The 144179-nt window shown below is 37.7% G+C and overlaps 1 long non-coding RNA gene across 5 annotated transcripts; it reads right to left on the bottom strand.

Moving 5' to 3' along the window:
• Positions 1–61200: 61200 nt before the first annotated feature.
• On the bottom strand, positions 61201–140424 carry LOC140617575 (uncharacterized). Of its 5 annotated transcripts, none has more exons than XR_012017777.1 (6): positions 140287–140424; positions 130536–130646; positions 110443–110653; positions 101502–101587; positions 75860–76027; positions 61201–61429 (listed from the first exon to the last, which is right to left on the bottom strand). It is a non-coding gene; the product is annotated as an uncharacterized lncRNA (long non-coding RNA). The 5 variants fall into 5 exon arrangements; XR_012017778.1 differs by lacking the exon at positions 61201–61429 and adding an exon at positions 71299–71876; XR_012017776.1 differs by lacking the exons at positions 61201–61429; positions 75860–76027 and adding exons at positions 83971–84285; positions 84822–85084.
• Positions 140425–144179: the final 3755 nt, after the last annotated feature.

Genomic DNA, 144179 nt, shown 5'->3' with positions numbered 1-144179 from the left:
TTGAAATATATACAACATGCCAGAAGTATGTTGGAAAGGCAGCATGTTGGAATGGCTGAGTGTAGACTCTGGAGGCAGACTCTTTGATTTTAATCCCAGCTCTGTCTTTTGATAACTGTATGTAGTTAATTTCTCTGTACCTCCATTTTTTTTTTCATCTGTAGAATGTGAGTAATAAGAATAGTATCAGGGCACCTGGGTGACTCAGTGGTTGAGCATCTGCCTTTGGCCTGGGTCGTGGTCCCAGGGTCCTGGAATCAAGTCCCACATCAGGCTCCAGGCAGGAAGTCTGCTTTTCCCTCTGCCTATCTCTTCACCTCTCTCTCTGTGTCTCTCATGAATAAATGAATGGAATCTTAAAAAAAAAAAAAAAAGAGTAGTATCTATCTCATAGGGTTATACAAAACTTAAATGAGTTAAATATCTGTAATGGTACCTAAAAGAATGAGTATATTCTATATAATATTTAATAAATGTGGAGAAAAATTAGAGAATGATAAGAGAGATATAATACAGTTTGTAATAGGAAAGTCACTAAGAAGGTATTGTTTAGCAGGGAAGGAGCTTTGGAAGAAATGTTTTCTAAGGAGAGGGAACTAGAAGAGCTTAGGCTCTGACATGGGAATCTGCTGGATGTATTGGACTGATTGCATGGATGTGGGGCATGAAAGAAAAGAAAAATTAAAAATGGCTGCAAGTATCTTAATCTAAAGAGGAATGACTGAAATGAGAAGATTGAGGTGCAGCAGGTTTAGGATGAGGGGAAGATGAGAAGCACAGGTTAAGTTTGAGATGTGTTGGAAATCTTAAATGGAGACATAGAAAGGTAGCTACAGGTATTTGGAGTTCATGAGAGACAGGTTCATGTTGGAAATATTAATTTTGGGAGTCATTGCACACAAATGATGTTTAAAGCTATGAGACAGTATGGGAACACCAGGGAAGGGAGGGTAGATAAAGAAGAGGAGCAAGAATGGAATCCAAACTAAGAGATTGGAACAAAGAGAAGAAATCAACCAAGGCCACTGAGAAATGGCCAATATAATGTGAAGAAAACCAAGAAAGCAGTGTTCTGGAAGCAAAGGGAAGGGGAGAAAAGGTGTATGAATTGGGAGTTGGGGATGGCCAACTTCCCAAAATACTCCTGACAAATCAAGCAAACTTGAGGATAGAAACTGGCCATTGACATTAACAATGTAGAATTTTCAGTGGCCTTCAGAAGCATGGTTTTGGCAGAGTAGCAGATATGTGACTGAGTTCAAGATATTTATTTTACGAAATAACTGGAAGAGAGGAATTAGGGACAATGAATATAGGTAACTTCTTCAAAGAGAGTTACTGCTATAGTAAAATGTGGGAAGGCAGAGTGTAAATGCTAACTTGTGAGTAAATATGGTGAAGTTCTCTTATGACTGCATCACTCTTCTCAGCGAAGTAGGAATTGAGAATATAAGCTGAGAGAAAGAGTCAGGGAGAAGGTGTTGGGGATTTGAAAGAAGGAAGAGACTTGTCATTAGACTGCTGGACACCATTAAGAGCGCCTTGAAGTTCATGTCTATGTATTGAAAATGACACAGGGAAGAGGGTCGGTATGTTTTCCTATGCTCTATAATTAGGATGTGTGCATGAGGTAGGCAGAGTTGGACTTGATTATGGTTCTGCCTTTGCTAATTGTGTGTGATAAAGGGAAAAGGAACAGAGTAAAGGTATGTATAACAAGTGGTATTTAATGAAAGATGATGGAAGGAGAGAAGAAGGAACAGCAAGAAGAGAGACAGTGAAAAGGTGCAGACAAGATTTTATTGTAGTCAAGCTACTTGAGAGAATTACCTGAAATGATGGGGGGCAGTGGTCAGAGAGTGGGGTGCAGAGAATCGTGGTTGCAGAAGGCCTGTGATTATTGGTAATGACGGGGTCTAGATTCAGAACATGGAAGTAAGTGGGTGGTAGAGGTAGGGTGGTTAGCAAAATCAATGAGGAAAAAAGTTCAAGGAGCTGAGATATTCCTTTTTTTTAAGTTTTGTTTAAAAAATTCAGACAATTCAGGAAATAGGGGTTTAGGAGAGGTGGTGATACAAAAGGGGGAAGTCATGGGGTTGAGGGTGGAGGTTGTCAGGGGTAGATGGCAGTATTATCTCCTTCACGCCATGCCTGCTGTCATCTCCTGAAGAGGGACAGGCTTCACATTCCAAAATGGGTGGGCAAGTCCTCACCATGTCAGTTCAATGTAGAAGGAAATATTTGTCTCATCAAGCATTTCACTAATATTGGCTTCACAGCGATCCTGCACATCATTGAGGATCTTGGCATCATTTTCATCTGACACAAACATAATGGCCAAGCCCTTGGCGCCAAACCAACTAGCTTGGGCCACGTGCTAAGGTAAGTGTGTATCAGAATTGTCAATTAATAAGAGTGGTGTTAGAGAGGAGGACAGCATGCAGAAAAAAAAAAAAACTTCTGGACACAAAGGGGACATGACACAAGAATCAGGAAATGACTGAAATGAGAAGTTGTGCTTGATATAATCAGATGTCAAGACATTCAAGTCTGGAAACTTTAGAAGAATGGAGGGAGGAGGGCACCTGGGTGTCTCTGGTTGAATTCTCAGGTCAGACTCTGGGTTCAGTTAGAATGAGAAGCTCAAGAGGAAATTGAGAGACAAGTTTGAAAATGTAGTTGCCATGGGACTGGGAATTCCAGGTGGTGCAGCGAGAGGGTTTTAGAGGTTGGGGAGTGGTAGAAGCAGGGGATAGATGAAGAGGAATGAAGATCCTTATGGGAGTTGGAGTGGGGATGGCAAGGGTGACCTGGAAGTCTGGAGTTTCTTATCATATAAACAGGAATGTCAGGCAACAAAAGATTAGTCCTAATGAACTCAATGTGGACGACAGTGAATGTTGGGAGTGGGCAGATTTGTAGGAGGGGACTCCCAGATCTCTGTGGATGAAGGTCACAATCCACTGGCACCCAGATCCTTCCTGATCACTGGTTGGAGGCATGGATTTATTCAGTGTGTAGGGCTCCCCCCTGACAACACTGAATGGAACTGAGGAGGTTTGGGGAAATCGGGCATCACTCCCTGCACACAGACCACCGCCCACCCTTAACACTCTTCATTGGAGTGTGAAAATATTCATGCAAAACTGAGGTGACTAGAGAAGCTGGGCACCCACTGACCTACCTGCTGGTGGTTTGGAGGCTGAAAGTTTTCTCACTGTGGTTAAATAGACTTCACAGCTGACTGTGTTGTATTGAGAACCCTTTATGAAGAAGAAGTGCCACTGGCAATCAATCAAAAACAGAAGTCTGTAGTTCCAGGGATGGGTTTGAACAGATCCCTTGGGCAGTGGCCACAGGAAAATAAAGACTCTTCTTGCAGTGAAATGCCATGGGCTACAAGTTTTCTCATATGCTCTGGGGCCCAAATTCCTCTGGTCTCCCCAAATCCCAGGAGACTTTACAATATCATTCATTTTGGTTTTTCTTCCTGTTGACTCTTCACCGATCCCATGTGTGGGTAGCAAACAGCTAAATCCAAGGAAGAAAAAAAATAAATAAATAAATAAATCCAAGGAAGATGCAATGCCTCCCCACTCCACCCCCCTTTCCTGTCCCTGCTAATTTGGTTCTGCTGCCAAAGTGTCTGTGATTTCTGGTACTCTGCAAGATAGAAATCCATAGGTGGACAGACAGGTGGATGACAAGTGGAAACATCAGGCAGGCTATGCTGTTGAGCTGTAAGTAGGAGGAGAGCTGATGGAGAACACTGACAGGCAGTGAAGAAAGAAAAGTGACAGAGAATGAATTCCCCAAGGGACAATCAGCGTACCATGAAAACATACTCTAGTGAAACAACAGCTCTGAGTTCTAAAGACAATTCTCAATTAAGTCCTCAGATGGTTTACTGCTAAGAGTTGATGAATTGGTGTATTCCCCATTGCTATCTGCAAAGTACCTTCAAACACCCACGTCTCCATCTGTTTCATTAATAAATTAACTTAAATCCATAAAATTAGCGAAGAAATCACAGAGCAACTTCTCTGTGATAAGTGACCAGAATTCATTCTTGGAGTAGCCCTCACAGAAACCTCTACAGGAATAGAAGCTGAAGAATCAAAAGATTTTCAAGGATAAAATTTGCTTTGAGTTTCCCTGTTTTCAGCCCATGATATATGAGTAAAAGCCTGAGCAAAAATAAGTTGATTGCATTCTTTCCTTGTCCTGTTCAAAAGGTCACCACTAGGACTCCAAAAGGAAATGGCCCAAAGGCAGCTTTGCATGGGGAGATGCAGTTTCACACAGAAATCCTTACAGAATAATCCCTGGCCAGTTTCTTCTTAATTTCATAAAGCTGTGAAGGAGTGTAGATCAGGACAGAGCTGCATTTGCTATGCTGTGGTCTGAGACTTGAGAATAAAGACGTTTGGATGAGAGTCCAAGCCAAGAGTGATGGGCATTGTTGAGGAACCCTTGTCCTCAGCCTTCCACCAGAGGCAGTCTTTATCGAACTCACCAATAGGGAAGAGTGCTTGGTTTTGCTGGCCCTGCCAAATGGAATAAAATGAAAAAGGAGAGGCGATGGCAGGATTTGCCAAACTAGAGCTTTTTGGTGACCTTAGCAAGAGACAATTTTATGAAGTGGTAGAAACTGAAGTCAGATGAGAGTGGATTGACAAGTATGGGAGAAGTAGAATTGGAGACAGCAGCATGTCTAAACAACACTGCAAGAGTCTGGCAATTAAAAACAAGGAGACATGAAACCAGGGCTTGGATAAGGAAGAGCAATGGCCCTTGGGGGAAGCAAGGTCGTGATGAGATAGATACTAGGGCTAGTTTGTACACTAATGGGAATAGTCCAGAAGAAAAACCAGGAGGAAGTGATGATGTAGGAGAGAGGTGTGGGGGATTGAGGGAGGAAATATTTGAAAAGGTGAAAGGAGAGACATTTATGACAAAGGAGAAAGGAAGAATTTGAGTGATCTTTGGGACTTAGCCATCCCAGCTGCCCACCAACTGAGACAATGCAAAACTGTTAGTACATTGGGGTGGGTATTTATGCACAGAGAGACAGGCATTGTTGATTGAGCTTGAAGCATGGGCATCTCTCATATTTGCAGTCCTTCTATTTGTGACTCAAATTTTGATTTTTTGAAAGTGGGGAGGGGGAGGTTGCACAAAATCATGCTCTTATGATAAACTGTTTATTATAAACTCATCATTTCTGAGGAAAAAATATGTTGCATTTTGCATTTTTAAAAGAAAGTGGCAACAGAATAGGGCAAGGAGAATATTATCTCTAAAAGCTAATGCATCATCCTCTTAAAATGTTAATGTCCCATTTCCAGCTGAACAAATAAACCTCTACTACTTGGATGCAACTAGTTCTAATGAATGTGAGTGCCAGCCTAGAAAATAAAGACCCCCCCCCTTTTGATGGCAGAAAACATCTTTTACATGGAGAAAAAATGAAGTCATTATTTAAAAATTGCTCCATTAATGCATCACGAACAAAGGACGTTTTGCTTGAAAAGACCAAACAGCTTTTATTTTTGAGCACTTTATTTTCAATAGGATTATAAACAAGATCCTCATGAAACTCTTCAAACAGACAGAACACTGGGATGAAATATTGAGCTGCTTTGGCCCGCTCATTGTCTACTGGAGCCCGTTTGGTGTCTGGTTACGGTTTCCTTAATGTGGTTGCCAGTTGTTTCCTGTGGTGGTGGTCGACACCAGGCTATTTTGGTGGGGGAAGTGGAAAGGACATAGGAGCTGTTGTTCTCTTCTAGAGTTTACAAGAGAAAGGGGAGTTGGAACAACAGGAGCAAGTTTCAACAACCCAGAAAAGAGAGACTTGAAGGAAAACATCTGAGAGCAGCAAAGAAACACACTTGGGCATCCTTCTGGTAGAAGATGACTTGGATGATGCAATGTTAAGCTGGCAGTGAGGAGGAGTGCGCTTCTCTTTTCTTGGCCATTCTATTTCTTGATTTTGATTGAAGGAAACATAGCAAGTGGAAAGTTACTGCTGAAGCTGTTTTACATTTTTAGAGAATCTATGTAATTATAAACACAAGTGCACACGGATATACATATCCACATAAATCACATGGAGAGAGGTCTTCTCCTTGAAAAGACCTGTAGCCTCATTTTAAGATCTGTGGTTTGGAGAGAAAATTGGGATTTTTTCCATTATTAATATGGACCCAGGCCAGCGTGAGGCCAGACACTTAATCATAATTTGTAGATGCACAGGTGGCTAATGGGAATATACAGCATTGTTCGGCTTAACCCCTGAGCCAGGGAGATATATGCTCTTTACCCTTGGGTCACATGCTAGTTCTTAGGGGAAAATGGTATCTTTCTCCCAAACTGCCCATGTATATCCACAAAGGAACACCCAAGTATCTGAATATGAATCAGCTCTACCCACACATACCCACAAGGCTTTCTCCAGTATTCCTTCTCTATTAGTCACTCAATTTTGGTTTATGCCCATTCTTTGGTAAATCCCTGCTACAAGGAAGGATAAAGGCAATGGTGGTCTTCTGCCAATATTTCCTTAAGCATAGGAAATGTGTTCACAGGATATATGAACATAGATGTGTCATTTACCCAAGGAGCTAACAGTCGCAGGCTGGCAAAAACAGATACTACCTGAGGAATGAGACAGACCACTGTGTTCCTTATGCCAGCTATTTACCTAAGAGCCAAGAAAGATAAGCTTTCTAATTATGACCACACAGTGATAAAACACAATGAATGGATGAACTGTCAGATTCAATCTGACAAATTGCTAGTTCAACTACAAAATAAAACTAAGGAAAATTAGTTAATTGTCCTAACATGTCCTCTAAAGATTTACTAAATAATTTCCATTCCTACAAATCTCTTTTTTTTCTCCTAAGATATAGCCAGAGATTATTCATGTTGCATACAACCGAAGGTCCTTGAGAATTAACGCAACTATTTTATATATGTTCCATCAGTGACAAATCTTCTCACAAAGAGGGAGATAAGTCCCTCTTAAGCAAATAAGTCCCGGAAACCATCTTGCTTTAATCCAACTGATTTGTTTTTCTTATCCCAAGATATTTGCTGGGGAATTGAAGTAGTGTTCAACCATGTTTCAGCTGTGTACAACGTGTACAACCATGTGGTAGCCTAGAAAATCCCCTTCATTTCCAAGGGCAGCTTGGATTTAATTCAACCCAGTAGTGTAGATGCAGAAGTAAGCAGGCTCAGAGAAGATACAAAAGATACAGGCCTAAAATACATGACCCAGTTGTAAGGAACTTACTCAGCTGAGCTTTGGAACATACCTTATCCAAAGACTACTCTGAGTAGGAAATTTCTAAGCTGGAGGATCATAACAATCTTGTAATAGCACAGGGGAGGAAAGTTGAGCCCCTCTATCAACAACATGACAGTGATAGATTTTCCTTCTGGAGCCCTTTTCTCTTACTTGACCTGCATGATTACCATACACAGTCAGATCTGATGACATGGCACGGTGGGGAGTGCCTCAGGAGAGTGAATTAATGGACAAGAAGGTTCCTCCAAAAGTTTGTTTTTTTGGCCTGCATAGTTCACCCAGTGATAGCTATTAGGTAACATGAGAATCAGAAATCTGTTCTGCTTTATGAAGGTGCTTTATTTCAGAAGGGCAGATGAACCTGTCCTACAAGTAGACTTGTCCCAAGATTGACATTTCCCATGAAGGGGAAGGGGAGGGGGGTTTTTCTATGTGACTTGGGAAAGCTTCTGGCCTGTGGGTCATTCACCTGTTTGTGCAACTAAAAACCACAAGTTTAGGTCATGGCCTCAGGCAAGATCTTCTAGAAGGTTCTACCACAGTTTCAGAGATTATCAAGGACACTTACCTGGAGGTGGCATCTGGGTCAATCATGAATTTACCCATTCTCTCTGATGACATCTTTTTATGCCATTAAAACTGCAGATGATGGCTCTGAGTCTATTTCCACTCAGATGGGATTATCCATTCGTATGGTCAACATGTCTTGTTTCAGGCTGGGCTTCTCATGCATGAAATGCATTGTCTTTCCCTTTAAGGAGTTTACTGCCTCAGTGACCTTTATATTTGACAAAAAGGCTTTTTAATCCACCACGCTGCTGCTTTCCTAAGTGGTTTCTCCTCTGACTGGCATTATTGAATGGACTTTCCCTGTTGATGGGTGCTATTAAGACATGCTGTTTTTTTGTATTGAATCAAAACTGTGCTCTTTTATTTGCCTTTATTCTATTTTTTTTAAAGCTTGCATTAAGTGACAATGTGTGCACTTACACAGGACAATCACATCAGTGTATATCAAGCATGACCACAATATGTTGGCATTAAGTGAAGAATTCAGTTCATTTCTCCTGTTAACTCAGATCCCAGATGGGAATAGTTTGGGGTTAAAAGGTAATAAAGTAAGCCCTCCAAAATTCCTCCTCTGCCTCTGAGGACCAGGATTGGATGCTGTATTATTTAGCATCTAGATTATTTGAGTGTTTCCTTGGGTGGGTACTTGTGATGAGGTCTTTGTTCCAAGCCTTCCTTTAACATTGAAAGATCTCAGATCCCCAAACAGAACTGAGAGAGTACTGAAGGTGATTACACTTTTCGTGTGCTGTCCGTTACCATAGGCAACCAACATTCTGTAGAGGGGCCGTGTTGTAAAGGGTGCTAACTTCTTCTTAAAAATTTGTTTGGTGCAAACAATTAGTTTGAGTGCAAAACAGGATCTACAGCCTGGCTGTACCATTCACTCCTTGGGCGACTTTGAGCAAGTCACCTCATTTCTCCAACATGACATATCTCATCAGCGAGCAGGAAGCGCAAGTAATACAATCCATGTAAAAGAATGTTGTAATATTTAAAGCTCAAAGGTTATTTTTGATACTATCATTTAGATAGCACATTAGTTAGGAGGAAATAGATTCATTATTTCTCATATGGGCGCTTCTCCTTGCTAACATTTGTTGACAACACCCTGAAGGCCAGGCCCTGTGCTAGGCTATTCGATGCATGTTATTTATTTTTTCCTGATAATTGATGAGAAAGGCATTATTGTCTCCATTTTTACATTGGGGAGCCTTATGATCTAAGAGGGAAAGTTGGTCCCCTGTGGTCACACAGCTGGGACTGAGCACAGGTTTCTCTGACCCTAAAGTCTAAATTGTCTTTATTTTTTTGTCAACTCCCTACCTTTTAAACTACGAAAGCCATGTCACCCAGGCATGGAAACAGTTGTCTCTGGAATTCCACTACAGGCATCTGGGCTGTTTCTGGACTTGATTGCTAGTGCCTGAGGAAGCATCATTCCCTTCTTTCATGAACTTAGAAGAGTAAAAACCACCCCATGGCTGTATTAAGGACAGTGCTGCCATGATAATGAAGGCACCACGGTCAAAAGCAACCACATTATCAAAAAAATGATCTCTTTTAACAACAAATTGTGACTGATTAGACTCTGAATATGAAATCAAACGAAAATGCATGGAGACTCAATTTTCCATAGAGCTGACAGTCTGACCTTTTTAAGAGTGGAAATGGAAATTATTTTTAATTAACATGACTAATCATTTCCCATCATTTTGAGGTAATTGGTTTTGTCTACAAAGAGGTACTATGGGGTGCTGGCCCCCGCCCCATGGCTGGTTGTGGCTGGCACGATTAACCTCAGGGAGCTTCAGAGGCATGGCCCCTTTGGCCTGGTGATTCTTCACCTCAGGATCAGCACAGGGAGAAGCTCATGGTTCCATCTGTATCTTGTTTTTCCTTTCTTACTTTCTTTTTCTTCTCTCTTTCTTTCCTCCTTTGGCTGTACTTCTTTCAAGGACTAAGTGGAACTGTTTATTTTAGTTCCCCTAATGTCCATTTCCAGGGCTGCATTTGTCATCAACTTCAACACTGAATGCAGAGGCAAGATATAAACCAGGTTCTGCTCCTTTTCTTGTCTCCACTTGTGACCACTCTGTCCCCCAATATTTGTCCAGAAAAATGTTCAGTGCTCTTTTAGTTTGTCCTTGCAAGAACCAAGGAGGAGCCCATAGATCACCCTCACTCAGAGTGCCTGCAAGGATGGCAAGTGACATTTTACCCTCTATACCCAAGAACATACTTGTGAAGGACCTGTGACCCTAAAGTCTGGTGTGCTCTCCTGGACCTAGATATCCTCATCCCATCCCAGTCCTGAAATATCCTTCACAGAGAAATCAAGCTAGAATCATCTTAGCCCTCTTTTACCTCTTCACTCAGGTCCTTGGGTAAATCTAAAGTGTTGTATGAGTACAGAACGAATATGGTTCTTTTATGCTGGTACCAATTCACCCTTGTAGCATAATTTTGACATATTTTTAAAGATCAAAAACTTGGGGTGCTTGGGTGGATAAGTTGGTTGAGCCTCTGAATGGTGGTTTCAGCTTAGGTCATGATCTCAGGATTGTGGGATTGAGCCCTGAGTTGGGTTCCATGCTCAGTGGGGAGTCTGCTTAAGATTCTCCTTCTCCTTCGCTCTCTGTCCCTGTCCACCCCCTTCATGCACATGCACATGCACACACTCTCTCTTTCTCAAAAAAATAAATAAATCTTAAAACAACAACAACAACAAAAATGTTCCCCTGACTGCCACCACTGCCACCAGGACAATAAGAAATAATGAAATGGGTAAATGGATTAAAAAGCACCATTCGATCACAAATGTTTCCTACCTGGTTCCAGAAAAAGCCTTCGGTCTGGGGCAAGGTGTTGGAACTTGTAATTGTCTTCCCTCTCTCTTTCTTTATTGCAGTAACTTGGCCCAGAACTTCAGAGGTATGATCTCACCTTGCTCTTTCTGATCTTACGTACTTTGATTTATTTGTTTTTGTTTAAATACTTATTTATTTTTAATTATTCAAGCAAGATAGGAATATATGTTATTAAAAATTCAAACAATTTCAGACAAGTCAACTTTTCTTTATATAATAAAGGAAAATTCTTTTTGACCTCCTCTCATATCCCCTTCTAGATGAACCATTATTTTTAGTTTGGTGCATATTTTTCCATATCTTTTTCTATGCCTTTATATGTATATATATATATATATTTATAAGTAGAAGTAGGGATTTTGTATATTTGTGTTTGCTTATGGAAATGAAAATGTTGTTCTGGAACTTTATAAAAATAATTATAATAATTATTATATAATAATTATATAATAATAAAATAATAATTTATAATAAATATAAATATCTGAAAGATTTTCCTACATCACTACACATAAATCCAACTCATTTTTAAACTTCTAAAATGTATTCAACCACAATTTTGATTTACCTATTTCCCCTATTTGGACATTTTGATTGTTATTGAGTTTTTTTGTTTGTTTGTTTGTTTTTTACTGGAGGCAAGGCTGCAGCAAATGTCTTTATATATGTATCTTTGTGCACATGCACATATCTTTGTGGAAATATTTCTTGGTCATATACTATAAGTGGAATTGATGAATTAAGGTTATTTTCATTTTAAGTTTTAAGAGATATTGCCAGATTTTTCTCCAAAATAGAATAAGTAGATATGAATAAGTAGATATTCCTACTAGCAGTGTACAAGATCATCCAAATCCTCACAGTCTTACTAACACTTGATATTATCAAACATTCAGATTTTTGGTCAATCCAGTAGATGAGAAGTGGTATCTCCTTAATGCATTAATTTCATTTTCCTGATGATTAATAACACTGAACATATTTTCATCACTCCATGGCTATTTTGATTTATTTTTCTATAAGCTACTGATATCCTTGGTCATATTTCTATGGGTTCCTTCTCTTTGCTGACACCTACCTTAAGTGACCCAGCATCTGGTTGGCCCTAATCTCTAATTGACACTATATTTAAGTGCATGATCTTTGAAGCCAGTCACATCTAGAGTCAAATCCCAGTTGTGCTGCTGCCTAGGTATGGTGCTATAGCAACTTACACACTCATGCTAATCTCCTGCTTTCCCATCTATGACATGAGTACAATAATGCCTACTATGCAAAGCATGTTTGTGTGTTTGCACACCTGTGTTAAGATGCAGATACATATGAAATGCCCAGTGAACCATTTTGATCAACACAATGGAATAATCAATTCTGCCCATGTTTATTCTGCATTATGGCCAGGTTCTAAGCTTGGACTCTTTGATTTGATATTTATCCTAATCCCCAACAATGAGGGTAGCTGACTCACACACTGTAAATAAATCTCAGTGCTAGAGCTGATGCAGTGTGGTCTCTGTATAATTATTTCATTTCTCTGCTTAGATTCTGAAACTGAGGTTTGGTTGGCCTTCTGAACTCACAATATTTTCATGTCTCTTCCCTCTCTACATACCCACTCCCACTGTTCTCTGCCATCTGAATGTCATGCTACGTACCAGACTGTCTCAGACTGAATCCCTAGGCCTGCTCTCTGCCATTGCTCTTTTACTGACCAAGCCAAGATTTGACCTCTTTATTTTCAGATGCCTAAGCCCTTGCTCTTAACCAGTGGTAATAGCTCTACAAATATCACTCCTGGATCTCTCACTTAATCTCTCTGAGCTTCCAGCTTCCTTATCTGTCCACAGAATTAATAATGCCAAGTCTGCATTACTGTTGCAGGATTCAGAGGAGATCACATACTTAGCACAATGTCACCAGTCCTCCCTTGTCTTCTTGTCTCACTCACAAACTGTCACAAAAATAGCTTTTTCTTTCCTTGTTTGTTTTATTGTAATCCCTTTATATAGTAGATCCTTAGTACATGGTGGATTTTATTAAGATTCAGTGGGCATTTGTCTGCATTCCTTTTCAGAAATACAACCAGAGGTAAAATGTTAAAATGATGATGACTGATTCTGATGAAAACTGAATTAATATTTGCTAGCCATGGTCACATATTATGGCTTTGGCTATCTGCAAAATGACCCATTAAAAATTAAAAATTAGTTACTGGCATTTGGGAAGTAAGATTTTATAGGGATTATTAATTTTCTAAAGAGACATATCCTAGGCTAGATGAGAAATTTCCCTGGTTGTGGTGGCTGGCATTTTGTGTCATTGCTTCTTTGTCCATAAAAAAGGGTAGTGCCATGGGCCAGGGGAGGGGAGGCTTGGCTTTAAAAGATTTTTAAAAATATAGGCTCCAAAGAGGTGGGTAAAATTTGACTGATGAAAATTTTATGTGATATCCAGTAGCTAAGAGAGGTCAGCACCTTATCTAACAGGAGGCAGTGTGATCACTGTGGCAGGTCAGTTATCCAGGGAAGGTCATGGGAGGGATGGGCTTGGAGACAGGACATGTCTCTATGGAAAGGCCACCATCACTTCCTTCAGCCTCTACCCTGTGCTTCATTAGACAGGTTTGTCATACTAGGGGTATTGAGACAGCTTAATCGTCTCTCAGACAAATAGATTATTTGATTTAAAAAAAAACAACAACAATAACAACAACACTATTGCTTTTTTGCGCTGAATTTTCCAGTTACTTTGATTCTTCCCCAGCCAGGACAAAATGATGAAAAGAGAGGTCAAGAAAAATAATGAATTTTGAGGAGACTTACTTTGGTCAATTTTATGTGAGAGGGTAAAGACCTTCCTTGACTCAGGTCATGATTTCAGGGTCATGAGATCAAGCCCTGCCTCGGGCATTGTGCTTAGCACAGAGTCTGCTTAAAACTCTCTTTCCCTCTCCCTCTGCCCCCACCTCCACTCTCCCTCTTTCTCTCAAATAAATAAATAAAATCTTTTTTTAAAAAAAGAGAAAATGAGCCAATTGGATCTCTGCTCCTTGGGACTCATATTTTCCCCTTGTCTTCCTGTCTCATTTTCATACTGTCCTAAAGAGAGTTTTGTGTGTGTGTGTGTGTGTGTGTGTGTGTTTTCTTAATTGCAGTTTCTTTCCAGCTGGATTCCAGCCTTTCCTTTCACTTGGTGAGAAGCATTCACAAATATGTTGTAGAAAATGTGCTAATTAATGGATGTCCAAACATCTGGGAAGAAACAAGCAAAGTTACAGTTAACACGCAATAAACAAATACAGAAAGGGCGGACTCTTTGAGCACATGAAAGAGACTGCTTAGAGGAACTGTATACTCTCTCTGCACCTGTTTATCAACACAATTTCATTTGGAAGGGAGGACAATTTTGTCTCACTCTTTGTGTGTCCTAACTTAATACCTTACACTATAAACTAAACCATTCTATATTCAGTAGGGAGGCCCCTTGGGAAGGGGAGGGATGAGGGTTCTGTTGGCAATCTGCAGACACTCAGGAGCTTCAGTGAGGGAGCATGCGTGTATATGACACGTATAGACTGAAATGCTTCAACCCTCACCTCTCAGCAAGACTGAAGTTGGTCTTTCTCCTTCTCTTTCGCAGATCTCCCTGTTCTAATTAGTTCTCCATACTGTGGACTACAATGCAATATGATATGAAGGATGGGAGCTAACAGGTTTTGAGCACCATCTGAGTCTCAGGCCAACTTCTACATACCTTATTCCATTTATACTCCAGAACAACCTTAAGAGTTACATGTGCTTACTCTCCCCATTTCACAGGGGAGAAAACTAAGGTACAAGGAGCTTATGTAACTTGCTCAACCTCAGACAGCTATTGGAGGCATGGCTGTTATTCATGGTTCTTACCCAAACTTTACTTGTTAACTGATAACTTGTTCTACCTTTTATTCCATCTATTTCTTGACCTTAGACTCTTTCTCTTTGTTTTGGTCTATGTTTGGCTGCTTTTACTTTTTTTTATCATGTGATCTGTCTATCTCTTGACTCTTCGGTTTCTCTCAAGAGCTCAAGCCTATATTGATCACAACAATTCTCCTCATTGTGAGTGCCTCTGCCATTTTTCTCTGCTGTTGGGTCTTCCCAGTGAAGACTGACCCCCATCCCAGGAGCCTGTGCTCTTGCAAGTCTTCCTATGTTCCAGAAGTAGGGAGAATTTCTGTCTATTATGTTTTTCTGTAAATATTTCAGTAATTAGGGACACCTGGATGGCTCAGTGGTTGAGCACCTGCCTTTGGCTCAGGGTGTGATCCTGGAATCCTGGGATCGAGTCCCATATCAGGCTCTCTGCAGGAAGCCTGCTTCTCCCTTTGCCTATGTATCTGCCTCTCTGTGTGTGTGTCTCTCATGAATAAATCAATGAAAATCTTTTTTAAAAAATTTCAGTAATTATAACGTTGAGTTCACCATTTGTGCAAATTCTCAGTCACCATTGATTCCCAAAGCATTATTTCCAGAGATAAGGGGAATAAGGTAACTTGGAGGAGCTTCCATTTTTAGGAATCTTTTTCTGTGTCTAGTATAGCTGGCAAGTTCTTTAACATGCTTATGTGTGACAGTGCCAACCTTGTTCTGGCTTTTAGCCCTTTGTTACACACCTTCTCCTTCTACTCTATCTTCTGGTTTCTAGCCCTTCTTTGTTGCTGGCAATTTCCCAGATGTTTCTCTCTGGCTCTTTCTCCTCCTCTATTGATCCTATAATGGTAAGAGAACCCCCAGATATGTTCTATGCCCTTAAGCCATTCAATACTGTGACTTAAATATTGCCTACTTTTAGCAACTCCTAAGTCTACATAACTAGCTATGATCTTGCCCTGGAAACCAAACTGGTTATCCAATGGTTTCTTCATTTGGTTTTATGGTTTTGTTGTTGTTTGTTTATTTTTTTGTCCACTGGGTAGTCTAAAACCATTGTGTTGTACACAGAACTATTTAGTGAAAAGTGTGTAAAAGTTTGACACCCACCCTGTGTTCCAGTGGCTAAGCTCTCTGCCCAGCACAGTCTTGCCCCTGGGGAGTGGAGTGCCATTTATCTCACCATAAGGCACTGACCTCCTACCAAGTTGTGGACTCACGGAGCTGTGTCCTCCAGTATGGGGCATCATTTTTTTTAATACACACAAAGAAAGCTGTACATTTTAAAGAAAGCACCATGAGAGCATGATGTTTGCCAATCTTGTTTGTGGTTGTATTCTCAGCACTCAAAACAGTGCCTGGTAGACAGGAGGTGCTCAGTAATATTTGGGAAATAAATCATAGTGGAAAAAATCCCTTCTTCCAGAATCTGTTGCTCTGCTTTACAGAAATTCAATTAATAATGAGATTAACTTGGTGTTAAAAATAAGGAGTCAAGAAAAATGACCTAAAATTCAAAACCTCAAAAGTTATTGAGAATAATAAAAATAATAGCTAAATTTATTGAAGGCTTACTATGTTATAAGCTCTTTTAAGTTTAATCCTAATATGAACCCTATAAAGAAGACACTAGTAGTATCTCCATCTTATAGATGAGGAAACAGGGATGCAGAGTCTATGTAACTTGAGTAAGATCATGTGGCTACATGGTGTTAAGCAGAGTAGGTATGTTACATAGTACATCTGAAGAAAGAAATGAAAGAATAAGAAGTCTCAGGATGAGAGTGCCTGAATGGGAGTGCTGTGGTTTGGGATAGGTTTATTGGCACATATTGATTTATGCAGCTCCAGGATGGCATTTGAAGCTCTTTCAAAGGACAACCACATGATTTATTATCTAAACTGGGATACTTTTTTTTATAAGAGGTTGGCAGACATAAATTGGCTCCCACTGAACTAACTGAGACACATGGGACCCCTACTTTTCTCCTCCTATGGTATGGCCTCTAGTCACAATAAAGCATCTTGTTTTACTTTTACTCATGTGTTTTCCACTTTTCAGATTGACCTTGGCCACCTGATTTCTTGGCAAGTACACAGTAAACACATACTGAGTTGGATTGATTATCTACTGATGATTCTGACATTGAATTATCTCATTCAGGATGCATGATGATATGATATTATGATGTCATGCAACATGTTTTCAACATTTTTTAACACATTCAAATTAATGTAAATAGTACTCACCAAACAAAATCAATAAGAAAAAAAAAGCAGAAAAAAATTTAGTAACTAAGTTATGGTCCTTGTTCTGATAGATTTGTTTTATTGGGAGGAAGTTACTTAACTGTCTAGACATCTTTGTACTTGTATTAAAAATGAATGAATCATCGTTGGAGATCCTAAGAGTCTCCTTCCATTACTCATTTTCTAAAATATGCCTATCCTAAAAGAATCTCAAAATATTGCACACAGCCATTGTCTTTTCTGCAAACCAAGACCATGTGATGGGATATCTTTACCAGATAATTAAAATGAGATGCTTTTCATCAAATAAGAGACAACAGGAAGCAAAAAATCAGCGGTGTTGAGATGTTGCTTTCCATAAAGTTGTTACAATTACAAGACAATGATGATTAGAAAGAAGCATCCATTTGAAAAGGCTGTATTTTCTTTTTTTAAATAAACTTTTCTTTTTAAAACAGTTTCAGATTCATAGCATTGCCATGAAGGGAGTACAGAGAGTTCCTTCTAACCTACATTAAGTTTCTGCTTATTAATATTTTATATTAGCGTGGTGCAGTTGTCGCAATTCATAAACCAATATTGATGCATTATTTTTAATGTTTCTGTATAAGTAAGGTCCCCCTCCACACACACAGTTGTTTTCAAAATATCTTCTTCTTTCATTTTCTGTAGTTTGAATATGATATGCATAGGCACAACTTTTTCTTGGTATCTATTCCATGTGGTGTCCCCTAAGCTTTCTGGATCTGTGATTTGGTGTCTATCATTAATTTTGCTAAGTTCATCTTCAGTATTAGTTCATGTGTTTCTTCTCCATTTTCTCTTTCTTCTTCTGGCATTACAATCATGTATATGTTACATCTTTTAAAAATTTCCTATTGTCATTAAGTTATGTCTTCAAACTCACTGATTCTTTGCTTTAACTTTGATCAGCCAATGGGTGAGCCCATAAAAAGCATTCCGTATATATGTTACAGTGGTGTTTTTTGCTTTTTATTTCAACCCTTTCTTTTTGATTTGTTCTTAAAATTTTTACCCTGGATTATTTTACTCATCATGTGGTCTACTTTTTCCATTAGAGCCTTTAATATATGAATCGTAAGTATTTTAAATTCCCTCTAATTCCAGCATCTGTATCATATCTGAGATGGATTTTGATGCATAACCTCTTCAGACTCTGTTTCCCTCTTGTCTTTTAGTATGCCTAGTAATTGGTTGTTGAAAGCTGGATATGATATATTTGGTAACAGGGACTGAAATAGGTAGGACTTCAGTGTGAAGTGCTATGTTGATTTTGACTGGCAGTTGGTCTTTGTCTGAAGTTTTTGTAGCTGTAGGTGCCAGAGGCTTCACATTCCTCTAGTGTTCTTGTTTTGTTTCCCCTTTTGACATTGGGTCCCTTGAATTCTCCTTCTTCAAGAGAGTCTGTATCTTGCACTTATTTCAGCTGTCATCTATATGACTATTATGGTGTTGGAGTCATGTTTCTGTGGTGCAAAGCCTGGGGAAAGGGATGTTTTCTACCAATGAATCCATTTTAACCCTAGTCTTCCCATGAGCTTGCTTCTCTGGCCTCTCACCTCCAGAAGTGTTTCTTCCCCTTTGTTGAGAAAGGAAGTCTCTCCAGGCTGGCTTCTCCCTTGGCTTTAAGACAAGGTCTGCTAAAGTCTTTTTCTCCAGGGAAGACTCTGGTCATATTTCCCAAGGATTGTTCTTTCCCTCCACCTACCAGGGCTAGGAGGGGATCTTTCTAGACCTTCACCATGTAAAGATTTCTATACATTCTTGGAGGCAAGTTCCACAAAAGTGTGGGAACTGCACCCTAAGATAGCAACCCAAGGAGTTTCTAGGTGCAAGTTAGGCTACCTTCACCCTCCAAGAGTTCATTAAGATGGTCATTTAAGTGTTTGTACCAATTTATTACTTCAGTGATTTAGGATCTATGTAAGCAGATCTTGGCTGTGACTTCTTGAATTCACCTCTCTCCAGACTTCAGGCTGGTCATTTGCCCTGCAAAATCATTTGTCTAATAAGTCCACACAAGTCATTTGGTTTTCAGTTTGCCCAGCTTTTTCTTGTAAGGATGGGAGTGATAAGTTCAGAGTTCTTCACATATCAGAGCTAAAACCAGAAGTCTCTACATTTTCTTTGGAAGAGCTGAGGATCTCACATCCTGATACTCTTTTAGGGAGATGTTAAGGGTAATGATTATAATTTTATTTTTTATTTTTTAAAAAGATTTTATTTATTTATTTATTTATTTAGTTAGTTAGTTAGTTAGTTATTGGAGAGAGAGCGTGAGCAGAGAGAAGAGCAGAAAGAGAGGGAGAAGCAAGACTCCACACTGAGTGCAGAGCCAGACATGGGACTTATCCCAGCATCCTGAGACTATGATCTGAACTGAAATCAGGAATTAGATACTTAATCCACCAGCTGCCTAGGTACCCCAATTATCATTTTAAATTGAACCATCAGGGACAATGTAGGAAAGTTCCTCACCTGGGCTCTATCATCTTTCCACACCTGGGGCTGTAGAATCATATGAATATGTTTCCCTAAACTGCTTTTGCCCTGGAGATATCTCTTTTTTAATGAGATGCTTGAGAACCGAAGAGAGTTGGAGCTTTCATGGATGGGCGATGCACTCTATTTAAGGATATCACCCATATATTTACATTTTATAATTGTTTCTCCAAAGGGTGTTGTGAGCTGAATCATAGCAGACTCATCTCTCCTTCCCACCCTCACCTCTATCTTTATTGTGTTGAGTTGGAGAATTTTAACTAACTTTATTTCCATCCTCCAAAAGGATCCTTGGATGCCTGCAACCACAACTGATTTCCATAGCTAGAATGCCAAATCATTGCATTCCCCCAAGATCCTGGGTTTCAGTGAGTTCAGTGAAGCACTCTGGAGAGACTTTTTAGGAAGCAGAGGATGGTTCAGGGATATTGACTTCCCACAACTTTCTCTGCCCCACCTCCTCCAATTAAAAAAAAAAAAAACAACACAACAGATTGATAAAACACTGTCCAGAGTTTTTAAAATCTCAATGGGATTCTAAATGTTCACTATTGCAGCACACACATTTATACACAAAGAGATTTGAAGGTTTTCTGATTTCAATTAAGATTGTTATCTTCTCTGAGTGATGGTTTCTCCGTTTTTTCCCTCCAGAAATCCCTTTGGCTGATCTATTTTAAAAGAGCATTAGCTAGGGATAACCAGGCTCACTTGTATTGAGTCTACTTTCCCTCCAGGTCTCTTTGTCTTAAATTCTGAAGTCTCTTTTCCTATCCTGCTAAAGGTTAGCAGCTCGAAATCAAGGACATGAGTCATTGTTACTCTTCATGTAAAAGATAAGCTCTGTAGCTTTTATGGCAAAAAAGTGTAAAAGATTCTAGAAATAAGGTAGAAGTCAGAGAGATCATTTGGGGCTATGAAAAGTCCTTTACTATCTAAATTAGAAGACCCAGGTCAAATTGCTATCATGCCTATTAGCACCTGGGTTTCATTGGTCAAATTACCAAACCTCAGAGTCTCAGTTTTTTTACCTGTTAAATGGGGGTTAATAACACCTGCCTTCTCATCTGACAGTCATTGGGAAGCTCTAGTATATGCATAAATATCAAGTCTCTGTGAAGCATCATGCACATGATTTGTCTTATCTTCCCGTCACCATATTTGAACATGGTAGCCCATTACATGTTCTGAAACAAATCATGAGTACTAGTTGGTATGCGGCTATCCTCTTGAACTTGTAACACTCAGTGGAATGTGAGCCATGTGATAGTCTTGAAAATTGTCCTCGATACAAACAGGAGAACAGTATAAAGCTTTTGATCAGGTGGACAAATGATACATCCTAAATAATACATTCAGCTTCCAAACAGAATATTTCCAAGGAAAATGCTGTGTAGATTCATTGATTCCTACAGCAAGTTATGCAAGGGTAATGTATTGAAATTCATCACTTAAAAGAGACATATCTTTCATGATTTATGATAAGAATCCAGGTAACTACTATTAATAGGTATGAAATTCAAATCTCACTGATTAATACTTTAAAATATTATCTTTCCACGTTATGCTTAGGAAGCTGTCCCGATATGTTTGACCTACTGTACTTATTGTGCCAAGCACACCTGTGAATATCTAATATACTAATTTATCTTCATATAAGACTACAGATGTGGAATATATATTTAAAAAGTGTGTGTGTGTGTGTATAAAAGAAAGAATATGCAACTCATGCAAAATATGTGCATACTAAGTACGCAAATGAGTATTTCAAAATTAGTCTGACTTTAATATTTCTTTAATTTATGATATTCATGGTCTCTAGAAAGAGATTTCTTTTCCTGATTCTCCCACCAAAAGGCCTTTGGCGTCTCAGCCCCACACATCTAGCCCTCACATGAGGAATTTAATTCCAGATTACTAATTTCAGATCATGTTAACCAGTGACTTAAAGCATCTTAGAATTAAAAGAGGATGGTTTCTGTTTCTTTGGAGTTTGCTATTAAACTCTCTCCTTTGTGTTCAATCTCTTGTAATATCAGTATCACAGAATATTTGCCCATCACTAGGTATTACGGTCCCTCTACCACACACACACACACACACACACACACACACACACGAAACTGAGTTCCAGAATGGTTCGTGAATGCATCTGAAGTCCATTGCTGACTTAAAATTCAAATGTCTAAGCCTTCTAATATTTCACCTGCCTTCTTCACATTAAATAATTTTGATTTCCAACTTGTAATAGTTATTTCAGGAGAGCAAAATGCGTGGCTTGGCTTCTCTAACCAGTGGATTCAAATATTGAGTGAAGTATAGAACATATTTTACATTCTAACTGGAAAGCCTATCAATATGTTACTCTCTCTGGTTGAAGAATTTAAAATTGGTCTCCCTCTTCATTTTTCTCAATTGTTCGCTACAACTGAATGGGAAGATTTTAGGAGGGTTCTTATGGTTTCTGAAGAACCATTTTTTAAAACAGCAAAAAATTCAAAAACTATACTGTTAAAATCTTAAATTTGATGAGTTTTGACTATTGAATATACCTGTAATGGCTACCCAAATTGAAATATAGAACATTTCCACCTTCCCAGAAAGCTTCCTCATAATCCTTTTGAGTATTCTTCATCCCCAGAGAGGCAATGGCTTCCTGATATTCTTTGATATCTCATTTATTTTTGCATATTTATTTTTGCATATGCAGCACATATTTTTCAGGAGATTGGTCCATACTGTATTTATCAGTAGTTTCTTCATTTTGTTGCTAAGGAATATTCCATTCTAGTATATGTTACAATGTGTTTATTTAAACACCTCTTGATGATTTTTCTTTCTTTCTTTCTTTCTTTCTTTCTTTCTTTCTTTCTTTCTTTCTCTCTCTCTCTCTCTCGATCTCTCTCTCTTTCTTTCTTCCTTTCTTTCTTTCATTAGTTTCAGAGGTAGAATTTAGTGATTCATCATTTGCATATAACATCCAGGTCTCATTACATCATGTGCGCTCCTTAAAGCCCATCACCCCATCACCCCACTCCCCTCCAGCAACACTCAGTGTGTTTCCTAGAGTTCAGAGTCTCTTATGGTTACGGCTATTTTCAATTTGAGTCTACTATTAGCAAAGCTGCTTTAAACCTTCTTGCATTTTTTAAATTTATTTACTCATGAGACACACACAGAGATTGAGAGAGAGAGAGAGGCACAGACACAGGCAGAGGGAGAAGCAGACTCCATGCAGGGAATCCGATGTGGGACCTGATCCTGGGACTTCAGGAAATCGCCCTGGGCCTAAGGCAAGCGCTAAACCGCTGAACCACCCAGGCATCTCGTTCTTGCCTAAGTCTTGTGTGAATACATGTTTTCATTTCTCTTGAGTACATACCTATTGTCAATTTATACGTTTCTCTTGAGTACAAACTTATTGTCAGTACATACTTTTTTTTTTTTTTTTTTTTTTGCGTGTGGCTTATCTGTAGTCTTAAGTCTTTGGCCCATTCTGAAAACTGCATTTTGTTGTCTTTGTTGTTATTATTTCTAGGAATTCTTTATATATTTTGGATACAATTTCCTTGTCCAGTAATATATATTGTAACCTTTTCTTCTTGTCTGTTACTTGCCAACTTATTTTCTTCATGGTGCTTTATTATGAATGCACAATTTTAATTTTGATGAAGTCTTATTTATATTTTTCTTTTATAATTAATGATTTCTGTATTGTTTATAAAAATTTTGCCTAACCCAAACTCGCAAAGATATGCTCCTATATTTTCTTCTAGAAGTTTTATGGTTTTAACTTTTAGGTCTAGATCTCTATGCTGTCTCAAATTAATTTTTGTGCCTGGGATGAGTTTGAGGTCAAGAATTATATTGCTTATTTGGTGTGATATTTGTTCTTGCACCATCATTTGAGGAGAATAGCCTTGCTTCATTTATTTAACTTAGCACATGAAAGCCTCTTCTTAAGCACTGGAAAACAATATTGCTAGTGTTCTGTGATTTTCAGAGGCATGTGGATGACTTCATCCATACGTCAAATACTACGGATCATATCACGATGCCTTTGCAAATACAATTTCGTCCACCACAATATCATTCTTTTTTTAGTACTACCCAAAACACAGCTTGGTAGTCCCAGAAACCTTCCTTGAATTTTCCCATATGGTACAGCTAACTAGCTCTTGGGTTCTTATATAGCACTGTGAATTTCTCTTTCAAAATGCTTGTCTTACTGCACACTAATTTTCTCTTCATTTGACTGTATCCACAATAAGACAGTGATTTACTTGAAGACAGGCTTGTCTTTTTATCTCTGTATCCTTAGTACTTAGCACTGTGATAGGGAAAAAAGGTAGACGTTCAATTCGTGGTTTTAATCAAATTTGTCCTGGATGTTCCACAGAAGCAGTGGAACATCACAGGCTTTGCTGTGAGATCATTTTGATTTCTAATCTCATTTCTGCTACTCACTAGCAATTTAAATGGGAACAAGTTATTTAATTGCTAAATCTCAGTTTATTATTCTGTAACTTACAGATATTTAAAACTACTTTTAGGATATTTATAAGAATAAAAAAAGAAACAATGTCCAGTACATAGTAGCTACTAAATAAAAGAGAACTAACATATTCTTTTGGTATGAAAAAAGTAAATGAAAGACTTATATATGAGCTCTGCCAGTTACCTACTCTAATATCCAGGGGCTTTTGACTTAAGACTCAAGTAGAAAATGCTATGCTATCTTCTGTCCATAAACACAGAGTCACAATTTGGACACAGTAGCCAAGATAACATTTCAAAATGGAACCTATTTTGTGATCTCTTCTGTAGCTTTCAAATAACACCAAAAAATTGAAAATCAGTATAAATCAAGTCTTGGAATAGTGATATCACATCATTATGGAATTTAACCAAGGCCAAATGTATTCCAGACTACACAGCTATAATTCTATACGGACTTCTTCAGGAAATAATACAGAGAAGAGTCAAACACATCCTTGGAACCCCAGAATATGGCTGTGGCCCTACTTCACATAACTTCCAGGTAAATCATGTTAGCTATTAGGCAAACAGGCCAGAAAGCCATGTTTCTAGGTCAACTCCCAAGAACTTCTACCTACCATGCCCTCCCCCAGGTTATCTTATTTGCTTTGCATCTGTTCCACTTAAAGGCACTTGAGAAGCTTACAGAATTGCAGTATTTGCCCTCTGAAATGCTTTTAAGTAGCATTTGAAACATACTATTTCCCAACATCACAACCACTTACAGCACCCGAATGGCATGGAGCTTATAAATCACTTCCTTGCTCATTGGCTTTCATGTGTGCTGAATGCTTTTCTAAATTGACCTGATACCTATTAAACCTGAAGTGGACTTTTAAGATCTGAATAACATTTAATCAATGGGACATTAGATTGAATAAATCATAGCTGAGATGAATTCCTTAAATTGATACCATCTTTAATGAGTATTGCACTTGATTTAATAATCTATTTATTAAATACATTTTAAAAATGGCAAATTGAACATTTGCCTCAGAGCAAGCAATTAGGGCTGTTTTTATTCCATATTTATTTTCCTGAGTTGAGACAATATTTGTTAAGTCTTAAGCATATTGAATAAATCTTTGAATCATTTGTTTTTTTCAATAAGACTCTAAATATTAAATCTTAGTGTTGGTTACATTCCACTCCTTGTTAAATTATAGAAAGTGCTAACAAGCATGAAGGAAGATTTACTAATTCTACAATAACTAGTATTGAATCTCCAGTGAGTTTACAAAATCTGCCTAATATTTAATAAATCTGGGTTAAGATTGGTTAAATCTTTTTAACCTCTATTAAATCCAATGAAGAATGTGTTAAAGAGGCCCTGTTGTATTGAAGCCAACTTTAAAAGAACATCATATTTTTTCCCCAAATCTCATTAAACTGACATATGTGGTCTTTGGATTTCCTTTATTTCCTTTTGAATTATTGCTGGTTATTACCTACATATTTATGTGTAAAAAGTAGCTTTCTCATTCCTAAATCCCTTCTCCTCTGGGCAGATTCAATTCCAGAAAGCCTTGCACAAGCCTTGGGAAATTGCGTTGCATTCTTCTGGTTGGTCCTCAGACAAACAGGAATGTTCCCAATCCGAGCTTCAGCCCCTTGTTTCCAAATTCTTGATGAAAACGAACGATTCATTCATTCGGATGTATAAATCTCTGATTCCGGTGCATCAAGATAAAGGTCGTTGACTACATTAATAATGATTCCTTACTTGTGTTACTAATAACATCTTACATTTTTAACCCTGAAACTATTTTAAAAATCTAATTTACTCTTCTCTACGGGTGCCAGGCCAGATACTCATCTTATATAACTCAATGGGATCATTTATCTCTACTCATTTCTGGAAGGAGAAGCCAGCCTAAGACGGCAGTTTATTTTCCATATTTCATTTTGCCTGAGTAATGAAACCAGGCTAGACAATTCTAATCAATCAATGAATATTTATTAAGCTCCTACTAAGTGTTCACATTTTTTCTTACATGAAACGGTCTGTTTTCCAAGCACTACAATCTGATCAGGAAAGCCTATTCAATTCAACAAATATTTCTTGAGTGCCTATTGAGCATGGCATAATATCAGGAAAGTGATATAAAGATAAAAAAATATGATGACTTCCCTCTGAAACGATGCTATCTACTTATGTAGGACAGAGAAGTGAAAAGAGATCTGTTAGTAAAATGGTGAGTATTTTCATGAAAATGTAGGGAGCATGAAGAACACAGGAAAATATGCTGAAGTAAGATTTTATTTATTTATTTTCCAGCTTTATTGAGGTATAATGGATGAATCAAATTATAATATATTTAAAATGTACACAATGATGATTTGATACAAATACATATTGTGAAAGGATTCTCCCATAGAGTTAATTAATGCATCCATCACTTCACATTATTATTATTATTATTATTATTATTATTAGTGAGAATATTTAAATTCTGTTCTTTTAGCAATTATGCTAAAACACTAAATAATAATTATTATACTAAAATTACAATTTTATTTATACAATACAATGTTATCATCTATAGTCTTCATGTTATATATTAGATCTTCAGAATATCTTTTTTTTTCTAAAGTTTTTATTTATTTATTCATGAGAGACACAGAGAGAGAGAGAGGCAGAGACGCAGGCAGAGGGAGAAGCAGGCTCCATGCAAGGAGCCCAATGTGGGACTCAATCCCGGGTCTCCAGAATCACTAAACCACTGAGCCACCTGGGCTGCCCAGATCTTCAGAATATCTTATAACTGACAGTTTGTACTCTTACTAACCGCCAATTTTTCCCAACTCCCAGCCCCTGGCAACCACTTTTACTGTGTTTCTATGAGGTTTTTCGTTGTTGTTTTGCTTTTTGTTTTTTTTCCCCATGTATAAGTGATCCCATGTGGTATTTGCCTTTTCCTGTCTGGCTTATATTCACTTAGCATAATGTCCTCCAGATTCATCCATTTTTTCTCAAATACAAAATGACCTTTTTTTTTTTAAAGCTGAATAATATTCCACTGTATACATAGACCACATTTTATCTGTTCATCCATTGATAGACACTGATGTTGTTTCCATACCTTGGCTATTATAAATAATGCTGATATGAATATGGTGGTGCTACATATATTTCCTTTGGTTTTATACCCAAAAATAGGAGCTGGATCATATGGTATTTCTATTTTTAATTTTTTGAGGAACATCCATATTGCTTTCCATAGCGACTGGCACAGTTTACATTCCCATCAACAGTGTACAAGAGCTCAGTGTTTCAGAAAGAAAGTCTCTCCACAACCTCATCAGTATTTGCTATCACGTGTCTTTTTGATAATAGATTTGCTAACAGAAAGAAGGTAACATTTCACCATAGTTTTGATTTGCATCTCCCTAATTACTGGAAATACTATATATCTTTACAAGCATTTGTTTGGCCATTAGTATGTCTTCTTTGGGAAAATTGACAGTTAGGTCCTTTGCAACTTTTTAACTGGGTAATTTATTTTTGCTGTTATTAAGTTGCATGAGTTCCTGGTATATCTTGGATGTTGGCCTCTTATTGGATACATCGTTTGCAAATATTTTCTCCCATTCCATAGGTTACCTTTTCATTCTGTTGATGGTTTCCTTTGCCATGCAGAAGCCTTTTAGTTGATGGAGTCCCAGTTGTTTTTGTTTTTGTTGCTTTTGCCTTTGGTGTCATATCCAAAAAAATCATTGTCAAAACTAATGTCAAGTAGCTTACCTCTTCCATTTTCTTCTAGGACTTCTATGTTTTCAGGTCTTATATTCAAATCTTTAGTTCATTTTGAGTTGAATTGTGTGAATGATGTTTTATTCTTTTGCATGTGGTTGCCTGGTTTCTCCAACATCATTTATTGAAGAGACTATCCTTCTCCAATTGTTTATTCTTGGCTTCTTTGCTCTGAGTAAATTGACCACACATGTGTGGATTTATTTCTGGGTTCTCTAGTTCTGTTAATTTATGCATCTGTTCTTATGCCAGTATCATGTTGTTCTGATTACTATAGATTTTTAAAAATTTTCTAAAATATTTTATTTATTTGTTTGTTTATTTATTTATTTATTTAACTTTCTCATGAGAGACACACAGAGAGAGGTAGAGGCAGAGGGAGAAGCAGTCTTCCTGCAGTGAGCCTGATGTGGGACTTGATCCCAGAGCCCTGGGATCAAGACCTAGTCAAAGGCAGACATTCAACCACTGAGCCACCCAAGTATCTCTCTATAGTTTTTGTAATATAGTTTGCAATCAGAAAATGTGAGGCCTCTGGTTTTATTCTTCTTTCTCAGTATTGATTTGGCTGTTTGGGATCTTTTGTGGTTTCATACAAATTTTAGGATTATTGTTTCTTTTTTTAAAAATTTTTTTAAAGATTTTTTTAAGATTTTATTTATTTATTTATGACAGACACAGAGAGACAGAGAGAGAGAGAGAGGCAGAGACACAGGCAGAGGGAGAAGCAGGCTCCATGCAGGGAGCCCAATGTGGGACTCGATTCCTGGTCTCCAGGGTCATGCCCTGAGCTGAAGGCAGACGCTAAACCGCTGAGCCACCTGAACTGCCCTTTAGGATTATTGTTTCTATTTCAGTGAGAAATGACATTGGAATTTTGATGCATTAAACCTATAGATCACTTTGGGTAGTATGGACATTTTAACAATATTATTAATCCTTCCAATCTATGAAAATGGAATACCTTTTCATTACTTGTGCCCTCTTCATTTTATTTCAGCAATTTATTACGTCTTTGTACAAAATTTCATCATCTTGGTTAAATTTATTTCTAAATTTTGTATTTTTTTGATGTGACTATAAATGAGATTACCGTCCTAACTTCTCTTTCTGATATTATTGGTATAAAAAAAACCCGACTAATTGTTGTATATTGATTTTGTATCCTACAACCTTACTGAATTTGTTTATTAATTCTAATAGGTTTTTGGTGGTTTTAAAGGTTTTCCATGTAATATATTATATTGTCTACAAATAGAGACAAATTTACTTCTTCCTTTCTGATTTGGATACATTTTATCTCTTCTCCCTACCCCCCAATTGCTATTTTAGTAGTATGCTGAATAAAAGTGGTTACAGTGGGCATACTTGTCCTGTTCTTGATCTTACAGGAAAAAAACTTTCAGCTTGTTACTGAGAAGTGTGCTGTTACCTGTGGATTTGTCATGTATAGCCTTTATTATGTTGAGGTACATTCTCTCTATATCCAGTTTAAGAGTTTTTAATCAGGAAAAGTTGTCAAATTTTCCCAAATGCTTTTTCTCCATGAATTAAAATTATTATATGGCTTTTTCCTTCATTTTATTAATAGAGTAGATCACATTTATTGATTTATCCATGTCGAACCATCCTTGCATCCCTAGAATAAATCCCACTTGATCATGATGTATGATCCTTTTAATGTATTGCTGAATTCAGTTTGCTAGTATTTTGTTGAGAATATTTTTTTGTCTGGGTTCATCAGGGATATTGGCTTGTAATTTTTTTCTTGTAGTGTCCTTGTCTGTCTTTGGTAGTAGGGTAATGCTGTCTGAGATTTGACATTATATGACATTAAGTGCCATGATGAAGAGAAGAGAAATGCAAGTGTGCATATAGGGATATTGATGACAACAATTTGAAAGAAAAAGGGCAAGAATAAAAGATGATGTATGGTTGTGTGAGTGAGGCTGAAGAAGATGGTGTTATTAACAGATGTGAATAGCACTGAAGAAGGAGACAGCTTGAAAGGGAAAAAGAACTCAACTATTTAACAAACTAAGTTGGAGATACCAGCTAAAAATCTATATGCAAAGACTCAACAACAGTTGAAATCTAGGGGTGAAGCAATATGAAACAAGTGAGCCAGGAAGAGACATATTTGGAAGTCATCTGCTCAGATAGCATAACAAAATCTATGAGGTTGCAAAAGGAATGAGCAAAGGAAGACAAGAGGGGACAAGATGTGTGTTTGGAATTTTAAGGTGACTATCTGACCAGAGTAAAAGAATCATATTTATAACTATTGCAAAATAATGTTGGATTGTAATAAGGTTGGTAATTAGGAATTTGAAATTCAAATATGTACATTTACAGTAAAAAATGCATTAGCTTTTTTTTGAATTTTTACATTTTATTTTTTACAAGGTCTACATGGATGTATTTATCTAGTAAAATTTTTAAACAAAATAGAATCATGTAGGATAAAAAGGAAAAGGTTTTCTCCTCCTTTCCTTGTGACTCATCCCTATGATAACAACTTGGGATATATCTGTCCATAAAATGCCCTAAGATTTTCATAACTTTTTATTTTGAAATAAATAAGACAATAAGCTGCTAAAGTAGGACAGTAAGTCCCCACATATCCTTCACCTAGCTCCTCTCAGTAATAACATCGTGCATAGCCACAGCATAATATCAAAACCAAGAGACTGACATTGATATAACAAACTGTTAATTAAATCACAGAAAATTTTCAGATTTCATCAGTTTTTACATGAACTTTTAAAAATAATGTATATGGATATGTGTGTGTGTATGAAATGTATAGATTTTCAAATGCCTTCAATAAAATATAGATGGAAAAGCATTTTCACAACCAATAGTATGAAAATTTGAGGGTAGATTTATGGGCTTGCTTATGAACATATAGACATTTACTGTGTCCTAGCAGAAGTGGGTTATCAGGGTGAACTGGTTGCATTTGGAAGATCAAGCTGATAAACAGCACACAGGGTAGACTGTAGCCAAGAGACAATCATGTCAGATTATGGCAGGAGGTCCATCCAGGAGGACTGTGTTGCCAATTGAAAGGATAAAGGATGGCATCAGGATGGTGGCAGCTAGAAAGGAGAGGGACCAAGTGACATGGCTGACAACAGTTTGGAAGGGCAATGAGACTGGGAAGTCAGAGGGATGACATTGGTAATGACTGCAAGAAGAAGAAACTGAAGGTATAGAAAAAAAGAGAGAGAGAGATAAATTGGTTGATAGAATAGGAGCAATTGTTGTGTGCCCCAGCCCTGAGAATGTTGAATGGGGTGTTAAAATGTGAGAAATGAAATGAAATCAACTCATTCTGCTGTGATCTGACAGTGGATGCTCATTCTGTATCAGGTAGAGGTATCTAACTTGAGGAGTTGTGATTTAATTAACATGAATGAAGTTGTGATTTTACTAATATGTGTGAAGTGCTGGGAATACTACTCAATTCATAGAGAGTGGCCACAAATATTAGCCATTATCTTTATCACCCTCATCCTCAGAAAAGAAGCTGACACACATATCCTATGAATGTAGCTGAAGATTAAAATACCTGTCAGCAGGCATTACATATTTTTTTCCTTTAGTTTTTTATACCAATGACAATTAAATTAATAAAGTTAATAATAATCAGGTTATAGTATGTAACTGAAATCTAGGTGGAAACACCTAGGATTGGGAGCCACCCAAGTAGTGGAAAGATGGTACCATTGACAATGAAAGCAAGTTCAGAAGCTTTAATTTTGAAAGGCAAATACTCTGCTCTGTTTTAAGGGTGTGGTGACAGTAAGATATTCCTGCTGAATGTGTCCAGTAGGCAACTGAAGGCAGGAAGCAGAAGCTTGGTGATTAATGAGGATTTGCTTTGATTGAAGATGGGGCTGAAAATGTAAATTTAGGCATAATTAGCATAGAAGTGATATTTAAAGCTATGAGAATAGATGGGCTCTTCCAGAGTGAGAGTTAAAGAGGAACAAAAGGTAGAAAGAAGATTGGCTTCTTGGAAGACCCACTGAGGAGGAGGGTAAGGGTGAAGAGAAGGACAGCCAGTGATGAAAAGAAAGAAGAGATGCAGGGATGAAGGTCAGAGAAAGCTAGTAAAAGATGTAGCCAAGGTGAAGCAAGAGTATGACTTGTGTCCTCACAGCTGAACAAGAAAGGAGGTTAGACATGAAGAGGGCATAATTGATCAAGTAATAAACAAAAAGAACCATTGGAGAATTTTACGGAATTTCCATGAAAGACTCACTCTTGTGTGTATAAAAATGTTATTCCATTTTGTTTTGTTTATATTTTATATACACTTCAGTGGAAATATAATGTTATATAGGGGAAAGGGAGTCTGGTTCAAAGCGGAGGCTGTCACTTGTTGGCTGTGAAGTCCTTGGAAAAGTAACTTAACCTCCCTGAGCCTGTTTTTCTTTTTTAAAAGATTTTATTTATTTATTTCAGACAGAGAGACAGAGAGAGAGACATGATTGGGGAAGGAGGCAGTGGGGACTGGTGGCAGTAGGGAGAGCAGAGGGAGAAGTGGCCCCCTTGCTGAGCTGGGGGCCCAACTTGGGGCTGTATCCTGGGACCTGGGATCCTGACTTGAACCGAAGGCAGGCCTTTAACCAACGGAGCCACCCAGGTGCCCCTCTGAGCCTATTTTATCATCAGTCGGATAGGAATATTAATACCTGCTTCATAAGTTGGTTTGAGAATTAAAATAATTTACATAAAATACTAGATCATGCCTGGCATACATAAAAACTGATTTATATATAGCTATATGGATATAAATTTATGTACATACATAGCAACAAACTATGAATCATCATTTTAACCAAGGCTACTTGAAATAAGTGAGTATTTGAAGTACTTAGGGGAGTGGGGTATTATCAGGAAGGAGTCTTTGAGGGATAATTGTACTTACTTTATAGATCCGCTTTGAAAATTAAATAAGATAATCTATACAAAGTGTGAAGCAAAAATAGTACATGTGGTTAGTCATCAAATGGCCATTTCTTTCTTCTTAATGACATAAATGTAACTGTTCATTAAATGTAAACTATAAAAGAAAAGATGGGGAGAAGATGTCCTCTTGAATACAAAATACTCTTAGAAAACTTCTAATAAGTTACAGCTGCCTGTTTACAGAAGTATTTGCCACAGATTGATAAAGAATCACATTTTATTTTTTTAATTTTTATTTATTTTTATGATAGTCACAGAGAGAGAGAGAGAGAGAGGCAGAGACATAGGCAGAGGGAGAAGCAGGCTCCATGCACCGGGAGCCTGACGTGGGATTCGATCCCGAGTCTCCAGGATCGCGCCCCGGGCCAAAGGCAGGCGCTAAACCGCTGCACCACTCAGGGATCCTAGAATCACGTTTTAATCTCTGTTCCAGCTGCCTATTGCTACATAACAAATGGCCCTAAAACTTAGTGATTGAAAATGACAACAGAATTACTTTGCTCACAGATCTGAATGGAGTCAGAATCAGCAGGGACAGCTCAATCTTACCCAGTAGCAGCCAGGGGGGCCCAAAGGCTGGGGGCTGGAATATTGTGAAGGCTCATTCACTTACAATACCAGCAGTTGTTGCTGCCTGTAGGCTGGGACCTCATGTAGACTTCCCATGTGGTCCCTTCTTCATGGCTTGGTGGCTGGGTCATAAGGGTGAGTGTCCCAAGAGGACCAGGCAGGAGCTGTATCGTCTTTCTACTTCAGCTTCAATATCACTTTGAATAAAAGATAAATATTGTGCTTAATATTCAAACAGGGCTTTGAGTACACCACTCGTGTCATTTGCTGCTAAATTGCTGTTCTTACAAGGAAGGAAACCCTTCCTGTGGAAACTCTGAAACTGCCATCAGCTGAGGCATTGATGATAGACTTCAGTCTGTGTTACTATATGCACATGTGTGGATAGATGGATGGATGGTAGACACATGCATGCACGCAATCATACATATATATATGCATGCATACATACATATACACATGCACACATATATACATAGATAATTTTACAACAATAATTTATGTGGGAGAATGTGTTACTTAACCCTTAGGTCTCAAATCTCACTACACCTCCAAACCAATCATAGTGTCCAGTCTAATGAGCTCCTTGCCATGTTATGTCCTGGTTCCTTGGCTTTCGATCTGCTGTACCTGAAATATTCTCAAATATTTGTTCAAGTATCGTTTTCTGCAGAGCCCGCATTGCCATCTTACAATGTATCCCCACCAGTACTCCCAGGCATGTCTGCTTTATAGATTAGATAGTGTCTTTTCCACCCATCTTGAAAATGTTTGTACTATAGTACTATATAAAGAAGTTCTATTGACTATATGTAATAGACTATATAAAAATATGAAGTCAGCAAGTTGGACACGGAGGCTGAATGTATATCACACTCCTCATGAGAGGCAGTTTGACATAGTGGGGAGAATGCAATCTTAGCAATCAGAAGACCTGATTTAACCCACAGCACTGTCACTTACTGGCTCTGCATCCTAGGCAAGTTGCTTCATCCTTTTGAGACTTTCTCTCCTTATGCTGCTTTATCCCAGCCAACTTGATCCCGCAAAGTCCTCCCTCCTCTAGAACTGGCAATGTGCTTATGGCGCATCATACTTGCCCCCTTCAGCTACAGAGAAAGGGAGGGGGTAGGTTGTGAACTCTAACACATTCACAATGCTAATAATGTTTATAGACATATGCACAGATACACTGAGAGATCGTCTAGGCTAAGTTGTGATTAACTATATTAATATCTTCTGATTGTTGAATTAACCTGCTGGCTTACTAAAATCCAAACTTATTTCTTCAGAAAAAATGGAGCCAAGTTTTTGTTGATGTAGTTCATGCTTAGTTGAAACTGAATCCACAGAGGTATTATATATTGCTGTAGATACAGTGAAATCTCAAGTGAGGATGGCTCAAGAACATAAATCCACTGAGGATTCTGATATTTCAAGTTTTTAAAAGTGTAGTGTTTCAGAATTCTGCCCACATTCTTGCCGATCTTAGACAGGAGGAGATGGGGTTTTCAGGAAAAATAAAATGGTTCCTGTTGGATCTTCTCTCTTAAACTCTCCCTCAAACTTATTATGGAAACTATTTGGGAGAGGCAGGGACTCTGCATGCCTTTGGGTAGGTTTTTCCCTATCGTGGGCTCCTGAAAAAAGACATGGGGAAGCAACCCAGCTTTCAATCCACTCATGGAGTAACTTGGCCCAGGGTTGTGTCTCCTAAAGAAAATAAGACCTTAAAGTATTCCACATAGAGGGTAACTGGGTGGCTCAGTCAGTTAAGTATCTGACTCTAGACTTTGGACTAGGTCATAATATCAGGGTCATGAGATCAAGCCCCACTGGGATGAAGCCTGTCTAAGATTCTCTCTCTCACTCTCCATCGACCCCTCCCCTTCACACCCTCCTGCATGACATTCTCCATCTAAAGAAAAAAAATAAGTGTTGTGCATAGGCTAATGGAAAAACTGAGAATGACCAGCATAGAAGGAATTGCACTATTTATGTTCACATGTGAGAAATGTACTCTAAAGATTAGATAGAATTTGTCCTAAGGCTATGAGCCTATGGGTCTCATGGTTTGGTTGCATAAAAGTTTTAGTTTCATACATTGTTTTTAAGAGCTATAAGTGTTTTAAAAATATGTTATTTATTTATTTATTTATTTATTTATTTATTTATTTATTTGGGAGAGAGAGAGAAAGAGAGAGCAAACCAGGGAGAGTAGAAGGAGAGAGAGAATCTCTAGCATGGAACCCATTGCAGGGCTCAATCTCATGACCCCAAGATCACAACCTGAGCAAAATCCAAGAGTCAGACTTTATTGACTGCACCACCCAGGTACCCCAAGAGCTGTCAATTTTTATATACTCAGCTGGATAATGCCCCATGAAAGATCATGAAGCAGGGGCATTGGTGCTCAGTGAACATTCCTTCTGCTCTCCCATCTTTCCCAGACCCCTTGCAGTTATATAGGACCCCATGACAAATCCTGGCCGATGACAAGTAAGAGGAAATGTTGCATAATGTTTTGGAAAATGCAAAAAAAGAACAATCAAGAGACTCTAGCTGTCTCAAAGCACTATTTGAACCAGATACTGGGTGGCCAACTCTCCTGCTTTGTCTGAGACTGAGTGGTTTGCTGGGATAGGGATAGGGAGCTTTCAGAGTTAAAACAGAAATTCCCAGGAAAATTGGGACAAGTTAATCAACCTAAAGATAACACTGCTACAAGATGTTAGAGTCCTTACTCATGGTGGCTGTGGAGGGTCTATGTGGAATACAGCCCCTATGACTCACTTGGGTCAAGGTGCAGGAGGGAGAAATGGATTTTCGTTGTGATAAGACACTGAGTCTTTGAGGTTATTTTTTACATAACATAGCATACCTTGTTTATCCTGAGTAGTAAACACAACACTCCCAATGAATGAACTGATCTTTTACCTTCCGGATCATTTTCTATCATTTTCTGAGATGTTCTATGTATATTAATCATATAAGTATCTCATCGTCATTAAAATTGGATACTCCCAGAGAAGCTTAGATTTCTTCTCTTCTGTAAATTTTAGAAGTATGGTACTAAGTACTAAGTCCTTTGATTTTATTATCTGTAAGGTCTCACAAGGCTGCCTGCTTCTCTTCAACTATACTTCTGCCCTCAGGGCTCTGGTCCACAGTTATCTTCACTCCTCCCTTCCGATAGCTTAAGTGGGCTCTTCACCCATTGCCCCTTTGGACTCCAATTAATTCCACAGGTTGTTTCCAGATTAATGTTCTCAAACTCATCACTTTTGTGCTTCTCCTATTGACAACCAGTTGTAAATACATTAAGCCTAATTATGCCTTGAATTATTAGTCCAGCCCTTTCCCTCATCCATACCCTTCATCTGTAGTTGTACTGTTCAGCCAAATACAACTGTTAGCTGTTTCCTAAACATCCCTGTGATAGTTTGCAAAACTGACCCCAATTCTGTCTCTAAATTTGTGTCTCTTACAATCTGACTTTGTAGTTTATCCCTTAAACCTGGGCTTTCCGGTGACTCACTCGGCTCAACAGAATGTAACGGAAATGATGATGAGACCATTCCTGCTTAGACTTCACGGGGCCTTGTGTGCTTCTGCTCTCCTTACTGCTCCTCTTTGTTTATCATAGGTTTTGAATGGCTCAAGGAGCAGAGTCAAGTCAGCTCAGCTGTTCCAGCTAAGGTGTTACATCAGTAAAAAGTCCATTCAAGGTCAGTCAAGATAACACTGATCTGAGGTTGACCACATATGCATGCATGAACCTATTGATCCAGCCCAGATCTGAAGAATTGCCCAAAGAACCCATGGTCTAGTGAAAAAAACTAAACTATTATTTTAGGTCATTAGGTTTTGAGATGTTTTGTTAGTTAACAATAACTAACTTATACAGTGTTCCAAGTCATTTTTTGTTTTTCTCTTTCTTTCTCTTTGCTTCTGCTATCTTGCCTAGGCTTGTTGTAGGTTTTGCAGAGGATGGCAGCCTGACTCACTTTCTTTGCCCTGGGAAAAGAGTTATTCTGCTTTAATCTGTCTGATTTTCTCACCTTTACTTTTTCCCATCTATATTATAATGAGAAGTTTGGCATTAGGTGAACCCACCTTGTGTGTTTCTGTCTAGTGATGTTCAACTGGAAATATAAACAAGAGCTCTTTAATCATCATATGGGCAAGAACAGTGGGAAAGAGTATTCATTCACTTAGAATTTTTTTTAATTCATAGCTTTAAAGGTGAGAGGTAGTCAGACTATGTGTCACATACGTGGATGTGTAACAGTGATTGTGTACTTTTTTTGTTGAACAAATATGCATTATAAATGAAACAAACAGAGATGTAGGTAGGAAAGTCAATAGTGGCTTTTGTGGATTGCTGTATTCTTTTCTAAAGTTCTGCTCAGCTCATATCTCATCAAATATAACTTGTAAAGATTTGCTTTGGCATAATGCAGAGGAATCTAAATAAATAAATAAGTAGCCTCATGCTCCAGAATTATTTGCAGAAAGCAGAGGAGATGATTGTGAGTGTGATTCCAATAATAGAGAGCCCAGAGAGGTTCAAGATGGTGGCCTAGGAAGATCCTGAACTCTTCCCACAGCTGTAAGAAATTTACAACTATATATGGTATAATTTTACCTGAAAAAGTGCCCAAAACTGGATAAACAGAACCTCCACACCAAAGGGTAAAAGGCCAGCATCAAAACAAGGAGGAGAGTCAGAGACAGTCTCATCAAAAAATAAAAAACAAAACAATACAAACACACACACACACACACACACACACACACATGCACAAAACCACCCTGTGGCAGTGATCCACAATTGGGAGAGTTCTCAGAATATGAAACTTTTCCCTGAGAAGTGAGGGTTCTATGCTCTACATCAGGCATGCCAACCAAAGATTCTGAGCAGAAGATGAGCCCCCTAATTGCTTGGCTTTGAAAACCAGTGGGGATTACATCCAGGAAAACTATAGAACTGTAGGGAATGGAGAAACCACTCAAAGGGCTTGTGTACAGATTTACTCACCCTGGGACCCAATTTATGTGCACCAGTTAGAAAAGTGCCTAGACCATATGTGAACAAGGCCCATTGATAATTTTGAAGTGTCTGCTGAAGAGTCAGGAACTTGCAGGAATGGAAGCACTGGCAGGTGCCATTTTTACAATCTCATTCTAACTTGGTGCCAGTGCTGTGAATTCCACTTTGAAGCTCTTCTTCTAGCTTATTGACACTGGAGAATGTGCATTGCTGAGGGCCCTGGTCACCCTTATGCCACAACAACATGATAGCTGGACTGGGCAAGAGCCCCACCAACCCCTGCCTCATAGCTACAGCAGCATCCCCTCAACAGGAGGGGACATGCAGCTCACATAGGGATGCCCCTTGAGCACCAGGCATAGGTGGCTAAGGGAAATAGTACTCTGAGCCCCACGGCCACTCCTCTAAGCCTGGGAGACGTGGCTGATTTGTTTAATATTCAGGAACAAACATAGCATGTCAAACAAAATGAAAGACAAAACAAAACTCCTGAAAAAAAAAAATCCTTAATGAACAGAAATCAGCAGTCGACCTGATAAAAATTTCCAAGTAATGGTCTTAAAATTCTCACCAAACTCAGGAGAGGAATGAATGAACACAATGAGAGCTTCAACAGAAAGATAGGAAATATTTTTAAAGTATCAAACAGAAGTTACAGAGCTGAATAATAGAATAATAAGAATAGAATAATTGAACTGAAAATACACGGAGTTCAACAGCAGACTCGATGAAGCAGGAAAACAGATCAGAGAACTGGAGGACTAAATAATGAAATTCACCCAGATAGAGCAGCAAAAAGAAAAAAACTAATTTAAAAAAGTGAAGGTCTGTTAAGGGATCTTTGAAAAGAAATGGCACTAATTAATAACAAAAAAGTAAATGAAAGTAAAAATCTCACTAAAAAAGGTAAATATATAGCAAAGATAGTGGATTGATTACTTTTTTTTTGGATTGATTACTTATAAAGCAAATAGGAATGATAAAAGAGTAGTAAAATTAATGAAAACCATAATAACTAGTATGCATAAAATAAAAGCTGTAAAATGTGATACCAAAAATATAAAATGTGTGGAGTGAGAGTAAAAATGTAGAGTTTTGAGATGTGTTCAAATTTAAATTCTTATCAACTTAAAATCAACTATTACATACATAGGATATTACATGCAAAATTCATGGTAACCACAAAACAAAATTTATAATGGATGCACAAAATAAAATAAGAAAGAGATCTAAACATAACTCAAAAAAAGTCATCAAACCAAAAGGGAAGAGACAAAGAGAGGGATAAAAGAATAGGGAGGATCTACAAAAACAGCCAGAAAACTATGAACAGAATGGCAATAAATGTCTATCAATGATTAATTTAAATGTAAATGGACTAAATTCTCCAATAAAAATATACAGAGTAGCTGAATGGATCAAAAAATAAGACTCATCTATATGCTACCTATAAGAGACTTCAGATGTAAAGATAAACATTAATTAAAAGTGAAGAGATGGAGAAAGATATTCCATACAATTGGTGGGGAGAAAAAAGAAAGGTGATGTAGTTATATGCATATCAGACAAAACAGACTTTAAAGCAAAGACTGTAATAACTAAGAAAGGCATCACATAATGATAAAGGGGCCAGTTCAGCAAGAAGACATAACATTTATACATTTGTATTCATCCATCATAGAAACACCAAGATATATAAATCAAATATTAGCAGACCTAAAGGTAGAAATTGCCTGTAATAGAGTAATAGTCAAGGTCTTTAAAACCGCACTTACATCAATAGATAGATAATACAAACATAAAATTAATAAGGCAACATTGGCCCTAACAAATTAGACAGATGGACTTAATAGAACATTCCATCCAAAAGCAACAGAATAGGGACGCCTGGGTGACTCAGTGGTTGAGTCTTTGGCTCAGGGCATTATCCTGGAGTTCCAGGATCACGTTCCACATTAGCTCCCTGCATGGATCCTGCTTCTCCTTCTGCCTATGTCTCTGCTTCTCTGTGTGTGTGTGTATCTCTCATGAATAAATAAATAAAATTAAAAAAAAATCAACAGGATATACATTCTTCTTAAGAACACATGGACATCCTTCAGAATAGATAACATATTAGGCCATAAAGCAAGTCTCAACTAAATTCAAGAAAGATTATATCAAGCAAGCATTTTCTGACAATAATGGTTTGAAACTAGAAATCAGTTACAAGAAGAATGGAAATAATGAAAACAAAATGTGGAAGTTCGACAATATACTACTTAACAGCCAATAGCTCCTCAAAGAAATTAAGGTAGAAATAAAAAAATACATAGAGATAAATTAATATAGAAATAACACACACCAGAGGCACCTGGATGGCTCAATTTGACTCTTTATTTCAGCTTAAGTCGTGATTTCACAGTCATGGGATCAAGCCTGTGTGGGGCTTGTAACTCAGAGGAGAGTCTGCTGGAGATTCTCTCTCTCCCTCTCCCTTTGCCCCTCCCTCTCTTTGCACACACTCTCTCTAAAATAAATAAATGAAATCTTAAAAAAAAAAAAAAAAAAAAAAAAAGGAAAGAAACACCACACACCAAAATCTGTGAGATGAAGCAAAAGTTGTTCTAGGAGAGATTATAGCTATACAGATCTACCTTAAGAAGCAAAAAAAGCAAAAGCCTTAAATCAAAAATCTTAATACACCTAAAGGAGCTAGAAAAAGGAAAACAAGCATAGTAGAATAAAAGAAACAATAAAAATCAGAGTGGAAATAAACAAAATACAAAGACCATTGAAAAAAAAAAAAGACCATTGAAAAAAAATCAATGAAACCAAAGGCTGGGCTTTTGAAAATATAAACAAAATTGACAACTTTTAGTTAGACTAACCAAGAGAAAAAGAGAGAGGGTTCAAATAAAATTAGAAATAAAATTGAAGTTACAACTGATACCACAGGAATACAAAACTCATTTTAAAAAAACTACTATGAACAATTATATGCCAACAAAACTGAATGGCCTAGAAGAAATGGATAAATTCCTAGAGACACACAATCTTCTAAGACTGGATCATAAAGAAATAGAAAATCTAAATAGATTGGTTTCTAGTAAAGAATTTGAATCAGTAATAAAAATCTTTCCTAAAACCAAAAGCTGAGGACCACATGGTTTTACTGGCAAATTCTACCAAGTATTCAATGAAAATGTAATACCTATCTTTCTCAAACTTTCCCAACATATTGAAGAGGAGGGAACACTTCCAAACACATTTTATGAAGCCAGCATTATGCTGATACCAAACCAGATAAGAATATCACAAAAAAAAACTATAGGCAATATCCTTGATGAACATAAATGCCAAAATCCTCAACAAAATATTAACAAGCTGAACTAAACAATACATTGAAAGGATCATAGATCAGGATCAAGTGGAATTTATTCCAGGGATATAAGAACAGTACAACATCAGCAAATCAATCAACATGATACACCACATTAACAACATGAAGGATAAAAATCATATGATCATCTCAATAGATGCAGAAAAAGGATTTGACAAAAGTCAACATCTTTTTATGGTAAAAATTCTCAAAAAGTTGACACAGAGGGACTGTAGCTCAACATAACAAAGGTCATATATGACAAACCCACAGCTAATATCATACTCAAAAGTGATAAAACTGAAAACTTTTCCTCTAAGACCAGGAACACACACAGATGTTTAATTATCATATTGTACATTTGAAACATATAATATTATATATACCAACTTAACTCAATTGAAAAATAAAAAAATCTGGAGCACCTGGCTGGCTCAGTTGTTAAAGCTGGCAACTCTTGTAGAGCTCACTTAAAAAAAAAAAAAAAAAAAGTCTGAAAAACATTAGATTCTGGATTTTTTTTCTTAATTCTTTATAGCATCCAGAACACATTTTCTTAGTATACAACTGCTTGAATTTTATTATTGCCAGTCTAGAAGCCTGTCTTCAGGTTTAAGTACCATGCTGTGACTCCATTGTTTCTTCTAGAAGCATCCCTGATAATGGCAGAGCTGCATCAGTGGCTCCCGTTCTGAGCCAAAACTATATTTCAAAGATCTGTGCCCCTCACCATTGCTCTTGAACCGAAGAAATAGGGGTTGTAATCAAGGTTCTGGAAATTAAATCCATCAAAACTCCTTATCTGGTGGAAAGATTTGCTTCATCTACTGAACTTAAGGCTCTCAGTACTCTAACATTCTTTGGGGACCACACTTTACACCTTGCAATGCATTGTTTTCATGTGAGAGTTAGTTTTTTCAATGTAAAAGTATGTAATTTACCTCCAGTGACTTACTATTTTATGGAGGTGGTTACATAGAGTTAAAGATTTAAAACTGTCTTTGTTTCTCCTTTTAGTTAGCAATAAAAAATAGATGTATAGAACTTTATCATTTCTGTGGTATTCCAATGAGAACACTTAACTTGCAGGGCATCTGGGTGGCTCAGTCGGTTAAGCATCCACCTTCATCTCAGGTCATGGTCCGGGGGTCCTGGATTTGAGCTCATGTCAGGTTCCCTGCTCAGTGGAGAGTCTGTTTCTCCCTCTCCCTCTGCCCTTCTCCCTGACTTATGCATTCTCTCTCTCTCAAGTAAATAAATAAAATCTTTAAAAAACAAATAAATAAAAAAAAAACACACTTAACTTGAGTCAAGTCATGAGAAAAGAGCAAATGTACTGAACTGAAGGATTATCTACAAATGGACACTAAGGAACTATAACAACTAAATGTACTGCATGATCCTGGGTTGTATCCCAAATACCAAGAAAAAACAAAACTAGTTATAAGAACCTTATTGGAGAGTACGCCTGAGTGGCTCAGTGGTTGAACATCTGCTTTCAGCTCAGGTCATGGTTCTGGGGTCCTGGGATCAAGCCTCACATCAGATTCACCACAGGGAACCTGCTGCTCCCTCTGTCTCTGCCTCTCTCTGTATGTCTTTCATGAATACATAAAGTCTGAAAAAAGAAAAAAAGAACCTTATTGGGACATTTGACAGAATTTGAATATGGATTATTTTTTAAAAAAGATTTTATTTATGTATTCATGAGAGACATAGAGACAGAGACATAGACAGAGGGAGAAGCAGGCTCCTCACAGGGGGCCCGAAGCGGGCCTTGATCCTCAGACCCGGATCATGCCCTGAGCTGAAGGCAGACGCTCAAACATTGAGCCACCCAAGCATCCCTGAATATGGGTTATTGATTAGATAATAGTAATAGAAAATGTCAGTATTGTTTAAATTTGATCATGGTACTGTGGCTATACAAGAGTATGTTCTTTTTCTAGAGATATGCAAGCATTTTCAGTAGACAGGAACATTATCTTTAACTTACTGCCAAATGGTTTAGGTAAAACAATACATGCATGCATGCTTACAGGCAGGGTAAACCAAAAGTCTTAGTGCAGATTTAAGCTTTAATAACCTCAAGGACCATTAAACACTAGGGACATATAAAAACATAATTTGAGAAGTTCACTATTTAAATTTCTTTGACACTTATTGGTCTTGTGAATTTTTAGTAATAAACTTTAAACTGTAAGTTTCATTTTAATCAACATTTACCATCTTTAGTTGGAAGAACCTAAATATAAATAGATTTGATACATGAACATTAACATGTTTTATAATTTAAACTATCAGTAGGATAAAATTCAAACAAACAAAAAGTGAAGTAATGACAATTGTAATAAAGATTTCTAAAAAAAATTCACCAACGTCCTCATTAACCATAGCAACTGTTTTCCATTTTGCATATTACTGTGTACTCGTGAGCTGCATGGTTATATTTAATATAATTATAATTATAAAACATAGCATTATTTTATATAATGATTTTTAATTAATACTATATTATAAACTCTTTTAGTTTCCTATACTGTCTTAATCATTACATTTTTTAATGTCTACTTAAGTATACCATTAAATGGTATGCTATCTACTTACCTGTTCTCCTATAGGTGGACATTTATTTTTTTTATTTTTTTTTTTTTTAAATTTTTTTAATTATTTATTTATTTATGATAGTCACAGAGAGAGAGAGAGAGAGGCAGAGACACAGGCAGAGGGAGAAGCAGGCTCCATGCACCGGGAGCCCAATGTGGGATTCGATCCTGGGTCTCCAGAATCGCGCCCTGGGCCAAAGGCAGGCGCCAAACCGCTGCGCCACCCAGGGATCCCTATAGGTGGACATTTAGATAGCTTCTACTAACTTTTAGACAATTTTCGATAAGATAATTTAGATAATTAGATAGCTCCTAATGGCTTTTAGGATATTTTATTAATGCTGTGTGTGTTTGTTTTTTCATCTGCTGAATTATTATTATTTTTTAGGATAAATTCCCAGGAGTTCTATCCCTGAGCCAAAGTGTATAAATAAGTTCATGGATCTAAAAAGTTAGGCTAATTTATTTGTGCACTAGCTGAATTTTTCATTAAATATCACATAACTTTAGAAAACAAGCTAATTCAGCTTTGGCTCATGTGATGTCTCTGTTATTCTAGCACAAGTGGAAAGTACGTTTTTCCTTGGGAGGTGAGGAAGCGTTTGGCTAAAAAAAAAAAAAAAAAAAAAAAAGCCAGAGAAAAGGAAGGATGGGACTAGGGACTGTGCTATGAGAACTAGTTTCCTTTTGGAAGCATGAGACAAGTTTTCATGAGATGATAATAGAATGATGGCCACAAACAGGTATAAGAAATGTAAATAGTAAAAAGAAATAGCTTCAATTAATACTCATTTTCATTTTAGTAAAGACAGTGTCAATCTTAAAAGCAGAACGATGTCTGGAAGGCAAAAAAAAGTGGCACTATCTTCCACAGGAAATCTGGATTATGGCGTGAAAAGAAATGGGACAATATCATGTGGATTTGCTCATGACAGCTGAGTACCTAGAGTCCCGCTGACATCTCCCATTTCCCTTGGAAGCACAAGCTCATTAAGACCTGAAATATCCTTCCCCACCCTAATGCCACTGTTATCAATCTCTATGAGAGAAACACCCAGACTTTTGAGATGTGGCTCACAGGCACAGAGTATATTCTGCGAGTGACAAATAGGCAACTGAGAGGAGACCTGGAAGCACAAGACCACTCATATCACGGTTAATCTTCCTAGCCAGTTAATCATATAGTCTTTCCAGTTACTAAGGTCTTTTTTAATTTAGGGTGAGAGGATTGGGGTAATTAGCCTCACCAGGGTCATTGATCTTCAAGGGGATAGGCTGGCTCAAGTGCCTTCATTTGTCTCACACAATTTGAAAAAAAAAAATGTTCAAACTCCATATCTCCTCCTTTATCTTTAGCTCAAAATAGGATTGAGTTAAGGTTAATATTAACCAGGTTTCACAGAAATGGCTTTCAGCCTGAATTAAATTTGAAAGGAGAGCACTTCTATGAGGAATAAATCTGTATGTCTGGGATTTTCCTGGGTGTTATTTGCTACAGTTACAAATATACACACACACAGAGTTTCTAAAGAAGAAAAAAAAATAATAGTGGTATTGTCTCAAGCACCTGCTGTTTCTTGTCCTCAGTTTGATAAAAAGGATATTGTTGTACATCATACAATACAGTCATCAGAGTTGAACCTGATGATGATTAAGGCAAAGACTTCCCTCGCTCAAAGGAAGATAATGAGATATGTGTTGCAACTTAATTGTACTCATTTGTTTTTGAAGGTTTGGGCTGTGTTACTGTGTACCCTCCATTTGTTCTTATTCCTCTGGGCTTGAGGAAGCTTCAGCTTCAGACTTCTTCATATCTTGGACCAGTAATTGAGCAGATGAGTACATCACAAATACTTCCCAGGACATCTTTCACTGACTGGTTGAACAAAATCCTGGCAAATACATGAGTAGCATGTCACCAACTGGAGGGATTACATTTTCAAAAGGCAGAGGATGATATCATCAGAGATGGAAGCTAAATCCATTCTCAATTGGCTTTAAAAATTCTACTCTGTGGCTCCTGGTTGGCTCAGTGGGTGGTGCATGCAACTTTTGATCTTGGGGTCCTGAATTTGAGCCCCACATTGGGTAGAGATTACTTTAAAAAATCCACTTTGGGATCAATAAACACCTTATTTTCCCCCATTTTGAGCCACTTGCCAATCACTCTTCTATCTTGTCAATGTTTTTCCTGAACAGTGAGGTGGAGAGGGGAAGCAACAATGACTATTTAAGCTTACCATGTTCTTTTTTCATTTTGATAACCTTAGCACTTGCCCCCAGAGATCCAGGAGGTCTTTAAATATATTTGATTTGCCAGATTTTTAAAGTTCTCTTTATGAAGTCAATGTTGTGCCTGTGTTTGTTTTCTCTGCACAATACACTCCTATAAACCATCTTCAATTCTTCTGAATTCTGTATTTCATCTTTCAGGTGTGATTGAAACTATAAACTACACTGTGGACAAGATGAGTGGAGATATTGAATTCAGGGCACTATGGCTTGGGGGTTGGCATATCTTTTTATAGCATAAGCCCATCAGGAAACCATGAAATAATGAGTTATTCCAATAGCTTGTTCCCAATACTGCTATGAACTGAAGGGGGTCTTAGAACATGCTTCTGGGGTGAATGTTGGATATAGAGAATGGGACTCCACATTAACAATGGAATATGTGTCTGATATAGATATTCTAGGATGACAGAGAAGACTGTCTTTATCTTGATCATATGATAATAAAGCTTGTATCCTATTGAGCCACTTCCTCTTTCACTTGAAATAAACAGAGAAAGATAAAAGACAGAGCCCAACTCCAACAGAGTTTGTGAACTGATTCAGTTTTGCTTTAAGACACAAAATCAATACAAATGCAAAAAAAAAAAAAATAAGGCTGTACTGATAATTTACTTCTTATAAGGCCAGTTAAGAATTACAATATACTAGCTTTGGAGTACCATTTGTTTAAAAGGTTGTTCCTGGAGGTGTTGACGGTTTATATACTAAACAGTGAACTCTGTTGACCTATTTCTTCTGATACTACTGAGCTACAACAACAAGGACAGGCTATGTTGAATGGCAGGTCTACCCAGAGGTCGTGATGCACAATTTCTCTGCAGCCCATCTGCAAACCACAATAAACACTTCTGTGCACTTTGTTTTATAAAGATGAGTAGAGTTATTGAATAACCTCCTAGCTTCCGAAACACCCTCTTTAACTGGGCCAGTAGAGGCTAATACTCTCAAGAAGCATCAAACATGACTTCATGAAGGGCTGCTCCTTTGTGGGCAGGCCAAGCAGAAATCAGTAACAGAGAGAAAAGAAAAGACACAGTAAACATGAGGACTGCATAGTGTTGAAAGCCTGCCTCTACTAGAAGAAGCACAAAGCGGGGAAACATGCAGATTGAGTTAGTGCAAACAAAGAAATAAAGAGGATCCTCAACAAAGCATGGAATGGGATGGTGGGACACCAAGCAGCGAGATTGATCTAGCATTTTGAGGAAAGAAAAAAAAAAAAAACAAAAAAAAACAATTAAAAAGCATACATTTAATGGTATATTGATCTGGTTGAAGTAAACTCCTTGAACTTTTTGTAATTTAAGAAATACAGTAGAGATAATGAGAGGGTAATTTTGAGCTATTGTCTTTTACAAAGAAATTCTTTTTCTAAGAGGTGGTAAAGAATAAGCAATTCTTAGGATATGTGAATATGAGTTGGTCTATTGACCAGATGATGTGCCATTGGAAAATTTTAAGTAATTAGACTAATGTAATTATAGGGAATTGGGAGAATATGATATTGGGATATTGGGAAATTATCTCTATCTATCTATATATATATCTGTATCTATGTTCTACCTATCTCTATATTCTTACATATGATATAATAGGTAGTATGTATAGATATACATATATATCTCCATATATATATTATATACATGTATATCTCCATGTATATATTATATACATGTATATCTACCTATGATGTGATAGATGTCTACATATGATGTGATAGAGAATGTAGATATAGATATATCCTGACACATATATTATATACAAATGCATGTAGATAGAGACAAATATATAAATATACATAGTATATTTATATAAAATATTTTATATATTTTATATATCATTAATTATAATTTATTATATTATTAATATATTATTTAAAATATATATTACATGTAAATATATATTTTAATGTGTAAATATATAAATATATAATTTTATATATAACCATATATGCATATATATATAGTTATATATATATGCATATATATAGGTTTTTGATCTTCCAAGGAGAGAAGATAAATAATTCTGAAAATTAAGTGTTTGAGAGTAAACTATCATTAAGAGATTAGAACAAAGAAATTTCTCATGGGCAATATCAGGCTCTCCTTTTGAGAAAATCAACTGACCTTTCAGAAGAGAATGTAGTATTAATGGGTGAATGAGAGTCTTTGTTCATATAAAATCAGCAAAATAATTGTTGAAGTCTTCAGAATTTCCTTTCTTTCCAATGATCATGAATGAAATTAATTCACAAGTAATAATTGGATTTCAACTCCATGTTAAATATTATGTGAAGTGCTGCTGCATTTGTAAATGAAGTTGAAAACATTGTTTTCTTCTAGGAACACTGAAGTCTTGAGTTTGTGCCTCTATATATCTGTATCATCTGTATCTATCGACATATGTGTATAATTTCACTTATAAATACACAGAAGTCAGGAAGCAAATACTTTTTGAGAAATGTGTGGCTAATCAAGCTGCGGGAGCATAGAGTACAGGATACGCTGTGGTTGGGAGGAGTCTGGAAAGGTATATGAGGAAGTATAGACTATGCCATATTATGGAATTTCAATAATATGGGCAATGAGGGGCCATCATTTTTATTTAGCATAATTAAATAAAATTAATTAATTTGATTTCATTACATTATTTTTATACTCTATATTTATATAGAGTATAAATTTTATTATATTTATTTCATTTAACTTATAAATTATTTAGTAACTAACTCTCAATATATAATATACATACTATAAATTTTATATATTAAATTTAGAAAATACATAAGCCATATAAATTTCAGAAGATAATTTTATCAAATATACTCATTCTATTTCTTCAAATAGCTTCTGCTTATTCTCAAATAGAAGTGATGACAAAATAAGCAAATTTCCACCAACACACCCTTCCTTCTTACATTCTACTTTGGTTAATTATTTTCCATGTCTTCATTTATTTTCTGGTGTTTACCTCTGTACTCTTAAGTATCCCTATGCCTAATTATGTACTATTTTAGATTTAAATTAGGCTATTTGATACCTTTGAATAAAAAGGTGAAGTTTTCAAACATTTCATGACCTCTCCCTTTTTGTCTTTGTTTCCTGGCAGTTGTGTTAGTTATCATACTTCCACATTGTTATTGCCTGTAATGTTTACCTGTTTTCTGAACCATAATTCTCACTATTGTTTGTTTCTTCTGAATGTTTTCAGTGCTTTCTTCAGGTAGTTAGCCTTTGTTTCTTTGTCCCTCCATCGGTTGACCAAAGTTTTTTCTCTAGTTTCTTCTGGGAGAGTTCATAACATTCCCAAGATTTAAATGGTCAAAAACATCTTAGTGTTACCTTTGGATTAGAACAATATTTTGGAAGGTTAGAAAGTTATTGGTCATACTTTCTTTCCCTAAAGGTTTTATAGATATAGATCTACCATCTTTTAGCACATGTTGTGGAAAGTCTGAGCCAGGCAATTTCCCCCACACTCTCTTTATAACTGATATTATTTTGTGCCTGGCATGATGTCCAAAGAATTCTTCCTTTACCTTTAAAATCCAGTCTACTTACCAAGACCTAAGAAGAATTTCAGATTTTTTTTTTTAAGATTTTATACATTTATCAGAGACACACAGAGAGAAGCAGAGACATAGGCAGAGGGAGAAGGAGGCTCCTTGCGGGGAGCCTGATATGGGACTGATCCCAGGACCCTGGGATCACAACCTGAGCCAAAGACAGGTGCTCAACCACTGAGCCACCCAGGTGCCCCTCCTTTTAGATCTTTAAACTCATACATTTTATTTTTAGGTCTGAGAAGTTTTCTTGATTTTTTAAAAAGATTTTATTTATTTATTAATGAGACTCACACAAAGAGGCAGAGACACAGGAAGATGAAGAAGCAGACTTCTCATAGGGAACCCGATGTGGGACTTGGACTCAAGACCTGGGGATCACACCCTGAGCCCAAGGCAGACACTCAATCACTGAGCCACCCAGGTGTCCCTTCTTGATTTATATAGTTAGTGCTTTGTCCAAGTTTTGTTTTTTCCAAATTGTTTAACTCCCTTCTGCATGGATAGCAGTTAGATACATGTCAAATGACATTTATGTCTTCTAGATTTATTGTTTCTTCTCTTTTTATTTTAATTTTGTATTTTGGTTCGTTTATTTAAGTATTTTTGTTTCAATATCATTTTGATGTTTTTTTTTTTTTTTTTTCTGGCCATTCTTGCCCTTTCTTTGTTTTCAGTAATGCCAATTCTCATTTTTACTGCTTCCAGCATGACATGACATTTATTTCATGATGGTTTTATTTCTCTCTTTTATTTATTTTCCTAAGCTTTGTTTTGGCTGGGCACTCAGGGATTTGAAAATAAGAAGTCTGGTGTGTTGGTGATAAGGAATTTTGGGTAATAATTTCATGGAAGGGAATGTGAGAATGGGCCTTGAGTGACATAACTTGTTTTCCAAGTAAATGCTTGCCAAAAGTCCCTGGCAGCAGGGAAGAACATCAGTAATGAGGTGGACAAAATGGACTACCTAATTTTATAACATTTTATTTTCATCAGCAAACTCAGGGCTTGCTCAATGCATTCATGGAGGCAGGTATGGAGATTACACAGGACTCAACAGCATGGATGGCCTACTCTGACAGTGACTTGGCTACTGCCAGGAATAAGTGCTAATTTTGCAATTATATGACCAACTCTGAGCCCAGTTACCATACCACACACGAGTAGGGCCAGCCAACCTTCTAGTGGCAAGCTGATGATATGGGGACCATTTTGGCATGGAGGGGTTAGTCATTTGTCCCCCCCCACCCCGAACATATATTGAACCTGGATTTGTATTTGTCTTCGCCATCTGCCATTTTTCTATAGGCAGTATAAGCTGTTACTGGGAAATGCACTATTCAACAACATTTCCTGGACAAGGAATTGATACAGCAAAAGAATTGAGGCAGTGAGCTTATCATGAAATTCAGGATTTTTACAATGATTGTTCATGATCCAGAAAAAGTTGGTCATATAGAAAGTAAAATAATATGTTAATACTTAAGAATCCTACCAAAATCTTCAGATGTTTGAATCCTTTTCAATATACTGATCTTATCTCAAAATGTCACCCAGAATAGCCATCCCTGATCATACTATCTTACTCTCTAAAGTTCTTCATATTCTTATTCCATTATTTTACTTTCCTCATAGCTGAATGAAATTATATATATAATTTTTGTATGATTATAAAATATATAATCATATACATAACTGTAGTTTATAGATTTCCCTTCATAATCCTTCCCCTATCAAAAAAGACATACCTTTAAGTTTTATTACATGAGCAAGTGATTATTTTGCTCTAGTCTAAAAATTTAAGATACTGACTGGGACATAGTGGGTACTCATAAATACTTGTTAAATGAATAAATTAACAGAAAACCAGTTAAAGTTCATATGCAGTGAAATGGCATGGCAAGTGAGACAAATGGGATATGTGGCAGCATGAAAAATAAATATTAATTTTTTTAAAAATAGAAAACATTATTGAACAGTATGCCAGACACTGTTCTATAAGCTTTATATGTATTGAGTCATTGAAATTTCACAGCTCCATGAGGTAGATACTAATATATTTGTTTCTCTTTGCAGATAAGAAGAAGGAGACCAGGGAGGTTAAATAACTTTTTGAAGGTCACAGAGCTGGTCAGTGATAGTTCTAGGATTCTGACTCCAAAGTCCATCTGAACCACTATGTCATATTGCCATCAAATTGAGCTAAAAAGGTCATTTTAGAGAAACCTAGAGAAAAGCACAACAATATTTTTATAATATATTAACAAACATACTTGCATTCACCTTGTGGATGAGTCCATGTCAAAGGCCAAGGAGAAGGCACCAAGAAAAATAAATTTTCCAGGGAAATTGATATGGGACTTTGAATTGGTGAGGAAGATGAGTGTGAAAACTGGGTATTTGTCTCAGGAACAAATAGCAATGTCCAATTTGGGTACTAAGTGATTTACTTTCCCAAAGAGGAGTTGGCCTTTGTCTTCTAGGAGCTTGTCTCTAATCCCTTGGAATGGCATGCCTGATGGGAGTATCTTTGTTTGCCTGGGACTTTGGTCACACTGGGGACCTTGGGCCAAGCCAGCTGGTAACCATATGCCTTAAGGTGGGGATTTTAGATCACAAAGGATCAGTTAAACTGGAGATGGAGGTCAACCACATGGGCAATCAATCATGCCAATACAAACTCTGGAAACTAAGGCTCAGTGCATGCTCCTGGTTGGCAATGCTCCATGCATATTGTCACACATATGGAGGCATTGATGCTGTGTGGACTCCAGAGAGAGAGGATGGTTGGAAGTTCCACATTTGGAGCCCTCCTAGACTTTCCTTTATGTGTCTTTCCTTGGCTGATTTTAATCTGTGTCTTTTCACTGTGAACCCATGTGTAATTGTACATATAACAGTCTTTAATGAGTTCTGTGAGTCACTCTAGCAAACTATTGAACCTGAAAGTGGTTTGGAGAAATCACATCCCTAACCTGCAATTGGTGGCAAAAGTAAGGGTGATCTTGGGTAAACTGCACGCCTTGGCCTAATATTGGGCACAACCGCAACAGTGAGGAAAGGAACTGACATCTAGCTTATGCTCTACAATCAGTATTTAAGGGCTCTGATATAACACCCCAGCTGAGCTGGAACAGAGTGTTATCATCTTATTTCCACGTGAAGAAACTCTAGCTCAGAGAGCTTTTGTGACTTACCCAAAGATGCCAATAAATATTCTCAGGTCTCTAATCTTTTGGATAGATTCCTACTTAGAACGAATGGTGAGATTAGGTCCCATCAGGGGTGAATAGCCAGGGCTGTAAGAGGGGCCTGTCAACCCAAGGGGGAGTGATAAAACAATGCCACTGCTGTTTAGTACTTTAGATGTCTGCAACATACGACCAGCTGAATCTGAGCTGGCTGATGCTTCAAGTGCATACTTCAGCCCTCACTTACCTAAAATTCTACCTTTTCAGTAAGTATGTTTTAGAAAACTCCTAAGTTTTAGGCACTGTGCATTGATTATATGCATATGGGAAACCACATTAGTATTATGCATGTCCTAGTGCAGAACTGGAGGCTCATTGAACAAGAAACATGTATAAGATTACAGTTTTGACAATTGCTCTAAAGGAAGAGCTCTAGGTGCTAAGGGTTTGCATGGAAAGAAATGCCTTCTTAGAAACAGCAATACTTAAAATGGAAGTTCACAAGGAAACCAGCAAGGAGGGGAGGAAGAGTAAGAACATTCTAAGCAGAGGGAAGAAAAGCACAGAGGCAAGGATTCTGACATGTTTCTGAAACCAAATTAATGTGATTAGAGACTAGTAACAGGGAGAAAGAAGGGCAGAGCTAGGTCATTGCAAATCATCATAAGACCTAGACAGGATAATGTTTCTATTTTAAATATGATAGAAAGCTAGGGTACAGCCAAAGAGGGTGGGAAATGAAAGGAATACGGAAGAAAAGGTGAAGTTCATTGATGGAGATCTTGCATAGTAGTGAAGATAAACCTTAGATGCCCCAGTAGACAGAATGTCTGGAAATTTTGATACTTTTCATGTGTGTAACCTAGTCAAACTACCCCTTTCAATGAATTGGAAAGAAAATTTCCTAACAGAGCCATGGGAAGAAAGAAGAAAGAAGAAAGAGAGAAAGAAAAAGAAAAAGGAAAGAAAGAAAGAAAGAAAGAAAGAAAGAAAGAAAGAAAGAAAGAAAGAAAGACCTGCATGCAAGTTTTTACTATATCTCTCATTTCAGTGGGTTAGAATGTCTTACAAACAAAATTAAATTAAAATTTCAGACCTCTCTTGGGGAATGTAAGTGTCCATTTCCAATGGGAGAAAACAAGAGAGTGAGAAAGTAAAGCCATTCTAAGAGATTATTTAAAATTCCACTTCTTATCATTTCAACAAGTCTTAATGTATTTACCATGCATACATGGTTTGGATGTCTGAAAGCCACTGTCGTGTGAGGGCTATAGCCTTTGCACTGGGGGCTGTAGACTTGCTATTTAGAGCTTCAATCGTTGGCAACCCAATTTTCGTTTAGGTTCATTCTGTTTGTTTTTGTTCATTTCTAGCAGCTCAGTCTGAATCTGGTAAATAATTTAAGAATCATGACTCAAACCACTGGAACACATCTTTCTAAATCATCAGCAACATTTTTTTTTTTTCAAAGAGACCAAACCAGTCCTCACTGCCTGTCCTCATTCTAAAGGAATTTCTGAGAACTTTTAGTTCAAAATGGCTGATGATTCATTTGACGTTATACCTGCTTTCTCCTGAAAGCTCAGTGAAATGACAGGGGAAAAAAATACCCGCAGTGCCAGTAGGATCCTGGGGAGCTGTCCCTCAGAAAACTATAGCATTTAGGCATCTATGGATGCTACAAAATCCTGTAATTGAGAACATGATAAAAAGTAAAATAAAATGACTATCTCAACATACAAAATAGGGATGGTCTCAAACAAAAGGGGTCTCCCTGGGATCACAGTCAGCAGTGGCAGGCTGTAGGAGTGGGTTGTGGGGACAACTGGTGTGATATAAGTGAAAATAAAAGGGCTCAATAAACAAATAAATATACATAAATACATAAAATGAAAGGACTCTGACATAGCATATCCTGACCAGTCTTTGTCATATAAGCTCACTATGAAATAGCTATCCTAGCTTGAACTCTCTGCTGCAAGAGAAAGAAGCACAACAGGTAACTCCTGTCCACTACACAGGGCACATAATACCTTCTTCCCGAGGAAAAAGGCCTGATGAACAATAAAGAAAAAGCTGTCTAACTAATGTAACATTGTGTGTCAACCATACTCAAGTAAAAGGAAAAAAAAGAAAAAAGAAAAAAAAGAAGAAAAAAAAAAAAAAGGAAGGAAACAATGCTCCACACTGCACACAGCTTCTATAGCCATGCCCACTTCCCAAGGGAGAGAAGTGTATTTCCAAAATAACAAATCCTATCCCAAAATAGGTGCCCGATTATAACCCCTCCAGAGAGGTCTAGAATATTCTATCAGTGCCCCTCTCTCCAGTATTTGATATTGTCAGACTACTAAGTTTGGTATAAAATGTTGTCATTGTGGTCGTGATTGGCATGGTCCTGATCTCTAATTATGTTGAATAACTACTCATAAGTTGATTTGGTCATCTGCATTTACTCCTCTATGAAATATCTCTTCTTGTTTCCTTTCTCTGCTAACTTTTCTTTCTTCTTTTTCTTTCTTTCTTTCTTTTTTTTTTTTTACTAGTTTCTTGTGTTTTTGGTTAGTTTTAGAATTTTTAAAATGAATTTTTGATATTAATTATTTTATTTTTTTGTATTCTAAATATCCTTTTCCAGTTTGAAACTGATTTTTCCACATTCTTGAAGGTGACTTTCTTTAAATAAAATCTACATGTTAGCATAGCCAATCTTATTGATATTTTATACTCTTCACTATTTCTATGTTGTTTAAATAACTGCTTTTTACAAGTTAACATAGCCATCCTGCCAAGTGCTCCCATTATTTCTAAACATTTTCTGTACATTATTTTAGGTTTTCTATGTTTACACTTACACTATCTTCCAATTATGGCACTTTGTTTTCTCCTTTTGAGTCTTTTTTTTTTTTCTTTCTCTTTTCTTAAATCTTATTGCACTGGGTAATCTTTCTGTTAAAACATGTTTGTTTGTTTGTTTTTTTCTGCTTTGGAAGATGGATAAAAATGAATACTAAACCCCTCTTGGCTTAGTGTTTCTTTAACTGCTACAATCTTAATAGTTATAAAATTCATCAAGCTTTTGATTGTATTTTTACTCAGTCTGATCAGTTATATTTTTCAAGAATTTGTCTACTCCGCTTGAATTTTTAATTTTTGTAGTATAATGTTGACATACTCCTTTATCTCCTATAAATTTCTACTCTGCCTTTGTCTCAATCTTTATAATATTCCTTTTTAAGATAATTTTTGTCTTCTTTATTTCTTGATTATTTTTGCTAGAGATTTGTCTATTTTAATTTTTTTCAAAGAACCAACTAGGGTATATATATATATTTTTTTACCATTACCATTGCATTTACTTTCTATTTTATTAATTTGTGCCTTACCTCTGTTGTTTCTTCTTTTCTTTCTTCTCCTTCTCCTTCTCCTCCTCCTCCTTCTCCCTCTTTTTCCTCTTCCTTCTTCCTCTTCTTCCTCTTTCTTCTTCTCCTCTTCCCTCTCCTTTCTCCTTCCTCCTGCTCCTCCCCCTCCACTCCTCCCCCATCTTCTCCTCCTCCTTCTTCTACTTCATATATATTCTCTGGGTAACTTGTAAAAATTGGCACTTAGCTCATTAATTTTGAGGTTTTCTTTTTTTTTTTAATTTTGAGGTTTTCTACTTTTCTTATGTAAGTACTTAAGGTTATAAATATCCCATGACTCATTAAGCTTGCTGAATTCTATAGGAAAGGGGTGGAATTCATTGCCTGAGATTAGTTAGAGCAATGGTTTTCAAACTTTGGGGCACAGAGAATCACCTACAGGGCTTGATATACCATAGGTTCTTTGGTCCCATCCCCAGAGTTTCTGATTCCACAGCTCTGAGGGGGCGTTGAGGACTTACCTTTCTTACAAGCTTTCAAACAATTACTTCTGGTTGGAATACTGCACTTTGAATAGTACTGAGTTAGTATTCATCTAAATTTCCCACTCCTTACCATCAATGTGCTGCTAAGCTTCTGGGTTTGCCATAGAAGACACCTGGACCAGAGTTCTGAAGATTTATAGGTATAAAGAGAGTTGCCCAACAAAATGCAAGATTCTCAGTTAAACTGAATTTCTGTAGTATATTTACAATAAGAAAAATATTATTATTTATCTAGAATTCAAACTAACTTTATTTGCTAAATCTGACAGCCCTAGCATAGATGTTGACATAGTTTATCTCACTGGTTCTCTAACATAGTGTGTATCAGAGTCTCTTGGAAAGCTTGTTAAAACATAGATTTATGGGCTCTACCCCTTCAGTTTCTGATTGAATTTGTCTGGGATAGTGCTTAGGAATTTGAATTTCTCACAAGTCCCCAGGTGATGGTGATGCTGGTTGCCTGGAACCAGACTTTGAGAATCATTCACTGATCCCAAAGCGATGGTCAGGGGTAAGTGAAAGAACTCTCGCTATTTATCCTCTGACAAAACCAGAACACCACACAAACAAGTGTGCAACCCCAAGATTTTTCAGTTTTTCACCTGTCTTGGTGTTTCTTCTATACTGCTTTTGGGTTCGTTCTTGAGAGAGGCAGCCAGAAACTGTACTAGTTCTGCTTCTTGGTAAGAACTGGAACCATAAGATAATGATTTTATTTTAGCTCATGGTGAGAAAATTTTCCCCTGGACTATGCAAAGTTTCCTAAAGTGAAGTATATTATTTTATGTAAATCTAAACCAAGAGTAACCATATTTTAAGAATACCAGAATTAAGAAGAGAAATCTTAATGCATCTTGAGTTGATTATATGAATGGTATGCATTAGGAAACTGTGCTGGATCTCTTATGTTTATCCCTCCAGGCCAGTTCTTCTCTTTTTTTGCACCCTGCCCTCTGCCAGAAATACTCATCTACATCTTGTACAACAAAGAGCTCCCTTGAACTCTGCAATTGAGGGAATGAAGAAAATTGGAGGGAGAGAAGAAAGTAAGATGGGGTATTTATACAGACCACAATAGTTCTGAATCCTAGCAGTTTCCCCAAAGTGTTGCGTGTGGCTGGTTTGTACCTCTTGATAACAGTTACATCTCCTGTCAAGGTTGTTCTTATACAACAGCTCTACTTCCAGATTCTGGTAAGCCTTAGCCTATTCCTCTTTGAGTCTAGAGGTAGTAATAGTTCTGTGTTTCTAGCCTTGGGTTAGAACATCTTTTGTGGTTTCACTGTATCCTGCCAGCATCACTGTAAATATGCCTTTATAAAACCTTCCTCAAAGTATCTGATATACATATACTATCTATTTCCTCCTGAGATCCAAATAACTTTTTAATTTTTATCCATATGGAAACCCAATTATTCTAGTACTGTTTATTGAATATTCCATCATTTGATTAGAAATGTCATTTCCAGTCTAGGGGCACATGTGTGGCTCTGTGGCTGAGTGTCTGCCTTTGACTCAGGTCATGATCCTGGGGTCCTGGGATCAAGTCCCATATCAGGCTCACCTCAGGGATCCTGCTTCTCCCTCTGCCTGTGTCTGCCTCTCTCCCTTTCTCTTTCTCATGTTTCTCATGAATAAGTAAATAAAATCTTTTTTTAAAGTCATTTCTATTTTAAAAAAATCACATTTTCACAGGGGTTTCTTGGTAGCTTAGTCAGTTAAGCATCCAACTTTTGATTTTGTTTCGGGGCATGATCTCAGGGTTGTTGAGATCAAGCCCCACATCAGGCTCTGTGATCAGTGCAGAGTCTGCTTGGGATTCTCTTTCTCCCTTTCCCTCCCTCCTCCTCCCTGCACTCATGCTCTCTCTCTACGTCTCTCTAAGATAAATAAATAAAATCTTTTAAAAATCATACTTTCATAGATTTGTGCCTGTTTCTGGGCTCTCTAGTTTCTTTCTCATTCAGATTTATAAGGAAGAATCTGTATTTTAAACAAATTCCATAGGGAATTCTTATGCACTCTAGATTTTGAGAACTTGCTTAAATATTTTACTAAGTCAGTAAGATTGGTGAATTCATAGCAGAGAGGTTGTTGTCAAGAAAACTTTCCTTGCTTTGAGGGAAAAATAATCATATAATTTCATAATTAACCCAAGACACTTAGGTTTATTTTCTCCATTTCTTTTATGAGCCATTTTGGAAGTTTGGGAAGGTAGATGATTCTGTTTTGATGGACCCCCTTTCAGACAGTTTAGAGCTGTCATGTATGCAAAATGAGATTCTTGATTACCCAGAATATAAGTGAAAAATAGCCAAAAGAATATATAAGCGTTTGATTATGTAGGAATTTGCATGATTTCAGTTCAGCTTAGTTAAAAAAACACTTGATTGATTCTAGGTTTTTTGTATTTATTTGAAAATTGCTATTTATTTTAATTTAAATATATTTTGTAAGGATTAATAATTAGTGATGGATAATCATGCTATTTTCAAAAGAATTAAGTTTACAAGAAATTATATATTAGAAATATACACAAGATTTGACCAATTCCCATTTTGGAAGCTTTTAGAACTGGCTTATGTAAATATCTGAAAGCACTGCTATTTACCTGGAGTTACTACCCACATTTCAGGCCAAATAACCCAAGTAACTAACATTCACCTTTTAGACCTGCAACCTCCAGAGTTGGTGCCTGTACAGGGAGTACAAAATATGATCCTATGTGAGGAATGAAGGAAGAAGACATCAGAACTTCTATCTACATTTGTTGTAAATATTATCATTTGCAATTTTCTGCTTTTGGTTGCATTTTATAACACCCATAATATTGGTAGCAAGTGATAAAAATATATTACTTTACACATTAATAAATCCATATATATGGGGGAATGTATGGTCTCGCATTTTTTATGGTGCATAATGCATGTTCAAATAGGTTTAGAGATGATTGCTTTAAAGCCTGCTCCTCTAAATGGGACCTGCTGACCACCAGCAATAGCATTATCAGAGATAGTGTTTGAAATGCAGACTCCCAGGCTCTAATCTAGTTACTGAGTTAGAACCCGAATTTTCATTAGATCCTCACAAGATTTCTTTGCCTAGTAAAACTTGAGAAGCACAGAAGGCTGGCATCGTAGATCCTTTCAAATATAAGTCACAGGGATCCTGTGAAGGAAAGAGCAGATTTCGTTCTTTTACTAGGAGAGGGAGAAGTTTCTCTTTTCACCTCCCCTTGGTTTTAGCTCAGAACAGCTAATGGAGGGTGGTGGTCTGATTTCTTTCGTCGATTATTCCCCTTTGTTTTTGTTTTAACTCTATTACATTTTTCCTCTGGGTTATATTATTTCTCTAAAAGTCAATTCCCTGTGGACAAATACTGCTACTCAGGACCATTGTGCAGTGTAATAACTAGAAAGAAGCCTACTTGATTCCTTGAGATCTGCTTTGACTCTCATTTTCACTATTGAATCAGCTTCTTGGTGGATAAGTCTGCTCTTATATTTTCTTTTTGTTGTTGTTATTGTTGTGCTCTTATATTTTCTTACAATCCATTCCCTGTAATACAATCGGCTAGTTATCTTTCCAAAACTAGATTTTCAGGTTATTCATCTATTTAAAAACATTTTCTTAAAACAGTGGTTTCCATTGTTTTTCAAGAATCCTAGCATTAAACATTATCAAATATTGAATTGTTCAAATGTTTATATTTATATTGTATATTAATATCTATTAGTGTATCCATAAATTACAACATTAAGCCATAGCAGCTATTCTACTACATAGTATATATTCTACTATATTACTTGTGAAAGACTTGAGAATAAAATGAAAGATATTTTATTTTAAAAAGTATTTTATTAATACTTATCTTATTAATCATGCTGAATTTATACTATGTATAGCTAGTAGCTTATAACAAAATATACACTTAGGATAAAGTTCATTCTTGACAATGGTATCTGTAAATATTTCAGAGAATCTTCCTGATGATTTCTAGTATTTTAGCTGATGCCTTGTCAGAACTGCTTACAAAGGCATTATTTTTGCTTCATCTTGTGGCTGGTAAAGAAAGAGCTACCTACAGGGTTAAGGGAAGATGTCAGTTTGGCCTCTTTTTGACTTGCTCACTTTGCTTGCATTCGTAGTACTATCTTCAGTCTGCAGCTCTGGGGAAAAAATCATTTAAACCATTTGTCCATTTTATGATAGTTTAATTAAAACCAGATAATATAATATGCAAGTCTGCTCAACCTGGCCCACAGGAACTACAGCATGCTGCAATGTGCTTAAAGTGAGCAAACAAAAAAAGCTTAAGCTATAAGCCCCTGTTGTAGGGCCTCAGTATGCCTCCAGGACACCTGTCTACCCCATGAGACCTGGGACCACCTTATTTTTGACCCAAGCAAAGACTTCAGAGACAATTCACATGGCAACATGAGTGAAGCTTATTTGCTTTATATTTTTAGCTTAATATTATAAATAGAAAGTCTAATAATTTCTTTCTGCATCCCAGTGGGTTATTTTGCACCCTGCAAAGACTGCTGGTCTTGATAATAAAACTCGAATTTCTTTTTCGCTACTATAATAATCCATAGACTCTTCCCAGAATTACAGAGTTAGGGAGGTTTATCCTTTTCTTCCTCCCATGATACCAATTGCTTACTTATTTCCTCTCTTATTTCCAATATAATAATCTATGATCAGCAGAAAATATAATTTGGGTGGATATGAGATGATGCACAATCCCACCATGTTCTCTCCATCCTTCTGCCAAATGTACTTGCAGTTTCTCTGATGAATGGGGAGTAAGCAAGTGAAATTCTGACATACAGACAGACTGATTCTTACAGTCTTCCTTTGGAAGGAAACAAAACTAAGACAGGGATTGTTAATAGTTCTTTGGAGCATCCATGACTTTGGCTTTTAATACTGTGGTTGGGAAAGGAAATACTATACTCCAAACTAGAGGGATCTACTTTTGAATAGTAGAAGGATAAAGGCTTGACTCAACTCTACTAGGAATTAGGTGTGTGGTTTCCTGAGAACTGCACATGCTATATCTGATGCTTATTCCTAAACCAGACCCTTAGGCAGATTCCATTGCTTAAGTATTCTTGCAGTGCTGAAGACTTGCCTGAAATTAATTTTTTCTTGTTTGTTTAACTGAGAAAGGCTTCTTTCTTTCTTCTTTCTTTCTTTCTTTCTTTCTTTCTTTCTTTCTTTCTTTCTTTCTTTCTTTCTTTTCTTCTTTCTTTCTCTTTCTTTCTTTCTTTCTTTCTTTCTTTCTTTCTTTCTTTCTTTCTTTTTTCCTCTTCTCCTTCCCCTCTTCCTTCTTTCCTTCCTTCCTTCTTTCCTCTTTCTCTCTTCCTTGTTTCCCTTCCTTCCTTCTTCCTCCTCCTCTATCTTGCCTTCTTCTCCTTCCTCTTCCTTTTCTCCCCTTCCCTTTCCTCTTCCTCTCCTCTCCCTCCCCCCATCCCCCCATCCTCTTCTTTGACCTTCCTTTTTAAATTTCAGGTTTTAGTGACTCCTGGAAATCTGCTCTTTTTTTCTTAAGATGTTCAAGTGAGTCAGCCTGAACTTACGCTCGGGACATGGGAAATCTCGGTCAGTATTAAGAGAATTAAAAGATAAGATAATCAGTCTTAATAAACTAAAAATAAATGTTCTGTAATAAAATCTACAAAATTAAGTCAAACAATCTCCCTATATTTGTTCTTTATAGGATGCAGCACTAGCACTAAAGGAAAGGACTGAATATAAATGTAGGGAAATAGCTCACTTTTCCATTTTCACTTTCCTCTTTTGTTGAAAGCAAATCTTCATTTATTCATTTATTTATTTTAAGTAAAAAATGTTCTATTAGTTTTGTGCTTATGGTAGGAAAAACTTTGCAGCAGCAGATGAGAACAGGAGGTATACAAGACAATGGAAGTATAGACAGAGACTGAGAAAATTAGTATCACCTCACTAGACCTTTGTAGTTCATTTGGCTGTCAGTGAGACTGAGACAGAAACAGAAAGACCTCCACTTCACACAGCAAAAGGCTTGATAAAATTGCTCTAAAGTTGGAGACAAAACAGTATAATAGGGCTAAATTGTTTAGTTTTTAGTCCCAGTTTCTGTCTCTTGGGGTCAAGTAATGTATCCAATGAGATAACTTCTCAGGCTACGATCTATCTCTCACGGTCTAGCACAGTTCATCTCTCAAACCTGGCCCCACTCTGGTTGAAGCGCCAAGGATAAGACTGATTTATCAGCCCATTAAGGCAACTCTTATCTTAAAGACATTCCCTCAATTTATTGTCAGGATAGGCAATATCAATATAAGGATAGTGTTATCTATATAACATCACCTCAGGTTTTCATGGTTTAGCAGCATCATACAATGGTTGCACCAAGGATTATAAAAAGCATAACAGGCCTGGGTGGCTCAGCAGTTGAGCATCTGCCTTTGGCTCAGGTCATGATCCTGGAGTCCGGGTATCGAGTCCCACACTGGGCTCCCTGCAGGGAGCCTGCTTCTCCCTCTGCCTGTGTCTCTGCCTCTCTCTCTCTCTGTGTGTCTCTCACGAATAAATAAATAAAATCTAAAAAAAAAAAAAAGCATAACAAGGAGAGCTGGCAGATGCTTAGAGGTCACACCTTTAGGCTCTTTTTTTTTTATAGATGATAAAATCAAGGATAGAGAGATAATGCAAAAGACCCAAGGATACCCAGTGAGCGAACACTAGAGTTGAGACTCCAGTCCTAGTATCCTGCCTCCCGCATCTGTGTCTATTCTGCAATACCACACTGTCTTTCTGGGCTAAAGCAAAGGAAGGGTACACCTGGGTTAAACCCTGTCTAATTGAGTCTAGGGCTTTCCTGGGTTTGATTTGATGGACCTTCTTTGACTGCTAATACTCTTAATGATCCTTTGTTTAATAACTGTAGTGCATTATAGTTATCAAAGCCTATTCATCTACTTTTTAAAAAATTTAATCCTCAGTATAGTGGTGTATGGGGGACATGTCTTTAGTCTTATTTCTTTAGATGGAACACTCAAAGTTCAGCTACTCTCTCAAGCTGTTTGCCAAGATTGGCACTTTTTATATTGGCCTTTTTATTTGGAATTTTAAAACATAAGCAAATGATATTTGCTTTATTTCATATATAGTAAGATCCATTACAGTACACATATGTGGAAGTTTAATTAAATTCTGACTTTTATTTAGGTTGCCCTATGTGTAAACATTTACAGGGTGCTCTGATAGCTAATCCAGAGACAGGAATTTTTGCACAGGGTTGAGGTTTTCTGTGAGAAACATCTACTCTCATATACAGAACATATGATTCTAGCCTCACTGCATGTTTTACCACCATTCACTCCTTAGGCCTTTATTTTAAGAAAAAAAATATCTTTGTATCTAATTTTCCATTTCAACACTCAAGGGAATGATTGCTATACAAAACAAGAAGAGCCATGGCCATTCACTTCATTTGAATTCATTAAAAAGAAAGAATAAGAAAAAAATAACTAAGAAACTATGCACAAAAAGCATTGGATGTATAAGATGGTATACAGAAACAGAAATTTCCTTTAAACTAATTCCAAGTAGTTTTAATGCAGCTATCATGCACTGTGGCTAGAAGGTTGGCAGCAATCTTGTTTCACCCCAATATAGTGTTTTGATTTAACAAATATGTATTCAGCATCTATTATGTGCCAGGGACTGGACTAAGTTTCAAAGAAACAGTGGTGAATGAGACAGAATCTTGACGTTATATGGGAATTATTTTCTTTTGAAAGTTATAGGGTATTAAACAAGCAAACAAAGAGGAAATGTGTCAGGTGGTGTATGTGTTAAGGGAAAAATGTAATTGGGTATAGTTGGGTCAGTGTATAGAGGGTGGAAGTGGGGGTTACTTTAGGTAGGATGATCTAAGTATCAGCATTTGGACAAAATACCACAGGATATAAAGGGTCTATCCCTTTAAAAAATGTGGGGAACACATTCTGAGAAGAGGTAACAGCTAGTGTACAGTGTTGGAGGCAGGAAAGCACTGGCTATATTGGAAACACAAGGATAAGGGTACAGTGAAATGATTGAGGGGCAGTGTGTCAAGGTAAAGTCTAAGCAGTAAGCAGAGATAGACCATAGTGGACCTTGTAGACCCTGCTAAAGATTTTCCAGTTTATTCAAAACCTGGTGGTAAATCATTGGAACATTTTTGAGCAGAGAACTGAGGTAATAATCTGATTTTCTTGCAAAGAAGGATCACTCTGGCTGCTATGCCTGAACAAGTCACTGCTGGGAGCCCAGGGCAGTGTGTGACAAGTACAGAAACTGGGAACTCCATTAAAGGTCTTCTGTGGTAGTCCAGGGGAGACAAGATTGGGGTTGGCTTTATGTGTTAGCCATAGGTTTGGTAAGGATTGATCAAATTCCTAGTATAATTCTCACATAGCTGTGTTAGAAATTGTTAAATGGATTATATAAAGGATGTCAGAGAAAAGAGAAATCAAGGAAGATAATCAGACTTTTGGACTATGAAACTAGGGGAAAGGTGGTGCTATTTAATTACAGGGAGAAGTCTTTGGGAGAAGTGGATTTAGGAAGGAGGTTCTACTTTGGATGTTTGGTTTCAGAAGACTGCAATACATCTAAGTGGAGTTGGGAGTTGAATAAATGAGTCTGAAGTTCAGGGAAGAGGTTAAATCTGAAAAATACAAATTTGGGAATCATTAGAGTGAAGATGTGAAGGGAGTTAAAGACTGAGCAGCAGGAGTTGAGGTTTCAGGTATATCTTCTATTTTCATCCTTTTGGGGACGCACTGTGGCCCTGCCGACTCTAGCATTGGCCCAGATGTGCTCAGCTACCTTGGATACCACGTGCCCCTCAACTCACACTACAAATCACCAGTCCATAGACCTGGGCAAAAGGAGAAAGACTATTATTGTTTGGTTTGTTTGTTTAATTCTTTGTCTTTTCATTGCCCTGTAGCCTGTCTTTTGAATATCTCTATTGTTTCTTTTGGTGGAAAGAAGTCAAGCCTTACCTTTGTAGGAGTCCAAGGACTCTACGTGTATGTACTGGGAATATTACCTGGCCATCCACTCCTTCAGGTACACTAGCTAGGGTTTGTTTGCAGTTTACTATGCATATATCACAAAAAACACCTAGGAAATACTGAGTTTGGAAGGCAATGAAATTATATGGCAGAAAGATTGTAAAGGGAAAACAGATACCCATCTTCTTATTTTGGGGGGAAGCTACACTGTTTAGTGAATTTCAGTGTATGATATACTTAGAAATTTCTCTTTATGGTCAAATGATAGTTTACTGAAGCTACTCTTTGATGATTAGGGGTTTGACTGAACAGGGCACTAAATTCTTCTTCTAACTGAATTGACTTTGGTGAAATCTCTGCCCCAGTGTCAGGTATCCAAGATGGACTGTTTTCTACCTGTTTTAAGCAGAAAACAGGTTTTCTACCTGTTTTAAGCCTTGGTAGGCAGGCTAGCACCCCAACCAGATTTAAAGGAAGACAGACAGTGGGAAATGAAGATGAACATTCTCAGGACAGGTGGAATTATCTTACCTAACGTTAGTCCACATAAATTAAATACAAGTATCTAAATATACAAACACTGAAGGTAATTGTGTTTATAGAACAAGGCAGAATTGAGAGCCTGAGGTATATTTAATCACAACAGCTTATTGTATAGCTTGGAAATGTGAGGTATGTTGTACAGGCAAATGGAAATGTTCAGATGGTCCTAGTAAAGAGAGACTGTTTGGGCACTCGGAGATTTTAAAGAGAAATGGCTGGGGATCACCACTGTATCAATCAGTCCTAATAAATGCTTTAACACTCCATAACTCCAGTTCAAAGACAATTGTGTTTGGGACAACAGATGCATTTAATAGTTTTAAGAAAATCCCTCTAAAGCAAGTTTCTTTATAACCAAATTTGAGGCCTCGTGCTTCCCTGTTTTATTTTCTATCTAAATGGGGGTAAGATTGCCCTGAAGCAAGCACAGAATGAACTATTTTAGAGGCATTTTTGGGATTTGTGTTTGAGGAACCCTATCATCCCAGTGTTCCTTGGGGCATGTTAGGACATTTTTTTCCCTCTTAAGAAGGATACTTAGAATGTCATTTCCCTGCTCAGAAAACCTTGCTATGGCATGAATTCAAAGTACTGAAGCTCACCATGCAAGACTATTGATTATAATAATAAAAATCAATACTTCCATTGAGTTTTACAATAACATCATACACTTTTAGAAATAAGATACCATTTCCAGCTTCTTTGGTTCTCACTCTACCAGCTTTATTTTATTAACTAACCACTCTTTTACTTTTTAGCTTACCAATTCCTCAGCCAGTTTCTTTTCTTACCTCTGTAGTTTTGCTTCTTTCTGAATGAGAAATACCTTTCTTGTCTCTAACACATTTCTTGATGCATAGAAGGTTCTCAATAAATAATTCTTATCATGGATGAATGAATGAATGAATATATAATCTAAGCCTTTTCTGACCTTTCTCCATTCTCTTTGTCCTTTAAAACCCATATAAAAAAGTCACCTCATGAAGCTTCTTCTAATTGTAGTATTTAAATTAAATTTATCCTCATTTCTTTTTTCTGCCTAAAGTTCTTTGTAGCTTATTTATAACCCTTTCCACTGTATTAATTGTATTTAAGAATTGTGTGTCTCTGAACTGATTTGTAAATCCCTTGAGTGTCAAAGTCATGTTTTCTTTATTTTATAAGATCAATGGTGATGACCATGGCACTTCACATATAGTGGATCTAACAGCCATGGGTTAATTGAAGGTAGATCACTTGAATTTTATATATAGAATGATTTTAACTAATGCTCTAAAGGCTTGGCTCTATATGCACTATTCTATGTATATGTATCTGCTTTTCTCTAACACAGATTTCGTTATTTGAATATGGTAACTAATGGGAAATTTAAAAAAGAAATACATTCAAGAGGAAGAGCAGAGCTGCTTATATGTGTTCAATTGGGATATGAAATAGAGTGAAAATAGCACCTATAAGGAAAGTAAACTTCTGTTTAAGATCACTAAGCTAAGAGTCTTTTCAGGCAAAAAAATAACACATGTGATTTCCTAGGATTCTTAGACTTAGGCTATTTGAAACTGTGAGGTCTCCCACTTGAGCCTTATTCCATGGGAATAGAAGATCCCTACTTAACTCAGCTTTTGATTCCCTTCTGATTCTCCTGGCACCTGACTGGTATTGGGCAGGTTAGCATTGGTTTAGAATTTGGGAGTCCTCTGCTTTCATGGAACTTGCCCTTTTCAATAGAAAATAAATCAGTAGTTAGCTACTGAATCTGTTCTATTTTTTAAGCATGGCAAGTTTTCTTTGGAGAATCCAAATTAAATTCATTGCACAGATGAGGAAGATAATTCTGACCCTGGTGGTAAGGGAGTGTTCTCGGCATAAAGAACAGGGAATGCAGGAGCCTTGAGGTGGTAGTGGAACTTGAAGTTGAGGTAGAGCAGGGATGCCAGGGGGGTAGGGCAGAGGAAATGAGGACGAATTGTAGGTAAGAAGGTCAGAGAAATAATGAGGATTTAGATCTTGTGTAACCTGGTAAGCCATTGTAAGGGTTTGGCTTTACTTTTTATGAAATGGAAAAGCATGCACGGATTTTGAGCAGCATCAGAACATGACTGAACTTACCTTTTGAAAAGGTTGCAATGCTTGTGAGGAATTGACTAGAGGTGGGCAAACCTGGAAATGACTGGTAAAAGATGGTAGTAGTTTGACCCACGGGGTGATGATGAAGGTCCTGAGGAGTGCTGGTTTCTCATTATGATTTAAAGGATTTGCTGGTGGATTAGCTACATGGTTTAAGAGATAGAAGAATTAAAGATGACTGCAAAGATTTGTGCCTGAGCAAATAGAAGTACAGAGTTGCCCTTAAATAAGTTGGAAAAAAAAGAAAAACAACATAGAGGATGGTTAGGTTGGAGGGAAGATTCAAAATGTGATTTTAGGCATGATAAGTTTCAAATATGTATTAGTTATTCACATGGATATATTAAGTAGGTAGCAGGACATCAGGGGAGTTATCTAAGCTGAACTATAAATCTAGTAGCTGTCAGCATAGAGATAGAATTTAAAGACACATATTAAATGATGTCATGTAAGGAGTGATTAAATATACAGAAGAGCTCAAGTATTCATCCCTGGGAGAAAAGGAGGAGACATCAACGGAGATCCAGAGGGAGTGACTAGTGAAGTGGGTTGAAAACCAGATGAGTATAGAGCTCTAGTGCTTAAGAGAAGAAAGCTATTTCTCTAAGCTTGCAAGTTCCAATCCATCAACGTTTTTGTTTGCTTTTTAAACTCTGTCTCTCTCTTCCCTTTGGTTCAGTAGACAACTGGGTGAGTCTGTAATATACTATGGCAGATGTTTAACAAACTGAGAGCTCTAAGATAATCTTATCCCCTTCAAAATAGCCCCCTCGGGAGGACATGTACTTCCAAAAATAATGCTGTTTTGCCCAAGTCATGTGCAAAACTCTATTTTGGGGAATTACCATCATCTCCCTTAGGATACTCGCTGATAACACACAATTATGTTCTGAAAGATAATTTTGCTGGAGGGTTAGTGTTTCCTCCCCCAGACCCAAACCTGATGAATAAGGGTTGTCAAGCCAGACATGGCTAAACATAGTCAGCACCAAAATATGAACGCAAAGGAGTAAGATTGATTTGCATCTTTCCCTTATTCTTTTAAGCAACATTTTTCTTTTTATCTCAAAGCCACGTATGCTCCCTAATTTCAACCAAATAATGAGAATATACAGATAAAATAAAAGAGGGAAAAGCACTTATAGTCTTACTCATCTTGTTTGTAATATTTTGCATTATTTTCTTATTTTTCTACTTGCTTTTCATTTCACTTGCTGTAGACTGAATATTTTATAAACTTCCTAGAGTGACCATTAAGTTGTAGTTCAAAATAAGAGCTACACCTGGTTGCAGAAAGTCATCCAGGGGTATTACTTGGAAGTGTGTGATATAGATATAAATGTATAACTTCTATTTTTTGAAGGCTTTCATTCTCTCTCTCTCTTTCTAGTAAATAAATAAAGAGCATGAACAGTGGGGAGAGGAGGAGGAGCAGGAGAGGGGGAAGCAGACTTCATGTTGAGCAGAGAGCCAGATGGACTTGGGGTTCAATCCCAGGACCCCAGGGTCATGACCTGAGCTAAAAGCAGATGCTTAACCAATTGAGCCACCCAGGTGCCTCTACAACTTCTAATTTTAAATATGCATCTTATCTCTTTCATCTTCCTTTGCCTCTTTCCCTATGCTGATTCTCACTTCCATTTGCCATCCAGTGAGAAAAAAAGAATGGGAGTCAGACAGATTTGGATTTAAGTAGCTGTTCTGTAACTGTGAACTTCTTTATTTTGTCTGAGCTTCATTTCTTTCTGCAATAAAATGGTAATCTTAATAGGGAATTTTACATAATTAATTAATAAAGCATGTATAATGTACTTAGCACATCATAGGTGCTCATGAAAATTTAAAATAATTGAAAACACATGGGTTTTATATTCAGAACAACATAATACCTTCAGTTATCCTTATCTGTACATCTCATTGGCTTGTTGTAATGATCAAATTAAATCATATATGTAAAAAGACTGGGATAAATCCAATAAATCTTTGTTGAAGGATGTATTATGTGTTTCAGGTATTTTTTTAAGATTTTATTTATTTATTCATGAGAGACAGAATGAGAGAGAGAGAGAGAGGCAGAGACACAGGCAGAGGGAGAAGCAGGCTTCATGCAGGGAGCCTTATGTGGGACTTGATCCCAGGTCTCCAGGATCACGCCCTGGGCCAAAGGCAGGCGCCAAACCACTGAGCCACCCAGGGATCCCCTGTTTCAGGTTTTATTTCAAGTTCAATCCACACAATAGGGCTCTGGATCATTTTTTAATTAAAATGAAATTTATTTCTTTATAGTCACATGCTTGTTCTCATGCTGCTTCAGTGACACATGTCATGCTATTTTACTTGAAAATATGCGGGAAATGCAGGGGGTACTATTTGCAGTTGGAGGTAGATTAACTTTCCTCACATAAAAACACATTAGTTATAAATAAAAATTTTAAACACTGATGAAAACAAAGAAACGTACTAAAAATATCCGTCAGGATCTTGTGATTCCTTTCTCATTGTAGTTTTCCTAATTGTAGAGGCTATGCAACAACATTGTCAACTGGAGTTCAAAGTTTCAAAACCCAAGTTCAAATGGGAAGACCCAAGTCTTCCAGGTTTCATTCTGATTCCCAGAGTCCCTTCATTGTGTGTGCCTGTGATCTTGCCATTCATGAGGTACAGGTCTCTTCCTGACCTTATTTCCATATGTTTGGCTCTTCAGTACCCCTTAAATAAGTACTCATAGTCTATGATCATGGTCATGGCTGTCACTCCTCCTATAAGCTTCCTTCTGTACCTCTCCTTTGTTCATCTCCAGGGGAACCCTCTCATGGCACGTTTGAATGTAGTGAACCTTGCATTTCAAATGTGTCATTCCATCACAACAGGCTCCCTGGGGTAAAATGTCCTTTGAGAGAAAAAAATTTGTGATAAAGAAACTTTGTTGCAAATCCTGCCTACTCGGTCTCTGTCTCTCTCCCCCACCTTTGCTCCCACCCCTGCCACATACGTAGTACCCACATGATGATAAAACAAATGCTCTGTTTTATTTATTTGGTCATAAAATATAGCAATTTAATGAAAGACTCAGCTATTGTAAGTTAAAACACCTCAGACAATGGTTTCAATGCCCCCCCTTTCATCTCAATGGTGTTATAATGTTTTCTTTATTTAGATAATCTATCTCCCACACACTCCCTCACATACTTACTAACACACATGAACATATACACTCACTTTCCCTCTTACAACCACACATCCCCTTCTTTGCCTTCCTGTTCACAAGGACAACTTTTAGGGGGTGGAAACCCTAACTGAGCTGGCTTAAGCAAAAAGAAGATATATTGGCTCATATAACTAAAATTTACCAGGTTTAGGGCTGGCTTCTGAAAAGACTTGGGCATGGGCAATGCAACCAACAATTTTTGTCTGATTACCAATTTTCAATTGATTCAATCTGTGTAGATATAGATCAACTACAACTGATTAGTATTTTCTTTTTTCTTAATTGGAAGTGACATCTCAGATTATCTGAATCTTCAGTTTTCAGCCCCAGTCGAATTTTAAGGTCATCCTGAAACTCCAAGCAACACAGTGCCTAGACTTCAACTCCAAAAATTCTCATTCCTTTAGTCTGGGCATGAACCTGAGCATGGTTTGCTTACAAGTCTCTGGTGATGCTCAGATGCCCCACAGTAGAGAGCCACTGATTTTTTGGCTTTTTAAATTTCCTTTCCCAAGGTGCTGCTGGCCATTTTATCCCAAGAGGCTATCACTAGAGGCTTTATTTAGCACAAGGGTCGATAGGCGAAAGATGGTCTCCAAATTCTTAGAGAATAGAGGAAATCAACCTGAATAAAGGAAGGTGATCCATTATAAGAAAACTCCAGAGAGTAGACACAGCTTAGAACAGAAGGTAAAGTCAAAATCTAGGAAGTAGATGGACTAGCATGGAAGCTATCTGGAGAACAAAGTAAATGAAACTATAGATGCTAGCCAAGCGTGGAATATTTACATGTCAGTGTCCAGTTTGAGTTAGCTTAAAGGCACCGGGTCTCATCAGATCATCTCCATTGACTTAACCCACACTAGGCTCCATCGGCAGGTGTAAGACTATATAATAGGGTGCAAAGCAGCTGGCTAATTTTTTTTCAAAATAATTGAACACAAATATCAATTATGCAGGCAGAATGACCACATTGTAATGTTTTTATGGGTTGGAAAGGTAGAAGCTAAAAGCTTATTACTCTGGGACTAGGCTAAAAGTGATCTGATAGGGAATAATGTTTGCCAGTTTCTGCATTTGCTTCACAGAAGTCCATCCCAAACTTTGCGTGCAATTCAGTTTGTCCTCGAGTGAGACTGTGGCAAATAATTCTCATGGTCTCATAATCACTAGGACCCAGAGCCAGAAAATGTCTGCCACTGAATGAAGATCTTTACCATGAATAATTACAAATAAGGCAAGCGATCATTTGTGTCATGGTTCATTGGCTCCATCACAGTAAAACAAAGACATTTTTCACTCTCTTCCGTCTACCACATGCACTATTAAAATGCCTTTGTAGATTACTGTAAATAATTCAAATGTTTATTAAAAACTCTGTTGGATGATCAAGGAATCGTAGATAATAGGAGGGAATACTATCCAATTTATTTTTATATGGCATGCTCCATCCATCATACCACAAAGTGCTTCAAGGCGAAACACAAAAAGAGGCAGAGTTTTCAGGCAAGACTCAGAGAGGAGGTCATTTAAGATGATCTGAGGAGAAATGTTTAAAAAAGTGATACTTTGCTTTTAAAAGTCATCGTTATTTTGCTGGATGAGGTCATCTTGCTAATTCAGCTCAGAAATTTGGTTATTTTAATCATTATTCCAACTGATGAACTTGGCTCACAGTATGAGGGAGAAGTGGACATATTGTCTAACATCAGCAAGCAGCTCAACTTCTGTGTCCCTCTGTATTTGTAGTATGTGGACAGAGGAAATGTGAATCCCTTCTGGCTCCCCCTGGGGTACAGGCATTATGACTCAACACCATTGCCAGATTACATTGAACCTGCCATGTTGGCCCCATGTGAGGTGAAACAGGAGGCCAAGTCAAAGGTGGCATCCTAATCTAAGCTCTGATATTCTTGGTTGAGCATGGTCAGTTGCCTTCAGCCCAAGTGACCTCTGTGTTATTAATGGTAAGTAATAGTGTCTGCCATTTAGTATATGACTATCATGTGGCAGGCACGGTATTTGGCAGTTCTGATACGATAAGGATGGTGTTGTCTCATGGTGATTAAGTTGCTGACTTGGGGATCAGATGCAGAATGCAAAGTTGAGGGTGTTGGCTTCAAACATACTAAATCATTGACTAGAGCAAATTTTTATCCTCTTTAAGTCAAGTTTCTTTATCTATGAAATGTGTATAACAATGAAACCCACTTCATAGCAGTCCCAAGAAGAAGCACGAGCCCATGACTGACACTGCAAAGACCTGAGAGATGTTAACAATCATTATTAATCTCACTTAGTACTTAATATTAATAGCTAATACATTATAATGAATACACTTTAATAGTATGACAATATTATATTCATTTTACAGAAAAGGCTAGTGAGACCAAATGACCCTGAATAGTTGTGTGTCTCAGCTAACATTAGAATATAGACTTTTTTGATTTTTATAGCATGATTCAAATGTGGCTATCAAAATGGTTTTCCTTTACTCAGTATACAAATAGAATTTTAAAGTAATTACAACCTCGAGGTCTTGTCAACCATCCTAGGGATTTCAAATACACAGGATTTAATTCAGAAAGTTGGCTGCTGTGGGGTAGAAAGCCACGTAAGAGTGAAAAGGGGATAGGCAGAAGACTGTAGGAGTAAAATGAAAAGAAGTAATATTTAAAGATTAAGAGCTGCTAATGTTCTGGAGAGAACATGGGAAGGTACTGTACCTCTGGATGCATTGCTAATTGTACCGTTGTTGTCACTTCTACTCACAAGGGCTGGAATAGGTGAAACATGCAGCCCCTCCCTGGGATGTTGGAGTCTGAAATCACTCTATTTCTGTTTTCTCTACCTCAACTGCCACAGTGCCAGATCCAGAAGCAGGAAGTATCTCTCTTTTCCTTGACTTCTGATTCCCCAACCCTGTGTCCCTTTGGTAGAACTCAACAGAAAGCCATATAGATCAGGAGACTACAAAGTAATTACTTGCTAACACCCAGTGGCACAGTGCAGATAATGGGGCTGGGGTGTGGGGTGGGTGTCTGAAAGAAAAGAGGCAAATACTTGGCACAATGACAACCGAACACAACCCTAACCATTTAATTGAAACTCTTGTTTTAGTCCACAGGATTGTGGTTTTGCCCAATTACTAGTTCTACTTTGTAGTAAAAGAAAACACCAGTCCTTCCTTTATTGAGAATGGCTTATATGGGGAAATTATTCCCTCAAAAGATTAAAAAGTGTAGAAGTACAAGGTGGTCATTCTGAAATATACCAGAGTTAAATGAAATGGAATATTGATAGAGCCCTAATAAATTGGGATATTCAGGAAACCAACTACATGATTAAAGGACTCCCATTCCCACTAGTCTTCTGTGTGTCAGGAGACTAATGAAGCCAATGATAGACATAGACTGTTTTCTTGGTTAGGTTAGCCTGGACTTATGGTGTGATGGCAAATAAACTCACAATCTTGGTGGTTTATTACATAGTCTATTTCTGAAATGTCCAGTCTGCTCTAGGATGGGCCCTGTCCAGGGCCTCCTGCTCAATGACATAGTGGTCCAATCTGTTCATGCGGCTTCATCACCTGAATACACCACTTCCACCCCCGCAATCCAAGGGGGAAAAAATGGTTGGAAGATTATGAAGGGGATTTTCATTACCTGACTCAAGAGTGATATACTTCACTTGGTCTTGACCACTGCAGCAGGCTAAGAAGTGAAAATATAACCTTCTCACTTCCCACAAAAGTGAGGAGACCCAGGTAGGGGTAGTGCTAGTAGTAATGTCCACTTCACATAAGCTGCTCCATAATTGACTCTGCTGCATGGCTGGAAATGAGAGTGGATATTTTTATAATCACTGGCATGTCATACAAAGAATGTGTTTTCATTAATACTGGCATTAAAAGGTGAAGAAATTATGCATTTGGAGCAATTGCTTCAGATTATGTCCTCAAAACCTGGCAAGTTTGTCCCTCCATTTGTGGTTATTTATTGAGAAGTATTTGAGAAGCATTGTATATATATGTACATATATCATCTCTTGCTATATATGATTATCTCTTTGTGATGAATTCTTAGCAATTTTATTAATAACATAACTTCTTACTTACACTTCTATTATTGCCTTACATTGGTGACAATAATCTTTTACCTTAACCATCTGATGTCTGACTTTCATCTATTTTTTTAGAAAGATAAATGATTTCTTTAAGCCTTCTACTTTAAAATTTAACTTTAAATTTCTTTAACTTGAAAATATTTGCCCAACAATTTATAGGACCCATTCTTACAAAGTTTCTGCTTATTTTGAATGAGGAATTCAAGCCTTTGTCTTAATCCATGCAATATTTCATCTCCGACATCAGTAAGTGTAAAGCCAGGTGTTCCAGGAAAGGTGATAGAGCACTCTCGTAGCTCTACATTTCAAGTTCAGTAAATAAGACTACCTGTAAGTTGTGAAGACTTTTTATTTTTATCTCAAGAGTTCTTCCTTTCAGGAAACTGGTATACTCCATTTAATATGACAGTAATAGAAATACATTAGCTGGATAAGTAGGGTATTTTGTTTAAAAACTAAAGAGAAGTTTCTGGTAACTGACATGATGTCTCTTGAGTCTCTATTATGTGACTATCTTGATGCTGTGGATATCTGTCAAATATTGATAATTCTGGTTTGTGAATCAGTTGAGAGAACAAATGAGAAGAACAAAAAACATCTATAAAACATTATAAATAAATTCTTAAAGAATGACTTATGAATGGATTATTAAATAAATGAGTGAATTAATGATTCATGTCTCCAATCAAAAATCTTAAAGAAAGCAATGAAAAATCTAATATGACATATTTTTGCCAAATACTTTATTTTCAATTTATTTTATTTTTTATGGATTATATTTACAAAAACTAAGTCTTTCTAAGATACAGATTTAGTATAGCCTCAATTAATCAAATTTATTAGAAAAAGTCTGTTTAGAGCTGGCAATACTTCTATTTTGTGCATTTGAACGGAACGTTTAGTTATAGATCCCATTGTTAAAATTCTTCCATAAGATTTGGTAATTTCAGTATTTATCAATAAAGCAAATTTAGCCCACTTGAAACAGGTGATTATATATCTGTATTGGTTTCCTAGGGCTGCCATGGTAGTTTACCACAAACATCAAAACAAACAAACAAACAAAACAAAACAAACAAAATACAGACATTTATTCTTCTACAGTTCTGGTGGTTACAAATCAGAAATCAGGATGCTGGCAGGGCCAAACTTTCTCTGAATGCAATACAGGAGAATCTGTTCAGTGCCTCTCTCTTAGTTACTGGTATTGTCACCATTCCTTGGCTTGTAAATGCATCATTCCCTCACTCCCAACCTTACCTCTTTGTCACATGGCATTTTCCCTTGTGCCTCAATCTTTATGTGTCTTGTCCTTTCTTAGAAGGATGCTAGTCCTGTTAGATTGAGGATCTCATCTTGACTACCTCTGCAAAGACCGTATTTCCAGATAAAGTCACATTCATAGGAACAGAGGTTGGGATTCAACATATTTTGGGGGGAGATAGAATTTGATGCACAATGTGAAGAATGACTTTTAGCCAAAGTTTGAAGAAAGAGCTTCAACGGTAAACCTTTGAAAGCAGTTTTCTAAGAATTGTTAGCACTTTTCTAGCTACATGTTTTCACCTGATACATCTTTTACCTTAACCAGCTATTTGAAAACACATTTGTGCTGTTCATGAGTTTAATTCAAAATCATACAATCTAGCTTCATCTCTGGACAGAATTTTAGGTCTGCTTCTATAGAGTTGAATAAAATGTAAATCTTTCTTAAATAGGTGGATTTTACCCTTCATTTCCACCTCAAATTGAACGATATTGACCTGAACTTCTTTTCTTTCTCAATGAACATATCTTATGTCATCTGGTTTCTTAATAAAAATAAGAATGCAGGAAAAAATATCAACCTAAAAACAGGGAAACTGGGAATGGAAAGAGAAAATTGGAAATTCAAACTCAGCTCCATAAATCCCTGAGAATGTTTCATTTGATGGTATTTACCTGTTAATTAGGATCAAAGGAGAAAAATCATATAATGAAGCTCATAAAAGCATACTGGCTAAATATTAATGAATTCAGTGATGGGCTTCTGTTTCCAGGCAACCGAATATTCCCCAAGAGTATTAATGTTGGTTGTAAAACAACAACAACAGCTCAAGCAGGAGTGCTTGTGGCTCTGTTGAATAGAGGCTCTGAATCCCCTAGGCCACATTGCCACTCTTCCTGGGTTGCAGATTGCAGTGATGGCTTCATGTCTGTCACTAACATGAACGTCACACTCAAAAGTCACTGGGATCTGCTAATAAATAGATTTTGGCACCCACAAGAGGAATAATGAACTGAATTGCCTACAGTGCTAAAGACCGTGAGGCAGGGAATTTGCATTTTAATCCTCACTCTACTGCTAGTAGATTGGTACCTATAAGTTCTGTTTCCTTTCTGTCCACAGAAGGAAAGAAAGAAACAGAGAGAGAGAAAGAGAAAGGAAGAAAAAAAGGAAGGAAGGAAGGAAGGAAGGAAGGAAGGAAGGAAGGAAGGAAGGAAGGGAGGGAGGGAGGAAGGGAGGGAAGGAGGGAGGGAGGAAAAGAGGAAAAAAGTTATTAGACTAGCTGAACTAAGAATCATCTGCAGTTCTACCAGTCTGTGGTTAGTCATGATTACAAGAATAAAAAGAAAAACTACTCAACTATTAAATGGAGGCACTAGTAGAGATAACAGAAATAAACCAGCTTATCAGAAGGATGTGTTAGGGCCCCCAAGTCAAGATTGAAAAAAAAAAAAAAAAAAAAAAACATTGGTCCAGTCTCAGAGAAAGCAACTAGTGGTCTTCTTGTGGTGCACAGATTATCTAATTAACTTCATCTCTCATCTAGCCTCGTGTCTGACCCTCTTGACCCCACGCCACAGCCCTAGTCAGAGCTGCTCCCCTAATCGCTCTTCTGATAAAGTCAGAATGAACAAGTGGCATGGATGTTGACTTGTGTTCTCACCAGCATTACTTTGATCATCAAATCTACTCCATGCAGCAATCAAGAATGGTGGGCTAGCCCAGAGCCGATAGGCATAGCTGTCACCCTCCCAAGCCACTGTCAGTGCCTGATCACCCTAGGCAATCAGCTTTTTAAAAAAGGCCCCTGTTCATGACATGTGAACACAAATATGGCCGCCTGTGGTGAGCTCTCACACAGGGCAGCTAGCCTCCTGGAGGATTTACTACTTTGCTCTTCCCTTCCCTCAGAGCCACCTCCAGCCAATGGGAAGGTTGTCTCCATCCTAAATTGCTAGGCTTCATAAAATTCATGCATTGGTAGGAACATATCTTCATTTGTAACACTATTTCAGGCAGCCACCAGCCTGTAATTTATTCCCACTCTCTATCTTATGCTGCTCCCTTCTCATTAACAACATATTTCATATTTTACAGCTGAAACTGGGAAAAAATATCTGTTTCCCTGAACCTAACCTAGTCTTTGACATGATTTCCCAGAAGTGAAGCTAACTAAGGAAAGGGAAAATGGCATCATGTTTATGGACACAGGCTTTCAAATCAGGAAGACCTATGTTCCAGTGACAGCTCTCTTTTTTCAGCATCTGTGAATCTGAGGCAAGTCTCTTGGCTTCTCTGAGAGTCTCTTTCTTCATTTCTCTGAGCATCTGTTTCTTCATTTTTAAGATACAAATAAAATGACCTATGACACAAGGTTGTTGTGACAATTAAATTAGATTGTGTATTTTAAAATATCTTGTACTGGGTCTAGTAATTTTAACACTCAATAAATGGTAGCTATTACCATAATAGTGATGATCATCATTATTATTATCATTATCATGGAAATATGCAAACAGCCAACATCCTCAAATTGAGATGGTTAGAGATGGTTAGAGCTAGTTCATATATATATATATATATATATATATATATATATATATATATGAAAATTGGCCGTTGAAAATTGGCCATTGATGTTATGGAAAATGGATGGGATTTGTAGAAAAAATTATGGATTTTCTTCTGTATTCTGAAACTCTAGTAATTGCTTTCCTGGAGGGATGAAGACAAGGATATATCATTTAGAATGCCTGATTCTTCCTATCCTCCTGTGTAAAATGTGGGTAGTAATGGCTATGTTGTTGGGTTAGTGGTGCCGGGAGGTATAATGGATAAGAAATATATTACAAATTGTTACATCTCATAAGATGATTATACCTTTGAATCATGTCCTCTTTTGACCTCTCCTTTTCCTTCATTGATCTCCTGCTATCCTTCTACTCTTTTACAGCACACTAGCTGCTCTGTAGACCCAAGCCCATTCACACTGCACCCATTGCAACACATGGTCTTTGGATTTCTCCTGGCTGCTCTCAGCCTCCTATCCCAGCACAGTTAAAGGTGCTCCACCTGATTTCTAGGCATCTGAAACCAATCAAACTGAGGCTTTGGATTCAATATGTCTTCCAAATAAAATATTAATTTCTCGATGCAATGACTTAAATAGTATTGTAGGTGGTGGTTCTTGGATATTTACGGGCATGGGATTATCTTGGGAGCATTTTAAAAAAAATTCATATTCCTGGAGACTTCATTCTAATTAAGTAGGGTCCAAGAATCATAATCTTCAGCAAACTTTCCAGAAAATTATGGGAAATACTATAAGCAGGAATGTCAGTATCAAGACTGAAACCGACTGTGTGGAAGAGGGGAAGAGCACTCTTAATATCACAAGTTAGGAGGTTGCTTAATCTCCCAGTGCAAGCCCACACACCTTTCTGCTTTATCCTGGCATAGGTCTGCCTCCCTATCGTCTCCTTTCCACAGTGCCATGAAGCAGATAATTTGATCCAGTTGTTTTTCATTGAAACTTCTCTAACACAAAATTGGGGTCTATGTCGGTTGGTCTAATTGAGCGACCTTTCTCCCCTTCCTCCAATTCTTTATACTTTGAAAAACATTTTTCTTTGTTTTTGCAAGTCTTTCTCATACCCTTCTCCTCTGCCTCACCTGGCCAACTTTTGATATCTCGTTTAGGCATCAGCTCTGCCAGGAAATCTATCTATCCTGAGACCCTCCAGGAAAAGCTAAGACCTTTCTCTGGCATCTCATAGCACTTACAGAAGTGAGTTGAGATCATTGGTTTGCATATTTTTTCGTTCCATTAGACTGTGAATTCCTGGAAGATATTGATAATATTTGATTCATTTCTGTATCCCCAGAGCCTCTCACAGAAGTATAAATATATGACATTCTATCTTAGATGTTTTTTTGCTTACCATCTTATCTCTTCTTTCCTCAGTGGAAACACACAGAATATTGATCTCCCCCACCTTTTTCTCCTCTCCTTCTTTTTTCCTATTCCTCATCCACCGCCTTTCCCTTCCCATCCTGGAGTACACTATGACACTGGAGGTAAATATCAAGGCGGGGGATATTGGGACTGTGCAAAAAAACAGGAGTGTCTGTGTTCAGAAGATGTTTTATTACTATTCACTAAGGTGCCTGGGAAGAATAAGAAGGCTGAAGTTTTCTTTTTAGAGGATTAACATTTCTGCCAGCACCAAGGAGCTTATAAAAATTAAAACACAGGAGATCACAGATGTCAAATATGGATCATGTCTGAAGGAAAATGGAAGAAAAGAACTTCATTTTCTTTCTGGGTGACAATGGCAGTCACTTTTAGATGAATTAGTAATCAGCTCCAGAGGAAGTCTCTACCCCCATGTAGTGATATTTATTCGTATATTGGTAGGCTAGAGGCCAACCCCCTTTCCCTGTCCTGTTTGCCTAGGGGAATGCCAAATCCCTGCTTGTGACTACTAGCAAAATACTGCAATTGTTGTCTCCTTGGATATGAATAGATAGTTTCAGGACATCAGGAAAAGGATTTGTGGCTATGGTTTAATGATGCTAACAAGGCAAGGCGATCCTCTCTCATAGGTGAGAGAGAAGGTGAAAGTCAGGTTCAATCCTATGCATCCTTTTTCTTGTAGACACACTGTAAAGAAGAGAGAGCTACTTTCAAATCCAGTTGTCAAAGGACAGGTGCCTGGCCTATAATTTTTTTGGCTTATTTTTTCTTTCTGAAATAGAAAGAACAAGGACCACTTTAGATTCCTGGCTTGAACTTGATGGATGGACCAAATGCACTGTCCACACTTGTCCAAAGAGAGGAACTTCCCACTTATTTTTTAATGATGGACAATAGGTGCCAAGACATTTTCTTACAACAATTTGGTATGTGCCTTTTATCCATACTTGTTTTCAATATAATGAGCATGGATGGATTCATCTCAGGAACTTCAGAAGTATGGCTTGGACCTGAACCCAGATGGCCAGATGCTTATCAAAAGTTTCTGTGACTCATCCAAGCTTCTTGTACGTCAGGAGCTAAAGGGAAGCACTTTCCTTATGAACCCTCAGCATTTCCCGTTAAGACCCTGACTAATGCAGAAACAGGCTTTTCTCAAAGTTTTGGCTCTTCACCAAAACTTTACAGCATCTCCCTATGAAGAGGCCTGCCATGAGTCTGTGTGCAATTTACACCCTTGGGCCTTTAGAATGACTGATGGAGAACCTCCATGTTCAGATAAAGATACTGATCATATAATGAAGGAGCACTATCTGTAGTGTTGCTAATGAATAAGGTGAAGCCTTCTTGCTGTGTCTTTTTTATATATGTCATTCTTGGTAAATACAGACCTTTGAACTTAAATTATAAAATTAATAACTTTTATTCTTCATTTGTAGCTCATTTTTAAAAATGAATTTGAAGTTTTCATAATTTTTTTTGTCTCTGAGTGGTTTGAGCTTGCTTATTCCTTTCTGCATGTCTAAAATTCATTTAGCTTTGGCCAAGTGAATAGTTGTGCCCAATTAAAAGACAAGATCCTTCAATAACAGGGACACCTGGTATGCACGTAATGGGTATTTGGGTATCACTGGAAGAATAACTAAGTGAAAGAATGTAATCATGCAGTTCCACACTTTATCCATTGTAGTATTAGCCACTGACTAATGGTGAGTGCACACGTTTTCCTCAAGCAAAACATAAGGAAATGGAAACAGCCCATAAAAATAGATTTTTTTTCATCATGCAACTTTCTTTACAGATTACCACTACTTAAATCTTTCTCTCATCTTGAATAAATTTCCTTTTAAAAATCAATTTTCAGGGACACCTGTGGCTCAGGCAGTTAAGCGTCTAAATATTGGTTTCAGCTCAGGTCATGATCTCATGGGTTGTGAGCTCATTCTCTCTTTCTCTCTCTCTTTCTCAAATAAATAAATATTTTTTAAAAATCAATTTTCAAGTTTGTCTTATCCATTGTTTTTAAGTTCAGGAAAAGTAGGTTAAACCAACTCATACATAAATACCAAAATGAAAGCCATTGGTAAAAAAATTCATTTTTTTATACCATGGTGGCAGTATCGACTTAAGGCTTCTAGATCCATGCCTACTCATTATTTTCCTTTTTTAGAAATATTTTCTTTCCTTTCAAACTTTTTACATAAACTTTTTATTTTAGAATGGTTTTAGACTTGCAATATTATTGCAAAGATAGTAGTTCCCATTACCCACATTCAGTTTCTCTTATTAATATATCTTATATTTGCATGATATATTCATTACAATTAATACACCAGTAATGATATGATATTATTAACTGAAGTCTATGCTTTATTTAGATTTCCTTACTTTTTATCTAATGTCTTTTTGGTTTTGGTTTTGTTTTTTTCTGTTCTAGGATCTCATTCAGGATACTATTTTACATTTGTAGTTATATCTTCTTGGGCTCTTCTTAACTGTAACTCATTTATTTTGACACCTTACTTGGGGTTGTCTTAAGGTATTAAACTATTAAGAGTTGGCAATTAGGTTTTATTGCATTTGCCAATTTAGTTTGATTGGAGAGCAGCATTGAGGGCTGTTCTCGGAATGACTCTGGGATGTGTATCAGGAATGATATCATACAGATGAAGAAAAGAATGAATGGTAGGTAGCACATGAGCTTGCTGTTGGATCCACCAAAGCTGTTTAAAATATAAAAAAATAGAAATAATTACTCTTTACATTCATTTATTTACAGTACATTTATTAGGCTATAATCTTATATGCATGAAATTTCACAAGTAATGTATGCCATCTCTCTCATTCATCTGAAATTCATTGAACAGATAATGTGTACTAGGTTCTTAGCTGGCTAATGGAGAAGGGAGATAAACTGGACATGGACTCTGTACCTATAATTTGGTATCAGCATGAATAGTATCATTTACAGGAAAGGACTTTGTATAGAAAAAGTGATAATTGTGGAATTGACTAGAGGAAAGATTGTGTGTGTGTATGTGTGTGTATGTGTGTGTGCATGTCTTAAAGTCAGATTGGAATTAATTGTCTAGATAGGCAAGAAAAAAAAAAAGAAAAAAGGAATGAGAGAAGGGGCTATTTTAGGCTTCACTGGGGGTCCTGGGATGAGGATGGGGAAAGGGTGCAGAAACTCCTCCTGTGAATCTGATCACTAGGGAACATAAGGGCAAAGTGATGTCTTTGCCAGGAGGCCACTTACCTTGGATCTTCTTTGCCTTCTCAGGCCATAGAGTCACAATATACATCCCATATATTCTATGTTCCAAACGAATATATAGATTTTCAGGACTTGGATGGGATACTCTTGGCCCAACAATTTATTAAGATTGAAAGAATCTTGATGCTCAGCTTAAATTGGCTAGACTTCTGTATGCTCCAAACTATGATAATCTTTAAACTGATTTGTGAGTGTAGCTTGTAGGATCCATTTTATAGTTCCAAAGTTACACCATGATGCTATCCCTGGGAATTCAAATGCAAGAATGGGGGAAGGAAATTAATATATTCTAAGGATGACTAAGCCAAGCTCCAAGCAAGCTACTTTTCAAGCATATCTTGCTTAACTTCATAATGAATTGGGAAAGCATGTTGCAAACTTGAACTATTACTAGAGAAAATATTGTATGCATTTTGTCTTTCTCTATTAGAAAGTTCACTAGGATATAAAGTGTAAGATGTTCTACCTTTCTAGACTTCCATATAGATGGGGTCTGTGCTAAATATAATAATGCCTAAGGATATCCATTCCCTAATGACATGATCTTGTAATAGGTTGCTCTATAAGGTAAAAGAGATTTCAAGGTTGTTGACCTTAAAATAAAGATGGGACACCTGCCTGGCTCAGTAGTGCATGAGACTCTTGATCTCAGGGTTGTGAGTTTGAGCCCCATGTTGAGTGTAGATATTACTTAAAATAATTAAAGGGCACACGAGTGGCTCAGTTGGTTAAGTGACCCTTGATTTCAGCTCAGGTCATGATCTCATGGATTGTGAGATCAAGCCCTGCACTGGGCCCCACACCTAGTGGGGGATCTGCTTGGATTCTCTCTCCCTGTCTCTCCTTTCTTTCTCTCAAATAATAAATAAATAAATAAATAAATAAATAAATAAATAAATAAATAAATAATCTTTAAAAAAAACTAAGGACACTATCCTGGATTATCTAGGTGGGTTCAGTCTAACAACATAGGCCCTTAAAAACAAAGTACCTTCTTTGGCTGCAAACAGAATAGTGACAAGACAAAAAAGACAGTGATGTCAGAGAAATTTGAAACATCCTTCTTATCCTTCTTATGTTAACTGTCCACTGCTAGCTTGGAAGGCAAAGAGGGCCATAAACTAGGAAATTGGGCAGTCTCTAGAGCCTGAGAATTACTTCTTACCTCTGATGCCAAACTTAATCCTACAACCACATGGAACTGAATATGGCCAAGGACCTGGTTGTGTTAAGAAGTATATTCATCCCCAGACCCTCACTGAAGAACACAGCCTCCTTTAACACTGTAACTTTAGCCCAATGAGAGCTGTTCCTATCTCCTAACAGATGGGACTGTGAGATAATAGATGGGTATTATTCTTAAGCTGCTAAGTTTGTGGTAATTTGTTTGGACAGCCAAGGAAAAATAATTGAGGGGTCCATGGCACTGACCCAAGTGGGACATGTGATAGATAGAGTAGTGATTCCTTACTGAATCAGTGGGCCATGGACTAAAGGAGAAGTAGGGACATCATCTAAGGGTAAAAGCTGGTATGAACCCTTGGAAACACTTGGTAGCAAAGTCTAGACAAGGCTTCAGATCAAAAGGAGATAGAACAAAATCTGAAGGCATTCTGAACGAGAAGGGAACAGGGGTAAAGCAGAACCAAAAGAGAATCCCAGATTCTCAACAAAGAATGTTTCAAACAGGATTGTGAGCTCTGTCCACTCAGGAAGAGGACACCATTAAACAGTAGGGCTCATTTCCATATGATCATAACCTCACTCACTGCAGCCAAACCTTCACAACAAACCAATGAAAGATACTTTAACAGGGAGTATTGCATTAGCTGGCTGTACTCATAGATTGCTTTACCCTATTGAGGGTATCATTGAGCACTTTGCCATATAACTGAGAAGAAATAAACCCAAGTCCTCAGTTTCTCTTTCACAGATGCAAGAATAGTCTGTGGAGACACACATCACTGTGGGAAAACCTAACTCTCAGTCTATGTTTGTAATGGATTCCTTGTCATACGAAGGAGGAGGTATGGTCATTACTCAATAATCTGGGGCAACAGAAGAGGTAGACCTCAAAGGGCACAGTCCCCTCTCCATTCTTGGCCACTACCTCTCATATTTAGAGTTCAATTCTATCCAAATCTCCATTACAATCCTTCTTCAATGCCCAGACTGCCTTAACCTCTGGTCCCCTTATATGGTGCTTCTGAACATCAGAGAGTTTACCACACTGCAGAATGACTACATATTTCTAGACTCTACTTAGGGAACTTAGAGTGGCTATTGACTATTACACTAACATCAGTACCTCAGGCAATGCCTGGAAAATAGAAAGCTCTCATACTTGTTTTGTGATAAAGATAATATTACCTTGAATTTCTCTTTCTTAAGGCTGTGCTCTTGACCATGTGATTGGCCAATACCTCATGTTAATTGATTGTTGGTGGAGCCACTGCAGGAGCCTTCCATGCCAGCTTAGATAGGGTTTAATTTCCAGGCTAGCTGTTTAGGCTAGCCTTTGGTACTGTTTAGGCTAGCCTTTGGTACTTCCACTTTATGTGTTCATGTGAACGGGTTAGCGTGAAATTGGAGTGAATATCATTACTGTCAGATGACATAAAAATATAACCTGTTGCACTGATTATTACTCAAAAAGGCCAGTGTATGTGATACATACAATTTACATGTTACCTGCTTATCTGTATGAACTGTGTGGATTTCTACCTGCATTAATATTAGAGAACACCCAAGGAGCGCCTTTGACTCTTACCTACAGCTCATATGTCACTTTTCTGGAATAATGCACTCAAGGTCTTAAATGTTAGAGCTGCCACCAGAAATCTATCAGCCTTCTTGGAAGCTATGCACATCTGTCTCCCTAGCACCGTTGCCAGTTCTGCGTTAATTGTTCACTCTGAATAGAGACCATATGGACGCTAAATGCCAAGGTTTGAAATATTTTTTCCTTTCATTTTAAAAGTCTTTTACTTGAAATGTGAAAGGTTCTGAATAGCACTTCATTTTTTAAGGGAAAGAAAAGGGGCAGAAAAAAGTCTTCTACAAAGTTCCATGGAAACGAAACAAACAAACACACAAACAAGAAAACACACAAAAAACTTCCCCAATGTAATGTTTCAACTCTCTACTCATTTATAAGCACAATTAGTAAGGAGCTGGCTCTAATGAACACAAGAGAAATAGATTTCGGTTTATTTTACAAACTGGGGTCGGGTGGGGGGGATCTATCTTCCCAGTGATTGTAGCAGAGAAATGGACCAATTAGTTGGGGCAAACAAGAGGAGACAGGCAAAGAAATATTCATTGTTTTCTCTCTCAAAGCCCCAGCTTGACAATATGTGTTTTTCTTAACTGGCTCTGGGATGGTAATTAGCATAACTCAGGGCTGAGCTTGGCGCTGAGATATGGGGCCCAGACTCCCTATTCTACATTGCTCACACAGCAGCAAGAGAGATGCACAAAGGGAGGTCACCTCAGGCTCCCCATCAGGTTAAAGCTGTAATGGATACAAATGAGCCCTGTGGTTATTTACTACCACAACACGCTCCACAAAACCCCTTGCATACCAATGTCAAATGTCTGGCACACAGGCAGAGCTTCTTTTTCCTGGAATAAATGCCTTTGAACCTATTTCCCACCCCTTTTGGTACCTAAGGGAGCATACCAGTTAAAGATGAGGAAGGGAATCCATGAAGAGCATCTCTGTGTGCCTGCATAAGCCTCAGTGCAGCCTCTGGGTCAGTTATAGTCACCTGGACATCCTGGGCTGAGCCACTGACTTTTAGGCTGAAATCCCGAAAACTTACTTAGCACCACTGCATTCCAAAAGCTATCCTGGCACTTATGAAATTTTCCTCTAGAGTTCCATTCTTAGGAAACGCTTGTCCCTTTAACATAATAAAGTGAAACCAGGTAAAATTTAAGGCATGTATAAGTCTCCTCTCAGGTTGGTCTCCTGCTCTCCAACTATCTTTCAATGCTTCAGAGTCAAGAATTCTGTTCTTGACTCCTCTCTCTCAGCTCCATCTGGCCAAATCCAGCCTGTTTCAGATATCATTTCTTTTAGGGACAGTTTCTTGATCAGTCTCCAACCCAGCAAAGTGACTTTCTCAACTTATCCCTTGCAATGCTTTATATCTTTTCTCTGACATTTGTTATCCATTTCACACGGTAACGATTTGTATACTTGTCATATTCCTCTAATAAATTTTAACTTTTCTGAAACAACAGGCTTTTGTTATACTCTTTTGTATCCGTATGGCACCCAGAACTGTGTCTGATACTTAAACTTGCCACTGACTGATCATCTTTTCCCTGTTCTTCATGTAACCTTGGATGTTAACCTACACCTTCTGGCTTCATAAGGATTAGGGTTTAGTTTTTCATTATAACAGAGCAACAATCCACATATGGCTTTCAGCATTTGCCCTTCAGATGAGTCAGGCATATACATGTGGTACTCTACGAAAAACACAAAACTCCAATTGCTTCTCTAGGTCATCCAGGTTTCTGTCTATATTAGCATGGCAATCTCTTGTGCTTAGTTTTCATTGCCTTGGGTTTTCCAGATTTGAATGCACACTCAGGTCATGGGGCAGCTCGCACTCCTAAGGCATGACTCTATTTTAGAGATGCTCTTCTGATTTCATCTTTGGCATACTCTTTTATAGTTCCCAAGCTCTGACTCCCCACACTAGAGTGGTGGAAAAGACATTCTAACCCCAGGCTCTTGGGATTGCCATCAACTGGGTTACCCACACCTAGTGGTTCTGCAAATATTATTGTAGAGTTTTATCAAGATTTATAGTTTATAAAGGTCACAGATACACACTGTATTTGGCATATTCTTATCCTCATTTCTTGTTTCTATCAAGAAATAAGGGTTCTAAAGTGACTTGCCAAAGATGACAGAACTACCAACTAGTGGAATGAGGAGTTATTTCCATATTTCCTAAGTCCAATGTTCTTTCTCCATAATTATAGTTTCTTGACCTTAAAATCCTCAAATGGCTGATATTGCCATCAGCCAAGTTTGTTTTGGGGAAATTGCCCTCTCTGCATACTACATATCAGCCTGTCAGAATAACTGGCCTGGAACCAGACACTTTAATGGTCTTTTGTTCATGTTCATCATTGGTAAATGAGGAAGCAAAGACAAACCTAAGTCAGGTACATAATAAGCCAAGGTCTCACTGAAGCCAGCTTAGGACAGGAGTGGAAAGACATGTCCCACAGCTTATGCTACTCAATGGGTGACTTAGCTGGCTTGCAGAACCAGGAACCAGGGCAAAATGCTAAGGCAGATGTTCGCACAGTGAACACCTGAAAGTCAAATGAGATGGGTGACAACCCTTTTCTCAAGAACTAAGGTTTTCTGCTCAAGCTGCCCTGTTTTGTCTGGTCAGTCTTTTACTGGCCTATAGTTTTCTCCATATTTACCAATCTCAGGTTGGACTGGGAAGTCATTCATGAGATCTATGCATCAGATACTAGACACTGTATTTCCTTATCAGAAGTACCAGTGCCCTCCAGGTTCAGATCAGAAACCCTGAATTCATAATAGGGATCAAGACATTGGCAAGCTCAAAGCCTAAATACTGGTAGGTGAATGTTGGATCATTCAGATCTTGGTTTAAATCCTAGCCTTCACCCTTGACAGCTATAGGCCACCCTCACTGTAAAGTAAGGGTAACAACGTACATTTCTTTCTGAGTTGTTAAACATATTATACGTGAGATAATTTATATTAAGCCATTAAGACAGTACTTGGCACATGTAAGGTACGTGGCAAGTACTTGTTTCCCCCAACTACTTTCCCCATTCCTTTGTAAGTAGACTGAGTGTTCTCAAAAGTAAGTTTGATTCCCTGGAGGATATGCATCAGAAAGTGCCAGAACTACAGTTGATCAGAAATTCAAGTGTTTTCTGACCTGGAGGCAATGTCTGTGCTCTTTAGGAATTAGAAATTCCCCTGTATCTAGAACCAGCAAACTATAATGTCAAAAAGAACAACAACATCTGGCCAGTGGCCCTGATGAGACTAAAACAGAGGCAACTCCCTTCCCCCTATTGTGTTCTGTGAATCTGTGAATGCCTGTGTTCTACTTTTGTGTCCAGGATTCTGAAATGAAGAGACAAAATAGATGATCTGGTGAGTCTTTGGTCTGATGGGGAAGTGACTCCACAGACTTTCCATTGATTACTATCCTTTGGAGCTACATAAGTCTTATGCTTTGAGAAAAGGTGTCATATTAGGAGAAGTTTTCCCTCCCCATGTAGAAAATGTGCACACGAATGCTCCAATTCTCCTTCCAAACCCTCTAGACAACACAGGCCCCAGCAGAGAATTGTTCTCATTAGTTACTCCCCTACAACTGGCTTTTAGTACAAATGCAAAACACGAACTCCATCCCCAGGGGCTGATCCTAACAAGCTAACAATGTAGAAATAAGCACGGTACTGAAAATACACAGAGAAAAATAGTATGGTTTGTGGCATGTTTTTTTTTTTTTCCTCTAATACTATCTAATTTTCAAACTAAAGCATGAGTAGAGATAAGACAAGATAGTTGAGGATGGGCCAGAATAAGGGAATCCACTAGGGAGGCAGAGTGTAGAACATTCCCCTATACCTGGAAGACCAGCAGATGCATCTGGCTTAGGAAAAGTTGGAATCCAGGTGAGATGGGTACAACTGAGATCTGCCCCAGAGGCGGAAATCCTTTGAGATCTTTAGAGGCTTTTTTTTTTTAAAGATTTATTTATTTATTTATTTATTTATTTATTTATTTATTTATTTATTTGAGGGAGGAGCAGAGGCACAAGGAGAGAGAGAGAATCTCCAACAGATTCCTGGCTGAGCACAAAGCCCAACTCGGGGCTCAATCTCAGGACCCTCAGATCATGACCTAAGTTGAAATCAAGAGGCAGCCGCTTAACTGACTGAGTCATCCAGGTGTCCCGAGATTTTTAGAGTTCTTAAGGCCTGGATTTAAATAATCACAGCCAGGTGAATTCTGACCCTGGATGAAGCATTGTTTGACAATCTAGCTATTATTTCCAAAGTCATAAATGAGCCCCCAATTACACTTCAAAGCTCCTCCCTCCCTCCCTCATACACATACACACATAATTATATATATACACACATACATAGCATACATAATATACATACACACATAAATATATATATATATATACACACACACATAAATTTGGATTAGTTTGGAGAATGAAATAAGTAAAAAAGAGAAGCAGATATATTTAAGGTACTTCATATTACATATCTTATTTAACAAGATAGAAATGTAGTTCTCTTTCATGTAGAATGGCTCTGGAGGTGGAAAGTCCAGGCCTGGTATGGAGGTTCCATGGTCATCAGGGCTCTAGGTTCCTTCCACTTCTCAGCTCTTAATTTACATAGATGGGGTCCTCTTTCTCGTGGTCCAAGATGGCTATTGAGCTCTATTGACATTCTGCTTACATATCAGTTTTAGCCCAAATTATCAGAGTAAGACCCTAAGACAAAGGATCTTCAAGTGCTGCTAGCAGCTTATTTGGAAGCGTAGGGAGGGCCTGGAGAGACATGAAGAATCATCTAGGGGACAGGAGGTAGTCAGATTATTACCAGCCATTAAAGTGGACATCTGGAGCACAATTGGCAGATCAGTTCTGGGGACTTGCATAAAATACACAACTTTAAATTTCCCCACTCAAAGGGTGAGGAAGCTGGAGTGTTTGTATGCCAATTCTTGGAAGCATTGATTGAGGACTGTTCTCCACTGAGTCAACTTGCACTTTTGGTATGCCACTTGCAGGCACTGGCTCTCCACAGTGCTAGGAAAAGATATTCCAGACATAGAGATGCGAAGCCTTGGCTGTTGGAGTTCACTGCAGAGTGCAGATGAATGTAGGTAGGTCACTGACAGTCTTGGCTATAACTTCTTTGGCCAGAACTTAGTCACGTGACCACATGTGACTGCAAGCAATGAAAAATGAGGTCCTTTATCTGGGTTCATTCATACCATCACATAAATAGGGTGTTTTTAAAGTGAACAGGGAAAATTGTTTTACATTAGGCAACCTGCAGTCTCTATCAAGTTCACTGAGCAAACGGGTGTCTCGATTATACTCCCTAAAGACAATTAGCGAATGAATTAGATTTGCATTTCAAAGTGAGTTGATTTGTCAAGATACACTTCTTATATCTAGGACTCAAATCATTTTGCCTTTCCTACAGAAACACTTCTGATCAAGGAACAGACTAGATATTCCTCCAATAAATATGAATCCCCTGATTTGAAATTTAACTCTTCAATATTTTGTTAGCATTCTCTTTCTAGCCCTAAAATATATTATGAAGTCATAATTATGTTATAATGATGATTTCTGAGTTCTTGACATATCAGATAAATCAAGATCCAGGACTCATGTTCATATTTATTTGGGAAGAAGACAGAGGATAGATTTTTTTTTTCTTAAAGAGTATCAAGGATGAAGAGGCAAGAATGATCTATTCTGGCTGTGGTCGCTGAACTACTCCAGGGAGTAATCTCAAACATCCAGTGTAATCAGATGCAAATTGACTCAAGCACATGTAGGTTGTATCACATAGTGAGGAAGTAAGAACAAGTTAAGAGTAGCATGGGGGATGAGACATTAGGGTAAGAGAAGCTAGCTGGGATAGAGAAGGTACAGAAGCTCAAATCAGCCTGTCTCAGGTACTGTTATGAATTCTATTATAATCTAAGCCAGAAATGAAACCCAGAAGCTTTTTGCTGGAGGCACAGGGCAGGTTGTGATAATGGGATAATCACAGATCAAGAAGGATCATGAGCTTAGAAAGGTGACATATACACCTTTATATCATGGTGCCTTACCCAGGACTTAGTACAGAAATCGTTTCAACATTAACGATCAGTTGAAAAAAATGAATGACTGAGTAATGAATCTCCAGGTTTCTCATGGGATATTCAAAGACTGAGCAAGGCTGCTTTGGAAAGTGGCTGATGAAGGTAGGCAGAAACTATGTTATTTACCTGCATTTTTTTTTTCTTCATGTAGTTGCTAATTCTGAAATAATCAAACATAAAATTAAAAATTTGAAGTGTGCTCTGAAGTTTTTCCCCTAGGAATAGTCATTAGTTTTATTCAGCAAACATTCCCAGCTCCACCTGCCAGGCTCAATGGGGGTCAGAAGGGATCATGTGGTGGGTTCTAGCCAATAAAATGTGAGCAGAATAGTGTGACTTCTGGGCTGAAACTCTGGCCCTCCAGACCTTTTTTTTTTCCGTCTGCTCCAGCTGCCCACAGAATTCCAGTGAATGACTGTGTTGTCAGCCTCACTGTGGAGGTGGGATCATTTAGAGCTGAGCCCTAGCCAACACACAGTTGGTCTGTAGCATGGCAGGAAATAAATGCTGTTGTTTGAAGCCATGTTTTGGAGTTGTTTGTTACCACAGAGTAATCTAACCTATCCTGACTGATCTAGCCTATCCTGACTGATTCCACTCTGGGGATAGTTTATCAAACTTTCAACACATGCTCTCCGTTGTGCACTTCAAATTCTATTTATTTTTCCCACGGCCCTTTCTATCTTTGACTTCTCTTTTGGGGTGGGGAGTGGGGAGGAATCCATTTATTTCCCTAAGGAGACCCTTTACTGGATATGAAAACTTTTTCTTTTTTCTGCCAATGCCACCAGAAGAAAACCTTCCTTGGGAAACAGATCCTCTTTCTTTATAAGTTCATGGGTTCAGAGCAAAGGAATCATGTTTCGGAGAGAGATCAAAGCGCCCATGTGCTTGCTTCCTTGCTACTCTTCCTGACCACTGACTGCTGGATTGATTAAAGACAGGCAGGAGTTTCATCTGAACACTAAAACCTATTCCTGCCTGCATGTGAAGATCACACACACTCCAGTCCCCAGGAATCCTCAAAATTTTCTGGTACGGTATATGCTATGAGTAGCCCTGAGACCACCTTCCATGTCCCCAAAGAGTTCATGACACAGTGAGACTGATACTTACAAATTCAACAAGAACACATTACTCAGAAAATGGTATAGTTCTGACTAAAGTAGAAGTGGGATTCAGGAGATGAGAGATGAATCTTCTCTGAACCAAGGCCATGGAAGAGAAATGGGCATTGCTTACAATTAGTACTGGCTAAGTTAAGGTGGTAATAGAAATGTAACTGTGTGGAATAAGACAGATGGATACTGCCCAAGCCACTTCGAATCCTGACTTTCACCATACGATCCTGATGCCCTGATATGCCAGTTGCTATAAAGGGCTGTGAGTGATAGAAGGACAGGGATTCCTGCCTTTCCAGCAGAACCTTCCGAAATTGCTTCATGAGCATTTGGCACTGCTCCCAGCTCTGCTCTGAACACTGCAAGAGACAGCTTTTCCTAGTGGAAACCTCATTTACAGCTTTAGCTTAATGCTATTTCAATGCCGGCAACCGTATGCTTATCAGAGAAGAAAGAGAAGCAAGGAGAAGAAGCCGGCTGTCCCCAAACCATTGTGCAGTCTTTGCTCTTGGGGCTGACTCTTCCCTGCCTCCATTCTTTTATCCTCTTTTATAATATTATTTATTGTGTTAAATCTTCATTAACACCCTGAACCCAATATTACTAGGGAGTGTTTTCTTCTCTGAATCTTATTATGCTCAGGATGTTGTTGGGATTATACTTATTTTATTTTTGCCTGTTGGTATTTTCCTAGCTTCATTTTTGAGAGTTTTATTTAAAAACAAAAACTTCAGTGCAGTCCCTGGGACAGAATGAAATGGAATTGCCAGAAAAATTGATGGGTTTGAGGAGGAGGTTACCATAGAAACCTCTTGGGTTTTGATGATGGAAGATGATGTCACATCTTCTAGAAAGAACTTGAAACTCTAAAGGATGCTTGACCCTTTTTTGGTGGTGGATAGCACAGAGCCTAGAATTGAGCTTCTAAACAGTATGATGAGACAGCCTTTTGCATTTCTCTTTTACAGCACACACACACCCACACACACATAGATATCTTTTAGAAATAAACGATGACTTTCTGACCTTTATGGCATGGGAGTCCAGTGCTTGGAAACATGGTAGTGATAGACAGAAATAAAGTATTTTAGAACATGTTTCCTAAAGGGGAAGACTTGATCTGGGTGAGAGGGTCAAGAATGAGGTTGTAAATAAATTCACACCATAGAGGTCTGGTTGTTTTGTTTCTCATTCTCTCAGCCCCTGTTACATTGGCCACTGTTAGGATGCATCTAACTTCTTGTTCATTTCTAGTGGAATTAAGAAAGGAAATAATGAACGGTTGAAGACATGTTGGGATCAATTGGAATGATGGAATTAATTATCTTGAGACATTCTCATGAAAGCAATGTGAGACCTGCATACTTTTTTTGGCTGCTGTGGTGTACAACTTAAAAAAAAGTGATTATTCTTGTGAAAAAGGTCTTTAGGTTTTGTAAAATTTGCAAGTTGTCTATGGCCACCACATGCTGCAAGTTGTTACAGAGCCTGAGTTATTTCCTTTGCTCTGATACTAAGTTACTCTTTGGTATTGGACAAAGCACTCTATTTGCTGGGCTTTAAGTGACCCCATGAAGGGGTTGGACTAAAGTCATCGGCATTTAATTTACAGATTATAAAATAAACCTCAGCCTTGCCATTTCTCCTTATAGATAGCATGTGTCTTTCTCATGAAATGACATCCTTGGGTTATTTTTTCCCTCTCTACTTGCCCGTGGCCAGCAAGCAGTATCTAGTGATTTTTCCCAAAGACTGGCTTCCTTTTGACTCTGCATAGGCAATCACGCAGAAAAACAATCAATGAGAAACACTAATTGTTTGAGGGCTGGAAACACACCAGAGTGAGACTGTGTTTAAAAGATTTGCAAAGAAAAAAAAAAAAAAAAGATTTGCAAAGAGATTTATAACAGGCCACTGCAAAATGAGAAATTGACTCCTAAGATTGAAGTATGGATCCCAAAGATTGTTTAGTTTCATACTGTCTGCCTTTTGAGAAAGTGAGGCAGACTGATTAATTATTTTGCTGTTGCTGACTTTGAGAGAGACTGCTGCTACGTTTGACCTGTTGAGTTGCCTGTGACAACACAGAGTCATGTAGGGTGGCATTAACTCCCGAGAAATACAAGTCCAGTCGGTCCACTTGTCAAGAAGAGTGACATGTGTCTGGTATGAGCAGCCGGTTATACAGTTTTTCATCACCATTATTCCTGTATTGAGTCACTTATTTTGAAAATGTGAATTTAATATAATTGATATATTCATGAACCATTTGACCATAATGCAAATTTTGTATTTGCTTATGTATGATTTGTTCACATTCAGGAGAAACACTAGGTAAACACAGAAAACTGCATTGAGTCATGTAAGAATATAGAAAACACACACACACATACACACACATAATGTAAGAATATAGCACACACACACACATACACACACACACCCCTTAAACATCTACCAGGGAGCTCAGTTCACCTGTGCGTTGTAAGCCACACCTATCCACATCTGGTGTTAAATTTTCTGTCCAATTTCAGATAACACTCCCTCCCTCCATCACTTCACAAGAATGAATAAGCTACAATCAATCCTCTGACTCCTAATTCCAGAAGCAAATGTCAGGTCTTGGTGAAGGTGGGTGCCATATTTATTATAGTGCTTCCATATTTGTTAACCCATTCCCCCGTGTAAAACCATGCTACCATGTTTATTGGATTTCTACTTTATTTTTTTTTTCATTTTGGTATATGTCCTTTTTGAATGAAATATCCTTTTTTTAAAAAAAAAGATTTTATTCATTTATTTGAGAGACAGAGAGCACAAGGGGAGGGAGGGATGGAAAGGGAGAGAGAGAGTCCCAAGCAAACTCCCACTGAGCATGGAGGCTTGATCTCATGACCAAGAGATCATGACCTGAGCAGAAACCAAGAGCCAGAAACCCAACTGACCAAGCCACCCAGGCGCCCCAGGTGTTTTAACCTTAATCCCTGTGATTTTCATTGCACCATTTTTTCATAGCATGGTGTCTTAGTTTTCTATTGCTGCTATAATAAAGAACCTCAAACATGGCTGTTTAAAATGGTACAAATTTATTATCTCATAGTTTCTATGAGTCAAGTGTCCATGCATAACATAGATCAGGTAGGTTCTCTGTTTAGAGTGCCACAAAGCCAAACTCAAGCTGGGCTTTTAAACAGAGTGCTTGGGGGAGAATCCACTTCTAGGCTCATTCAAGTTTTTGGAAGAATTCCTTTGGGGATGGTTGTCAGGCTGAGATCCTCATTTCCTTAATGGCTATTGGCCAAGGGCTATTCTCAGCTTCTAAAGCCTGCCTGTGTGCCTTGACTCATGGTCCCTTCTATCTTCAAAGTGAGCAACAGTGCATGAAATCCTTCTTTTGCTTCAAATCTCTCTCTCTGCCTTCCCCTTCTGCTTTATCTCCTAGTTTCCTCTGAGTTTCATTTCAGAGAATGAAAGCTCTGCATGCAGTTCTGTATAAATATATTCAATCTCCCTATTTTAAGGTTAACTGATTAGTAACCTTTATCACATCTGTGAAGTATTTTTTTTCCATGTAACAAGATGTATTCAAACCAGGGTGTGAGGTCATGGGGGCCATATTTCTGCCTACCATTTAGTGGCTTGTTTTTGTTTTTGTTTTTTTTTAAGATTTTATTTATTTATTCATGAGAGACATAGAGAGAGAGAGAGAGAGAGAGAGAGAGAGAGGCAGAGCCACAGACAGAGGGAAAAGCAGGCTTCCTGCAGGAATCCTAGTGTGGGACTCTATCCTGGGACTCCAGGATCGTGCCCTGGGCCGAAGGCAGGTGCTAAACCGCTGAGCCACCCAGAGATCTCACCTTTAGTGGCTTTTAGGAATATCTGTGTCCCATGATAATGGAACTGGCTGTATTTATGAACCAACTTTTTATCTTCATAGCTTTCCGGTTCTTTCTCCTGCCTCCATACTGTTAACGTCCCTCAAAATTCTCTTTTTACTGCTCTTTCTTGCACTCTCTTGCACCAGTACTTTTCTCTGAGTGACAGACTTTGGAGGATAATATAAAAGCTACAGTCCATCTCCTCAGACAGATGCAAATGCACATAACATTTCACTGACCCTCCTGCAGGTCATCTATGGAACTCCTGCAGTGCAGCACCTCCCTTTGCCATCTTATGTTGAAGGATAGCTTTGAGGTCACCAGTTCTTGTCATGTGGCAGTTAAGATGCAACACATTTTCTGTTTACTGCCTTATTTAATTTTCACAGCAAAACAGTGAAGATAGTATTATCCTTCTTATTTAATCTGAGGCTTTAAAATTTAGTATTTTATCAAGTTACACGTCTAGCAGGTGATGGACCAGCATTCAAGTTACAAGTTTATCTAGCTCAGAAAACTGTGGTGAAAACACCTGACTTGATCCATTATATGATTATAGGTCATTCAAAAATGTCCATCTTTGGCTCTAGTACATTTCTTGAGGGCCAACTGAACTCTCACCTGCACCGATCTCTCTTGTCATTTCTCTCACTGCCTTATCCATCTTATCCTTATCCATCTTATCCATCTTATCCTCATACATCAGAAAAACTCACAAAAATTTGTTCTTATTTTTCTCCTCCTCTTTATTCATATCCTACCAATCACCAAACTCCTACTAATGTCCATTCCCCAATTCTCATGGCAAACATTTACTTCCTTTTAAAGAAACAAAAAACATTGCACTACCTCTGGAAGTTTCTCTGACTCTACCATAAAGAAGCATCACAAACTCTCTCATTTTAAAAAATATTGCTAGTAAATTATTAAACCCCTTCTACGATGGCACTTACCTCATTGTATGGTAATTAATCATTTGTGTCTGTTGCAAACTGGATGTGAAGTGAATATTCCCACAAGTAAAAAGTCAATCTCTTGATTATCATCGTGCCATTATTTCTTAGCACATTGTCTGGAATACAATGTAAGCTCAGCAAATATTTGTCAAAGGGAACTGACTTGCATTCAGTTTAGGGAGAAACAACAAAGTATGAAGTTCGAGTGAGAGCAGTCTGATTTTTTTGTCAGTAAATGTATCTTAAGGTTTCATCTCAATTAAAAGAATGGGACAAAAAGACAAAATGTTTGATAGAGCTCACTTTGGAGAATGTTTCATTCTAAATGAAGAGTTTTCTAACTAAATGGCTTGCTACTTGGCCCATCATCAGAGGGATGTTCCCTTATAACAAATCCTCTGGTGCCCCTTGCCCATTTCAGAGAACTGGCCTCCTTTTTCTTTACTGATATTCCACAAAAACTAGTGTTCAGGAGTATAAACACACAGAATGAGTTGACCAAACAATGAATTTTACCAGGTAGCCTATCTTATCAACATCATAAATGGTTCTAATCCTATGTGTGTCAGCCATGTTGGCATCATTGCTGGGTTTAAGAGAGGCTCTGCTACCTCTGAACCTCCTCTCATGAACCTGATTCAAGTTGAAACTTCAAATCAAGCCCTCCTGAGTCTATCTTCCCACCTTTCACAAATAGAAAATTTTGAATGCCAGCACGGTATGAGAGTGGGTTACAGGTTGTTTATCATGAACAGCCTGAGAGTGAGTCAGGCCTAGCATCTCCCCGATATGAATAAATGTGTGTAACATAATTCCAGGATCAAAGTTCCTCTGAATCTCACTCTGCTCAGCCCAGTAGTGGACACTTTCATCCACTTTAACCATACTTATTTTTCAGAACACTACAAATAAGAGCAGATTTTCTTGTATTCCTTTTTTTTTTTTTTTTTTTTTTTTTTTGTATTCCATGTTTTAGAGGAAGAAATTAAGCTGATAGTGATTAGGTAACTTGCCTAAGTTCCCACTACTAGAAAATTTGAACTTGGGTCTGTCTGATACCGAAGTCTGTACTAACTTGATTTGTATTCAAGGCTGAACAAGGTAAGATGTTAGAATCCTTGAGCCAAGAAAGCATGCTGGTGGATCCAGGGTCCTTCTGATTCGTGTCTCCTGTAGCATCTCTGGAAGCAGCCTTGCACCTGAATGCTGAATGGTCTACCTGGGATCGGGAAGTAAGATCATATAATCTTCCCCAGTGAAGTGAGTGAGGCTTGAGCAGATGGAAATTTCTCTGCCTCTGCTACAGGTGATTGCACTAACAACGTTCCTCCACATAGCTTTGCCAAGTCGGATGCCAGGCCTTGCCAGATGCAGATCTCCAGACCTTCGGCTCTGTGCTCATTAACTTCTCCAAAGAGCCATTTGGAGGACATGCCAGTGGAAAGACATGAGCCCCAACTGAATGCACCCCAGTTACAGGTCTGGCTTCCACCTGTCAGTCTGCATTCAGACAAGGAGATAATCTGATTAGGTAAATTGAGAATTATCAAGATTCACTCACTCTACATATTTCCACATAACAGACGGATCTCAAGATTGCTGGTAACCAATGAAGCACATGTAGAGTTGCCGATTAAATTCCCCAGGCTCCAGTTGACTTCTCAAATTGAAAATCTAATCCTAGATTTCTCCTCACTAGTTAAATCAGCATAAATCTTTCTTGGCATATGACTTACTTTGACCTAGGGAAAAGCTCCTTCGAATCCCCTATTACTCACATTGATCTTGTATTATGCAAGGTCTTTCATTAGTTTTCAGTGTTTTGGATGTAAGTCACTCAGTTCCTAAGAACACAATCCAGCATCTGGAAGGAAAATAAGCAGTTCTCAGGCACCATTACACGAGAAAACCTAATCTTTTGAGGTTGAAAAAGAAGGAAAGTCACTTGCTTTTCCAAAATTGACTCTTAGGGCTGCTGTCAAAGTCAGAGCTTGATGCACTCTTTGATTTGACCTAGCCTGACATTTCATCCATTATGATTACATGAAAGTCAAAGATTATTGCATAAATGTTTAAGCAGCCATACTGGCCACTCAGTGAAGGCCATCAGGACATCAGAGGTGTTGACATTCAGAGTGTCATTGCTTAGGGTTTCTCCTGAGTTCTTAGAGGAGGTAGAGCATAAATGGTGTTCCTGGCTTCCAATGTGTCACTATGGCCCAAGAACTGCAAACTAACAGTTCCATAGTTTCCCAGAACCTCAAATCATATATTGTATCAGTAGAGGTAAATTCTTAATAATAATAAGCTTCAAGGTCCCACCTTTACATGGGCTTTTTCCAAGACTCTGAGAGAGGACTTACAAAGTTTTAACGTGGCTATACATTTTTGCAGGATTTACAGAGGTAAGCTACTCTAACCACACTCCATCAAGACTCTCATCTTGCTCCACTCCAACCCCCCCACACACACACACACACCACCAGACTTTCCATTCTTCCTGTTAGATAGCACTGGAGTGGCTGCTGGCATTGTTGGTATTTAGGTTGTGTTTAGTGAGATAGTTTTATGTGGTTTGTGGTCATGTCTATAGCTAGGTGATTGCTAGCCCACTTAGCCTAGGAATAGCTGCCAGGATCCTCCTCTTGTTCACTGTGTTGGCTCACCCAGTATTGTGACACAAAGTTATGGAGTCAGGGCTCATGTTGTAATATGATCGAATGTTTTCAACAGTAAAATGAGTGGTAGAGAAGGAGAAACAAGGTCTGATATAAATAACACCAGAAGCTAGCCTGTGGAAAATTCTAATCAACATATACATAAAGCTATAAGTGGAAGATGAAATTCTTTCCCACACTTAGTCAAAACAAAAGTTCTCTCTTGTTAAGAGTCAAGAATATGCCTGATAATATAACATATATATATATATATATATATATATTAAGATTTTACTTATTTATTCATGAGAAACACAGAGAGAGAGAGAGAGAGAGAGGCAGAGACACAGGCAGAGGGAGAAGCAGGCTCAATGCAGGGAGCCCGATGTGGGACTCGATGCCAGGTCTCCAGGATCACACCCTGGGCTGAAGGCAACACTAAACCGCTGAGCCACCTGGGCTGCCCAGTTATATTTTAAACTCATCAAAAATAGATCCTAGGATTGCTTGATAGTCCAATTAATAAAGAGAAATGAATCATTTGAATGGACTGAAAAATAATTAAACATAACACTCTTGTTAATATTACATGAAATATTGTCATGGACAAAGGGAATACACAGCTCAGATTATGCCATTATAACTAGGAGATGGACAATAATGAGGACAGAATGGTAAAAGAGTGGCAGCAATTCAAAGACATCCAAGAGAAGTCACTATACAAGATAACTTGAAATTCTCTAAAACCCTACAGTTTCTATGTAAAAGAATCCAGATGGGGGTTTTCCAAACTTTATAATAATTCACATTTTGGCAGTAATGTCCTTACCAACAATGGTTTGTATATCTGAAAAAAAAAATCTGAACTACTAAAATTTTAAAACAAACATCAATTTTGATCAACCATCCGAGGAAATACAAATTGTATTTTACTCTGTCTTTAGAAAAATGATACCAAAAATAATTATCTCATTACAAGTCAAATAGAGTATACAGCCAAAAAAATTGTAAAGTAAAACATTCTATAAATAATTAATATAAAAAAACATTGTTTATTTTTGGCTTTTGTAAAATTTGTGATATTTGTTAGCCCTTTAAAATTTATGTTGGCCGTGATTTTTTTTCACATTCTCATTAACTAATTACTTTCCATCATATTTTTTTACATATTTTTAAATTTAAATTCAATTTGCCAACATATAGTATAATATCCAGTGCTTATCTCATCAAATGCCCTCCTCAGTGCCTGTCACCCAGTTACTCCATCCCCCCACCCACCTCCCCTTCCGCAACCCTTTGTTTACCAGAGTTAGGAGTCTCTCATGGTTTGTTTCCCTTTCTATTTTTTTCCCACTCAGTTCCCCTCCTTTTCCTTATAATCCCTTTCACTATTTCTTATATTCCATGTATGAGTGAAACCATATGATGGTTGTCTTTCTCCAATTGACTTATTTCACTAGTTCCATCCATGTTGAAGCAAATGGTGGGTTGTCTTTTCTGATGGCTGAGTAATATTCCATTGTATGTATATATATATATGTATATATATACTTATATGTTTATATATTTATATATATACACCACATCTTCTTTATCTTTTTGTAGTGTTGTATTCTTTTTCTTAAAGAGGGCACCCCAAAGTATATAATCTTCAGGCTAAAAGAAACCTGCATCCACCTTGTATGTCAGTCAGTATCTTTTAGTTGAAAGTGACAGAAACTTAACTCAATTTAGAAAAATAATAATTAAAGTATGAAAAATCAAGTTTGACTGGACTCAGACTTTCAAATTATACCATCAGGACTCAGTCTCATCCTTCCCAACCCTTAGCTCATTTTTTTCTCCCTTCTATGCTAATTCCATTCTCAGTCTATCCTTATCTTGGGGTAGCAAGATGGCTGTCAGTAGTGACAGACTTCTACCTTATTCTCACAACAGTTCTGACACTTCTGACAAAAGTCATACTTTGAATCTCTTTGGCTTGGCCTAGTTAGTGAGCTCATGCATGAACAAAGCCAGAAACCTCTAAGTCTCCAGTTGGCAAGACTGTATTATGTGCAAATATCTTGTCCATAACATGAACAACCTGGGATGAGAAAGGAAGAAGATTATTCAACTATAAAACTAATATTAAATAAATATAAAATTAATATAAAATATGAAAACACACATAAGATTAAACAAATGTAAACAGATATTAATGAATGAGAAAGCAGTATTGGTTTGGCAAAAAGAGAAGAACTCCATGATGTATACATGGAGTTTGCTTCTATAGTTTCTATTGCGGATCTAGTTAAGTCCAGGTAGTCTATGACCATAAATAGAGGCATATACCTCGACAAAGACTGGGAATTAAGAGGAAAAAAAACATAGATTTCTCATCAGAATTTGTCTGTAGAGCACCTAGGTGGTCAGTCAGTTAAGTGTCTAACTCTTGATTTCAGCTCAGGTCATGATCTCGGGGTCCTGGGATCAAGCCCTGCCTCAGGCTCCATGATCAGTAGAGAGTCTGTTTGAGGATTCTCTCTTCCTCTCCCTCTGCTCTTCCCCCTATTTGTGCTCTCTCTCTTTCTCTCTCAAATAAATAAATAAATCTTAAGAAAAAGAAAAAAGAATGTGTCTCTATACTTTAATTAACCAGATTTTTAAGTCAATCTAAATACAGCTCTTATGTCTAGAAGGGAAAAATAAGACCAAAGATCCATCTCATGATAGATATTGTTTTTGTTTTATTTTTCTGTTTGTTTGTTTGTTTGTTTTCATCTCCTCATACTGTTTTATATGCTAAAGGTTTCCAGGCTCATTTAGTCATAACATGAGCTGCCATGATTGGGCATCTGACTTGTTCTAGGCAAGAGAGTGGTATAGATGATTTACATATGCATTTCTAATCTTCATAGTCACTAAGAATGTACTTTTATGCATACTTTAAGGGTGAAGAATATGGAGAATAGACAGTATTCAAACTTCCAAGTTGTTTTGTATATTATACTACCTCTAAAATATTTGCCCTACTTCAAGCCTAGGGCATTTTATTTATGCCTATAGGTGACTGTATATTATAGAAGAAATCTTGCTAGAATATACTAGATCATAGTCTTCTTCTTTACAGCATACCAGTTTTCCCATTGCATCTCCAATATTCTGCAATTATAAGATACCTTCCATCTCCCATAAGTAATGTTATTACTAGGTCAAACCTCTAGTGTTGGTAGCAGGCATCATATCAAGTTAACATGAGAAACACATTGTCTTTGTAGGCTTTGATATGGTAGAAAGCTAGGCCAATACATTTTGGAAGTTACTAAGACCTGTTTAATCTCTGTGTTATAGCCTCCATTCTGGGTAGATGTTTGTGCAACCCTAATCTGCTTTAGAAAGTCCTATCAGAAATGTCTTGAGATTCTACAGCACTTTATAGTTTGTGAAGCAAATTTGAATAATGTTGAAAGAGATTTGGAGAAGGGTGAGATATAGAAGAAATATTCAGTTTCTCTGTTTCTTAGACAGTCCAGATAGGAAAAATTAGAAAAAAAAAAATGAATGAACCAAAAGAAGTAATAGAGCCTCTATGTTCTGAAAGTAGTGTTAGGCCTTCTCAAGCCCCATCCCATGCCTAGCACAAGGATTGGGAAGCACTTATTCTGGCAGAGTTGTTTCAATGAGGGGGGACCAACTTCACAGCTTATGGCAGTCCTGTTCCAAAATGGCAGTATAAATCATTAGCAGAGCCAACCCTCAACCCTTTAAGTGGAAGGAAGCTTTTCAATGGGGATCATGCCAACACTGGAGTGGATAGAGTCAAACTATCAAGGAATAAATTTGAGAGACACAGAGTCTGTAAGAGAAGGGGTAACCTAGGCAGAGATGGTGGTGGGTGGTGCTATTGTCATGAGCTTTGAAGGAGACTTGAAATCATTTTCTGGCAAATGCCCATTTGGCTTGACTCCAGTAAAAAATGTGATGCCTAAGTGCTCCAAGAGAGGGATGTTTAGACTGGAAGAGGGACAGCAAATCTTGTAGCCACCCTCTATTTTCCCCACCTTTCTCTGTTCCCACCGGCAAAAACCCACACAAGCTAATAACTAAAGACTTTACTGAAATTTACAGAAGTTTAAAAAAAAAAATACATGACTATGTATTACTAAAAATGCTACCAAGTTGACTTATTCTGTGAATATCAGATGAAGCAGAACACCCATAAAATTAAGAAAAAAGAGAAATCCAGCACAGTTTGTGGGAACAAGGTGACCTCATGTACTAATGCTTTGTAGTGACCATTGAAAAGAGAAATGATCTATGCTAGGAATTTATAAATAATCAGGTCTCTTAATGCATTTTTATTGGCACTTAAATCTGTTTTCCTTCAGAGATGCTAATCAGAATAATATGGGAGCTGTTTGTTGACTTTCTCATAGACAATAATGAGAAATAGAGTCACTACAGGCAAGGAGATTTTACAATACCCCTTTGTCTTTCCATTCTTCACATATCAAGCCTTTTTGTGCTGGTCATAAATATATTAGGATGGGAGCCTGGAATAGTACATCGCCATAAATCCAATCTTTAAAAATTATTAAAAAGGTCCATATGTAGATTATAAACATGGCTTTAATTTAAAAAATACAGAACATTCTTAGAACACAATAAAATAGCAATTAAAAATAAAGCTATAAACAACAAAATATACTCAATTAGTTTTACCTTGTTTCTTCAATATAAATAAGCCATCCAGAGCTACAGCTATTGAATATTAACAGTATGACAATTTGAAACCACTACGTATCAGAATTTATGGAGTTCAATTAACACTATAGACAAAGATGAATTCATAACCTCAGAAGCCATCATCACTACAAAAAAAGTGATTAAAATTAAATGAATCTTGAATCAAAAAGAGTAAGATAGCTAGAAATAAGCTTAACCAAGGAGGTACAAGACCTGTACACTGAACAGTGTAAGACATTGATGAAAAAAAAATGGAAAAAGGCATAGATAAATTGGAAAAATATCCCATGCTTATGGACCAGAAGAATTAATATTGTTAAATGTCCACTCTACCCCAAGCAATCTACAGATTCAGTGTAGTCCCTATCAAAATTCCAATGGTATTTTTCACAGAAATAGAACAAACCATCCTAAAATTTATATGGAACCACAGAAGACCCCACATGGCCAAAGTGATCTTGAGAAAAGACAAAGGAAGCATTATATTTCCTGATTTCGTACTATATTACAACGCTATAGTAATCAAAACAGCATGGTGTTGGCATAAAAGCAGACACAAAGATGAAAGGAATGAAATAGAAATAAACCCATGCTTATATGGTCAGTTAATTTAGAACAAAGTGGGGTACCCAAGTGGCTCAGTGGTTGAGTGTCTGCCTTTGGATCAGGTCATGATCCCAGGGTCCTGGGATTGAGTTCCACAATGGGCTCCCCATAGGGAGCCTGCTTCTCCCTCTGCCTTTGTCTCTGCCTCTTTCTCTGTGTACCTCATTAATAAATAAATAAATAATCTTAAAAAAATTAGAACAAAGAAACCAAGAATATACAATAGGGAAAGATAATCTTTTCAGACAATGGTGTTGGGAGACCTGGACAGCCACATGGAAAAGAATGAAACTGGACCACTATCTTATACTATACATAAAAAAAACAAAACAAAACAACTCAAAATGAATTAAAGACTGAAAGTAAGACTTGAAACCATAAAACTCAGAAGAAAACACAGGGTAAGCTCCTACACATCAGTCTCAGCAATGATTTTTTTGGATTTGACACCAAAAGCAAAGGTGAAAAATGCAATAATAAACAAGTAGAGCTCAAACTAAAAAGATTTTAGACAGCAAAAGAAATTATCAACAAAATGAAAAGACAATCTATGAAATGGAAGAAAATATTTGCAAATCATAAATCCAATAAGGGGTTAATATCCGAAATATATAAAGAACTCAAACAACTCAATAGGCAAATAAAAAGCAATCAGATTTTTTAAAATGGGCAATGTATCTGTAGATGTTTTTTTCAAAGGAGACACACAGATGGCCAACAGGTACACTGAAAGGTGCTCAGCATCACTAATCATCAGAGAAATACAAATCAAAACCACAGTGAGATGTCAGCTCACATCTGTTAGAATGGCTGTTAACAAAAAGAAAATAAATAACAAGTATTGTTGAAGACGTGGAGAAAAAGGAAACTTTTTGCACCATTGGAAGGAATATAAATTGGAGCAGCCACTATGAAAAACAGTACAGAGTTTCCTCAAAAAATTACAAACAAAACTACTATGTGATATATCAATTCTACTTTTGGGTATTTATCAAAAGAAAATAAAATCACTATCCCAAAAGGACATTTGCTCCTTCATGTTCATTGCAGCATTGTTTACAATGGCCAAGACATGTGAATAACCCAAATGTCCATTGACAGATGAATGAATAAAGAAAATATAAGATTATTTAATATATAATATATGTAATATTATAAACATAACATACCATTAATAATACATACCACGTATATAATATATATTTTTTCAGCCATGAAGAAAAGGAAATTCTATCATTTATGACAACATAGATGGACCTTGAGAGCATTATACTAAGTGGAATAAGTCACACAGAGAAAGATGAATACTATATGATCTCATTTATATGTGAAATAAAAAAAAAAAAAAACAGGAGAGAGAGAGAGAAAGAAAAAGAAATAAAGATCTTAGTACATAGAGAACAGATTGGTAGTTGCCAGAAGTGAAAGAAGGGAGGGGCTGAGCAAAATGTATGAAAAGTTAAAAACATATAAAATTAAGTGAATCTTATTCAATGAAGAAGTAAGAAAAATATCAAAATATATTCAAAAAGTTGATTAAGGTGCTCATAAAGATAAAAGTGGAAATTGGTGATTTAGAAAACAGGAAAAAATAAAAATCATGAATAGAGTGCATCATAAGATTTTATTTCTGATTCATATCACAGGTGGCAGGTGTAGCCTTTGAGCTTTTTTTAATGGATAACCTTTTCTTAGACATATCTACAAAAGGCTCTTCTCATAATCATGCATGAAAATAAAACATTAGCTAGGAACAGCATTCTTGGGTAAGAACAATTTCTCACTTAAAATTAAGTAGATATTTATCAGCTGACAATGCTGGAAGTAAAAATGTCTAATATTAGCTTTATTTTTTTTTCCTTTCCAAAAAAATTCTACTTATCTACTCTACAAGAATTTCTCTTGAATGCTTTAAAATTATCTTATTTTGTTTGTAAGTAATTTGGTATTTTTTTTTGTGTGTGTTTGTGTGTGTGTAAGAATCTTTTGATAAGTGTTTGAGGATCATTTTTGCTTGTTGGTTCTGGATTCTTCCTGAAGATATCATTTATTAATACAAAATCCTTATTTTCTATCATTCTGAAAATCCCCTCCCCCCCAAAAAAAGAAGAATTAGCAAGTGTATGTTAGATGATGTGTGTCAGATGAACAACATTGGACACACAAATGGTCCCTGACTTTTGGAGCTGATAGACTAAAATAATAAATAGATTAGTTCATTACTTAATTAATTTTGCTTAGTCCTATATCCATTAGTTTCTCTTATACCTTTTTAATTTTTTTTGTTATTTCCCCTGCATTCTTGGATCACATTTATCATCCACCTACTGCTCTAATCTCCTACTGTATTAATTCTATTGAGTTCCTTTAATTTTTTTCACTTTTTTTCACTTACTGCTTGAAATCTTTCTGAAAACTTCTTTTTTATTTCAGAACTGTATCTCAACCAAATCCATCTCCATACCATTATCATACAATTTATCATTTGGGCCTCTATAGTCCCACCCCTCGGTCCACTAGCCTCATAGCTGTGTAAATGAATCAGCATGAACAATAATCTTTGAAGTAATCTGTTCTCCATAAATGTGGAGAGGAATAACTTCTCCTGTTCTGAAACATTTCTGATTCAGTCTTAGTCTCTTGAGTATGCTCCGTTTCATTTTGTTTTTGTTTTTATCATACTGATTTTAAAAGGGAAGTAGAAAGGCAAATTTTGTGGCATTACTACCATATTAGATGCTGTTTTTTTTTCTTCCTGTCCTGACTCCATTCTCAAGGTAATTGTGCATCTTTTTTTTTCTGAACCCTTCAAGTACACAAGAGAAAAAGGGTTTGCAAGCTTGAGGTGAATGTCTGGGTAGCGGCCTCCAGGCTCAAGCTTTCAATACAACAGCAATCACCAAGTCAACCAATTGGAACAGCTGACTTCTAAGAAGAACCTGGAATACAAAAAAAAAGCATTATATAATGGGTGAGGTGCACATGGGTGGCTCAGTCAGTTAAGTGTTTGCCTTTGGTTCAGGTCATGATCCCAGGGTCCTGGGATGGAGTCTTACATCAGGCTCCCTGCTCTTCAGGGAGCCTGCTTCTCCCTCTCCCCCTACCCCTCCTCCCACTGTTCATGCTTGCTCTCTCCTACCAGCTCTCTTTCTCCCTCTCTCTCTCAAATAAACAAATAACAATCTTTAAAAAAATAAAATGGGTGAGGCATTGTCAAGAGTGATATATGAGTGATATGCAGATACATTTTAGAGCAAATGTACTCAAAGGGTGGCTTTGGGACCAGCAGCATCAGCAATCCTAGGGAAATTATTAGAAAAGCAAATTCTCAGACCCTACCCCAGACGTGCTGATCTAGAGACTCTGGGAACAGATCCAGCAACCTGTGCTTTAATGAGCACTTCAGGTTATTCCAATACATGATAAAGTTTGAAAAGCACTGTCTTTGCGTCTAGAACACATAATAACCAGTAAATATGAACCATAGACTCTAAAGTCTGAGAGAGTTGGGACTGGGGTAGACCTAAAGTTAAGGACAAGAGTCATGACCTACAGCCAGAACTCAGAGGAGAGTAAGACAGGTGAATGGTTCCAACAAGGTATTTGGGCCCAATTAGGGAGCCCATGTTATCTGTTCTTGAAGTGTCAATGTTGAGGTAGCAGACAGGACATATCCCTGCAAGCACAGCATGAGGTGTGATTTCATGTACCCTTGCTCAACTCTGAGCTTTCCAGTAGGTGAAATCTTCTCTAGGGATGGAAAACTTGTGAAAATTTGCAGTGTGTCAGGGAATTTGGCAGTAGGAACTGGAATCCTACAGTTGATGTATGGTGTTATCATGTATCCTAGTATATGGAATTTGGGATCAGGCTCTTTTGGATTAAAGGTCTATCATAGCTAGCAGTATAAATGAACCTTTTCTTTAAGCCAAGTTTCTTGGAGCTTTTGAGCAATAAGCTTGAACTTGCCAGATGCATAGGGAGTTTTTAAATAGACATCCTTAACTGAAAAGGTATATGGCAATCGAAATGGCAGAGCTGTGGATGCCAGTGCCAGGGGAAGAGTGAATACCACAGAAGCCAGAGTTTATGATTTTGAAATGCGGATTTTAAGGAATTGAAGGAAAGAAAGCTCAATATCTGAAGTTTTGACCCAGAGAGAGTTTGAGAGTATCTATGGTAGGGAAAAACACAGTATAACAGCTTTGAGAGTATCAGAAAGGAGGGTCCATGGCTTGAATGCCAGGCATTACATTAGAAACTTTCTCATCTGGGGTGCCTGGCTGGCTCAATCAGTAAAGCATGTGACTCGCAGTCTCAGGTTATAGTTCCAGTCTGTGTTGGGTGTTGAGATTACTTTAAAATCTTAGTGGCACCTCAGTGGCTCAATTGTTAAGAACCCCACTCTCGATTTCAGCTCATGATCTCAGGGTCATGGGGTGGAGCCCTGCATTGGGCTCTGTACTCAGTGAGGAGTTGCTTAGGGTCCTGTCTATCCCTCTCCCTCTGCCCCTCTTCCTGCTCCCACTCAAAATAAATTAATAAATAAATAAACAAGTAAACAAATAAACAAAATCTTTTAAAAATAATAAAATAAAATCTTAAAAAAAAGGAAACTTTCTCATCTGGCAAGCCATTTAATCCTCATTCAACAAGGCTAAGGTCAAGGAATTAGTATCACCACATTCAGATGAGACTATGGATTCTCTACAAGATTTGATAACACACCCCAAATCTCACTTACCTAAATGTGGCCAAACCAGGATTGCCACCCAGGCCTGTAGGATGCTAATACTTTCCTCTTACTCAGCCCCCAGACTTCTTTTATTATTTATTTATTTATGTTTTTAAAAAGCTTTATTTACTTATTTGAGAAAGAGAGAAGGGGGAAAGTAAAGGAAGAGGAAAAGAGAGACCCAGGCTGACTCTGCACCTAGCTTGGAGCCCAATGCCAGACTCAGAGCCCAACACCAGACTCGATCTCATGACCCTGAGATCAGGACCTGAGCCCAAATCAAGAGCCAGATGCTCAATTGACTGTGCCACCTTGGCATCCCCATCTCCCCAGACCTCTTTTACAAGAGCTTCTCTTGTCTCCTTCTATGAGCTTTGACCACCCTGGGGACCCTGAGCATTATTCTTGATGGCTTAAGAGCCAGAGCAGCAGCCTTCAGTGGTTTCACAAAATACATCTGACTCAGGTTTCAGTAATTCAAGTAGAATGAGGCCAGATTTATAGAGTTAAGAAACATTAAATCCTTCCTTTCCTGGGGTTGAGGGGCCTTCTTGCTGCCAACCAAAAAAAAAAAAAAAGAAAAAGAAAGAAAAAGTGGATTCTCATTCTAAGGCTACATTTGAAAGCTCAAGCTCCCAAGATAGAGGAAACACAGAAGAGCAAAATTTCAAAGTTCTCATAACACAAAGAGAGCACATTCAGTGGTCATCTAGGATCCAATTCCCTCTGAATGGGCAAGATTCTCAGGCCCCAGAGTGATATCTGGAACTGGACCTAAAGGCTCAGGTAAGGGGATCATCAGAGGAGAGGGCATTCATTTAATCATATTTCATTCACTCAACCAATATTTATTTTGGCAGGTTAGTAAAGGATTGCTAAAAAAAACAGCCAAGCTCTCCATCTACTACTGTAAGTCCGGAAGTTCCATTAAGCTAGATGGAGGTTAATGTCATAGGATTGATGAGGCATAAGCTAAGGCTTTGGAAAAGTGTAGGGTGGGACATGAAGAAGGCAAGTTTGTCCAGCCAGTAGGGCAGATTCTGAAACTGGTCATGTAGTCAAGAAGAATGAGGAATGCAAACAAGGCTGGCTTCTTCACATATTTCTCATCCAGGACCTACATACTTCTTAACATATCTGTAAGACAGATCCCCTAAGGGAAGACAAATAAGATCTGGAAAATGTTGGGTGAAGAAGAAAAGATAAAGGGGCAGCAAGCCAGGCAAGTTTTAGCAGAAGTGAAGGCACTTTGGGCTTTGGAAGGTACAGACTCATTGTTCTGCTCTATCCAAATCAACACTCCAGGGTTTCTTGAAGTCTGATCTAATCCATGCAGGGGATGCAAAAAGATCAACAGGTTTATATTGCACAAAGTCAGGCCTGCTGAAAAATTATGCCTGCTAAAATATCCTAAGCCCCAACAGTGCCCATCTAGATTCATTTTCTCTTAAAAAGTAGAAAAAAAGCTTCCTTTTTCAAGTGGCCAAACATGGAGATTTAAAAGTAAATCCAACTTCTAAGATTTATTTCTAAAATTTACTAAGCCAGGGGTGCCTGGGTGGTGTAGTCAGTTAAGCATCTGCCTTTGGCTTAGGTCATGATCTCAGGGTCCTGGGGTAAGACCCGCACTGGACTCGCTGCTCAGTGGGTAGTCTGCTTCTCTCTCCCTCTCTGAACCTCCCCCACCCATCCCCACTTGTGCTCTCATGCGCTCTATCTCTCTCATATGACTAAATAAAAAAATCTTTCAAAAAATTGAAGTAAAAAAATAAAATAAAATTTACCAGGCAAGATAGAATTCCTTTCACTCATTCATCTTATCCCATGTCGGAAAATTAGCATTTTTCAGGTAGATTACAATTTAGAAATTTCACCATGTGGTAGGAATTGCAGAACAAAACAAAACAAAACAGCAACTTATAGCCCTAGTCTTATTAATATAAATAAGTGAATGCAAGCAAATGTCCCTTCAGATTAAACTAACTGGGGTGGGGACTGATTCTGCAGTATACCCAAGCACTGTCAGTCAAATGGAAAGACCATCTATCTTGTGCTCAGAAAGATCTCAGTTGTAATCTCAGACCTACCAAGCATTTAATACCTACCAGGGAGTGAGATCCATGGTGAGGGAGGACACCCTGCATAACTTTTTTAACTTCTTCACTTCCTTTGTTTGCCTTCCCTCCTTCTCTCTCTCTCTCTAATGGAGGATATTCCTAAATACACCCATTCATGTTTACACAGGATAGGTTTCCTCCCCCAACTGCCTCTTCCATGTCACAGTGCGTACTTGGAGCCAAGGCTTCAGAAATTCTTTTTTTTTTTTTTTTTTTTTCAGAAATTCTAAGAAAAGGAGTTAGAGAAGTCAGGCTTCAGTCCTCGGAAAGAATCCTGCAATACACAGCACCTCCAGAAGCCAGTTTGTCCAGCCCACCCTCATGGACAATGAAGCGTGGCAAGAGGATGCCCCACACAATAGCGACACCTTCCCCCCTGTTCTCTGCCACCTTTCCAGAACCACCTGAGGCTTGCCCCACCAGGCACCTTCTCTGCAGTCCTGCGTGGGGCTGCTTCTCAGGGCCTTCCCTGCTCTTCTCCCATCCACCAAAACAGGAGCATCTCCAGAAAGTATTTCAAAAGACGGGCACACTGGAGACGCTGTCTCCCTGCAGAGAACCCTGCTGCCCTGAGGTTAGGAGAACACAGATTGCTGAGTCACCTCGTAAATTGTTTCAAATGAGTTTTTCTTTCCTGTTAACATACCACAGCAGGGAGGTGGCGGGGGGGGGGCGGGGGGCGGAAAGATGTTGAGCAAAGAGAGACAAGGTTGAGAGGAAAGGACTCCGGGGAGCTGGAGGGGAGGATACAGGGATGGGATTTAGCTGCCTGCTCAGTTATGGCAATCAATTTCAACCGTAATGATAAAATAATGCAGAGGGAGAAAAGCAGACAAGATAGAAGTGATAAAATGGAAATGAATCCTCATTACCTCGCTGAATAGAGGGCCACAGCTGTGCCACTGCTTCCCTGCCCAGCAAGGGCGCATTTCATCCCAGGGCTCGTCACGTGGGTTTGGGCAACGAGGGGAGAAGGTAAAACATGCACTGCCATGGTCAGCTGCGGAGCAGTGAGCTTGGCCATGCGGTGACTAGGAATCTCCGGAGTGCTCCAAGATTTACAGCTTCCCCCTCTCTGCTCGTTTCCCAGAGCTCCCACCCTCAGGCTGTGGGGAGGAGTGCCTTGGCCCACCCGACCAAAAAATTTTAGCACTTGAATTTTTATCTGGCTCCCAGTTCTCCAGCGGGAGCGCACATAATCTCCAAAAGCAGGAATGTGCATGGGCTGTACACAACGGAGGGGCGCAGTGAACACATCTGTGCAATTAAGTGTGTGTCTGGAGCTGGTGGCAATGGCGAAGAACATGACACGTTGTCGTAGGCAACCTAGAGAGTTCCCTGGTATCTCACACCTCATAGTCTTCAGCAGAGTTTAGGGAAAGTGGATTTTGCTTTTAGCACCAGAAACTCCTTAGCTTGTCATTCAAAGACTCTCCATTAACTGGTCCCAACCCGTTGCACCCACTTCTTTAAGCTCCCTGTCAGATTGCAACTTTTTTTGGCCACTCACCATTCCTAGAACATGGCTCCTACTTCCCACACAGGTCGGCTTGGCTTGCATGCTCTCCTCTGCCTCTTCTGTCCTTTCCCCTAGCTTTGATTGTGTGCATCTTACCATCCTTAAAGACACAGATCCTATGGTTGGAAACAACTTCTCTGTTCCACAAATCTCCATTATAACTTCTCTTTATTGTTCTATTAATGCTCTACTTTATATCTTGGATGTAGTTACTTATCCCTTGCTGCACCCTAAGACGGTATTGCCAAACATTTCTGTCTGGCTTGGTAGCAAATAGCTACTCACACAGTAGGTGCTCCATATCTTTGATGCCTGTTCATTTTCTATTTAATGAGTGAAGGAGAAAAGAAGAAAGTTCACACTTTTCCCCAGAGCCAGTTGCTAGGATTTCTTGCCGTCCATTCTCCAACCCTCTGTGGATCCCTGGAATGTCAGCTGTTGTTGATTCCAGACTTGATGACAGACCCGGCCTGAGGCCTTTCCAGTTCTAGCCAGTGCTTCCTTCCAGGGTCTCCTGGACAAAGCAGGTGCTGGCAGGAAGCACGAGTGTCCTGACACCCATTATCGTATTTTAAGTTGGACAGTGGCCTCTGTTTGTACGTATATTGTAACTATCGGACTCTCTGAAGAACAGGTCTCCTTCCCACCGACCCTGACCTCTTGGATGCCTTCTTATTGTCAGGCAAGGGGTCTCTGCTCCCCACGTCAACACTTATTCAACCTTACATGAGGGCCACCTCCCATGTGGCTCTGGGTCAAGTATGGAATAAAGTCAGTCTACGATGCCATCTCTACCTTTAGGGGGTATACAATGCAAAACACTGACCTAGCAGTAGTCAAAATCTACTGGGATGGAGACATGAAACTGACAGTTTTATCTCAGGAGCAGAGATGAGTAAGGAAGAATGTGCATTGACATACTTCCTAACAAACACTTTATGAACATCTTTATGAACACGTGATTCATGTCCAGCCGGCAGTGCTGTGGTTTTCAGGTGGTGCCTAGGCAATAAATTGAACACCACTGAATCATGAATCATGAAATTTACTTTCCTTTCAATTGCCTTTCATCATCAGGTTTGGTGCTAGTCCTAAACCACCCTGGGACATTTAGTAATATTGCCTTTTAACCAAAAGAGGGTAAGCCTGAGGCCTGTAGCCTTGAAGATTAGCACCGTGCGGCCAGATTTAAAGACTAATGGCTTCATTTCATAGTATTGATGTTACCTTTGGTTTATAGATGATTTGGGTTTTCAACTTCTGTACTAGTGATAACAATCGGCTAACAGTTCTTCATTATTTAACCTATGCAAAGCACTGTTGTGTTTACCATGTTTTGATTTCATTCCTGTGGCAGCTCTATGAGTTGGAAGATACTATCACTTCCTTTTACAGATGAAGAAACTGAGGCAGAAAGCTACAGTAAGTTATCTTAGACCACACAGCTAATAAATGGTGGAGATAGGATTTGAATTTAGTGTGTGCTCTTTTTTTTAAGATTTTATTTATTTATTCATGAGAGACACAGAGAGAGAGGTAGAGACATAGGTAGAGGAAGAAGCAGTTTCCCTGTGGGGAGCCCAATGTGGAGCTCGATTCCAGGACCCCAGGATCACAACCTGAGCCAAAGGCAGTTGCTCAAACCATTGAGCCTCTCAGTGTGCCTAGTATGTGCTCTTAATCACTATTCTACTACTGCTCCTGGTAATGATATAAAATATCCATTTGGAACAAATTTATTTCAGTAAAAAAAAAGGTAAAGCAAGTTAAATATTAAATAAATATTAAATAGTAATAAAAAGTCCTGAAGGTGGAACCTGGAGTTTAGAAAGCTTAGAATTGGCCTTACTCAGTTTTAGTCCACATGGAGCCTCTTCCTCTGGCATTTAACACTCAAATAAAAGAGAGGATTGTTAGAAGAGATAGTAATCCAGACCTCTATTGCAAATCATATTGGGTTAAATGGACTTTCTGAGCCTTGCATGGAGTGGTGAAGTTTGTGGGCTTTGAAGCTAACCAGACTTGGTGATAAACCCTAATTTTTCACATATAGACGCTTTGCAACGTTTTTGGTCTTTACTGATGTCTATTTTCTAATCTACAGATACGAAAAAAAATTCTATGTCAGAGGGTTGTGGTGATAAAATTGAACAAATGTATATAAAGCCACTAGTAGAAAGTTTGGTGAATACCAGATCTCTAACATTTCTTCTCACTCTCATGATTTATTATTATTATTATTATTGTTATTGTTATTGTTATTTTTAAAAGATTTTATTTATTTCAGAAAGAAAGAGAAAGAGTGCAAGTGGGGAGAGGGAGAGGGGTGAGCAGACTCCCTACTAAATGAGGAGCCTGACATGGGGCTCGATCTCACAACCCTGAGATCATGACCGGAGCTGAAATCAAGAGTGGTATACCTAACCAACTGAGCCACCCTATGATTCATTATTGTGACAGATTCCAAGAGGTACAAAGAGTTACCAAAGTGGCCAGATTCACAATGTGAGGAATCTTTCTGACTTGGGAACTTAAAATACGTGTGAATATAGCTATTACAATCTTAAACTTCCAATAAAGCACTAGATTCTTCCCAACCTCCACCCCAATTCCAATAGTAGACTTGAAATTTATTTGGCAAGTTAGTTTGGTGGAAGCCTACATGGTGAAGATATGCAAAAGTCACATTCATTGTAAAAGAGCACGGGCGCTGAAGAACACCTGCACCCTGCAGGGAGAATAGGGAGAGACTCAAAGAGCAGCTTTAGAAAATGTGAAAGTTTACTTTCATCATCTCAAAAGCTTCCTTGTTATTCTCTCTTTTGCTCTTCTAACAAAGCCAATTTATAAGAATTGATCTTATATCGTTTCAGTAAATATTGAACAATTTAAAAACTAAGTGTTTTATTGCTGGAAAATCTAGAGAGAGTCTCTGTTCTTTAGGAACTTGGTTTTGTTGGGGAAGACAGAAAAGTAAATATGTAATATGTCAATCTGACCGAGAAAAAAATGAGGGTCCTACAGCTGAGAGCCTAGAGCTATGCCTGGTGTATAAAGAAACTCAATATTTACCGAGTGAATGAAGGAATGAATCTTGAGGTCAGAAATCTACTTGATTGTGGAGTGTAAACACTGGCTTGCTTTTCCAGTAAAGCTTTTCCTGGCCTTTCTCTATTTTATACCTCTCAGTACCATGCGCCTTAGCTCTTCTTTCCGTTGACATGTTTGCCCTTCTCCATTACACTAAGAACCTTTTGAGAGGGAATGCGCTTTTAATGTCTGTCTGTCCCAGAGCCTGGCACAGAGTAGGCACTTAATAAAAGTTTATTGAATTCATTTCAATATGAGCCTCATTTCCTGGGATGACTTTCTTCTAACTGGTACCTCATGCATTAGAAACAGGGGGTAGGAGCTCTCGGGTGCTTATGGATCCTACAAAAATGACTCTTTATCCAGCGTAGGTATGAGATAAAATGACTGAGGTCATTTTAATAAAACTTCAATTTTGCCCTCTGGTTATTTTGCAACCAGCTCTGTATGGTTACATTATCCTCTATCAGTTTATAAATCAGTTTCAGTAAGTTCATAAATTTTGTATTATGTGTCACAAGAATTTGGCCCTGACTTGAAAACACTGGCTATGTTGATTAAAATCCAGGCCAGGGCTCATACTCAAGCCAGTTTTGAATCTGTCTTTCTCATAATGATAGCCTTAGTTTTGTGTGATTTTTTTGAAATTGAAACAATGCTTCTTATGAATGGATCATAGATTTACACCCATCTAAATTTGTAACTGAGGAACAAAACGTGATAGTCAGATCTCATCATTTGGTGGGAATATTCCTGAGAGAGAGGAGGATGGGAAGAGATAAAAGCAGACCAGGGGAAATTAACCTCAACTGTGTCGAAGGTTCTCTGCTGGGGGCTTTACATATGTCGAAGCTTATTATATTCCCTACAACACTATGATGCCTGTGCTATTAGCCTCTCTCACATGTGAGAGAGCTGCGTTTCAAGAAGACATTGTGATCAGCTCAAGGTTATGCCAAAATGATGGAGCTTAGGATTTAAGACCTCTGCAGAATTCTTTATTTTAAACAGTCTTCTTTCCACTGGGGAGGGAAGAAAGGCAGGCGGAGGAAAACCAAGCTGATAGAGCTGTCTCTGTAGAAAATGCATTATGAAGAAACTGTCTTCCAGGAAGATCCATGTAAATAACTTAAGATTTGAGAAGCCTGTTTAGCATGTCAATCTTCATCAGCAGGTTATAGTGAGATCAGAAGGTCTAAGGATGGTCCAAAATAAGGAAGACTCAGGCAGATCGTGGTGAGCATTTAGGATGCAAGTATTTGGAGAAGTGTTTTTATTATTGTATTTGGTTTGCTTTTGTAACTTTGGTAAGAGATAGATAAAAATTAACTGAGAAGTATAGTGTGGATTAACTTTACAGAAAAAACTCACACACATGCACACATGCACACTTTCAAATGCTCCAAGGCTTCCTTTTGTCCTTAGTAATGAGTACAAACTCCTTTCATGGCTTGAAAGGCCCTGTCAGTTCCTGCCCCAATTCCCACCAACCCTTACTGTTCTGCATCATAGATCATGTTTGTGTGCCTGCCATGCTTGGCGGCTTGATTTACAGGTCATCCAACTCTGTTTCTGTCTTTCTAAACAGCTTTATTGAGGTATAATTGACATACAAGAAAATATACATATTTAAAGTGTACAATTTGATAAGTTTTGACATGCATGTACCCCTGTGAAACCATCACCACAATCAGAATAGTGAACATACCAATTATCCCAGAAGTTTCCTCTTACTCCCTTGTATTCCCTCCTGCCTGTATCTCTCCCAGCACAGAGCAAGTACCGATCTGCTTGCTGTCACTATAGATTAGTTTGAATTTTCTAGAGACTTATATAAATGGAATCATGGAGATTATATTTCTTTGACTCTTTTGCACAGCATAATTATTTTTGGATTTATTATTTGGGATCCATGTCACTGCGTGTATCAGGATTTCTTTCCTTCTTACTATTGACAGGGTTCTATTGTATGGACATACCACAATTTGTTAATCCATTCTCCAGTTGCTTCTAGTTGGGGGATATTACATATAAAGATGCTATGAGCATTTGTCTGCAAGTATTTGTACTAACATATGCTTTCATTTCTCTTGATTTAATACCTAGGAATGGAATATTTGGATCATATAGTAGGTGTATATAGGTTTGTGTTTAACTTTTAGAGAAACTGCCAAACTGTTTTCCATGTAGTTGTACCATTTTACTTCTCATCAAGAGTATATAAAATTTCTAGTTCCTGCACTTCCTTGCCAAGTTAACACTTGAGATGGTCAATCTTTTTAACGTTTGTCTTTCTGATAGAAGTGGATTAATTTCTCATTATGGACTTAATTTGATTTTCTGTAATTATTAATAATGTTAGGCATCTTTACATACATTTCTTTGCCTCCAATACTCTCTTTGGTGAAGAGAGTATTTCAAATGTTTTGAAATGTTTTGTCCATTTATTTACTGGTGATAGGAAACCAAAATCTTATTGCTTATTATTGAGTGATAGGCAACATTTATGTGTTCTGGATACAAGGCCTTTATCAGATAGATGTTTGGAAAATATTTTCTTCCAGTCTGGTTTCTCTTCCCTTTTCTTAACAGTATTTTTTGAATAGGTTTTTAATTTTAATGAGGTCCAATCTACCAAATTAAACATTTTATGCATTGTGCTTTTTGTGCCCTATTTAAGAAATCTTTGCCTAATCCAAGGTCACAAAGATTTTTTGTTTGTTTGTTTCACGGTTTTAGACTTTTACTTGAGATTTATGATCCATTTGAGTTAATTTTTGTCTATAGTATGAGGTATAAATTGAAGCTCATTTTTTGCATATGGATATACAATTGTGCCAGCACAATTTAGTAAAAAGGATAATCTTCCCTCAACTGAATTCCCTTGCAACTTTGTTCAAAATTAGTTGTCCATATATATGTAATTTTATTTATGTTCCATTAATTCATCTTTATGTCATTACTATATCGCCCTTATTAATATAGTTTAGAAGTCTTAAAATCAGACCATTTCAACCCTGCAATTTTGTTCTTGTTTTCCAGAGTTGTCTTGGCTATTGCAAGCCTCTTGTATATTCATAAATTTCAAAATAAGCTTGCTAGTTACTACCTCAAAATTTAAAAGTCTACTCAGTTTCAACTGATATTGTGTTGAATGTTTAGGGAGATTTAGGGAGAATGGTTTCTTACCAATATTGACTGAATACGAACTTTGTATATATATCACAATTTATTTAGGCTTCTTTAATTTCTCTCAGCAATATCTTGTAATATTTAGTATGTAGGTCTTCTGCATTACTGTCAAATGCATCCCTAAAAATTTCATATTTCAATGCACTGTAAATGCTGTTTAAAATTTTTACATTTCTTGTCATTTGTTTACACAGAAATACAACTAATGCACATATATTGATCCTGTATTCTGCAACATTGCTAAACTCACATGAGTTCTAGAAGTGATTTTGTAGGTGCTATCAGATTTTCTATATAGGCAATCATGTTATTTGAAAATAAAAAAAAATTACTTCTTCCTTTCCAATCTGGACAATTCTATTTATTTTTTCTTGCTTCATTGTACTATGTAGAACTTTCGTTAAAATGTTGACTAGAACAAGTGAAAGCCAGCATCCTTGTTTTGCTTCAGATCTTAGCGGAAACATTCAGTCCTTCACCATTACATATGTTAGGTATAGTTTTCTTTCCTTTTGTTTTATTGTAAATTATCTTACTGAGGAAGTTTCTTTCTGCCTTTCCTTTTCTGAGAGTTTTTATCACCAATGGATGTTAAATTTTCTCATTTGCTTTCCCTCCTCCACTTTTATTAAGAAAATCATGCTGTTTTTCTTTTTTAGTTTATTAATATGGCACATTGCTTTGATTTTCAAACGTTAAATCAATGTTTGTATTTTCTGGCTTACATTCTGAGTATGACATATTATTAATTTTATATGTTGCTGGATTTGATTTGCTAATTTTTTTTTTTGATTTGCTAATTTTTAAAGAAATTTTTATCTTTGTATATGAGAAATACCAATAATGTAGTTTTATTATAATAGTCTTTGCCTGTTTATAAAAGAAATGTTGGCTTAATAAGGAATTTCTCCTCTTCAATTTCCACAAGACATTGTGGAGCATTGATGTAATTCCTCCTTAAATGTTTGGTTTCACCAGTAAAGCTATCTGAATCTGTAGTATTCTTTTAAGAGAGGGAGCAAGGGAGGAGAGTGGAGATGTATTAATCTACCGATTTAATTTCTGTAACCAATATGGAGGTGCTCACGTTATTTATTTCTTCTTGAATCTGCTTAGTAGTTTGTCTTTTATGAAATTTGTACATGTCATATAAGTTGTCAAATTAATTCATAACATTATAAAATATTACCTTATCATCCTTCTAATATCTGTAGAGTCTGCAGTGATGCCACTACTGTCATCCATGCTACTGCTTTTTTTTTTTTTTTCCATCAGTCTGGCTATAGTTGTATCTATTTTTTACCTTTTAAAAGATATATCTTTTGGTTACATTGATTTTCTTTATCATTTTACTACTTTTAATTTTATTTCTTGTCTTCCTTCCTTTCTTTCTTTCTCTTTCTTTCTTTCTTTCTTTCTTTCTTTCTTTCTTTCTTTCTTTCTTCTTTCTTTCTTTCTTTCTTTCTTTCTTTCTTTCTTTCTCTTTCTTTCTTTCTTCTTTCTTTCTTTCTTTCTTTCTTTCTTTCTTTCTTTCTTTCTTTCTTTCTTTCTTTCTTTCTTTCCTTCCTTCCTTCCTTCCTTCCTTCCTTCCTTCCTTCCTTCCTTCTTTTTTAGAGAGAGAGAGAGTACACATGCACGATCTGGATGGGGAGCAGAGAGAGAGGGTGAGAGAATCTTAAGCAGGCTCCATGTCCCACATGAAGCCCAGTGCATCCCAGTCTCACAAACCAGAGATCATGACCTGAGCTGAAATCAACAGTAGGACACTTAACCCACTGAGCCACCCAGGTGCCCCTAAACATTTTATTTCTGAAGCTTAGTTAGGATTAACTTGTTTCTATATTTATAGTTTCTGATTTTCTAAGATAGAAATAGATATAATTGATTTGAAGTCTTTCTTATTTTCTATGAAAGCCATTTAGCATTATAAATCTCCTTCAAGTACTACTGTGTTTTTATTTTAATTTAGTTAAAAATATCCTATTTTCTCTTTGGATAATTCTGGTCTAAGGGTTATTTGGAAGGAATATACTTAGTTTCCCAGAACTTTTTATATTAACGATGTCTAATTACATTCTATTGTAGTTTATATTAATTAAATCATTTTAATGTATTGATACTTGGATTAGAATAGAGTCTGAATTTGTAAACGTTCCGTGCTAGCATCACAGGAATGTGTGTTCTGATGTTGTTTGGTGGAGTATTCTATATATGTCACTTTGATTGAGGTAGTTGATAGTGCTATTCAAATCCTCTATATCCTTACTGAATTTTCAGTCTACCATTTAATAATTACTGAGACAATGATGTTGAAATCTTTTACTATAAATTGTAGGTTTGTCTATTTATCCTGCAGCTTTACAAACATTTAGGATAATTATGTTTTCTCAATGAATTAATATGGTTGTTATTATGAGATAATCTTTTTGGTCCATGGTAGATTCTTTGCTATGAAATCTTCTCTAAGTCATTTTAATATACATATTCCAGGTTTCTTTTAACTAGCTTTGGCAGAGTATATATCTTTTTTTATCCTTTTGTTTTTAACCTATTAGTGTCCCGATATTTGTTTTTCTTTGTTTTTCTTTGAAGGAGAATTCAGTTTATTCTTTTTTTTTAATTTTAATTTTTTTAAAGATTTTATTTATTTATCCATGAGAGAGACAGAGAGAGAGAGAGAGAGAGAGGCAGAGACACAGGCAGAGGGAGAAGCAGGCTCCATGCAGGAATCCCAACATGGGACTCAATCCTGGGTCTCTAGGATCACACCCTGAGCCAAACGCGGCACTAAACCACTGAGCCACCCGGGCTGCCCAGTTTATTCATTTTTTAAAAAATCAAATCAGACAATTTTTGCCTTTTAATTGGAAGGTTCATCTCATTCACTTAATGTGATTATTGATAAAGCTAAGTATACATTTTTTATCTTGCTATTGTTTCCTGACTCATTTGTTTCTTGTTCTGTTTTGGCTTCTTTGAATTAAGTATTTTTTTATGATTGTATTTTATTTCCATTGTTGATTTACTGATAATAACTCTTTATTAGATTAATGCTACTTGATATGTATAGATATATTTTTAACTTACAACTGTCTACTTTTAAGTAATATTATACCACATCATGTATAACATAATATAACCTTAAAATGACATATTTTTTTTATCTCCCTTCCCAGGCTTGCGGTTATTGTTGTTGAGCATTTTACACACACACACACACACACACACACACACACACACAATGTGAATAAGTTGAATACGTATAAATAACAATATGTAAGTTAAACATATGAATATGTGTGTACATTTATTAAACTTCTCTTGTATTCTTATTACTTTTGTTTAGACAATTATTTTAAGTATTTAAATTTTTTAAATCTTATGTATTTACTCATGTAGTTAGCAATTTCTGTTCATGATTCTTCATTTCCCCTTAGTACCATTTCTTTTCTGCCTGAATGAATCCCTTTACCATATTTTATATTGTAGGTCCATTGCAGTTGGTTTTCTTTAGCTTTGGAATGTTTGAAAAAGTCTTTATTTTGCCTTTAGTTTTGAAATATATTTTCACTAGGTATAAAACTTGAGTGACTAGTTTTTTTTCAGTACTTTAAAAATGTGGTCGCACAATCTTTTCTCCTACTGTGCTTTTGATGAGAAATCATCTCTCCTCCTACTCTGTGTTCCTGTGTTTATAATTTGTCTCTCTTTTTTTTCTGCCTGTGGTCATGTGCACTTCTTTATTACTGATTTTGAGCAAATTGACTAGGATGTATATGTGATTTTCTTTATTTTCTTTCTATTTCCAGTTTTTTAGGGCTTCTTGGATCTGTTGATTTATAGTTTTCAACAAGTTTTAAAATCTCACCTATCTTTCTTCAAATACCCATAATCTTCACTCTTTGGGGGACTCCAATTATCCATGTATTTGATTACTTACAGTTTCCTGAGAGCTCATTAAGCTTTTCTTCTGCAATTTTTTATTTTTAATCTGCCATAAATCCTATCCAGTGTATGCACTATAGTTTTCATCTCTAGTTTAGAATATAGCTAAAATTATATGCTAATTTTAACATTTGTGTCTGTTCTGTATTAGTTTTGTTGGATTTCTCTTCTCATTATGGGTCATATTTTCCTGCATTATGTTTGTTAACATTTAATTGGATGCATTTATCTTATTGAGTGCTAGATATTTTTGCATTCCTATAAATATTCTTCAACTTTCTTCAAGGATTCAGTTAAGTTACTGAGAAATAATTTGATTCTTTTAGATCTTACTTTTAAAATTTGTTAAGCATGTCTAGAGCAGTATTTGATCTAAAGCTAATTATTTCCCACTACTGACACAAGACCCTTTTGAGTATTTTACTTAACACATACTTAATTATGAGGCTTTCCAGTCTGACTTTTGGGTATAGAAGCTATTTATGGCCCTGAGTGAGCACTGAGTATTTTTCCTCTAACTTGTTTGTGTTGTTTTTTTCCCTATCCTTAGCTAGTTTTTCATATACATGTGGTGACCACTACTCTTCTGGATGTTTAAGGGAGATGCTCAGCATATTTTTTGAGTTCTCTCTCTGAGTGTGTCTCTCTTCTCTGGTATACTTTCTTGAAAACTGTAGCCATATTGGTTTCTCTGGACTCAGCAATTAGGAGTCCACTCGTTTCTCCCTGGTTTCTCATTCCCTGTTTGGGGATGGGTAGCCTTGAAATTCTTTCAATACCATAAGCTGAGACAATTCTAGGGCTTACCTCTTTTAATCTCACTTCCCAGGGATTAGTAGATTTGGGTCTTGAAGTGTAGTGCTTGAAAACCACAGCTTCATATATTTTTGGTTGTTTTAGATAGGAAGGTAAATCCAGCATCTAGCCAGAAATAGAATTCCCCTCTGATTCTTTTTTGTTTCTGGCTTTTGTACAATCTACTGGCTTTACCAAAATAATGTTTCCTCTCTTTTCATAATCTTTACATATATTTCAGGTCTTTATTGAGCCAGTTATTCTCCTAGGTGGCCTCACAGCTGTCTTTCCTTAGTGTTCCTGAAACACCTCAGACTTAAGCCCCTTTAATGTTAATACCATTGACTCCAAATGTTAGTTTTCATTGTCCTCTAATCTACCAGACTTGGAACTTGGATCTTGAAGGCACTATGGGAACAGAAATTACTTCCTTCCCACTGTGATGTCCACAGGTCTTGCACTGAGCTTTACATATATTCAGAGCACGTTCATAGCTTCAGGCTGGAGGGATGAACTCATCCAAGAAGTGGGAAAAGGCTTCCCCTGAGCAAGGTTTTCAGGATGGTGAGATTTTGTTAGCCTCCTCACTTATCTACCATTAGCCAAGTCAGGCTAAGATTACAATCTTTAGGCAAAATGTATGCTCTCTAGATATCTGGAATCTAGTTGAACATAGAGAAGGCAGAGATAAAAAGAAAAAATTCCAAAGTATTTTTTGGAGGACACCAGATGAGAGAGGTAAACAAAAAGTGCAGTCTTGGAGAAGAGCTGTTTAACCCCAGTCTCCATCAACAGAACCCATCAGCCCCAAACTGTGTAGCTTTATTTCTTTTTACTCCCAGCTCATTCTTGCCTTAACCCCCTCCCTTTTTTTTTTTTCTTTTAAACTTCTTGTCAGAGTCAGCTCTGGCTCTGAATGCCAACCTACTTAGAGACTGTCCAGGTGCCCATGGACCATTGTCCCTTCCCTACAGCAGTCTACCTGGGTTTTTGCTCACATGAACCCTACTTCCTTTTTTCATTGCATCTTCTTTGCAAGTGTACACCCTCAGACCCTCTTACTTGCCCTGGCCTTCTTGTATATTTATTTTGTTAGTCTGCTCATTATATTGTATTTTATAAAAGTGTTGTAATTATTAACAATAAATAGAAGTTAATTCGGAAAAATAATGCAGAGTGCAGATCAGCGAATGGACGAACTCTTGATTGATTTCAATACAATAAGTAAAACAGAGAAAATAAAAACGGCACATCTTCCTTTTAAAATGATGTTATTTATTTATTCATGAGAGACACACAGAGAGAGGCAGAGACACAGGCAAAGGGAGAAGCAGTCTCCATACAGGAAGCCCGATGTGGGACTTGATCCTGGGACTCCAGGATCACTCCCTGAGCTGAAAGCAGATGCTTAACCACTGAGCCGCCCAGGCATCTGTGGCACACTTTCCTAAGGATATTTTACTCAGTCATATTTGGCCAGATATTGGAATATTTACCTAATCAGATACTATAATTGTACCTCTAGCATGTCCTCCAACCTGTCCGTGCCACATTAAGGAATGCAGGTCAAGATATGCCCAAGAAATCACCTCCTCAATTGGTGAAATCAATAGTGATGAAAGAACTCTACAGGGAGCTCCTTAGAAGAATGGACTGGTCTAGTAATGGCGTACCTTCACATAATCAAAGAAGTCAGCAAATCAGAAATGTAAGCATGTCATACATCAGTGGCTATGAGAAGCTCAGCTTGTCCTTATTTTGTTCAGTGACAGCATGACAAGGAGAGTGAAAGAGGAAAAGACAGTCTGACGAAGCATCAAGTTAATGTCAGGATCTCATCTGCATCACAAATGAATGCAAAAAAATTCCTACTGAGAGTTCAAGTAATAAGGCTTGATGTCATCCCATTGACATGAAGAGGAATTCTTGAGGGCCAAGGATTAAAATTTGGCTCCAAAGCAAGGTGGAAGTTGAGGATTATTTCTCCACAGAGTAAACCTAGGAACCATCATAGTTTATTGATTATGTAATGTAAAGCTCCTCAAAAGTATCTATGAAGAATGACCAACTACCTAGAGATGTAGCTCCAAGTGATGAGGAACTTATGGACTCAAAGGGAGGTATAGTCTAAATCTGAGTTTTATTTTTTTTTAAAGATTTTACTTACTTATTCATGAAAGACACACACAGAGAGGCAGGAACATAGGCAGAGGGAGAAGCAGTCTCCCTGCAGGGAGCCTGATGCGAGACTTGATCTCAGGACCCTAAGATTATGACCTGAGCCAAAGGCAGACACTGAACTACTGAGCCACTTAGATGGCCCTGAGAAGTTTTAATTAAACACAGCTATCTGTCTGCAATTTTCATCTGTTAGTATTGGTGCTGTTCTCCTGGAACTATACAAGGATGTTTGCTATTTTTGATATGCCACCTTTCAGCACTGTGCTGGATTTGCTTATATTCACTTATATAAGCCAATCTTCTCCATGCTATGTTCAATGCCATTACACGGGATGTTTGAAATTAGCCATGATGGTAGTATTCAAACCATGGGAACCAACAAGTCAGGGCTTTTTCCCAGAGGGTCAGCTGTTTAACATTTGTGAGCATACCACTGGTTACTCTTCAAATATTTGTTAACAATGATTGTTGTAATAATAACCTTTTATGATTAACTGTTCACAATGAATGAGTGCTGTATCACAGGGCAGCTGACCCCTTCAGGCTTTGTTTTCAAGGCTTCTATGTCAGCTGTTGTCTAGCTAGTTTTAGCCATTTGTTGGCACTGATGAGGGTTTGAGTAGTGACTAAGGGAAGGAAGGCAAAGACAATTCTATTCCCCTGTTTATTTTTTTTAAATATTCATTTATTCATAAGAGACAGAGAGAGAAGCAGAGACATAGACAGAAGGAGAAACAGGCTCCCTGTGGGGACCCTGATGTGGGACTCGATCCGAAGACAGCGGGATCACTACCTGAGCCAAAGGCAGATGCTCAACCACCGAGCCACCCAGGTTCCCCCTCTATCCCCGTTTCTGTCTGAGTCACCTATATGGCTTCATCTCTTTGGTTTCAGCTCCTGACAAAGAGATCTGCCACGAGGCCAGCTTCTATAGGGTGCTTCTGTCACTGAGTGGTATTATCAGCACTTCCTCTGTCTGTTCCCTCTAATCTAAGGTAGAGATGGCTTTCCTGCTATTACTAAGGGCTGGATTGCCTGACTATCCTCTATTAGACAACTAAGCCCTCTCATTACCTGTGTAAATCCTGAATTAAATTCCTTCTGCTTAAATATTCAGATGGGATTTGAATCCCAACTAGATCCCTGACCGACATAATGTTCAAGTAATTGGCCAAAGTTCACACTGAAATTAGCTAAGCTTGGATTTGAATCCTGGTATATCTGACTATAGCAACTATATCCAATACCTTGACATTGCTTCAAATCTTGTTCTGGTTTTCAGATCCTCTCTTCAATCTGTCCTTCATGGCCTACTTAGAATGAATAATCAGAATTCCAGGAAGCTCCAGGTAAGTCCACTATGGGGAAACAGGAGAAATGCCTTTATTAGAGTCCAAATGGAAAACTTCCAACTGTTCATCTTTGCTTGGAGTTGGAAAATGAACGGAATTAGATGAGCTTTCCAAGGCTCCTTTGTTGTAGGAGTACCCAATCTTACAGTGTCTAAAAATGGTGCTATTTTATATTTTTGGCCCAAAATAGAGACCTTAATTAAATAATGTGACATAACCATGAACATATAAATATGGCTGATTCTTTGTATTAGGCTCACACTCAGCTATATTTGGTGTTGAATTAGAAATATGTCACATAGTTATGCAGGAAATAGGAAATGATTACAAAGCACATGCACCTGGTCATCATTACCCTATTTTTCTGGTCCCTTGTAACTCATCCTTCTTAGCTTTCTTCGGAAAGAATCTTATGAGTTTTCCTGTCTAGGCTGTTCACAAGTGCAGACGCTATCACTGTGGCCAGTTATTCCAAACTCCTGAAAGCTATTGTCATCTACTTTGCTTTGCCTTTTCTGGTGATGCGGGTAAAGGTAATACACGTAAAGGCAATCTCTCCTGAGAGGCCAAGGCTTTGAATCCCTGCTATGGGACTCCTACATATCACTATAACCAGTTTGGTTTTACCTTATTCTCATAGTTCTATCTACATTTTCATGCTTATATCCTTATATCTACGGGGTTTTGTAGGGTTTGGTACAGTGGTATTGTTGCTAAGTCAGCAAGAGGAAATCAGCCACATCATATTGTCTTTGACTATAGAAACATTTTAGAGATCTTACACCTGCTCTCACCCCATCTCTGCAGTGGACGATTTTATAGAAGATCAAGACCACAATTATTTCACGAGACATTGTTTTCATTTTACAGCATTTGCCACAAATGCAGTTTGTTTATTAATTTATCATTTTTCTATTCCCTCCACACACTGTTTACTCATGAGAGCAGATTTGCTTTCCCCACCTCTGTAGACAGAGTAGTGTCTGGCCTAAAAGGAAGTGCACAGATATTTGTTGCTTGAAAAAGGTAAATGCATGAATGGGATGGGCAGATGGTTGCACATCAAACATCATACACACAACTCCTTTTCTCTGTGTATTTATGGGTCCTCTATTCTTTCCTCAGATAGAAATTAGCAAGCCAGGCAGCCCCAGGCCCTTCCTCATGGCCTTGATGTGGTCCTTGCCATTATAAGCCATGTTGCTTCTGAATTTCCTTCTGGAGCATTTTGGTCTATGACTTCTAGATGAAAAGAAACCTGGAAGAGGAAAACTGCTTCTATATTTTAGAAACAGAATAAATTAAAATAGCCTCTATTTGGAATAAACTCCACCACCACCACCCTAGGTTTAAATGAACCCTTCATCACTTGTAAGTTGTATTACCTAAGACAAGACATTTAGTTTCTCTGACTCCCATCTTTTTCCTCATATGTAAAATGTCAGTGACAATTGTACCTTCTTTTACTACTTCATGCATTGCTGAGGGAGTTAAAAGTGGTTTCCTTAGGCAGTGTTCTTGCTCCCAAATGGCCACTTTTTCTCTCTCTCTCATTTCTCTTCTCTCACAAAAATTCTAATTCTTTAATACAGTGCTCTCCACCAACTTCTGGGAAGGAATTCTCTCAAGTACCACTATTCCAATAATGATGGGAATGACTGATGATTGATTCATGCCCTTCCCAGGGAAATGTATATGAAGCATGGTGCTCATTTGGCTCAAGTGATACAATTCTAATGATGGGACTGCAGGCTGTGTTATAAACTCTCTGGGAAGCTATTTGGGCCCAGGGAGAATTCTTAAGTTCTCAAAAAATTGAAGCACAAATAACTGCCTTTCTCATCTACATCTGAGGCCAGGTCTGCCCAGCTGATTGACTTTTGGACATTCTATACGTAACATTCACTAAGATTGCAATTGGTGTGATATGATGTATACCACAGAAGTTTCCTACATGGATGAAATATAAGGCATGAGATATCAGCCCTATATAAATGAAACTCATGCCCTTCTTGGGGCAAAGTGGCCCCATGGTGTAGTCTATCTACTTGGAAAGTAGCTTTGAAGAAAATTGTGACCAGAAAAGAAAGCAAAATAATCTAGGGTTGGTGTGTAGGCCTCAGATGACTATTGAGGACAGAGCTATAGTTGCAGGAAAGCATTAGTCATAGATTAAGAAATACATTTAGGATTCCAACTATCACCTCATTTGTTCAGGTGTATATAATTCGAGGTATTGAAAGCATTTGATTAATTGTATCAGTCAGAATAGTCTAGATTTTTTTGTGGCATGACCTTACCCCTCAATGCCAGTGATTTAATAGTATAAAGCTATTTCTGGGCCACCTGGGTGGCTTAGTCGGTTAAGCTATCCAGCTCTTGATTTTGGCTCAGGTCATGATCTCAGGATCCTAGGATTGAACCCCACAGTGGGGAGTCTGCTTGAGGATTCTCTGTCTCTCCCTCTGCCTCTGTTCCACTCCTGCTCCTCTCTTTTTCTCTCAAATAAATAAGTCTTCAATAGTATAAAGCTATTTCTTACTATTCTATATACCTTGTAGGTTTCTATGTAGCTGGCTGTTTATCTGCTTCATGTAATCACTCAGAGACCCAGACAGCTTTGCTGGGAAGTGACATATGTCACTTGTGCTTCTGGCTTAATGCCAGAACTAGTTACATGGCCTTGCCTAAATACAGGGGAATGTTTTCCAGGTATTTGGAAGGAAAGTTGAGCCAGCCATTAATTATCATATCTACTATAGATATCAACTAGCTGGTGATTCTTATTTAGATCATGAATAAATCAAATGTCTGATGAAAACTGGAGATCTGCTACCCAGAAAGAATTAGATGGTTATATACACTTTTGCATTCAATTTCATTGAGTTTGTAGATTCTAATACACCTCAGCCAGGAAGCCAATGGTGAGAAGTGTATTGGAGCTGGTTTGTAGTGGCTTGCAAGAGCCATTCGCAAAATTTTCAGGACTTTTGCAATCTGGCTGTTGTATTGTTAGCTTGAAATGGCTCTAGTGGAGTATTTAAACCATGGAAATTGAAAAATGCTATCAATCAACACTCCCTCACACTTTTCTTCTGTAGAGTTTGTTGCTAATGTTTCCTAGCATACCAGAGCCTCTAGCAACCCCTTATTTCTATGAAAGCAACTCCTCCTCTAGATCAGAGATCTCAAGTATGCTGTATCTCACATGTCTGTTCTGTTTGACTAAGCAAGTGATTTCTTGGAGCACAGTTTTGAGGAGTGTGAGGTGTGAAAGTATGCTAACTTCTAACAGCAATATCTGACATATTGTAAGAGCCTGGAGTGGCAGCAAAAGTGCTAAATCCTGCATTGCTAAAACAATAACTTCATTACACAGATAGACACTAAGGCCCAGTGGGATTAAATTAAATGAGCTGCTTAAGATCTATTAATGTTGTCAATGACCCCGGAACACAGGTATCTGGATTCCTCTGCTGCGTGCAGCCATGTCTCCAAATCAGCATTGCAATAGCTAGTGTTTGCAGAAGCCTGACATGACCAGGGGTCACTCAAAGACAGACAGTGATTCAGGAGGGGTACAGCTCCTATGTTGATCTCACTATCTTGGCTATTGGAGGCCATAACTTTTTCTTTGTGTGAGCACTTGCTCTAGCCTACAAACTTTGAAGCACACCCTCTTCCCAGGAGAGGAAACTATCTTTGATAAAACTTTGGGCATCTGAGATCTCCACTGGAACTGGAGATTATATCTGGAGATAAAGGACAGGACCAGATCATCCTTTAAATTAATGAACATCTATTGCCATGACAACCCCTTAGCACTAGCCCCAAATTAGATGGTGTTCATTTTACAGATTAAATCACTTATACTTTAACTTTGAGTGTGTTTTTTCTCAAATGCAATTTTAAAATATATACACAGCAATCTAAGACAAAGGAAGACAGGAGCTAGAGACCTGGTTGAGGCTGTACCTAATACATGGCCCCCAAATGGTCTAACATGAGGCTATTATCAGTGCTTCTTCTGCATACTACCTTTATCCCAAAGAGAGTGAACATACCATTAGGAGTGACCCCTTCATCCTTTGGGATACATTAGGGCCAGCCATTTTGGATGCCCAACCAAGTGTATACTCAACTAGACTGTTCTCACTCTATCTGCTGTGCTTCTAATTGACTAATGACCCCCAAATCATGGAAGAAAGAGCTATCAAAGCCTTGTTGCAGTGACTAATGATAAACACTGAAAGGTTGTCAAGGCATTGATGCTTTGAACAACACAGGACCTCGGGCCTGTCCTCCAGCAGCCCTTGACCTGTGAATGGTGTGCCTTTTTCCACATGCAAGGAAACTGGACACATGCCCAGAACTCCCAGAGTCTGCCTGAAACAGATGGCCCATGTCCCAGACAAAGAGAAACTTGCTTCTCCTCTTATTTCACAATCTGGAAGGAGCAAAACTGGGAGAATTTAAGGGATGGCATTGCAGTCCCTTCATTCCCCAGAAAAATCAGACCTATATGAGGGAAGTCATATGTCCAATGATGCAGAGCCACTTAATTTTAAAGTTCAAGTAAAGACCGAGTATCCCAGTTTCTAGTCCAGGATGCTGATCAGTGGCATTTAACGCAGAGTTGAAATTATCTCAATATTGTACTGAAAAAAAAAGTGGCATAATTATGCCAAGTTTTATGCTACTCACTTACAATCAAATAATCATTTTGTTTACAAGAAGTGAAGTGGATTTTTTTCCTGATTATTTCTAGTTTTTTGTTGATTTGACTGCTCTGAATTTTTGTTTTTGACTTGGCTGTTTTCTTCCTTAATATTCTGGTTTCTACTAGTCATTATCACAGAAGAAATTAGGACAGAGACTGAAAAATAATTAGCAGCAAGCACACATTCATGCATATAGTACTTTTTATTTTTCAAGACATTTTCCATACTCATTCCCTCAGTTCATTCTCAAGAAACTTTGTAAGGCAGATCAATTAATTATGATCTGACCCAGTTTAGTGTTGATCTAACTAGTGGGCACAGAGAAGTTAGGTAGCATTCACAATATCACTCATGTATTTAGTAACAAAGAAAGAACTAGGATTGGTTTATATTATTTGAAATTTGATGTTCTGTCCACTATATCAATGTGTAGTATCTTCTCAAATCTATGTGTTATACCTGCCAGGCTAGCACTAAAAGTTCAAATGCATGTCCATTTACCTGAGACGTCACTAAAATAACAATAAGCTATAATAATAATAATAATAATAATAATACAATTACCTGTTATTTACAATTTCTTTTCTCTCAACCCCACTTCCCACTTATTGGGGATACTGTCAACATCTAACATAAAAACAAAAACCTATCGAACTGTATGTTATAGAGTACATATTCAAAATTATACTTTCTATTCATAGAAATTTCTTTCAAGTTTTCACCTGCATTTGAACTACATTAATTTTGCACACAATTTGAATCAGTTGCCAAAGCTAGAGCAAATTCACAGAAGCTGAGAAGAGGAAGGAAGTGGGAGAAGGTGGGAAATGACGAGTATACTGCCCTTTTGTGACGACAACAGTGAGTAATATGGGAGAAGGTAACAGCAAGGAAGAAAATGGGGAAAAAAATGAGAATCAAGAGAAAAGAAAAGAAAAAGCTGATTGTTACTCTCCAAACACCTGACAACTTGATTCCATTTCGTGAAACTTGGTAGGTCCTCAGGTCTGAAAAATAATCCTGAGCCATTAAATACAATTAGATTTAAGTTTATTGAGGACTGGAGTTCATTAAAAAATGCAGGAAGGTAGATTGCCACTCACTGTAGAAACATTTCAATCCCACACTGTCCAGGCTAATCCACCACAAATACATATTTATTGACAGGTTATTTGTTTTCTTCCTATTCTAGAGCTTAAGGAGAGAGCAGAAACCTAGCTAGCATTGTTCAACTGCTATGTCCTCACCCTTGTAATAGTTCCTGACACATAGTAGGCTTTTGGTAAATAGTTCTTAAATTAATTGCTATATTAATTAGTTATATAACCAGACATTTGCTAATAAAATAGAACATTTCCTAATAAAATTGAAATTTTCACCAACCTCATTAGATTTTATAATTCTAATGAAATATTTAAGAAATTCCACAGTGTTATAATGAATATAAGAAATTATTATTATCCCATTAACAAGAACTTGCATTTAACAAAGGTAGGGGGGCACCCGGGTGGAAAACACCAGCACCCCAACTCTGAGAAGAGAGATTTTCAGTCCACATGGATTCTATGTCATTCTTCTGTTTTCCATTTTGGAAACATTCCGTTCATTATATGACAGTCAGCAGTAGCTCTCTGTCTGACTCACTTCTCTCATTGTAATGTTGCTCCTAGAATCTGCTACTTCTCACAAAGGTGAAAGATAAAATTTCATTGAAAAGCCTGTCTTTTGTGCTGTTTTCTTGTACATTCTCAAACATAATCTCATTTTATCTGTTTTCTTCAACAAATTCCTCCTCAGATGATGCTAACCTGCTCTTATTGCAAAGTGTCACTTCAGAGCATCTATTACTGCTCTGTTCTTGTCTCTACATTTCCTTCATTCTTAGGCCATACCTCCAACCTGTTCTCTCACATAGCCCATTGGAAGATATACATGCCAGAACTAGTGGTTTCTGTCCATTTTTGTCTGAAATAGTCAAAAGAGAGCTGAAGGAGAAGGAGAACAAACCTAAATATGTTTCCCATCCTATTTCTTACTACATTATAGCTGTGTGACCTTGGCTAAGCCAATTAACCTCTCTGAACTTCATATGGGTAGAGTAAAACTTTATTTCCTTAGGGTCAGGAGGTGAGCAGAGTTATCTTCCTTGGGGTTTTTCCCATTCTAATTTCTATTATGTATTTGTGGTTGACCTATAGACCAACCATTTATACCAACTTAGTGAAGTCATTCTCAGGAATAAAGCTATGTCACTGATTTGCTTTAGAAAACAGATCAAACAGACCACTAATGTCTTCTTTGGGTACCTCAGTTTGTTCATGTGTCCAATGGACAGAAGAAACTATTCCTTTATGTGGCCCAATGCAATGGACAAATGAATGACAATGAAAGGATTTGCAGCCTTTAGAGAATGGTGTGCATACAAATGGATGAGAAGACATATGGCCATAGTTGTATCACTTCTTCTGTCTGCACATGAGTCATCACAGAGACAGCACCCCCCACACACACTGCACAGGGCATGAGGGTGATTTACAATCTTGCCTTCAGTTAAGGTGTAAATCCAATTCTTAAAAATAAAATAAAATAAAAATAAATAAATCCAATTCTGATGGATCAGTTTCTATTCAGTTGAAGAGAATTAATCTGATTTTTGGTTTTATTCCACATAAGACCCAGGGAGGATGTTTTCCATCGCCTGGTAGTGGGAAGAGGTCATAGTACATACTATGCCTCTAGAAGACATGGTTACCTGGGGCTGAAAGGTAAACAGAAACTTAGACATCCTCCAAATACGCACACACACAACAGGACATCTAAGCTCTTTCTCCACTAAAAACTAGGTGGATTGATTTATCTGGAGCAATATTTCCCATGGCATTGACTGATACTTATACTATTGCTAAAATTAACTGTTATGTGGAGTTAATTTATATGTAACTTGGTGATATGTTCCTCCAACCTCCTTGCTGGGCAAAAAGATTTAGGCTCATTCAGTCTTATCTGTCTTGGTTTTAAAGTAAAGTTTGGGCTTTCCTTTAGTGTTACCACCTCAGAAGAAGGTATTTCAGACCCACATTATTTTTCTGGGTGGGTGAGGACTTCCATTTGTCTAGACTATCATACTTTTGCTTATCCTTGGCAGAAGAGTTGGTTGTGGTTAGCAGCTGAATAATAGACTCTCTAGGGGCACAGAGGAACATCCTTTCAAAGTGGATATTTTGTGAGTGATGACATCACTGATTGGTGGCCAGTGAGCTCCCCTGGAGGGCAATAAGTGGGACTCATCTGCAGTGAACCAGGTTCCTGGTCCTTGAAACTCTTTCCCTCAAAGATGGATGTCTATCTTATTTTTTTAATTTTGTCTCCCCTGTCCCTCTGCATCTACACTTCTCCTTTTCTGGCCTCTGTCATTTATTAGTCTATATGAGTGGAAGTCCAACTCATCTTATCTAAAGCAGTTTACAGAATATTTGTCACTATTTCTACAATGAGTGACTATTCACTGTGTATTTGGGGAAGAGAAGGAATGGGTCTTTAGGGTATAACTGAAATAATTTAGTGGGGGTGGGGAACAAGGTGTTTGACTCTGGGAGATGCCATGCTTCCTCCTATAATTTTAGTGATGGAAGACAGCTTCATGTTCTCAGTAAAACCTAGGGTAGCGTTGAAGGCTCTACTAAGCCTAACAAAAGGACCTCATCTTAAAGTCCTGTCCAGGGCAGTGCAGTCCTGTATAATACAGAGTACATAGGATGTTCTCAACAGACACACATTTGATTAAAATGAAGGCATCATACCAAGTAGTCAAATGAAGAGAATACTACCAGAGGAAACACTGTCTATACTTAGCCTTCTAGTCCCTCATCTTCTGATACTCCAGACTTGGGCAAGCCTTTGTTGTTTATTAGAACAGCATCTCAAGAAATAAGAAAGGGAGTGCTTGTTAGCCCAGTGCCAGGGGCCACCTGGACACTGAGGACCACATTCACTCAATTCTTTAACACATCATTATTATAGGTCAGCAAAACCTAAATCCCTTCCAAGAATTGCCGGTGATCAGTAAGAAAGCAGGGCACTTGTGATATAATAGGTAGGTAGGAAAAAAGATCTGTGACACTCAGCATTGAGGGAGAAGATAAACTTTGTCGCAGGTAGTAAATTTCAAAGCCTTTCTGAAGATGATGCTATTAATGTATATTCTTTTTTGGAATGCCATAGTGTTTGTTAAGTGAAATATTTAGGACATAGACATGGGTAACAGTGGTAGGGATCTCTTTTAAGTTTACTTTTAACTTGTAGGAAGTGAAGTTTAGTTATGTTAATAGAATTGCTCCTTTCCTTTTTAGTAGTTGTCCTGATCCTACAGAGGAAAGCAGGGGGAGAAGAAATTTATCAGCCCCAAGTAGAACTAGGCTTCATTTCCTCCATGGCTTCTTATCTATGCTACCAACATTAAGTTGCATCTTTATATTGGTTCTCTAGCCTTAAAATGGAAGTTGGGAGGCAATTATTTGGGGCTAGACTTTACAGGACCCCAAATGTTATGCTGGCAGCATCCAATGGTATTTGAAAAGACCTTAGAAGCTATCACAGATGAAAAAGTAAAACAATCAAATGGGGTCCTTAAAGAAAATAGTTGTAGCAGTGTTGAAAAAAAATGAGTTAGATGGTAAATTGGAAAAGACAGAAGGTGGAAGCCATGGTAGAAAGATTTGGTCCAAGTGAGACCACAAAAATTAGCTATGCTGCTGACATTACAAGAAAAGGACAATGTGGATGCTGTCTCAAGATCTCTGGATTTACAACAACCTCAACACACAACACTAGAAATAGATGCCTGCCTCTTTGCTCTGCTGCTAACGTTATTATAATGATATTATTTATAATAAAAACATAACAGCTAGTTATTACTGAGTACTTACTGTGTATCAAGCATGTATTACTCCATGTTTTACATTCATTAATTCATGGACTATCCTCAACCATGTTGCCAGGCGGACCTATTATTACCATTCTCTTTAGGTGAGAATGTTGATGCTTTATGAGGCTAAGTAATTTGCCCACATTCTCACAGCAGCAGAACTGGAATTTGAACCCACATACATATGACTTTATAACCCAACCCCTGCCCCATATACTGTCTCTCTTCTCTATTGTCCAAAGCAGTCATTTCCTATGCCCAAGGGAAGTTATATATGTTTCTTGTAATACTGTGGTAGTTTTCACTTTGGATAAGAGGGAATAAAAAGAAGATTCTAGAAGTCTTTGTTTTAGAACCAAGAAAAGAAAGAAAAGTCATTTGTTAAAGTAAAGTTTTAAAATATCATCTTAATGTGTGAAGTGAGAGAATGGGAGAGCAAAAGAGCAATCCCAGCTGTGCCAAAGAAGAAATATTTTCGAGGAAGTATACTTGCGTGGGCCAAAGCCAGGTGAGTTGAAGTGAGAAGAGGAACTCCAGTTAGCCTTCCAATTTACTGATTTTGAATCTCACATTCTTGAGCATGTCTCTAGTTATGGGACTCAAGTAGTAAGACCAAAGAGGTTGAGTTCTGGAAGCCCCATGTGCTGAGAGATTAATGTCAAATGCAAGTGACTTGCCAACTAATTGGAGCTAAATGGGGGTAGAAATTGACACCTCAGCGCAGACCCTGCTGTTTGGAAACTCTTGAGTAAGAATAATGGCACTGTTACCTGACTTCAGTGCTGAGTAGGGCAAGTGCTGTGGAGTGTTACTTGGAGAAATATTCAATTGAGAGTGATCTGGAAGCTCCTAAAAATCATATTTGTATGCAAACAAAATAGTAGCCTACTCAGGTCAGTTCAGGTTGATGGCTGCCAAGTGGTGAGTTCTGCTATGCAGACCTTGGAAATCACTGGAAGATGGACCTATAGGGTCCTCAGAGCATTTTCTGAGGGAGTGGCTCACATTAAATGCACACTTGAAAGTCTCACCTTCCCCTGGGAGAGATTGCTTGCTGCATGTGGCTTCCATTTAGGAATGAGTGATTATTTACCAGAAGTTTGCTGCTAACAAGAGCTTTGATTATATAGAGAAGGTTTGTCCTTTTTGTGATAAAAATCCTCACTGCAGTGCACTAAATTAGATGCAAAACATCCTCATTAACACAGCCAATCTGGTAAATAATGTCTTAGGGAAATTGTCTTATTAATTAATAATTAGGGCCTTTGCTCAACAGAATGTTGGAATCCTGGTTTTATAAATGAGGCTCCCCTCCTCACCCATTCTATGTTTTTTTTTTCCCCTGTATGCTTGTGAAACTAGTAACATAAGAGAATAATAAATATAACTTATAGGTGAATGGAGCTTTTCTTGGGTCTAAGCTTTACTGTAAGCTCATCTCCAGAGTTGGAGTTCCTGCTTGATTCAATGCCAGAACAAAGCAAATGCTTCTCTGGATCTTTACTGATGTTACAGATGTAGAAACAATTCCAACTAAAGTGAATTTATTTTCTTTTAAAGATTTTATTTGTTCATTTATTTGAGAGAGAGAGGGAGGGAGGGAAAGTAGAGCATACAAGCAGAAGGAAGGGGCAGAAGGAGAGGGATAAACAGTCTCTTCACTGAGCCAGGAGCCCAATGTGGGGCTCAGTCTCATGACCCTGAGATCATGACTTGAGCTGAAGGCAGATGCTTAACTGACTTAGCCACCCAGGTGCCCCTAATATGACTTCAAACATCCTTTAGTTCAGCTTTCCTTCTATACAAGGCTGTGTTGTGTGATTTCTCCAATGCACGACCACATAATTTCTCTTTGTTTGAATATAATGTGACTCTCACAACTTCATGCTGCTTACACTGTTGTAGACCAAATTTGCAGGAAGATCTTCCTAATTCTGAGTCAAAATGAGACCATATGGTATTTATCTTTCTCTGACTGACTTATTTCACTTAGCATCAAACTGTCTAGGTCCATCTGTGTTGTTGCAAATGGCAAGATCTCATTCTTTTTTGTGGCTGAGTAATATTCTATCTCTCTATGTATCTATCTATACCATCTATGTATCATAAATAATTCTGCAATAAACATAGGGGTGCATATATCTTTTCAAATTAGTGGTTGTGTTTTCTTTGGGTAAGTGCCCAGTAGTAGAATTACTGGATCATATGGTAATTCTATTTTTAATTTTCTGAGGAAGCTCCATACCATATTCCAAAGTGTCCACACCAATTTGCATTCCCACCAACAGTGCACAAATGTTCCTTTTTCACTACATCCTTGCCAACACTTGGTATTTCTCATGGTTTATTTTTTATTTATTTTTTATTTTAGCCATTCTGACAGGTGTAAGGTGATATCTCATTGTGGTTTTGATTTGCATTTGCCTGATTTTTAGTGATGCTAAGCATTTTTTCATGTGTCTGTTGGCCATTTGTATGTCTTCTTTGGAAAAGTGTCTATTCAGGTTGTCTGCCCGTTTTTAATTGGATTATTTCTGTGTTGTTCTTGCTTTAATTTCACTTGTACATAGAATTTAAGAAACAAAACAAAGTAAAAACATATAAACAAAAAAAAACCAAGATTCTTAAATACAGAGAAAAAACTGGTGGTCGCCAGAGGGGAGGTGAGTGGAGGATAGGGGAAATAGATAAAGGGGATTTAAGAGGACATTTATCTTGATGAGCACTGGGAAATGCATAGAATTGTTGAATCACTACATTGGACACCTGGAACTAATATAACACTGTATGTTAATTATACTTGAATAAAAAATTAATTTTTTTAATTCTACTTACGAATCTTCAGTGTGTCTCTGGTGTAATTCCTGTACCACAGTTCCCTTTATTTCCCATGATGGTTCTTCATACATTTGCAGGCAACTCTGCTATAACGCTTTAGTCCAATTTAAAGTTAGCAATTTCCTCACTTGTTCTTTACATGATTCATTTTCAAACAAATTTATTTTGAGCACTTCTCTGTTGTAGCATAGGGAGAAAGACAAGATAACCAAACCCTGCCTTTATCCTTCCACATTTAGTAGAAATTAGAAATTCTTTCATTTCAAACACCAAAATACAGGTGATAATTCCATAGATACAGGAGATAATTCCATGTAAATGTAAAATGGGGAAAATAAAATTGGATAACATATTAGAGCGTAACTAATGTGTGTGGGGGTGGTTAGTTAGGTGGTTAATTTTTGATAATACAGTTAGAAAAGTGCTCTGAGGAAGTCTCATTTACATTTAAGTGTGCATTCCAAAAAGGGATCCAAACATACAAAATTCAGAAGGCAGAATGTTATAATAAAAGCAGCAGGCTACATAGGCCCTAAGCAGAAATGACAGTAATACAATTGAATAGCTGAGCTCTTGAACATTTATAACTTTTCCACATTGCGGTTATTTTTTTATTTTAATTTTTTAAATTAAATTTAATTAATCAACATAGAGTGTATTACTAGTTTCAGAGGTAGGGTTCAGTGATTCATCAGTCTTATATAACACCCAGTGCTCATGAAATCACATCCCCTCCTCAATGCCCATCACCCAGTTACCCCTTTATCCCCCGCTTCAGCGACCCTCAGTTTGTTTCCTGTGATTAAGAATCTCTTATGGTTTGTCTCCCTCTCTGATTCCTTCCTTTTTTTTTTTTTGTAAGTATTTTTTTTGGAGTTCGATATGCCAACATATAGCATAACACCCAGTGCTCATCCCGCCAAGTGCCCCCCTCAGTGCCCATCACCCAGTCACCCCAACCCCTGGCCCACCTCCCTTTCCACCACCTCTTGTTCATTTCCCAGAGTTAGGAGTCTCTTGTGTTCTGTCACCTTCACTAATATTTTCATCCATTTT

The sequence above is a fragment of the Canis lupus genome, chromosome 2 (genome assembly GCF_048164855.1).
Source record: "Canis lupus baileyi chromosome 2, mCanLup2.hap1, whole genome shotgun sequence".
Lineage (NCBI taxonomy): Eukaryota > Metazoa > Chordata > Mammalia > Carnivora > Canidae > Canis > Canis lupus.
Note: the sequence above shows the minus strand (reverse complement) of the source record. Positions and strands in the feature narration are given on the sequence as shown.